Source organism: Oryctolagus cuniculus, chromosome 4 (assembly GCF_964237555.1).
Source record: "Oryctolagus cuniculus chromosome 4, mOryCun1.1, whole genome shotgun sequence".
Taxonomy (NCBI): Eukaryota; Metazoa; Chordata; class Mammalia; order Lagomorpha; family Leporidae; genus Oryctolagus; species Oryctolagus cuniculus.
Genome location: NC_091435.1, coordinates 68548368 through 68660424, shown reverse-complemented (window position 1 = coordinate 68660424; position 112057 = coordinate 68548368). Strand labels below are relative to the sequence as shown.

The 112057-nt window shown below is 39.5% G+C and overlaps 2 protein-coding genes across 8 annotated transcripts; one reads left to right on the top strand and one right to left on the bottom strand.

Annotated features, from left to right (window-relative positions):
• Nucleotides 1-11506: 11506 nt before the first annotated feature.
• On the bottom strand, nt 11507-52490 carry SLC35A5 (solute carrier family 35 member A5). 7 transcript variants are annotated; one of them, XR_011387870.1, is made up of 8 exons: nt 51182-51506; nt 50284-50474; nt 45548-45646; nt 43018-43151; nt 38911-38978; nt 25179-25959; nt 19474-23774; nt 11507-15502 (listed from the first exon to the last, which is right to left on the bottom strand). XR_011387870.1 is itself a non-coding variant. In XM_051819048.2 (7 exons), exons 2-7 carry the CDS (start codon nt 50411-50413, stop codon nt 23709-23711), a joined length of 1278 nt encoding a protein of 425 aa, XP_051675008.1. In that variant the 5' UTR covers nt 50414-50474; nt 52354-52490; the 3' UTR covers nt 20290-23708. The 7 variants fall into 7 exon arrangements, 5 of the variants coding, with proteins under 5 accessions (XP_051675008.1, XP_008265168.1, XP_069928209.1 ...); XR_011387871.1 differs by lacking the exon at nt 51182-51506 and adding an exon at nt 51055-51166; XM_051819048.2 differs by lacking the exons at nt 11507-15502; nt 51182-51506 and adding an exon at nt 52354-52490 and having other exon boundaries at nt 20290-23774.
• On the top strand, nt 51520-91516 carry ATG3 (autophagy related 3). Its single transcript, XM_002716705.5, has 12 exons — nt 51520-51999; nt 55053-55094; nt 59091-59140; nt 61532-61602; nt 62726-62833; nt 68311-68360; nt 70058-70139; nt 86802-86836; nt 87083-87238; nt 88010-88137; nt 90011-90079; nt 91245-91516. Exons 1-12 carry the CDS (start codon nt 51928-51930, stop codon nt 91324-91326), a joined length of 945 nt encoding a protein of 314 aa, XP_002716751.1. The 5' UTR covers nt 51520-51927; the 3' UTR covers nt 91327-91516.
• Nucleotides 91517-112057: the final 20541 nt, after the last annotated feature.

Here is a 112057-nt window from a genome sequence, read left to right as displayed (position 1 = left end):
AGAAAAGATAACAGCACGAATGTGTTCAGGAAATACGTGGACAAAAAGAGAACAGATAGCTTCCCAACACTTTTTGAAATTTCAGTCTAAAAGTAATTATGATAGTTCTGCTTTGTGCAAGTTTCCTTCATAAAGCTTGGGTCCAGTGGCGTTGGCCACTAAAGGCAGAGACCAACTCCGGCTTTGTTACCATAACTACTGCCCTGTTTGTTATCTTAGTGTCTTCTCATAGCTAGATCAGGGGGCCAAGAAATGCTCACCAGAATCCGGCACTGCAGTCAGAGGTGATACTTCCAAGGTTCTAGCAGGTTGCATGGAAGTCCCAGTGTGGAAAATCTGGACCCCTCACACTTGACCACTGTACTTACTTGCTAGTGGGCTTATTACCATACTGGTGTTTTTTATTTTATATTTAGAAAATTACAAGGAAAATGATTACATTCCTTGTGTTTTCACAGGCAAATCTTACCAAGTTATGGGGGATAAAGGTGTAGCTGGAAGACTTTAATACTTTTGTTTAAAAAAGATTTATTTATTTATAAGCACAGTGACAGAAAGGTAGAGAAGGAAGGGAGGGAGTTGGGGGAGAGGAGAGAGAAAAAGAGAGAAGAGAGGAAAGAGGAGAGAGGAGAGAGAGGGAGACAATGAATTTCTATTCCATGATTCATTCCCCAAATGCCCACAACAGCCAGGGCCAGGCCAGGCTGAAGCCAAGAAGCCAGAACTGAATCCAGTTAGACCACAAGGGTGACAGGGACCCAAACATTTGAGCCATTATCTGCTGCCCCCAAGGACCTTAGCAAGAAGTTGGACAGGAGGTGTGTAGTAGCTGGGATTTGAACTGGCGCTCTAATATGCAACATGGACATCTGAAGTAGAGACTTAACACCACAATGTGCCCTCCCCCGCCCCCAGATCGAATCCTTTTTTTATGGAGCATTTTTTTTAAATCGTGGATAAGACACAACAAACCACAAAAAGCAAAAGACAAAAAAAAAAAAAAAAAAAAAAAAACTAGAGTAGGAATATTTTACCACTCTCTTTAAAGCATTGGTTATTGTATGTTTTGTCTGTTTTAGATTATTTCACTAGGTCTTTTTGAGATTTTATAGAATGACTATTTCTCCATAACATATAAATATGTAATTTTAAACAACTTTATCTATTTATTTTCATTTTTAAGGTAGAGAGACAGAGACAGAGACAGTGATCCTCCATGCACTGGTGTACTCCCCAGAAGCCAGCAATAGCTGGAGCTGGGTGTGGGCTAAGCCAAAGCCAGGAACGGGGGAACCCAATCCAAGTCTCCCACGTGAGTGCCAGGGATGTAAATACTTGAACCATTACCTGCTGCCTCTCAGGGTGTGTATTAGCAGAAAGCTGGAATCAGAAGTGAAGCCAGGACTTGAACCCAGGCACTCTGATTAGGGATGCATATTCCCCAAGTGGTATCATAACTGCTGTGCCAAATGTCTACCCATAAATCAGTATTTTTCTGAGTAAAACAAAATATGTCTTCCGCCATTTAGATTTTGTGTATTGAACATTATGTGAGAATAGTTTTAATAAAAGTCAATCTTTATCAAGATAAACTGGTTTTCAGAATGGGCACACAACAAACCAAACTATATGCTACATGTAATAGATACAGCCAATCAAAAAGCATTAGAAAATTTGAGAATTAAATATATACCAGGGAATGCAACCACAAAGAAAGCAGGGGTGAACATATTAATTTCACAAAATCAGGAAAGAAGGGTTTAATATTATTTAAGGGGTATAATTCAGTGAAGATAGAGTATATAAATATCCACATACTAAATAATGTGGTGTAAACATTTTTTACTGACCAGATGAGATAATATCTCATGTGCCTTTTATTTGATTTCCCTGATGGTTAACAAAACTCAGCACATTTTTTCATGGTTTTTTTTTTTTTTGACCATTTGTATTTCTTCTATGGAAAAATGTCTATTCAGATCCTTTGCCCATTTCTTCACTGGATCATTTTGTTGTTGAAATTTTTAAGTTCCTTATATATTGTGGATATTAATCCTCTTTTTAGACAGTTTGCAAATAATCTTTCCCATTTCGTTGATTTTCTCTTCCCTCTGTCAATTGTTCCCTTTGCTGTGCAGAAGCTTCTTATTTTGATAAAATCCCATTTGTCTATTTTTGTTTTTATTACCTATGCTTTTGGATTCTTTTAAAAAAAAATCATTGCCTATGCCAGTGTCTTGGAGTGTTTCCTTTAGTAGTTTCATAACATATGACATATCAAAGTAATTTTTTCTCCTTTCTTCCTTCACTTTCCTCTCTTCTATTTTCATTTTTTCAACAAATATTTACCAAATAATATTACTAAGTAATATCTATAAGCTTGCCCTTAGACAGGAAGTCAGATTCCCAGGCACTATCTGCTATCAATAATGGGAATGCTTGGCCGGCGCCGCGGCTCACTAGGCTAATCCTCCGCCTAGCGGCGCCGGCACACCGGGTTCTAGTCCCGGTCGGGGCGCCGGATTCTGTCCCGGTTGCCCCTCTTCCAGGCCAGCCCTCTGCTGTGGCCAGGGAGTGCAGTGGAGGATGGCCCAGGTGCTTGGGCCCTGCACCCCATGGGAGACCAGGAAAAGCACCTGGCTCCTGGCTCCTGCCATCGGATCAGCGCGGTGCGCCGGCCGCAGCGCGCCGGCCGCGGCGGCCATTGGAGGGTGAACCAACGGCAAAGGAAGACCTTTCTCTCTGTCTCTCTCTCTCACTGTCCACTCTGCCTGTCAAAAAAAAAAAAAAAAAAAAAAAAAATAATGGGAATGCTTATTTTAACCACTGTAATTATTAACTAATTATTAAAACATCTTGGTGTTGGTTATTCATTTTAATGAGCAGATATTAATAAATGCATTTATGCCACATGTGAATATTTCAGTCAGCTTTTTCTGTGCTTATCGCATCCATAAGTTTATTTTCATATCATCTGAACTTTGCTATAAATGATATTAATAGTATAATTTGTAGATCAGTGAATTTAAGAAATCACTTGCTCTGTCCTTTCTCCATAAAGACCACTTATTTTTGTTTTATAGGAAGTTGTGGCCTAGAAAGTTCAAATGACTTTAGAATACAATGACAACTGTGTAAACGACGTTCCCATTTCACCTCTCTCCCATGTTAGAGAAATGTCTTCTTCCACATTCTTGCTAATCTGTGTGAGGTGTGCCACAGGAGAAACAGACCCATGTATATCACCTATTTGCCACATTGAAGCCATGCTCAAACATGCTAATAAGGGGAATGGTGCTTTGCTTAGCAGTTGATGCCCTCATCCCACATCAGGGCACCTTGGTTCAATTCTTGGCTCTGGCTCCAGACTAAAGTTTCCCACTAATGCAGACCCTGGAAGGCAGTGGTGATGGCTCAAGTCATTAGGTTCCTGTCACCCATGTGACAATAAATTTTGTCAATAAAAATGGGTTTCTTTACCATTGCTTCTGAAATCAGGTAGGGACAATTTCTAGGTAAGAGGCCCAAGTAGTCTCAATTCCAGGAAAAATAATAATGAAGGAATTTCATCTCCCAAGGAAATTAATTAGATAGGAATAATAGAAAATTCCCAAAGAATAATATTAATAAGGTTCTAGTTCCTATAACCAAAGAAAGATAACCCTGTTCCATAACCGGAGATGACTGTTTCAAGCATTCCTCTGGTTTCACTGGCACTGAGAGAGTAATTAGCAAGGCCTCTGAATTCTCCTTTCTCTAATGAATGGGTGGAGCAGACAGAGATCATCATTTGGAAGGCTACAGAAAAATCCATAGCTTAGCAGAGGGATCAAAGCACATCCAGGGAAAGTGCTATTGGTAAATGTCCTCCAACTGTGTTATCTGGAAAAATAGAAAGTATGTGTCAGAAAAGGAGAGGACTGGAGAATTATGCAACCTTAATCCCTTCTGATGATATAGTTTAAAATTTGGGTATTTCTTTTCATAAAAGCATTTCCTTCCAAATCCACTCCCCCAAAATTTAAGAAAACATAGTTCTTGAGAAGAGTTATGGAATTTCAGCATTTATGAGGACAAGTACTCTGTAGAGTTGGTAAAATCTAGAAGATGTGGGGAGGACACATCAAAGTTCCTGGTTGTGAATCAAGAACTGCTTTTCCTCTGAGCTCTCCCAGGGCTCTGATGTGAACAGTAATTCAGTAGCACTGATGGGGAAGACACAGTGGAGTTGGGAGAGCCCCACTGGCTTCATTTTCTGGAATCTAGTTAATCAGGAAACCCATAACTCCTCACCCTCTGGAAGCCCTGAGTATAAAAGGAGCTCAATACCAGGGGGAATGATGGCCTCAGTGGGCCCTGACTGACGTATCTCAATATGTGACATATGGAGCTTCTAGAAAAATAACAAGGGTCTTGAAAAGAACCTCTGTTCGTTTCTCTGCCACCATGGATTTCCCTCTCCCTGCAGGATTCCTTTCCTTTCCTTGCCTCCTTTCTCCTCCTTGGCACTTCATGGTTTGGGGGTGTACAGATGGTGTGGGGTATTGTTAGTGAATACCCACCACTTCATATCAAGGGAAAGCACTGCTAAAACACTACTGTAGTTCTCACAAAGTTGGCGCAAAGCTCTAAATGCCAGACATTTTCTTAGCTTTGTGCCTTCTTTAAGTCCTAATCAAGATTTCTGCTATTAAGATTAGGTCAGCAAAGGGCAAGGGTGTGGTGGAATGAGAAGGCCATGCCAAAATGGCTACTGGCAAGTGAGCATCAGTTACTCAGGAATAGCTTCAGAAACCACATGGGAAAGGAGCCTGCCTGGCAACAGGCAGTGATTGGTTAGGGCATAAACCACCCCTTGACTGGATTGGCTTCCTCGGCTATATAAGCTGCTGTACCAACTGAAATAAATGAGTCTGTGGGCTGCTTGCCTCTGGCCTGCTTTCACCCTACTCCCGGGGTCTGTGTGGTGACTCCATGCCTCTTACCCCCACCACGCTCCTCCTCTCAGAATGAATCCACAGCAACACAAGGGGCCTAATGTAACAAATTGATGGGTATCATAAAAGGGTCCCTGGACTTGGGTTAACTGGGTACAGGTTCTTGCCCTGGCATCTACTTACCTGTGTGGCCTGAAAGAGACACATTACCTTTGGGCCTCAGTTTCTCAAAATGAAAGTAGGACTAAATATCGCAGTTCTTTTGTACCTTTGTTACATCCATGCATCATTCTGGAACTTAAGAAAGCAAAATACTAAATTCAGTTGCTTCCTATGACTGAATGTAGGTCAAATTCTCAGAGATTCCAAATGAGATAGCTCACATTCTCATTCCAGAGTTTTGTGGGAATGGGGAAAAGTGTTAACTGCATTGAACTCTTTTCATCTCAGTGTATCTGTAGCTAAGAGTCATGGGGTCATCACCTCTAACATACACAACCCCTCACCATTTCCTTGCAGCTAGATCGGAGCTTCCAGGGACACTCGGGTTGGCAAGGCATATGAGTATCCATGGCATTTGGAATCCTTCTAATAAGGCATGTGCTTGTTTCAACTCAATTTCCTAATTTGATGATGACAAGTGCACCATCTGATATCCTAGAGCTTGAACAAACTGGGCAGCCCCTGAGCAGACTATAGTACTCTTCAATATTTGTACTTTACTTCTAGAATGCAAAATAATGGTTCTATGTCCCTCAGGGAGTGGATTTGGAAAGAAATGCTTTTATGAAAAGAAATACCCAAATTTAAACTACATCATCAGAAGGGATTAAGGTTGCATAATTCTCCAGTCCTCTCCTTTTCTGACACATACTTTCTATTTTTCCAGATAACACAGTTGGAGGACATTTACCAAGAGCACTGGGTGAGGGAAATGAGTGATTTTATAGCTGTGATTGACTCTGGGCATAAAGTTCTTTGGCTTTCCTTTTCTACCTCCACTAGCAGCCTTTCCTCTCTCCTGGCCCTTTCCCCCCTTCCCAGGCACCTCTCCCATGACCCTTATTGACTTGCAGATGGCTACAAATGATTAGGTGTAACGAATAGGCTAAGGGCACCACCCTTCCCAAGGATACCCACAATGCAAAAGGAGATCCTTGAAGGAGGGAGGCAGGGAACACTTTGGCAAATGATTTCTGGAAGATCGCCAATTTGTACTGAAAGCGAGGCTCACTTTCCTTCCTGAAAATGTCAGAGAAAGAGTAAGTTCCTCCTGTAGACTTCACCATCATTCAGTTTGTCTTCTTCATCCTCCTTTTTCATTTGCCTCTTGTTGTGAATGCTCTTCAGAAAGCCACATCTGAACAGGGACAAGGTTCAATTCTAGGAATGTACGCAAATTTGGGACGATCTAGTCAGAAAGCTGAAAGTCTTGTTATGTGCAAAGAATCATCTGGTCATCCCAGTTCTTAACCTGGGCCACCAACTTGAAGGTGAGTGAGTTACAGGATGATCCAAACTTTGCTCTGCTAGAAATCAGGAATATAAAACTGGAGAAGATTTTTCCTGTTATAGAAACTCACACTACTACAGAACAGTTATACACACAATAATTATACAACTTTTGTGCATAATCAGCGATGGGTCTTTATTGGGAGGTGGGATGAGAAGGGTAGGGAGAAGGGACCAGAGAGAACCGATGAGTGGTGATAGTTCTGCATTCTTTGGAAGCTGGAATTACTATACTGTTTTTCCCTTCAAGTTCCATGTGTTTTGGGCAAGTACTTATATTGGCTCCACCAACACCCTGTTTATGCTTCTGAATACTCACAGTGTAGGCACAGCTTCTCCATGAAAGATTGTGACACTAGTATTAGCTCATTCATAAAACTCCCTCTGCCTGGAATAAACCCAAATGAACAAAAAGGAGTGAATTCATAGGAAAAAATCACCAAGATTCAAACTGGAAAACAGCTTTCATCTTACAGCTTGAGCTTTGAGAAATATGTGATTATCACCATGCTCAACATCAGTATAAGTAGGTATTAGGAAGGAAAGTGAATGCATTTGTAATCTATTACCCATGCAGGGATCTGCTGTTGTTGAAGCCAAGAAAAACGGTTATGCCCTGACTTTATTTTTCCCCTCTGATCCGCCTCCTTTCCTAATGGGAGGAAGAAGAGATGGTGAGGGTATATGGTGGATAAGATTTACAACTAGACTGGAAAAGTTCTATCTTATCTCTGGGGACATCAGAATGTCTGTTTTTTGATGCTTGGCCAAGATAAGAGCAGTGGGATTTATGATGTGTTGTTTAATGGCTGAAACTACCCTGATGACCGCCAGGGTCAGTTTCTTTAATGATCATTTCCAACTGGCCTAACAGATTAAATAAATCTGGCTGATTAATATGGCCAGAGAGGCATAAAACCTTGCTGGGAAATTTTATTTTGAGCATTCCCAAAGTCAAGTTTTTTAACAGATCTTGGTTCAACAGAGATAATGGAGACAGTGTGGTCTGTGGGTGCAAACAAGGACACTGGGGAGCTCTTGGGCCCTCAATGTCTGTATTCTCCTTTGCATGCCCCACTGTATCCTTTTACAAAGTCTTACTAGGGCATGTTCTGTGGGGTCTGGTGAGTCCTTTGAACTATATGAACTTGGAAAATCTTTGCAGGGTGCAATGTTACACATATGAAATACTGAATCTAGTATGTAAAAATATGTCAAATTGTATATCAAATACACACAAAATATATATGTATATTTACAAGTGATTAATATAAAAATTTGAAATCCATGCAAAGTTTTTTTTTCCCCCAAAGAAGCTTTTATTTAATGAGTATAAATTTCCTAAGTACAACTTTAGGAATATAGTGATTCTTCCCACCATACCCACTCCTTCCTCCCACCCTCACTCCCACCCCACCTCCTCCTCCCTCTTCCATTCCCAGTTCGATTCTCCATTAAGATTTTCAATTAACTTTATACACAGTAGACCAACTCTATACTTAAATTACAACTTGCATACACACACACACACACACAAACTATATGATAGCAAGTTTTACAGTTAATTCTCATAATCCAACTCATTGAGGACAGAGGTCTTGCATGGGGAGTTAGTGCACAGTGATTCCTGTTGTTAATTTAACAATTAACACTCTTATGTATGATGCCAGTGATGACCCTGGGCTCTTTACATGAGCTGCCAAGGCTATGGAAGCCTTTGTGACCACAGACTCCATCAGTATTTAGACAAGGCCATAAGCAAAGTTCTCTCTTCCCTTTGGAGAAAAGTATATCCTTCTTTGATGGCCACATCTTTCCACTGGGGTCTCACAGAGGTCCTTCATGTTGGACATTTTTATTTTTGCCACAGTATGTTGGCTTTCCAACCAATGCATAGTTTTTTGCATTTTTCCTGAACTTTTTGGTGATCTCTGGTATGCATGGACTTTGCATTACTTTTCACCAAAATAAAATTTTTAATTCCATTTTCACAAACTTCTGGAAATACTTTTGTATATTACATAACTATAAAAATATAAATACAATGTAAAATATGAAAATAGTAGCCAATTTCACAGCTGTGGAGAGAGTTGTATACTGCTTTCAAGGCCCATCACTTAACTTGACTTTTCACCAAAGTAGGCTTAATGTAAAACAAAGTAGGCTTAATGTAAAACAAAGTAGGCTTAATGTAAAACAAAGGAGGCTTAATGTAAAACAAGGGGACAAACTAAAATCTCAAGGGATAGCCCCCTCCTCACAGACAGTTGATGGTGCTGTCCCTCTTTGTGGAAGTGGCCTTTGAAGTTGCAGCTTCAGCCAATGTAGAGGAAAAGCACATAGCCACAAAGTTCTAATTTTCTGAGGTTCCTGCTCCTCTTCCACCTCCTTGAAGCAGCTTCTGAGCCCTTTAAAAGTACAAGTTCAGTGTCCAGGAAAAGAAGAACTAGGTAAAGGAGATTCATATTATTTTGTGGCAAATAATAGGTTCAAGCACAATGTTTAAAGATGAGTATATAGAAAATTTAAATAAACCTACCCAAAGTGAATTTAAGGACTCAAGTCTTAAAAAATAGCTCACCAAAGAAAAAATACACACACACACACACACACACACACACACACATCAATCCATACACATATTTTTATAATACATCAGGAAAACTTTTACCTTTTGGAGAATTATTTTTCAGACAAACTGCTATCTGTATTAAACAGCTATAGCAAGTAATCAAAAGTGCACAGTTTATTTGAGCAATAATTTGGAAAAAGTATGCAGTTAGTAGTCATTAAATGTTAAAAAAATATGTACAGGGGAAGATTTTGGTAGTGTTTAAGACACTGATAGAGAGGTACACATCTCATATCAGAGTGCTTGGATTTCAGTTTCTGGTTATGCATCCAATTCCAGCTTCCTGCTGATGTGCACTTTGGGAGACATCAGATGACAGTTCTAGTACCTGGGTCTTTGCCACCTATGTGGGAGATCTGTCCTTAGTTCTGGGCTCCTGGCCTCATGAGCTTCATCTGCATCTCCACATGGGTGGCAGGGCCCAAACCCTTGAGCCATCTTCCACTACTTTTCAATGGCCATTTGCAGGGAACTGGATTTGTAGTGGAACAGCTGGGACATGAACCAGTGCCTATGTGGAATGTCAGGGTTTCAGGCAGTGGCTTTACCTATTTTGCCACAATGTTGGCCTCCATAAAAAATGAAGTTCCAAACTTATGACAGCATCAATTCTAAGAGAAATTATTTTACATCTTTTTTTTTTTTTTTTTTGACAGGCAGAGTGGACAGTGAGAGAGAGAGACAGAGAGAAAGGTCTTCCTTCGCCGTTGGTTCACCCTCCAATGGCCGCCGCGGCCTGCGCGCTACGGCCGGCACATTGCGCTGATCCGAAGCCAGGAGTCAGGTGCTTCTCCTGTTCTCCCATGCGAATGCAGGGGCCCATGCACCTGGGCCATCCTCCACTGCACTCCCGGGCCATTATTTTACATCTTACTACAAAAGTATACCCCCAATTAAACATCATACCTCATAATCGCTTAGAATTTTTTATTTTACATATGTTTAAAGAGCTTTAAAATATTTACCATGTACCATTCTCTAGTAACATAAAAGGGAATTTATAAACTAAATAAATCAAGCTACTCTAAAAACATCTTCCCATTTCAAGTCAGAAGCTTTGAATCACTTTTTGGTGAACAGTCATCATTGTCCAAGAACAGTTCTTTGGGCCACTGAAAGAATGGATGATGATGCATCATTTCTTTCTTTTTTTAAAAAAGATTTATTTGAAAAACAGAGAGAAGGAGAGAGAGAAAAGGAGAGCGAGAGAAGGGTAGAGGGAGGAAACGGGGAAGGGGAGGAGGAAGAGGGCTAGAGGGGTAGAGGGGGAAGGGGAGAGAAAGAGAGAGAGAGAGAATCTCACATCCACCGGTTCACTTCCCAAATGGCCACAATGGCTGAGGCTGGGCCAGGCCAAAGCCAGGAGCCAGAAGCTTCATCTGGGTCTCCAACGTGGGTGCAGGGGCATGGGGACTTGGGCCATCCTCTGTTGCTTTTCCAGGAGCATTAGCAGGGAGTCAGATCAGAAGTGGAGTGGCCAGGACTTGAACCAGCACTCATATGGGTTGCTGGCACTGCAGGTAGAGGCTCAACCTTCTACACCACAGCATTAGCCCAATGCATAATTTCTTACAGAGAATTTCTTAGCATCCCCAGCATCTCCTACCAGGCTGTTGACACCTGTTCTATAGAATCTGAGGACTGCATGTTCTTGATCTCACCAAGAGGCATCAATGAAGATGTTCAGACAATAATCAAGGTCATTCTCTCCTTAAGTGGTCCTTAAGTGATTTGTAGGCTGAATAAGCACAGTTATATAGTCATGCCAAATGCCTGGATGTGCAAGCAAAACAACTTTATCACTGCTGCCACAAGGCTTTAGCTATTTTAACACACCCGTGTTTAAAATATCCCAATTTCAGAGATAGTAATATGTGAAAACATGAATTTCAGAATAGATGAAATATACTACCTACAGCAGGTCTGGATAGGATTCCCAATGCTTATTAAGAAAAATGTGGAGCTGGGAGGAACCACATTATTCTAAATTCTTCATCTTTTAGTGAAAGGAATAAATGACTACTTCATAATTTTTGAAACTGAAACACTTGTTAAGTTCCGAGTTGCTTTAAAATGTAAGAGTTATCATCAGTAATAAAGCGGACTATGAAACAAGTGGAATAAATTTCAAGTATTTTAAGAAACTCTCAGACTAGTTCAAAATATCAAACACCAATGTACTCTCAAGTTATTGTAGGCTAAACAGAAGCAAAATTATACCTAATAATTCAATTAAAAACTATGCAAAAAAACAAACTATGAAAATATTCAATATAACACCAATATCATTATCAATTTGAATACATTAAAATTAGGGTCATTATGACAGCATTATTACCATTACTGATACATCATTTCATATTTGTATTACGAAATATGCAAACAGTATAATATTGGACAAGTAGAATTTATGACAAAAGAGACATGAGAAAAATGGTAACTTTTTAATGATGAAGAACACATACAAATAAATTATAATATAAATAGCATGCCCCTTTCTGTACCAAAAAAACAGGGAATTATACAAAATGAAAAAATTGTTCAGAAATACAAGAAAATAACAGAAACAGAAATGCCCATGAAACTATGATGGAAATATCCAAATTTTCAACTACAAGAGTACATATCTCATGCTTTAACCAGATCTATGAAAACCAGAAACTGACAAGAGTATGAATGAAAATCTCAGTCACACAATCCTTGACTCAAAACAGAATGTTTAGAAATAATGACAGCACTGCATGTCAAAGTCTTTACGGATTGGTCAAAGCTGTGTATACTCCAAGGAATGTTTCTTCTAGTTATAAACATATTCATTAGCAAACAGAAAAAGGAAGTGCATTTCAACTATGGAAGATGGAAAAGCAACATAAGCTAAACCCTAACAAAACAAAATAGGAATTTTAATAAAGTGAAGCAGTCTGGGAAGACAGCGAAAGAGGATGCACGGGTAATCTGCCTGCTTACCCAGACAATAATTGCACTGGTAGAATCTCTCATGGAACTATTTTGGAACCTTGGAGTCTACTGAAGGCTTGCAACTTAAAGGGAAGGCTTGGACTGTAAGTTGCAGTTAATTTTGGTCAACTTCAGCTCGTGCAAGAGTAGCTGCTACCCATCCTGTACCCCTTAGCCCTGTGGCAGGCAGCTGTGCTCATGTTCCTGGAGCAGCTTGCACACAGCTGTACCCAATGTAGGCAAAAATGTCCCAGTTCTTCAAATACTGGAGGTCTGTACTCTCACCACTGATGGTGCGGAAAGAGGTCATAGCTGATGTTATAACTCAGCCATTGTTGCAAGGCCTCCCCCTTTTGACTGAAGTGCTTTCTAAGGGATTTTTAGGGTCAACAATCTTTTCCTTTGTGACAACTGATGTTAGGTGTCAACTTGACCGGATTAAATACCTAATTAAGTGGTAAAACATTATTTCTGGGTGTGTCTATATAGTGTTTCCAGGGGGAGAATGCTCTGTGAGTCAGTGGACTGGAGTGGAAAGATCCAGCCTCAATGTGGTTGACGCCACCTAATTGGCTGCAATCCTGGATAGAACAAAAAAGGAAGGTGATTTCCTCTTTCTCCTGAACTGAGACACTTCTGCTACTACCCCTTGGACACCAGGACTTCAAGTTCTTTGGCTTTTGGACTCTGCACCAGTTGCTCTCCAGGTCCTCAAACCTTTGACCTCCAACTGAAAGTCTCACCACTGGTTACCTGAGTTCTGAGACCATGCTACCAGCATCCCAAGGTCTCCTGTGCGCAGATGGCCTGCTGTGGGACTTCTGAGTCTTCCTAATCATGTGTGCCAATTCCCTTAACAAATCCTTTTTAATTTAATAAATCTTTTGATACATTTATCTTTCTACCTACCTACCTACCTACCTATGTATTTACTTACCTATCCATCCATCAATTATTTCCCTTTCTTTGTAGAATTTTAATACAAATTTTTTTTTTCTAGAGAATTTTAAGAATGAGTTTTCATAATTAGTTTTGGAGTTTCTAGAATTGGCTGCCTAATCTGATGAACCTCAAAAGGATAAGGACTCTACACCTAATAGTACATTAGTCCATGGTGTGAACTGTCTATAAAGATACCCCAAATACCTGCTTTGAATTCTGCCAACTAACCACTTATATAAGGCAAGGAACATGTTAACTCTGTATATGACACTTTTGAGCATTGTGGAAAATTAAGGAATACAAGGATGTTGACAAGCTGCCTCTAATTGTCACTGGACAAAGTAAAATAAAAGGATGAGTGTAAGGTTTGAAACTCGTGGTCCCAGTGCTGCACAGTCTGAGAGTTTCTAAGTGTGATACAAGAATCCTCTCTCCTGTAGCCGTAAGAGTGAAACTGCTGAAAGTCAAACGTAAGCCCTCATCATGCAACTGGCTGAATTACAAGGAAAAGTTGAACTTCCAGCCTCACAGGGTGTCTACTATGAAAACAAGGGCATGGGTTTGGGAAGAATAATATCCTGTAAGTTGAGATGGGAAGTGTGAGAAGATTCTGATGAGGCTGGAGACATTGACCTCCTAAATTCTGAAGTCTTATTTGCCAGCAAAAAAGGCCTCCTTACTTCTAGTGGCATCAGTGTTTCACCCACAGTGTTGCTGGCTGTTCCGCCTCTGTCTGAAGGAATTAACCCAGCACTGCCTGAGAAAACAGTAACGGCCTTTCCTGAGGCAGCTGCAAAGCAAGACATTGCTGATTCTCCTTAAGACCACTCTTACCACTCTTGCTAGCAGGCTCCCAAAGGTCATGTACGAAGTGTGATCCAGGAGGAATTACACCATATCCCAGAAGAAATACTTGGTTTTCTAATTTATACAAGCAAAATATGGGGAACATATGTGGGAATGAATATGAAGGGTGTGGAATAGTGGTAGAAGGATGTAAAGTTGGATCAGGATGAATTTAGTGGAATGGGCCCTATATACAGAGATTTTGCATTGAATGTTGTTGCTAATGGAGTTAAGAAAGGTACTGTTTGCAATTTGGGACATGCTCAATTGGAGTTGCCCCAAACGGTGGAGTTAGAAATGTGCCAGGGGATTCCAATACAATCCCACCAAGGTTGCATGTACCAATGCCATCTCACTAGTCCAAGTGATCAATTTCAGTTCACAACTGATCACACTGATAGGTCTAAGAGTCAAAGGGATCACACAAACAAGACTAGTGTCTGCTAATACTAACTGATAGAATCAAAAAGGGAGAGAACAATCCAATATGGGAAGTGAGATACACAGCAGACTCATAGAATGACAGATGTCCTAAATAGCACTCTGGCCTCAGAATCAGCCCTTAAGGCATTCGGATCTGGCTGAAGAGCCCATGAGAGTATTTTAGGCATGGAAAGCCAAGACACTCTGGCAAAAGAAAAAAAAAAAAGACCTAAATGAAAGATCTCTGCCAGTGAGATCCCAGTGGAAAGAACGGGGCCATCAAAGAAGGAGGTACCTTTCTCTGAAGGGAGGAGAGAACTTCCACTTTGACTATGACCCTGTCTGAATAAGATTGAAGTCAGCGAACTCAAAAGGCTTCCATAGCCTAGGCAACTCATGACTAGAGCCTAGGGAGATTACTGACGCCATAAACAAGAGTGTCAGATTGTTAAGTCAACAACAGGAGTCACTGTGTACTTACTCCTCATGTGGGATCTGTCCTTAATATGTTGTCCAATGTGAAGTAATGCTATAACTAGTACTGAAACAGTATTTTACACTTTGTGTTTCTGTGTGGGTGCAAACTGATGAAATCTTTACTTAATATATACTAAATCAATCTTCTGTATATAAAGATAATTGAAAATGAAAAAAAAAAGAAAGGTACTGTTTGTTGGTTTGGTCAGATTAAAAGACACGGATCAAAAGATGGCCCCCCATTGGCAAGCAGGAGATGCCTGATCTCTTTGGTTTAACATACAGGAAAGGAATCAAAGGCTTAGGGATACTGGAATGTTAGAATGGCTTTGTCATTTAAGACCTATTCATCCACACTGAGAAGATCCAGAAAACATATCTTGCACCAATACCTTGACAAATATGCGAGGAATCCAGCATCCCTAAATAACTCCATGACTGTTCTTGTCTGTAGGCCAGACTTTATTGTGGGAACTACAGTCACTCAGTTGGAAAACTTAAAATGCAGTGGGAATAATTAGATTCCAGGATAGCAGGGGCTAAGTGCTAGCCAGTTAAAGGTCAAAGGCAAAGTGGGCACAGTTATTATAATGGACAGCAGAGGCAAAGCAACAATCAGAATTGTTTGATCATGTAGATTTATGGCACTGGCTAATTATGGTATTCCTAGAGGTAAAATCGATAGGAAGCCTACTAAATTCTTAACCTGTATAGGCAGAACTTCCAGGTCATGTAAACAAAACTCTACCTTTGACCGGCCCCGTGGCTCACTAGGCTAATCCTCCGCCTTGCGGCGCCGGCACACCGGGTTCTAGTCCCGGTCGGGGTGCCAGATTCTGTCCCGGTTGCCCCTCTTCCAGGCCAGCTCTCTGCTGTGGCCAGGGAGTGCAGTGGAGGATGGCCCAAGTCCTTGGGCCCTGCACCCCACGGGAGACCAGGATAAGTACCTGGTTCCTGCCATCGGATCAGCATGGTGCGCCCGCCGCATTGCGCCGGCCATTGGAGGGTGACCCAACAGCAAAGGAAGACCTTTCTCTCTGTCTCTCTCACTGTCCACTCTGCCTGTCAAAAACAAACAAACAAACAAACAAAAACTCTACCTTTAGTCACTTTAATCACAGAGTCATGACTCCTCAGTAAATTCACAGACTTGAATCAGTTTATAGACCCTAAACCCCTTGAATTAAGGGGAGGCTGGGTTACTTCCAGGGAGAACCCTGGTAACCCTACTGACAATTTATACTGTTCCTCTTTCTCCCATTCCATTTCAAACAGTAAGGGTAATCATGCACTGGGGAAAAAATACAATCAGAACTTTCAATGACTATTGGACAGTGGCTGTGAACTGACATTGATTTCAGGAGACCTAAACACCACTGTGGCCCTCCAGTCCCTGTAGGTGCTTATACAAGCCATGTTTAGTTCAGGTCCAACTCAGTGTTGATTATGTCCACAAAGCCATCCTGTGGTCATTTCCCCAGTTCTAGAATGTGTAACTGCAACAGAGATACTTAGCAGCTAGCAGAATTCCCACATTGGCTCCTTAACCTATGGAGAGCTCTAATGGGGGGAAAGGTCGAATGGATCCCATTAGCGCTGCCTTTATTAAGGAAAGTAGTAAATTAAAGACAAGGCTGCATGTCTTGGCGGGGGGTGGGGGATGGGGGGTGGGGAGAGAGCTGCTGAGATTTGTGCCATCATTAAGGACTTGCAAAACACAGGTGTGGGGACTTCCATCACATTTCCATTCAACTCTCCTACTTGTAGGGCAGAAAACAGATGGAACCTGAAGAATGACAGTAGATTACTATTAGCTTAACCAAGTGGTGACTCCTACTGTAGCTGCCACACCAGATGTGATATCATTGCTTCAGCAGAAGCAATAGTGGTATTTGGTATGCCGATAGTGAAATGGTAAATGCTTTTTTTCTCCACACCTTCCCTCAGCCCCACCAGAAGTAGTTTATTTTCAGCTGGCAAGGTCAGCAACACAATTTCACTGTTGTACCTCAGAAGTATGTCAACTCTTCAGTACTATGTTATACAGTTCAGGTTCACAGGGACCTTGATCCCTGTTCCCTTTCACAAGATATCACATTGCTTTGTAATAATTATGATGTTATGCTGTTTGGACTTAGTGAGCAACTACTTTGGACTTACTGGTAAGGAATTTGATTGTATATCCAACTAAAATTCAGGGGCCATCCTCAGTGAAATTTCTAGAGGCCCAGTGGTGAGAGGCTTATCAAGATAACACTTCTATGGTGATAAATTTCTGGCTCCTTTTACAACCAAGAAAGAGGCACGATTCCTACTGAGTCTATTTGGATTTTGGAGGCAACACACTTTGGTTGCCTCACTTAATTGTGCTATTCTGGATCATCTACCAAGTGACCCAAAGCCTGATAGTTTTGAGTGGGGTCCAGCACGGAAGGCTCTGCGATAGGTCCAGGATGCTACATAAGCTGTGCTGTCTCTAGTAACAGATGATCCAGCAGATTCAATGGTACCTGAGGTGTGAGGGGTAGACAGGGATGCTGTTTGGAGCTTTCAGGAAGCTCTATGGGACACACTCACAGTGGCAGCTTTTAGGATTTTGGATCAAGCCCCTGCCATCATCCAAAAGTAACTACTCTCCTTTTGAGAGAGAAAACTCTTGGCCTGTTCTGGGCTTTAGTGGAAACTGGATATTTAACCACAGGTCACCAAATTATGCCAGCTAAGTTGTTTATCATGAGCTGAGTATTATTTGACTCACCATGCCATAAAGTTTAGTTTGTACAGAACTCTATCAAATGGAAGTGGCATATCCATCGTCAATTCTGAGCAGGTCCTGAGGCTCAAATAAGTTACATGAAGAAGTAGCTCAAGTGCCCATAGCTCCTACTCCTGCAACACTGCCTTCTTTCTCCCAGCCTGCATGTATGGCCTCATGGGGAGCATCCTATGATCAATTAATAGAGGAAGAGAACACTAGAACTTGGTTTATCAATGGTTCTAATAATCAATGATACTCAGGCATCACCCAAAAGTGCACAGCTGTAAGACTATAGCCCCTTTCGGGGACATCCCACAGTGGTACAGAAAGATCTTCTTTGTGGACAGAACATCAAGCAGTATTCTAGTTGTGTACTTTGCTTGGAGGGAGAAATGGCCAGACACACAAGTAGATAGTGATTCATGGGCTATGGCCAATGGTTTGACCAGATGGACAGACTCTGAAGGAAAATTAATGGTAAAGAAATTTGGGGATAAGGTACGTGAATAGATCACTCTAAGTGAGCAATGGCTGTGAAGGTATCTGTGTTTCATATGAAAGCTCACCAAATGGTGATTTCAGTAAAATAATCAAGTGGATCTGATAATACATTATGTTGATCCCAGATAGCTCCTTTCCCTAGTTATCTTGTCATTGCCAACATGCGCTCAGACAACAAGTGATTATAGTAGCTGGGATAAAGATTCTACATGAGCTCAGCAATACGGACTTCCACTCACCAATTAAGTTCTAGAGAAGGATGGTGGTGGTAGTGGTGGTTGTGCAACAATAGGACCATATTTAGTCCCACAGAACTGTACAGTTAAACGCAGTTAATACAGTCAATTTTATGCCATATGCACAATGCCATAGTAAAAAGTCTGGAAAAATTACTAGAAATAGTTAACCTATGTTTTTATAAAAAGAGAAAACAATCACATACAAAATTATGAATGAGAAAGATAACCGAACAATGGTAACAGGAAATTAAGAATTATGAGAATGACAGCTCATAACTTACTATGCAAATAAATTTAAAAATCTGTATAAATGGTTACTTTAGGAAAATATAAATGATAAGAGTGAACCAAAAAGAGGAAGTGGAAGAGATGGAAAGCTGGGGAAGGGGGAGCAATATGTATGGATGTAACCTAAAACATGCTAGTCTAGGCTATTTTATTAGTGAGTTCTTTTGGAACTTCAGGGAACACATAAAGCTGACATTTAAAAATTTTTCCCCAGGGCACAAAGGCCATTATGGGATTGTTGGGGATGTGAGTTGATAAATCCCACCAGGATTAAATGCCCTACCAGCAATATCAGCAGATTTCAGTTATCTTGGCAGAGATACTATGACATGTGAAGAAATTAATACAGAAAATGAGGGCAGAGGTTCTGCAGGGCTATTGGGCTCTAATGTTTTTATCTGAACAAAGTATCACTTTCTCATTAAATTGATATTTGAGTTGAAAACTTACTAGTTTTATAGCTTTGAAATTTAATGTGTAAAGGTGTTTTGGTTTTCATATTAAAAAGTATAAGTAAATTAGCTTATACTTCATATTATATTTGTCTACATTTAAGTCACAGTGAAGTAGAAAAAAGGTATGCACTGAGATTTATGAAAAATGCTTTTTTTCCCTTTAAAGAAGGGAATATAAGTTGTTATTATTATTTTTTTTGACAGGCAGAGTTAGACAGTGAGAGAGAGAGACAGAAAGAAAGGTCTTCCTTTCATTGCTTCACCCCCCAAATGGCTGCTGCAGCCAGTGCGCCGCGCTGATCCGAAGCCAGGTGCCTCTCCTGGTCTCCCATGCGGGTGCAGGGCCCAAGCACTTGGGCCATCCTCCACTGTACTCCCGGGCCACAGCAGAGAGCTGGACTGGAAGAGGAGCAACCGGGACAGACTCTGGTGCCCCGACCAGGACTAGAACCCTGGGTGCCAGCGCCGCAGGCGGAGGATTAGCCTAGTGAGCCGCGGCGCCGGCCATATTATTCAACTTTAAAACACTCTGCTCTAGGCTTTAAAGAGTCAGAATCACTATCTTTCCACTGAGTCCGACTCTCTCTGCCTCTTTTCCTGACTTGGAATGGCAGCACCTCATGGGTACAAGCAGGCTACAGCTAAAGGGGAAAGAACCCAGGAGGACAGGGGCTGTGTTTGAAGTCTGCTGGGCCTGCACAAAGAGGGAAAGGATTTCTTGAAGCTCCACAAACTTCTGCCCAGCTCACAGTAAGATGGGTTCTGCCTGGGGACTCAGAGAGAAAAAAAGAAAAGCCTTCGAGCTATAAACAGTAAATCCGCGCTGAGTGGCCCCTCTGTATGTGGCTCTTGGAAACCTATGGCAGCTGGTCCAGGATCTGAGATCCTGGGTCTAAGCAAACTTTTCCCCCATAAGCAGCAGTCATGTTCCTGCTTCTCAGGATTAGCCACATTCCTCAGCAGAAGTCCAGTCCTAGGATGCATAACAAGAGCTAGACCAGGTCATTCACTGCAAACCACACCTGCGATCCAAGGCTATTCAAAAACTACTGGAGGCCGGCGCTGTGGTGTGCTAGGTGATGCTGGCATCCCACATGGGTGCCAGTTTGAGTCCCAGCTGCTCCACATTAGATTCAGCTCCCTGCTGGTGCTCCTGGGAGGGCAGCAGAGGATGACAGCTTGGAGCTTGGGCCCCTGCACCTATGTGGGAGACCTGGTTGAGGCTCCCGGCTCCTAGCCTAGCCCTGGCCATCACTGTGGCCACTTGGGGAGTGAGCTGGTAGATGGTGAATCTCAATCTCAGTTTATTTCTCTCTCTCTCTCTCTCTCTCTCTCTCTCTCTCTCTCCCCTTCTTCTGTGGCTCTGCCTTTCAAATAAAAAAAATAATTGATAAATTAGTTGTACTTCATAACTGCCTAGAAGAGACGCTAAACAGGGAATTATTTCAGCAATCACTTAGTCCAACTTCCAAGATCAATGAAGGAATCTCTTAATTTTTTTTTTTTTATTTTTGACAGGCAGAGTGGACAGTGAGAGAGAGAGAGACAGAGAGAAAGGTCTTCCTTTGCCGTTGGGTCACCCTTCAATGACCGCCACGGCCGGCGTGCTGTGGCCAGCACACCGCACTGATCTGATGGCAGGAGCCAGGTACTTATCTTGGTCTCCCGTGGGGTGCAGGGCCCAAGCACTTGGGCCATCCTCCACTGCACTCCTTGGCCACAGCAGAGAGCTGGCCTGGAAGAGGGGCAACCGGGACAGAATCCAGCGCCCCGACCCGGACTAGAACCCCGTGTGCTGGTGCCACAAGGCGGAGGATTAGCCTAATGAGCTGCGGCGCCGGCCAGGAATCTCTTCTAAAACATCCTCTTGACGGACTTTCCTCCTAACCACTTCAGGGCAGAGAATTTACTACTAACTCTATTAGGCTTCAGGAAGATCTTTTCTACTGTTACAAAGTATCAATTGTTGGGAGAGTCTTCTTTACAACAAAAGAATCATCTTCACCTTAGAACCCTTACTGGAGTTTGGTTGTGCAATTCTTTTCCCACATGTTAATTCTTCTCTCTAATTTATACAATCTCTAGATTACAGAACACCTGGAAAATGATTTTCAGACCTCTCACCTTCAAGATATCCTCCTCAAACCAGTGGTACACATGCTGTACTCCAGAACATATTTTTATTTCTTTTATACTATTTTGCTTTCTCTCATTAGTGGTGAGATAACAAACAAATTTTACTTTGGGCAACAAATGCTTTCCAAAATGAAAGGTAGAAAAAATTTTAAAAGCTGGGGCTGAACTGCCACTGGAACCAGGAAACAGAAACTCATTCTATGTCTCCCACGTGGGTAGCAGGAACCCAATCACTTGAGCCATCACTGATGGCTCCTGAAGTCTACATTAGCAGCAACTGGAATCAGGAGCAAGAGCCAGAGCTGGGCATCAAACCCAGATATTCTGAAGTGGGATGCAGGCATCTTAGCCAGTGTATTAACCATGAGGCTAAGCACTCATCTCCATTTTTAAATTGAAAGCACTCCACATCCCACCTCACATGCCAGAGTGGTGACATAAAAAAAGGTTTAACAATTATTTCAATTATAAATTTCCACCAACTCTCCTGGTCTTACTGATATACACATCACAGAGGAATTATATCCCAGCATTCTCTTTTATAAATATATGCATGAAGATATCCTAAACAGCACTCTGGCCTCAGAATCAGCCCTTAAGGCATTCGGATATGGCTGAGGAGCCCATGGGAGTATTTTAGGCATGGAAAGACAAGACACTCTGGCAAAAGAAAAAAAAAAAAAAAAAGAAGACCTAAATGGAAGATCTCTGTGAGTGAGATCCCAGTGGAAAGAAAAGGGCTCCATCAAAGAAGGAGGTACCTTTCTCTGAAGGGAGGAGAGAACTTCCACTTTGACTATGACCCTGTCGGAATAAGATTGAAGTTGGCAAACTCAAAAGGCTTCCATAGCCTAGGCAACTCATGACTAGAGCCTAGGGAGATTACTGACGCCATAAACAAGAGTGTCAGATTGTTAAGTCAACAACAGGAGTCACTGTGTACTTACTCCTCATGTGGGATCTGTCCTTAATATGTTGTCCAATGTGAAGTAATGCTATAACTAGTACTGAAACAGTATTTTACACTTTGTGTTTCTGTGTGGGTGCAAACTGATGAAATCTTTACTTAATATATACTAAATCGATCTTCTGTATATAAAGAGAATTGAAAATGAATCTTGATGTGAATGGAATGGGAGAGGGAGCGGGAGACGGGAGAGGTGTGAGTGGGAGGGAACTTATGGGGGGAGGGGAAGCCATTGTAATCCATTAACTGTACTTTGGAAATTTTATATTTACTAAATAAAAAAAAATACCTGCATGAAAATTAAGGGAAAGAAGAGAAGTGTATGCTGTATGACACCTTATAGCTCATATTTTAGTACAGTTCTCTAAACATACAGGCCTGTCAGCTAGAGTTTGCTCTTCCGTCATCACCCAGCTACATGACCCTGGGCAAGTCATTCTGCTTTCTCAGTTGTATCCATCCCCTGACTTCTCTATCTAATAGAGTTAATTGATTGCATGCAAAATACTTTGAAAAATACTGTGCACTTATAATTTTGAAACATTACTATGAAGGAATTTGATTATTGGTCCTCCTACTTTTAGAGTAATGCTATTCATATCTCAGTAAAAGTCAGTATTTCCTTGTAAAGTGATCCTTTAAAATGGATCTCTTGGGCGTAAGTCTTACTGACCATCTGGTATGATTCTGAAGCCAGAGTTGTGGACTACAGCGTGACTCTTGGGAACAGCATATGAAATAAATACAAGCAAGTATTTAAGTATTAAAGTATAAAATTAAGTTACAAGCTTGATTAATATCTGATAAAATATCTTCTTGGTACTTGTCTAAAATATAATAATCCAAGTGTGATGATGCCAGGATTTTGTTGATACACAAACTGAGAAAGGGAAAAAAGCCCACCATGACTTGATTAAATAAATTAAAATACAAGTGGTAACTTTGGTGACCTGGGAACCAAGTTTCACCTAAATTGAAGCTTTCTTGTATAGAAAAACAGTAAAATGTTATTACTGAAAACAAAATTTCCCATGAATTCCTAAAAACTAAAATATTCTAAATAATTGCTTCTTCAGCAGAACATGGAGCACAGGCTACTTACCACAAGTCTATGGGATACTCAGACATTTATGTCCTTCAATCCAAATTTTTAAAAAGAGTTCCACAGCTTTTGAATTGCAAGATGACCATCTCTAGGGCCTCAAAATTCAAGGGACAACTTAGATATTTATGATAATAAAAAAGGGAAGACTGTAGTATCCAGGCTAGATGCACATCATCATGAATATCTGGCATACTGATCTTCGTTGCATATTTACAGGATATATCTAACATGATTATTGCAAGATTTTTTGAACCTCTGAGGACAAAGTAAATAATGTGCAAATATATCTTGCTGACTTATCAAATACAAGGCCATTAATTTTGTCTCTATATTATTACTCCATTAGTTCCTTATAACTTTTACTCTTTATGTGCTCTAAAGACTTGGATGGCACAATTTAGGTGGTTAGATACATGCAAAGAATACTATGCTTTAGAAACATTCTTGGGTTATTGAAGTGAAAAGTTAAATATTAGAAATGCTGAAAACATGAGAATGAGGTTTGTGAGAGCTGCCAACTATTTGGTACCAATTAGAAAGTATCTTCATCTGACTCATCACTCTTGGGTTTGGTAAGTCTTTCCAGTTCCTCTCCATCCTAAAAGGAAATATGAAATCAATAATTAATCCAAACAAAGCTAGAGAAGTACTTTTAATGACTATGAAGAGAAAGCCTCACTAAATACACTAGGGTCTTAATGATTCAATCATGGGTCTTATTTCATTAAATTGTAAAAATATTCTGCATTTTAAGTTGTAAATAAATTGTAAATGTAACTTATTTCAAATGAAATAAGTTTTTAAACAGAACTTTTAAAAGTATAATGACATCATTAAAAAGAAGGTGCACTCAATTCAGTCCTTGAGTAGCAAAGTTAACAATCTGAACAAAGGAAGGAGCACCATCTGCTGGTCTTGAGGAGAAGTAATTCAGGGTTGGAGAAATGGACAAACTAGGTCTGACCTAACCTGCTTTCCTTTTACGCAAAAAACAGGGAAAACAGCACTAGTCCATTGGAAAAGAATACAGTACATCTGAATGTATGCTCTGGGAGGCATCAGTACCTTTGTAACTTAAGTTTCTAATTTTATCATCTTAAGCATCTGTTGTATCACCATTTCAGAAGCATTATACCCAGAGAATTGCCACGAACACTCAAAAAGCAACAGATTTTCCTCAGAGTGAAATGTTCACTGTGTGAAATATTTCATATTTTTGTGTTCATGAAAACTGTAAATATAAAGGGTTTCTTGCTTATTTCCTCTTTTAATATATATTTAAATCCTTTATTACAGTTTCCATAAGATCACTGTTAATTAATTTGCCTATAAAATGACTGATAGATCCTACCAAAAACAACTATAAGCAACTGGCAGATACTCAGAATAATTACATGATTATTTTCTAGAACCTACTTTTCTCCTACTTTCTGAGACCCTTTTTGAAGACTACCTTCTTAGTGAAATAGAGAAACCCTACCCTTCTGGCACACTGCGATTTATGAACACTACAGGAAAGATTAAGGAGTTGGATTTTCTGTTTAGCAAGACTTAACAATGTGAAAGATCAACTGTTCTTCTGAATGAAGCTCATTTCTCCAACTATTGTGGAGCAGAAAGAGCAAGGGACTAAGAGTCAGGCCCAGTATCAGTCCTTTCCCTTACTACTCATAAACCATTTAGACTACTTCTTCATTTATAAAATGAGGAAACTAGACAAGATAGCCATGAGGCATTACCCACTTTGTCCAGTGTCTGTGATTCTGTAATTCTCTATGATGCAATTAATGTAAAAAGTCCTTGAGACTTTTTCTTTCCCTAACAGCATTTATCATGAGCTCTTGCATACCTCTGGAGTCCAATGAACATTTATCAATTGATTTTTAAGCACAGAAATCCAATATACTCTTTGATAAAACAGCACTGATTTTTCTTTGAATTGAATAGCCATGCTTTGCATTTGTGAATAAGCAAGCCAAAAAGAACATCCTTACAAACTTACCCCACTGGAACGCTCCCAAAGACTGCCACTTAGGTCTCGGATCCTTTCTTGCCTTGGTGCATAGTCCAGACTCTGGGGCTTGCTGGCATTATAAATAAATATGGAGAGAAGGACTGTTGGGGCTTCCAGGAAAAACTCCAGGGAGGGCCTGAAGTCAAAGATCAGGACAGACACAGCAGTGATGATGACAGTGGTGACCTGGGCCATCGAGACATGAAACATGTTATCCAGGAACTTCAGAATGAAAGCCACTGAGAGGCCCTGGAATGCAGTCACAAAAATAAGGGCTACTGAAAACGCATTGTGGCCATAAAAAAAGCCACAGTTCTTCATCTGGTCACGGTTATTGCTCTGCACTGCCAGGGTCAGTGAGTTAAAAAGAACACCAAAGAAATAGAGTTTGCTGTTCTGTATGAAGATGCTTTCAGTGAGCTGGTTCCCCTCCTTTAATATCTTTTCATTATAAATATTGGCCATTGAAGAAATAAAACACTGGACTATAATAAGAATGTGGCCCAAGCCAAGACGAATGTGAATGAAAACCCTGGCTCTGGTGTTCCACTGAGGTTCAGGAGAAGTCCACTCCTTGGCTGAGCAATTGTCGTTTCTGGGACACTCACTTATGAAGTGAAGGCAGGAATTGGATGGGCTGAAGAAGGCGTCGTGATGAAATCCATGGCCTGCTAGGCTATGCTGAGAAGTTTTGGTCACAGTAGTTAAGGCCACAATAGACAAAAATAGAATCAGAAGGGAAGCCCACTGTATCCATTTGAGATGCCGCCTGTCCAAAAATGAAAAACACAGTTGTACTACTGTTTTTTTTTTTTTTTTCCTCTATAGACTATTTGTGCTGAAAGTTCAGACTCCTGAGTATTTGGTTGAATTAAACATTGTTGGTTTTTATCATAATTCCCTACAATTGAAATTCATCAGAAACCCACTGGTCCTGCCTCTGCTTCTCAAATGTGACATTTTCATTTACTTTTGTAATAGCTGTCCTCTAAGGATATCTGGTTGCTTCTCTTTGTAAGTTTCATTTAAACTTGCAGGTTTAACTAAGCCTTATTTCTACCTCCAGAGCTGATCTTGGATGTCTAGCACAGTAACTTTTATCTTGCTATAAAGTTAAGTTACGGCAAGAATTCTCAGCCTGAGAACCAGAAAGGATGTAGATGAACTTCAGAAATCTTCTATACAGCGAATTTCCCCCTACAGAGGAAAGTCTTTAGAGCTTTATCAAACTCTTGAAAGTATTCATGATCCAAAAAGCCCTGAAGAGGAAACTAGCTCCTGGATCAAGGGCCTAGTTGTAAAGCATTATTTCAGCAAACCACTGGCTGGTAAGGTGAGGCACAATGATTTACTGGGTAGTGTTTCAGTTTATGAAATTCTAACAATGCTCTGCTTTATTTACTTGTTTTGCCTAATAGTAAACTTGTGATATATAGTGTGTATGTAATACTATAATTATTTCAGTTTGCTGATTCATTCAGTTCAAAGGCATTTAATAAGCAGTTACTATGTCCTAGGCAACCTGGAGAGATAAAGACTCCACTCATGAAGAATTTACCCTTCACTAGGGACAGAGCCACAAAACTGAGTAACAGCAGATCACATCAGATGTGACACACAGAGCAACTGGGGCACACAGAGGAAAGGACACTGGAATCTGTAAATGCAATCAGGTTTTGCTTTGAAAAAAGAAATGACACTTGCATTGTAAGATGAAAAACAAAGTGAAGTATGCCATGGGAAAGGAGAGCGAGATATGCAGGCAGCAAGAAGGGTCTACGCAAAGGCAACAAGAACACCCAATGTTGGGAAAGAAGAGAGGAAGAGCTGACTGAGGCCGAGATGATCAGGAAGGCCTCTGGGGGGAACAGAACTCTTGGCATTTGAAGATCAATTAATCAGATGAAGAAGTGGGAAACCATGAAAGAGAGTAACACAAGCAAAGGCAGAAGGGTGAAGCAACAGGTAAGAATCTGAAGTTCTGAGAGTTTTGATCTCATTCTCACATTTCTTGAGTACCTTGTAGGGGTGAAATAATTCCTGCTCCAAGGGAAGAAGCAGGTCTCTGAGAGGTCAGCTGACCCCCCAAAGATCACACATTTAAGAAACAGCAAGGAAAGGATTCCAGCCCTGGTTTTATGTCTCCTTCATGGATTATCACATTTTTAAAGAATATTTATTTATTTATTTATTTGAAAGGCAGAGATACAGAGAGACAGCAAAGAGAGAAACCTTTCATCTGCTGGTTCACTCTTCAAAGACCACAATGGCCGGTCCAGGGCTGGGCTAGGCCAAAGTCAAGAGCCAGGAGCTTCTTCCAAGTCTCCCACATGGGTGGCAAGGGCCTAAGGAGTTGGGCCATCTTCTGCTGCCTTCCAGGTGCATCAAGAGGGAACGGGATTGGAAGTGGAGCAGCTGAGACACAATCCAGCGACCATATAGGATATCAGCCTGCAAAGTGCAGTGTAACCCTGCTACACAACAGTGCCAGCCATTAAACAGTAATTGTGACCTCCCAAGATGCATACACAGGAAAGACTGATTTCATCAGTTGCTTTACAACTTCAAAATGTGCAGACAACTCTAGACAGTAGCATACCCATGGATATCATCATGTCTTTTCATGTACATAATTTTAAAAGAACTGAATCTAGGGTACCTGCATTGTGGAGCAGCAGGTTAAGCTGCACCTGCAATGCCAGAATCCCATATAGGTGCCAATTTGAGTCCTGGCTGCTCCACTCCCAATCCAACTCTCTGCTGATGCATGGGGAAAGCAGTGCAAGATGGCTTGGGTCCCTGCCACCCCTGCCACCCATGTGGGAGACCTGGATGGTGCTCCTGTCTCCTGGCTTCAGCCTGGCCCAGCTCTGGCTGTTGCAGCCATCTGGGGAGTGAACCATCAGATGGAAGACTCATCTTTCTCTCTGTCCCTCTAACTCCGTCTTTCAAATAAATAAATAAATCTTAAAAAACAAAGAACTAGATATAGAACTAAGGATGGAGTCAGCAGGGCTCTCTGCCAAAAGTGAGCCAGTCACTTAAAGTTTTAAAGGTGCAGCTGGTACATATTAAATCATGGAAAGTAAATAGAATGGGGGCCGACGCTGTGGCGCAGTGGGTTAAGCCGCCACCTGCAGTGCCGGCATCCCATATGGGCACTGGATCAAGACCCGGAAGATCAACTTCCAATCCAGCTCTCTGCTCTGGCCTGGGAAAACAACAGAAAATGGCCCAGTCCTTGGGCCCCTGCACCTGCATGGAAGACCCAGAACAAGCTCCTGGCTCCTAGCTTCGGATTGGCGCAGCTCCAGCCATTGTGGCCAACTGAGGAGTGAACCAGTGGATAGAAGACCTCTCTCTCTCTGCCTCTCCTTCTCTCTCTAACTCTGACTTTCAAATAAGTAAATAAATCTTTTTTTTTTTAAAGAAAGTAAATAGATTGGAAACAGAATAATACAGGGATGAAACACCAGCATCTAACTTATAAACATCATTATATAATCAATTATTGTAAATGACTGAAAGACATATGAGGCAATGACATAACCTCCAGTATTTAGTTCTCAGTTCTGACAGCTGTCGGCTATCCACTAATATTGACACTGAGAATAAATAACCTAAGAAAACAAATCCTTAAAGAAGCTAAACAGTACCTACTGCAAACAATTACACATTCAAGGTAATGTTCTAGAGAAGGTAAAAAATATTAAGACTTAAGCTAAAGATAGATTTCCAAATAAGGTTTAACAAATTACTCTATAAATTTCGCTGAGGATTTGTAATCTTACAAACAATGGCTGCTTTCTCCTGGAAGAATTTCTTCTTCAGTTTAATTGATGTAACACAGCTTAATCTCTGATAGCTCCACAGTCCAGGGAAACACAGTGACTGATGCTCAGACCTGGACGCTTATGGCTAGTAGAATTGTTTTCTCACAGAGTTTCTGTTCCGAAACATAATTTTTTTTGAGGTCTTCTTTTTTTTTAAAGATTTATTTCTTTATTTGAAAGTCAGAGCTGCCCAGAAAGAGGAGAGGCAGAGAGAGAGAGAGAGAGAGAGAGAGAGAGAGAGAGAAGTCTTCCATCTGGTGGTCACTCTCCAATTGGCTGCAACAGCCAGAGATGCGCTGATTCGAAGCCAGGAGCTAGGAGCTTCTTCCTGGTCTCCCTCGTGAGTTCAGGGGCCCAAGGACTTGGACCATCTTGTACTGCTTTCCCAGGCCATAGCAGAGAGCTGGATCGGAAGTGGAGCAGCTGGGACTTGAACTGGTGCCCATATGGGAAGTCGGCACCGCAGGCGGCAGCTTTGCACGCTATGCTGCAGCACCGGCCCCCCTAAACATAATTTTTGACAGGTGAATGCACTATTGTCAATATATGTATATTTTATCAAATAAATGATAGATTATAAGAAAATGATTGCTTTTATTATGAAAATAAAATTGAAGGCTTCCCAAAGAGTAGCTAAAGGCAAATCACTCAAATTAAAGAACTGCTTTTGAATTACATATAGGTGGGCTAGTTGTAAAAGATTTGGGAATGAATAAAAATCTATTTTTAAAATATTCTCAAACACTTGATGCACTTTAGGGTAACTGCAACCGGAAATGATGTATAGTGAGTGTAGCTTCAGACGAGAAGTCCAAACACACACACACACACAAAATGGAAAGGACTTAATTCAGCATCAAAATTGCTTAGATTCTTGTATATACATATACTGTGTGTGGGAAGGATAGTTCCCACTTACCCATGGGTTTATTTTCCAGTTTTAATAACCTACTACTCAAAATCACTAAGTGGAAAACTTCAGAAATAAACAACTCACAAATTTTAAACTGTGTCACTTTGATTAGCATGATGGAACCTATTTTAGTCCCACCCAGAACGTGAGACATGCCTTTACCCAGTGTATTCACACTGCGTTTATGCCACCTGCCTGTCAGCCACTTAGCAGCTATCAGATCAACTGCTGCAGCATCTCATTCTGAGCTTGTGTTCAAGTGACCCTACTTTACCTAACAGCCATATCAAGAGCAGATGCAGATATGTCAGAGAGAGCCAGAAAGTGCTTCAAGTGAAAATGTGAAAGTTCTTAATAAAAGAAAATACTGTGTGCTGAGCTTGCTAAGAACTACAGTAAGAATGTATATTCTGTCTAAGAAATTGTGAAAGAGGAAAGAGAAATTCATGTTAGTTTTGCTATAGCACCTCAAACTCCAAGTTACAGCCATAATGCATGCCAGTGCTTGGTTAAGGTGGAAAGAAAGGCAGAGAAAGAGAGAGACAGAGACAAATCTTTCATCTATTGGTTCACTCCCTAGGTGGCCGCAATGGTTAGGGCTGAGCCAAGCTGAAGACAGGAGCCAGGAACTTCATTCAGGTCTCCCATGAGGATGGCAGGGACCCAAGTACGTGGGCCATCTTCCGCTGCTTTTCCCAGACCGTTAGCAGGGAGCTGAATTGGAAGTGGAGCAGCTGGGACTTGAAATGTTGCCCATATGTGATACCAGCACTGCACACGTGGCTTTATCTGCTACACCACAACACCTGTGCGACCCCCTTCCCTTCCCCAATATAGTGTACACAGCATTTTGTATTGTCTGGAATTTCAGGCATTTACCAAGGGGTCTTAGAAGACATCTCCTGCAGATAAGGGGGTTGGGGGTAGGAGTTACTGTGTATGTAAATGTGTATGTGTGTGTGTGTTGTATTGTATGGAATTTCAGGCATTTACCAAGGGGTCTTAGAAGACATCTCCTGCAGATAAAGGGGTTAGGGGTAGAAGTTACTGTGTATGTGTATGTGTGTGTGTGTGTGTGTGTGTGTGTGTGTGTGTAGTCAGCCTTCCATATCTTCTGAGTTCTATCAACTGTGAATTCAAAATATAAAAGTACTTCAAAATGTTCATGGATGGGGCTGGTGCTGTGGCACAGCAGGTAAAGCTGCCGCCAGAGGTGCCAGCATCCCACACAGGTACTGGTTTAAGTCCCAACTGGTCTACTTCCAATTCAGCTCCCTGCTATTGTACCCGGCAAAGTAGCAGAAGATAGCTCAAGTACTTGGGCCCTAGCACATATCTGGAAGACCCCAAAGATGTTCCTGGTTTCAAATCAGACCAGCTCTGGCAGTTGTAGCCATTTGGGAAGTGAATCAGTGGATGGGAGATACCTCTCTCTTCCTATAACTCTGGCTTTCAAATAAATAAATCTTAAAAAAATGTTCATGGATAAACTGCATTAAAATTTTATTTTGGTGCAGAAAGTTTTTGAATAGTTTTTTCTTAGTAAGCATTTTTCATAAACCTTTTGAAGGATTTTTTCTTTTAAGATTTATTTATTTATTTATTTGAAAGGCAGAGAGAGAAAGGTCTTCCATCTGCTGGTTCATTCCCCAAATGGCTGCAACAGCTAGGGCTGGGCCGATCTGAAGCCAGGAGATTCTTCTAAGTCTCCCACAAGGATGCAGAGGCCTAAGGGGGGGCCGTCTTCCACTGCTTTCCAAGGCCATAGCAGAGAGCTGGATCGGAAGTAGAGCAGCTAGGACTTGAACCAGCGCCCATATGGGATGCAGACACAGCCTTACCCCCTTTAATACAGCACTGGCCCCGAAGGACTTTCTTATGCATGGATTTCAAAATTTTTTTGAATCAAAATAAACTTTTCACTTTTTCAAAAACTGTTTAAGTACTCTCATATTAAAAAAGTAAAAACTTACACATGTACTAAACATGTACAGACTTTTTCCCTTGTCATTATTCACAGTACAATGCAGTAAAACAGCTACTTTGAAATCATTTGCACTGTACTGGCTATTATAAGAAATCTAGAGGGGAGGGGCTGGCACTGTGGCATTAGCAGGTGAATCTGCCACCGACAGAGGCAGCATCCCATGTGGCCACTGGTTTGAGACTGGCTGCTCCACTTCCAACCCACTCTCTGCTATGGCCTGGGAAAGCAGTAGATGGCTCAAGTCCTTGGGCCCCTGCACCCATATGGGAGACCTGGAAGAAGTGCCTGGCTCCTAGCTTTGGATAGGCCAAGCTCCAGCTGTTGCAGCCACTAAGAAGTGAACCAGCAGATGGAAAGCCTTTCTCTCTGTCTCTGCCCCTCTGTAATTCTGCCTTTCAAATAAATAAATAAATACTTTTAAAAAATCCAGAGGGGATTTCAAGTATATCAGAGATATGCACAGGTTATATGCAAATGAAGTGATATTTTCTATAATGGACTTGAGTAGTTACAGTTTTTGTTATCTATGAGGTATCTTGCAGCCAATGCTAGGTGGATTCCAAGGGACAACTGTGTACAAGTACAATGATTTTCCACTATGGGTTTTCCCAGTAACTGAACAATCCAGTTCAAATGTTATCAGATATTAGCATTTCTAGAATATTTCAATTGTATTTGATGGTAGTAAACCAAAGCAGAGCCTGAAAACAATTAACTGGACCCACAGAATTGTTGTCAGAAGAACTTGTACGTATACATTTCTTAGTCACACAGAGAAAATGACCAAGGGCAGATTGATGAAAAATCATGATTTATAGGGGTTGGCACTGTGGCGTGGCAGGTAAAGCCACCACCTGTGATGCAGGCATCTCACATGGGTACCAATCCATGCCCCAGCTGCTCCATTTCTGATTCAGCTCCTTGCTAATGGCCTCGAAAAGCAGCGGAAGACGGCTCAAACACTTGGGCTTCTGCCACCCACGTGAGAGACTCAGATGGAGTTCCTGGCTCTGGCTTCAACCTGGCCCAACCTTGGCCATTGTGGCCATCTGGGGAGAGAACCAGTGGATGTAAGACCTGTCTCTCTGTCTCTCCCTCTCTCTCTAACTCTTCCAAATATTTTTTTTTTTAAAGGAGAGAGATTTATTGGGGCCAGTGACATGGCACAGAGGGGTAAGCCACTGCTTCTGATGCCAGCAGCCAATACTGGGATGCCAGTTTGAGTCCTGGCTGCTCTGCTTCCCATGCAGCTTCCTGCTAACGCACTCTGGAAAGGCAGCAGAATATGGCCCAAATGCTTGGGCCTCTGCCGCCCAAATGGGAGACCGAGATGGGAGTTCTTGTCTCCTGGCTTCAGTCTGCCCTGGTCCCAGCTATTACGGACAACAGGAGAGTTAACCAGTGGACTGAAGATCTCTTTCTCACTCTCTCTTTCAAATAAATGAATGAATGAATGAATGAATAAATAAATCTTTAAAAAATTTCCAAGACAACCAATGCAAACATTTCAAAATGCTTTTAATCATTCCTTCTCATAGCTTTGCTATGATTAAATCATGAAACTTACACACACACACACACACACACACACACTCTGTATATGAAAAATAAGTGCTGGTTTTGTTCCCAAATCTCAATATTTAGATTGATGTTATTCCTCTAAAATAAAGCAAAAAACTTAATACAAAATTATACAAATTTGCTAAGGCTTAAGAGTAAACCAATGAGGCAACCTTTGAGGAATAATGCCTGCCACCAAGTTCCACTTTGAATCAGCAGATATACTTCTAAGAGTAAATCCATATACTTATCAGAATAGATAATAAAACACTTAGATGGTATATTTTTCCACCATTTTCAAATTCCTTCAAGTAATCCTTGTATTACTCATTAAATTTATATTTTCCACTCCTGTAGTCTTTTATTTTATTATTTGATGGCGCTTCTAGAATTAAATATAGTGCAGTTCTAATATTCTAAATGAAAAATGAGTTAATTATGTTAAAGGAACTAATAGCTTTGATAGAACTCTTAGGCTGCTGCTCCTAGGTTAACATTTCATTTCATATCTGCGATGGCGCAGAAGGTTAATCTTCCACCTGTGGCACCGGCATTCCATATGGGCACCAGTTCTAGTCCCAGCTGCTCCGCTTCTGATCCAGCTCTCTGCTGTGGCCTGGGAAAGCAGTAGAAGATGGCCCAAGTCCTTGGGCCCCTGCACTAATGCGGCACACCTGGAAGAAGTTCCTGGCTCCTAGCTCTGGCCATTGTGGCCATCTGGGAAGTGAACCAGCGGACAGAAGACCTTTCCCTGTCTCTCCCTCTCACTGTCTGTAACTCTACCTCTCAAGTAAGTAAATAAAATCCTTTAAAAAAAATTTCATTGCCAAGGGCAAAAATATCATCAAAAGATTTTTAGAGAGTATAAAATAGGGAAAAATAACATATTACAAACAATAAGAAGTTCAAAATAGAACAAAGTTGATTTTAAAATGTAATAATAGAGGAATATACATACAGTGGAGTATTATTCAGCTTTAAAAGGAAGGGAATACTGTTACATGCTGTAAACTTGAGCGCAATATGTTAAGTGAAATATCCAGTCACAGAAAGAAAAATGCTATATAAATCCACTAATATGAAGTACCTAAAGTAGAAAAATTCATTGAAATGAAAAGTACATGGGTGAGGTGAGGGAGTATTGTGGCATAATGGGTAAAGCCTCCGCCTGCAACACTGGCATCCCATACAGGCGCCAGCTTGAGTCTCAGCTGCTCTACTTCTGATCTGGCTCCCTGCTAATGCACCTGGGAAAGCAGCAGAAGATGGTGCAAGTGCTTGGGCCCTGACACACATGTAGGAGACCCGGAAGAAGCTCCTGGCTAAAGCTTGGCCCAGCCCTGGCTGTTGTAGCCATTTGGGGAGGGAGCCATAAGACGGAAGAGCTCTGTCTCTCCCTCTCTCTTTGTAACTCTGACTTTCAAATAAACAAATAAATCTTTAAAAAAAAAGCATATTATGGAAAAGTACATCACTAGTTAGGGAAGTATAGGGGAAGGGGTAGAGTTGGTTAATGGTTTCAGAATTTCAAATCGGCAAGATGAAAAATTTCAAGATCTGTTTTACAACAATGTGAACATATTAATACTACTGAGTTGTACACTGAAAAACTGGTTAAGATAGTCAATTTTATGTTCTGTGCTTTTTCATTTTTTTGACTACAAATATTAAAAAAAAAAAAAAGAGGTTAAAGAGGCCAGCATTGTGGCATAATGGGTTAAAGCCGCAGCCTGTAATGTGGACATCTTATAATGCACTGGCTGGAGTCCCAGTTGCTCCACTTCAATCCAGCTGTTAATGTACCTAGGAACAACAGTGGGATGTGGGAAATGGCCCAAGTGCTTGGGTGCCTGCAACCATGTGGGAGATCTGGATTAAGTTCCTGGTTCCTGGCTTGGGCCAGGCCCAGCCACAGATGTTGCAGCCAATGGGGAAGTGAGCCAGCAGATGGAAGATCTCTCTCTCTCTGTGTATTTCCCTCTCTCTCTTTAACTCTGCCTTTAATATAAATCAAATAAATCTTTTAAAAAAGTTAAAAACATAACAGATATCCTTGAAAAACATTCTCATAGAAGACAGTATTAGGTTTACTAGCATATTATTTTAGCTCTATTATTTAGAGGAACTTCAGTGTTGATTTTTTCAATCAGTCAAGTTAAGACTAATTCAAGGAGGCCGGCGCCATGGCTCACTAGGCTAATCCTCCGCCTGTGGCGCCGGCACCCCGGGTTCTGGTCCTCTGGGGCTAGAACTGGTTCTGTCAGGGGCGCCGGTTCTGTCCCGGTTGCTCCTCTTCCAGTCCAGCTCTCTGCTGTGGCCTGGGAAGGCAGTGGAGGTTGGCCCAAGTGCTTGGGCCCTGCACCCGCATAGGAGACCAGGAGGAAGCACCTGGCTCCTGGCTTCGGATTGGTGCAGTGCGCCGGTCGTAGCGGCCATTTGGGGGGTGAACCAACGGAAAGAAGACCTTTCTCTCTGTCTCTCCCTGTCTAACTCTGCCTGTCCAAAAAAAAAAAAAAAAAAAAAAAAAAAAAAAAAAAAAAGACTAATTCAAGGAGCTAAGTTTACAGTGTGGAAATAATAGAAGTGGATTCATTTATTGTCTTTTAAATGTAAGTATTTAAATCATTATTACTGACCTGAAAATAAGAGGAAAAGTATGCAAAAAATGTTACTGAATTTTAGTTCATCCCAACGTTAACTATAAAAATTAGCAAAATAGGGGCTGGGTGTTGTGATGTAGCAGGTTAAGCCCCTGCCTGTGATGCTGGCATCCTATATGGGTACAAGTTCAAGTACCGGCTGTTCCACTTCCAATCTAGCTCCCTGCTAATGTGCCTGGGACAGTGGCTGTAGATGGCCCAACTCCCTGGGCTCCTGCACCTATGTGGGAGACCAGAATGAAGTGCCTGGCTCCTGGCTTCAGCTTGGCCCAGCCCCAGCCATTGCAGCTATTTGGGGAGTGAACCAACAGTTGGAAGACCTCTCTCTCTGTCTCTCCCTTTTTCTCTCTGTAACTTTGCCTTCCAAATAAAAGAAATACATTGTTTAGATTAGCACAATGTAATATAATTAGTAATATTAAAAGAAACATTTTCATTTTACTTTATGAACAGATTTGGATTTGGCAATACTAAGAATTAACTTTCTCAATACAAATAGTTAAATGCTTAGAAATTTCACAGGGAATATTCACTATGGGTTAGAGCTAAAATTACTAGCCAACTTTAAGACAGGCAACACTCATATATACTTTCTATTTTCTTTGATAAAATCAGTTTTAAATGTATATAATTCTGATATAATACCTGGATTTCACAGAAATCTTTTTCACTTTCTGCTATGATGAGAGATTCTTAAATATTTGTAGTGTCCACTAAAAGCTTGGCTAATGATGGCCCAACTGCCTTAGATATCAAGTGAGAAAAAAAAAGAGATAAACACACACAAAAATCCCCTTTCACTTGGCAAAAAAAAAAAACAAAAAACAAAAAACAAAACAAAACAAAAAAAAAAACGGGACAGGCATTTGCTGCAGCAGTTAAGTCACTTCTTGGATGCTTGCATCCTCTATCAGAGTGCCTAGTTCAAGTCCCAGATACTCCACTTTTGATCCACCTCCTGGCTCACGCATACACTGGGAGGCAGCAGAAGATGGCTCAAATACTTGGGTCCCTGTGACTCACATGGTAGGGCTCCTGACCTCAGCCTGGTGCATCCCTGTCTGGTGCAAGCATTTGGGGAGTGAACCAGCAAATGGAAGATTTCTGTTTCTGTCTTTTCTACCTTTCAAATAAAATTAAAATAAATAAAAATTTTTAAAAACTTCATGTATTTGAAAACTTTGTTTCCTTACTAGTGAAATTTTTATGTGTTGGAACCAATTTTTTCCTCCATAAAAGTATATCTCTAATTTTATTATAGCTATCAATATAAAAATATTATTGCTTATATACATTTCTCAAAAGTCAATTTTTTATTCTACAAAGTGATTTTCATATGTTGGCTTCAAAGAACACTAAATGTCTTGGAATAGCATCCTTTAAATTGATTAGTTACAATTATTCCCTCAATTCACAAATAAAATGAAGAACATGATGCATAAAGCAAATTTCAGTCTAATATTTAAAGTGTGCTAAATGTACTAGTTATCCTTTTCTATGCCTTACATTAACTGTTAAATTGAATGTTTCCTCAGGGTAAAAAAAAGTCTTAGGAATTTTAACATAATTTAGATAATAAAGGCATCATGAATTCAATAAATATTTAGAACATTTATTTATGAAGCATTCATCCTTTTGTACATATACATTACGGAAAAATGCATATCATGTAGCACATTGAGAAATAAGAAATTAACTAGAACAAGAATGTCAAACTTAAAGAGAACTACTACAACACATGTAAAAATAAATAAATTTTTATCAGAATTATTATTGAGTAACAAATTACACTGGTGTTAAGCACCCAGATCTAGTAGCATCCCCTTGCCTTAGCATACTCTGGTCTTGGCTTTGCAGCAGGACTACTTGCTGAAAATTATTGATACTACTTAATAGTTATCCAGGAGATAGTAAAGCCTGCTGACAGCCCGTTCAAAAATCTGAAATCTTAGAATTCTCCTTCAACTGTAATTTTTTAAAAGAATGAATATATACATATTTTTTATTCATTTTATTTGTAAGGCAGAGAGATGGATACACAGAGATCTACCACCCACTGGTTTATTCCCCCAAATACCTACAGCAGGCAGGGCTGGGCCAGGCCAAAGCCAGGGGTCCAAAACTCCTCCCATATGAGTAGCAGGGATGTAAGTACTTGGGCCATTATCTGCTGCCTCCCAGAACATACTTTAGCAGGAAGGTGCATTGAAAGTGGAATAGCCAGGATGCAAACTAAGAACTCCAATATGGGATACCAGTGTCCCTGGTATTAACTTAATTCTTATGTTAATACCTGCTCCTTAATTGTAATTTTGACTAGATTCCTTGTGTAAATCATTTGCCAGTTACAACTTAAGTTATGTGGCCTAAGTGGCTAATAAAGAATTTGCCCCTCTTTATCATCTCCAATTATAAACATATTAACAGTCTTAGAAATCCCTTCCAGTTCCCTATAGTATACAAAAGTTCTGCATAAACAAATACTGAATTCTTTGTTGAAAATTTGCACTAAAAATTGAAATACCAATTATAAACCTTATTTTTGAGGTGCTTGAGACATTTCATAAATCTGACAGCAGAAGGTTTGGCCAGGCTAGCACTGGAGCTGCCTTCCACATGTGTTCAACAAAGTGCTCACTACACAAAGCCAATTAGGAGCAAAACCCTGGCCTTGAGAGTCCGAGGGCTCAGTGCTCTGAGTCTCTCATCTGAAACCGGGCTGTGCCACTTCACAGTACGATATGTGCTTTCACAGCAAATTACTTACTTCAGCACTATCCTGAATAGAAGAGCTGTTGTTATAATGCTAAAATTTGAGAAGATAACAGCCATGGCCTAGAAAGAAAGAAAAGATAGAGTTACAATCCAAAGAAAGTACTGACCTCAAAAATCTCCCAACGTGGTGGTTCACCTAACAAAAAAAGCTTTTTAGTCAAAAACCAGAGAGGTTATTAGGGCAGCTATTTCACTTGAGGCTTAAATTTCATTTTTATTGCTTGTTAAATTTATGCAGACATGATCCAATTATTGTCCAGGCTTTGAAAATACATGTTTAAATTCAAGCAATACTTGTGTAAATAATCCTTATGTGCAGATCTAGAAATATTTTACAAATTCCAAAGGTTTAGGTAAAGAGATAACATTTACTATGCTTATGAAGCACACTTTTTAAAGCTCTCAAAGTGCTTTATAGCCTTTTAATACTGTTTCTGTGGGTGCATGGTAATGTTAGACCCATTTACACAGTAAAAAATTGAGACACAGAATTAAGCATCTTTACTATTCTAGGAGCTGAACCAATTTTCCTGGACAACCTGACATTAGTTAGTACCAAAATCACACTTGACAGTTCTTTGGATTGCTGAGGTTGCTCTGAATGCTAAGTCTTTATTTTGGTATGCAAAAACCTTTGAAATCCATGAGCATAAAGGCTCTTCAAAAAGCTCATGGAAAACACAAATTATGAAAAAACTATGCATAGGTTTCAAATGTTTTGTACCAAAATAAATTCACCACTTAATTCCATTTTTTAAAATTTGTTAAAGTACCATAGCATAACCACTGACCAGCAAACATGGCCAATATATAGCTAAATTAAAGAAATTAGGTTAAATACAAGACAAACTAACAATTCCAAGAATATAACACCTTTGATTTTCTAATGAATTTTTATTGGACAATTGTCAATGTACTTCTCTGTAGACAAATGCCAGTGAATCCCATTAGAAGAGTAAAAGGAGATGAGGAAAGAGGCTGTCACAGTGGGAAGCAGTGGCCCCGAATAGTAACATCAGGGCAGTACAAATGTACCCAACCAAGCAGCCTGGCCAGCATGACAAACTCTGAAAAGCCTCTCCATACAATAACATAGGATAAAACAGACATTGGTGCTCTCTGCCCCCAAACTTTCCATGTGACTCTATTTAATTTCTGAAACACACTGAGGCAAAGCATTTAACAGAGTAGCCACGTGATTTATTTTGTAATACCCATGGCTGTACACAATCAGGAAGGAAGAGCAAAGCAGTAAGTTGGAGGAAGAAGAAGGAAGTTGCGATTTGGCTGTGGTACTAGGGATGTAGGAAAGGGCTATGCAGAACTAATCTGTGAGATACAAATAAAATACAATCAACATTTCTTTAGTGAATGTGAATAATGGCTCAGTCCTGGCCTTTGTGGCCATCTTGGGAGTGAATCGCAGGTGGATGATTTCTCTGTCTCTCCCTGTCCCTTTGTAACTCTGATTTTCAAATAAGTGAATGAATCTTTTTTTAAAAAGAGAGAGAACTGATTAAGGTGAGTATGCTAAACAAGAGATTTTCAATGTGGACCAAACAACCTTACATAGGAAGAAGACACTTCCAAGACTTGAATAGCTAGAGAGAAGCCATACCTAGCTTCAAAGCTCCAAATGACAGGTGATGCTCTTGTTTAGGCTAATGCAGCTGGTGAGTTTAAGATAGTCAATGTTCACTTCCCATTTCAAATATTCAAGGGCCCTTAAGAACTATATCAAATCTACTCTGCCTGTACTCTACAAATGGAACAACAAAGCTTGGAACAACATGTCTCTTTACTGTAAAGTTTACTGAATATTTTAAGCCCACTATTAAGATCCACTGTTCAGAAAAAAAGATTTCTTTCACTATATTACTGCTCATTGACAACACATTTCATCACTTGAAAGTTCTGATGGAGATGTACAAGGAAATCAATGCTGTTTTCAGGTTTATTAACACAACCTTCAAGGAATTATTCTGTAAAGCTATACTTGCCATAGATAATGATTCCTCTGGTGGATCTAAGCAAAGAGAACTGAAAACCTTCTGGAATGGACCCACCAATCTAGATACCACTAATAACATTTGTGATTCATGGGAAGACGTCAAAATACTAACACCAGTAAGAGTTTAGAGGTAGTTGATTCAAGCCCCCGGATGACTTTGAGGGGTTCAGGACTTCAGAGGAAGAAATAACCACAGATGTAGAGGGAATAGCAAGAGATTAGAATTATAAGATCCTGAGGACATGACTAAACTGCTGCCATCTCATGATGAAACTTGAACAGATATGTAGTTGTTTCTTGTGGATGAGCAAAGAAAGTGGTTTCCTGAGATAGAATTTACTCCTGGTGAAGAAGCTGTGAACATTGTCAAAGTGATAAGAAAGGATTTACAACATCACATAAACTTGGTTGATACAGCAATACAGTTGAAATAATTAGCTCTAATTTGAAAAGAACTTTTACAACTAAAATGTTGTCTATTTAATATCACATGTTACAGAGAAATCTTTCATGAAAGGAAAAGTCAATGGATGCAGCAAATTTCATTGTTGTCTTATTTTAAGGAATTGCCAGTCACCCCAGTCTTAGCAATCACTACCCTGCTCAGTCAGTAGCTATCAACGCTGAAGCAAGACCCTTCAGTAGTCAAAACAGAACTTGCTGAAGGCCCAAATGATTACCAGCATTCTTTTTTAGTATTTACATATATGTAATTCTAAATATATAAAAGATTGATTATTTATGTATTTGAAAGGCAGAGCTACAGAGAGATATAAGAAAAGCAGAGATATTCTATCCACTCACTGGTTCACTTCCCAGATGGCCACAGAAGGGCTATGCTGAGATGAAACCAGGAGCCTGAAGCTTCTTCTGGGTCTCCCACTTGGGTGCAGGGGCCCAAGCACTTGGGTCACCTTCCACTGCTTTCCTAGGTGCATTAGCAGAGAGGTGAATTGGAAGTGGAGCAGCCAGGACTTAAACTGGCACCCATGTGAGATGCCGGCATCACAGGTGGCAGCATCACTGGCTATGTCACAACACTGGCCCTGGCAATAATCTATTTTTAAATTAAGGTGCATACCTTGTTTGTTCTTTAAGATATAATGCTATCACACATCTAATAGACCATAATATAGTGTAAATACATTTTTAAATGCACTGGGAAAGTCAAAAGTTTGTCTGACTTGCTTTATTGTGATATGCCCTTCATCAGGATAGTGTGGAACAGGATCTGTAATATTTCCAAGGTACACCCAGGCTTCATGTAGAGCACTGGTGCCAAAAATCCTAGCTATGCTTGATCTTACTTTTAAAGAAACTTAAAACTGATTTTAAATCATAAAATCTTCATTTCATAAAATTGAATAAAAATCGTCATTTTATAAAATTCAATAAAATACAGGAAATAAAAGTCTTCATTTTATAAAATTCTGGGAGAATACACATGTAACTCAAACTAAGAAGTAGATAAAAGCAGAAGACTAAATTCCAATTCTGATTACTAATGGCTTTCTAAAATGACACAGAAAATGCCAAGAAAGATAAAAAACATTACCAGCATTCTCAGGTGTAGATGGCATTTACAGTAGGAACGATACAATTCCTACTCTCAAAGAACTTACTGATTGAAATGATTGAAGTAACAGAAAATCATACAAACACCATGCAAAGAAACTACATTAAAACAAGTGCAAGAGAGGTAGAGAGTATATAATTCTCTGAGTTAATCATCTGCATCTGCTTGGAGGTCCTGGATGGTGAGGGAGGTTGAGGGGCACAGGATGGCTCAGAAAATAAGTAGACTGATTAGGGCTACACAAAGAGGAGTGGCCTTAGATTTCCTGGGGGCAGAGAGCAACTGCCCTAAAGCACTCAGCATAACTTAAAACAGTTATCTCTAATAATGAGAGACCCTACTAGGCAGATTGGTAATTCAGTACTCATTATGTTTTAGGGAAAATTTCAGCAAAGCCAGAGGGGCCCATGAGAAACCAACAATATAAAGAAAAACAAGAAAAAAAAAAGCTTAGTTCTGGGACTTATTTGTCTATATCTTTTTATCAGATTTTCTTCGTCATAGTTACTTACAGGCTGTAGATAGGACAGAACATAGAAGACAATCAAGTTATCCAGGAAATAAAGAAAGGCAGGAATGGACCACTTCATGAAACCGCAGAATTCCTTCCAGGAAGCACATCTCCAATTTCTACTTTGATGATCTTCTAAAGAAAAAAAAATAACAATAAATAAATGATCTTGATGAGGATGCCCACGCTTTTTGAGAAAGTGCCTTCTATTTGATTGCTGATACAAATCTGTAAAAGTGGCTTTATAAACTTGCTGTGGTAAGTGACCACCAGGCCCCTGCACCCAAGTGGAGACCTGGAAGAAGCTTCAGGCTCCTGGTTTCGGCCTGGCACAGCCCTGGCCATTGTGGCCATGTGGGAAATCAAAGTAAACATAGGATTTTCTTAGTCTCTCTTTAACCCACTGCTATATATCATCACAGACAATTAGCAATATCCTTAGGAAAACAGATTATATTAATTTCTGTTAACTTGAGGTAGTGGAAGTGTCATTTAAGACAACTCTGGCTATGTTCATGTGGTTTCTCTTACTACCTGGAGAGCAAAATGCCAAGTGGGAGGTCAACAAGTTAAAATAAGAAAAAAAAAATCAAGACTATGTTCAGGGGTGGACATATAGCACAGTGATTAAGACTTATTGCTGAGAATTTCCCTCCAAAGGAGATAGGGAAAGGGAGACACTGAGTGGAAATTTATATATATATATATATATATATATATATATATATATATATATATACACACACACACACACACACACAACTAAAGAAAATTACTAATGCTAGTGTGAATTATTACTCCATATCCAGATTTTAAAAAAGTTAGGCATAAACTCTAATGGAGAGATGCAAAATGAAGACAGAAAACAAAGGCAGAGGGGTCAGTTCTGCAGCATTCCAAATGAGCGCCAGTTCGAGTTCCAGCTACTCCACTTCTGATTGAGCTCCCTGCTAACATACCTGGAGAAGCAGAAGACAGCCCAAGTGCTTGGGCCCCTGCCACCCACATGTAACCCGGATAGAGTTTCAGGCTCTTGGCTTCAGCCTGGCCCACCTCTGGCTTTTGCGCCCCTTTTTGGTTTACTGGGGCAGATGGATGATTTGTCTCTCTTTCTGTAACTCTGCCTTCCAAATAAATAAATCGTTTAAAAAAAAAAAAAAAGGCCGAAAGGCCGGCGCTGCAGCTCAATAGGCTAATCCTCCGCCTAGCGGCACCGGCACACCGGGTTCTAGTCCCGGTCGGGGCGCCGGATTCTGTCCCGGTTGCGCCTCTTCCAGGCCAGCTCTCTGCTGTGGCCAGGGAGTGCAGTGGAGGATGGCCCAAGTGCTTGGACCCTGCACCCCATGGGAGACCAGGAAAAGCACCTGGCTCCTGCTTTTGGATCAGCGCGGTGCGCCGCGGCGGCCATTGGAGGGTGAACCAATGGCAAAGGAAGACCTTTCTCTCTGTCTCTCTCTCTCACACTGTCCACTCTGCCTGTAAAAAAAAAAAAAAAAGGCAGTAAGTTTAAATCCCACAAATAATGCATGAGTTTCATACGATAAAATGTATTCCACTAACTAGAAGCTGCACCCGTTGAAACCTTACAGTATGAAAAGACATCCTCCTTTTTTTCTGCTTTTTTAAGAAAGGCAGAGTGACAGAGATTTTTCATCCACTAATTTATTCCTCAAATGACAGCAACAGCCAGGGCTGGGCGAGGCTGAAGCCAGGAACCAGGAGCTCCATCCAGGTGTGCCATGTAGATGGCAGGAACTCGAGCACTTGAATTGTCCTCTGCTGCTTCCCAGGCATATCAGCAGGGAGCTGGGTCAGAAGCAGAGCAGCTGGAACTTGAACCAGCACTCTGATATGGCATGCTGTGTCCCAAACAGTGGCTGAACTCACTATGCCACAACTCCAGCCTACCCAGGTAAGCATTTTAATGCTCTGAATTCTGTTTACATCAGTTGTGAAGACAGATCAAAGAGACAAAGAGAGCTGTGGCTCAAGAATTAGGGAACTAAGGTGGTGAATTAATGCACAGTAAGAGTTTATACATTTCCACAAAAAGCCAAATATTGTACATTTGAAGAAGGGGCTAGTACCCCTATTTATTGGTTCTCTTGCAGAACACAGTCTCCTTGACTTCAGTGTACTATATTGCATTCCCCACGTGAAAAGTTTGGAATTGCTTTGTAACATGATACCTATTAAGTCAGACAGCACAATGATTCAGAAAATCCTGATTTTGAATAAAAACTTCCTTGCTGTGTGAAACCATCATAGGAAATTCCCCTTAGGACTTAGCCCTTCTAAGTATTTTTTTTGGTGTCAGGATATTTCCTTTATATTTCTAACTGTGCCAGTTGTACCCTCTATTCAGCTCTGCACAACACTTTTCTGAGGCCGTTACTCCACCCATACGTTTGTATCTTAGCTTCATCTCTTGTAGAATCAAGGGACTAATGATATGAAATGCTCCTTCCAGTCTGAACGTATTTTGATTCTGTGATTTTTAGCAAGTATATAATACCATTTCAAGAACTCACCTTTCTTTATGAGACAGATTGAGACAAATATACAGAAAACTAACTTCACCAGTTCTGAACACACATTCACAGTAGTTGGAAGATAATCATACTTGTTCTCTGAAATAGAAAAAAATTATAACATGGTTATGTTAAATTTCTTCCAACTGGCATTGCACTTTTGGATTTCTGAATAATCAACTCATCTAATATATCAGCTATCCCTACCCTACTCAGCTTTTTATTATCCTTGAACTTGAGAAACATGTTCTCATGTTTTTATTCAAGTTGCGAATATGCTGAGGATGTGAGACAAAAAGGCAAAGAAAGCTCTCTGGCATGGCATTAGACACTGCCTTCTACACTGACCATCAATCAATGCTCAGCATCTAACAATTATAAATTTTCCTGCTGAATTATTACCCAGCTCATGGTTCTTCTTGTGATCTGCATGGTCCTTCTAAAAGCAAGGTATGCTCACTCTGCCTGTCACATTCTAACTTGGAGTTTTCTAATCTGTTTCGTGTCATAACATACCCAAAAAACACTAATATTTGGCATGCTGGGATAAATGGCAAACTGAAGTAAAAGAAGGAAGTTATCTGACCTCTAGTGTTGAGAAGAAATCCTCTGACATTTCCAAACACATTGATGACTTGGGAAGCTATGTACTAACTTACCATCAACAAAACTAAGTAGTGAGGTTTGGTTAATATGCCTTGTTCTTAACTATTACCTCTACTTACAAACAGCTTACTTTATAATTTTGCTAAGGTCAAACATAAATGGTATCAGGTGCTTTTGAGAAATGCATTTTTCTCCTATCTGAAAACATTTCCTTATTTCTTTTGCTCATATTTGCTCAAATCAAACTTGCCAAGTATAGGGAAAAGCCAGCTTGGTGTTCTGTCCAGAACACTCTTTCTTCCTTTTTGTGTTGTTTCCCTTGATCTTCTCAGTCTAAACAGCAAATTCTTTTTTCTTCACTGTTCCTGTAGCACAACCTATAAAGCTTTGTAATGGTCACTATTACACTGTGTAAGAATTAGTTTTGATGTTATATGTTAACCTTAGAATGTGAGCTCCTTAGGTGCAAGGCCCCATGTTAGTAACCTATACATATTTGGTTCTTAGTTTCCTGTACTTAATATATGTTTACCTCAATATAAATATATGCCCCTTGAACTTCCCCATCAGTTGAAAGGCTAATTAAGACATCTTCCTTTTCTGAACTCAAAACTAGACTTACATCACACTGTTACCCTCAACGATACTTGTCACAGTTTTCATCGGAACAATCAGAAGCCAACATGTGCATAAAAGGATGGGAGGCTTTGATGACAATTTTCAAACCCTTGTCATTACTACTGAACTCCTTTTGATTTCTGATTCTTTATTTCTTGTATTCCTCTTATATGTGATCCCAAACTATGGGACAGAAAGATGTGTGACCACAATCCACTCATTGCCTATCCACACTCACACATCTTATCTTCACTGCATTCATTTCTCCTGGCTTCAATATCAGAAAAATGGGCTACGGCCTTTCCATTCTGCCCTTTAAAACATTCCCTTCTCCTCAGGGATTAGCTCTCAGAAGTGTTTTCTTTGGCTTCGGTATATTTCCTTTGTATTTCTCTCTAACTGGCTTCCTGTTGTTAGCCTACAAACATCTTCAAAACTCGCTTAATCTAAAAAAAAATAAAAAGATAATTATCTCCTGTGGCTACCATACTTTCTCCTTCTCAACCTAGAACAGCATCAACATTCATTATCTCCACTTTATTCATCTTCCATTTAGATCTTCTCCCCTAGTAATCCAGTTTCTGATTCTACCTCTGTACTCAAACCAGCCAGTCTGAGATTACCAAACATCTTCTAATAAGAAATCTCAAGACATGCTTCAATCCTTATTTTATCATGACATTGCATTTCTGTTTCCAAACTCTTTCCTTTCCTAAGAGTCACATGCATTTAATTCTCTCATCTCTCCCATGTATGATCCAGAAAATACAGCAAATGAAGACATTGGTCCTGGCCTCATGGAAGGTACATAGCTAGAATGCTAATCTCTCTGAACTCTCATTGCCCAGCTTCCCCCTAATATTCCTCATCTCAGCCAAGAACATCACTGATTCACTCAGCACTCAAATCAGCAAACTTTAAGCTATCCGGTTATTTTATCTCCTTTAGTCCTCACACTCAGTACATTCTGCAAGTCCCAGCTTTTCTATGTTCTGAATATTTCTTCAGTCTATCTTCACTATTCGTACATCCAAAGCTTAAGTTAAGTCTTACCTGTTTGTAGTTAAATTTCCAATAACGCACCAAACTGGCTACCCTGTTTCTAGTCTTCTTTCTTACCACCCAGCTACCATAATAGTATCTCATTTTATCCTCTTATTTACAATTTCCCAAGTATTTCTTACTTTCCATATTGTAGAGACTAGCAAATAAAGTCTCAGTTCCTTATTACAGCAAATGAAGTCCCTAACAGTTGACCACTACTTCCCTCTCCAGTGAAGCACCCCATTCCTCTGTCTTCCAAGTCCTTCCACTTTCGTGATTCTGAACAGCATGTTCTCAGAATATATGCCACCTGTTCACGCTGGTGTTCCTTGCTACAGGCTGCTGCCTAATACCTCTAGAGACCTTATCTTCTTGTGGATCAACAATGATCACCCAATCAGGAAAGTGTTTCCTGAGCCTCCTGCATTCCCCATCATCACCTCTCAGACAGACTGTATTACTTATTCCTCTAGACTATCTCTGCTTTTTGGGAGATATTTCAATTATTGTATTTATCAAAATGTATTTGACCTTGTCTAAACAAGATAAGAATCGGAGAACTCAGAGGGCTTCCATAGCCTTGGAAACTCATGACCGGAGCATAGGGAGACTACTGATGCCATAGACAGGAGTGTCAATTGGTAAAGTCAACAACAGGAGTCACTGTGCACTTACTCCTCATGTAGGATCTCTGTCCTTAATGTGCTGTGCATTGAGATTTAATGCTATAACGAGTACTCAAACAATATATTTCACTTTGTGTTTTTATGGGGGTGCAAACTGTTGAAATCTTTACTTAATGCATGCTAAACTGATCCTCTGTAAAAAAAAAAAAAAAATTATCAACTCCCAACTTGACTCTCACTGGGATTAAACATGACAATAGGTCTGATCTGATTTCATCATCATTTAAAAAAAAATCATCTATTATTTTTCACTTTATGTTTCTGTGTGAGAGCAAACTGTTGAAATCCTTACTTAATGTATACTAAGCTGATCTTCTGTATATTAAGATAATCGAAAATGAATCTTGATATGAATGGAAGGGGAGAGGGAGTGGGAAAGGGGAGGGTAGTGGGTGGGAGGGACGGTATGTGGGGGAAGCCATTGTAATCCATAAATCGTACTTTGGAAATTTATATTCATTAAATAAAAGTTAAAAAAATGTATTTTTATGATGTTTACATGTATGGCTTTCCTAATAAATTATGTTCTTGAGGACAAGGTCTATGTCTTAATGCACTTTGAACTTTGTTATAATACTTAGCCTAGTGCACCACAGATACGTGTTAACTGAAGTTGAGACTCATATACACATTATGTGACTAAGAGGAGCATTAAGGGTTGCAATGTCATGATTTTATGTGTTGCCAATACCTAGTGAGACATATTCAGCTATAACTCTGTGGGAGTTTAATCCCACAAAACCCAACTAAACTAACCAAATTAAAGTGTTAATTGAATTAATTAAAGTTTTAGTATTAAATTACATTAAAATAACAGAAAATTTCTTCAGTGCATACTTGTAAGGAGCAGAAATTAAACGGCTTCACCATAATATTAACGAAAAATAAACAAGAGCTAAACTGACTGCAGGAGATCTGCATGGACTTGATAAGAACCACCCATGGCCTGCACACACCCTCTCGGTACCTTATCAGTTGTCTACTGATCATCAAAAGTGTATATAAACTGTAGACTAAAGAGGCCCAGTGAGACTCTCCGAACAGACTCTCCTGAGAGCGGCAGGGCGAGAGCTCCAGGTGGACCCCTGGCACTCAGACTTTCTGCAAGAGAGTCCTCCCAGCCAGCGACCTCGAAGCCCTTCTACTCATCCTTTGAGGCCTGCGTTCTTCGGCTTAGAGGCACCACCTGTGTGGATGCTGTGAGAATCCGCCCTCTGTGGCTAAGACACAGCGTGAAGAGCACCGGAGTTACTCTGGAAACCTTGGGTGGTCGGTTTGCCCAGCGTGTTGTGTGAATTAAAATGTGTGACTTCCCCATTGCATAATAAAATCCTTACTGGAACCAACACAGCCTCGGCTCACGACAATACTAAACAAGCCTTATAACCTATACTGTCCCATTGATACAATAATTATGATAGTAAATCACACATGCCAAGTTACCACATATTTCCTTCTGCCTGTTTCAAAACAAGCTGTAATTATGTATTTTGCTATAGGCCCAGAACCACCTGGTGACCAGAGCAAGTCAGAGGTTATGATTTCTTTTGCACTCAGGCTTTTGATTCTGTACTTGAATGACCCAAATTCAGGCAACAACCAACTTTAATTTTTTCTGCTGAGGATGAAACCTTAAAGAATCAAACTGAAGCATGCTTTAATCATTCACATGAATGGGAACACCAACATGTTGTTCCCATTTTATGCGCAACGAAACCAAAGACAGGCGAGACAACACATGCTTAGATGCAAGTGCCCCACACATACTCCAAGGCAACTTACCTTCATTGCTGGAGTATTTTACCAGTAAGACGCGTCCTGAGCTCAAAGCAATGAATATGGCACCGAGGATTAACGTATACATGGTTGAGAAGCCGCATAACCTCGGGTGGCTGCAGCACTTTCTTTCCATCCCACCGTTTTCTAATTGCCTTCAAGAAGAAGAATGCTTTCATGCGATCTTGTTGATACACCTGAAGATTAAGCATAATGCAAATACCACTGAAGGCGAAGAACAGAAAAGGAATTTCTGTAGACGTCTGGCTACGGCTATGTACTAGAACCAAGAAACCTGAAGTACAGGAGAAACTAGGAGGAACAGACAATGAAAAAGGCACCATCTGTTAGAGAAAGTAGGGCCAGATTAGAAATGTTGACAACAGTAGCAAGGGAGCAACAAACCTCTGGGCCTGCAGAAAAGCAATTCTTTAGCTTTAATTCTTATTGGCAACTTTGTTATGTAAGAAAATTTCGGGAACTGTGTTTTCCTTCTCCTAGCTGCTCCTCCCGGGGTGGAGAAAAGAGCTTGTCGACAAAGATTTCGTTATAATGACCAATCAGTGCGGGCCATAGATCTTAGGCTTCATGAATCTAAGGTGCATCTTGAATAGGCTGAGGACATTAAACCCCAGGCCCCGTAAGTACTTGCCCAAAGCCTCCCAGCATAGCCACAGGGAGGGCGCACAGAGCCCGGGGCGGGGACCGCAGAGCAAATACCGATCTGACCGCCCAGCGGGCGCAAGCGTATAGGACAGCAAAGAGCCACCGCCTTACACCAGGCGGCCAGGTTTCCCTCCACCGCCAGGGAAACCCTTCTCGTCACACATGCGCAGCAGGGGTCTCCTCCGGCGCACCCTCTCTCACACGCACGCGCAGTTCTTTGCCCGCTGGACGCGGTTACCTCCGACCCCGAGCAGAGCGTCTATTGGAGGCACGAGCATCCTACATCTGACACAGTAACTGTCTAGTTCCCGGAGTAGCGGCAGTAGCTTTGTTGTTCACAGCCGGGAAAGCCATGGGAAGGAAACAGAGGCCATGACAACCTCTGCACCCAGCTTTATATTCCGGAACGAAAAGCACGGCTACACCCCAGCTGGGAAAGAGCGAACCCGAACCCCCTTGCGCAGGCGCGTTCAGTGTTGCGCTTCCGGAGGGCGGGGAGAAGCCGCCCGACCCCGTCCCCGGCACGGCCTTTCTCTCGTCACGTGGCAGGAGTACGGTGTCACGTGAGGCCCAGGTGGCGGCGGAGCTACGGCAAGAGAGAGAGAGGCGGAAGGGGAAGTCGGAAGGGGCGCTCGTGAAAGCTAAAGGGGACAAGACAGCTGTCCAAGGGGTGAAGGGTGCGCGTGCGCCCGCTACTCCCCCCGGGACCGCCCTTGGCTCCACCGGCTCTCCTGCGGCCGAGTGGCGGCTGGGCCCGGGCCGCCGTGCACTGCCCGGAGCGAGGAGCGCGCGCCCTGCCCTCGCGCGCGGCCCCCGCCCCTCCCCCTCGTCCCGTGCGGCCCGTCGCGGCCCGTCCAGTCCCTCGGACGCCCCGGGCCGGGTCTCTGTGCGAGTCGGCGGCAGTGGGGACGCCCGACTGCCCAGCTGCTGCCGGGCCTGCCCTCTCCACGCCGTCGCGGGGCCGGCCGCTGCTCCGGCCCCAGGATGCAGAATGTGATTAACACGGTGAAGGGAAAGGCCCTGGAAGTAGCTGAGTACCTGACGCCGGTCCTCAAGGTAAGCCGGGCCCGGCTTGCCTGGGATTTCGGGCACAAGTTCAACGCTGCGGAGACCTGGCGGGGCAGGTGTGGGAGACTGGGCGGGTGCAGCCCCCACCGTGGGTCTCGCCGGGCTGTCGGGCTCCCCTGCGCTAGGCGAGGGGCGACGCTCCGGCGCGTGCTGCCGCGTCCCCCCGTCGTGGGCTTGGAACGAGGTCGGCCCCTGAGTGAGTGTGAGAACGGTGACTCCTAACATCGGGAGTTTGGGAAACTTTTTAAACATTAAAATAGGTAATCAGCTTTTGATGCTGCAGGGACACTGTCACTTTTTTCTTGCAAGTGTCGTGAAAAGTCTGTTAGTGATAGGGCTGACCTGGGTGAGTTGTGACCTGGGTTGCGGCTCCTGTAGGTATCAGAGGAAGAAGGTGAAGTCCGCATCGTTATCTCTGTAACATGGAACCCCAGGGAAGGAGCAAAGCCTGTCTTTGCAAAGGCTTTAAAATAGCTGTCACTGGTTCTTCATCTTGCAGTTCACGGAGAACAAGGAGCAGCCGGACCCGCCTGGATGTACAGTCTTACTGTATGAGTGTATTGACAGCCCAGCGTTTTTCAGTTAAAAATTGTGACATATTAGCTATTACATCAGTGACTGTTTTCAAAAGATTAATTTCTATAACTGCATTCAAGCTTTTCTTTCTGAATTGTGTTGTAGCTTTATTCTGGCCTTAAGAGTGAGCAGTGATACTAAATAAATGGCAAGTTCTTACCTAGTTTTTTTTGTTATGTTTTTCTTACAGCTTTTTTTAGTGAGGATGAGATATTCTGATACGTGAAGAGTAATGGACAATTTTGCTTTGCTCCCTTTCTGTTACAAAGAGGAATATTGGATCTGTACGTTTTAAAAAGCTATTTCTAAAAACAGCTGAAAATGATACCTTGACCCAACAAGAAAACAGGAGCAGTTATAAATGAGAATTCAACTCTATTTTGCTTTTATTTGTGTATTGTGAGGGCAATTTCAGTTGATTATTCAGCTAGCTATTCAAAATTTGAAGGTAGTTTTGACATTTGAATCAGATGCTTCTCTTGCATATTGTGTTACCTTTTCATAATAGTAGATCCATCTAAGTATAAACTATTTGAATAATGCACGGTTTTTTAGTTTCAGGGAGAGATGAGCAAGAGACCTTCCAGATTAAATATAAAATAGCAATTTTATAGACCACTTGTATTTTACTGAATTTATGATAAAAATTAGGTTTTGAAGGATCATTTGACTTGTTCACCAAACTGGAAAAAGAAGTGTTAGCATGTCAATATGTATGATGTGTATTTTAGTTTAAAGGGAAGCAGAGTTAATGGCACTGACCTTGTCACTACTCTGCAAACTGTTAGATTACAGAGAATCCTTATATCTTTCTGCTAGATGAGAGAAGACAAAGAGAAAAAGCAAAATCCTCAGGAAAGAAGTAATGGCTTTCCCTAGCAAGTGAAAGACTAAGTAACATTTTGCTTTGTTAATAGTTCTTATTAGGGTATTAGAGTCCTCTTCATAGTGAAGTCTTTGTGCTTCGCATTCTATTTTAAATGGCCGTCTCTCCCCAGCCATCTCTCTACTTCGTCTTCTTGCATGATTTGGTATTTACTATCTCTGGCTCTTATTTCTCAGCTAGAGTTTGAACTCTTCTTGAGGGCAAGGATGTTTATGAGGGCAAGAATTTTATTCATACTTGTCTCCCAGTGTTTTGATTAGTGCCTGGCACGTGGTAGTTAGTAAATATTTGTTGAATGAATAGTATTGCTAAATGAATTTTTTCATCTTTGTAGCCTCTATGACAAAATCTTACATATAAAACAGTTTTGAAAAATTTGGTCAATAGAATTCTTGTTTTAGATTAGAGAATATTATGTAAATATCTTGAGATGAAAATAATAGGAAATTGTTAAATGATTTAGTTTCCAATATTGTATGGGCTGAGTTGTAAGATGTCTGAGCATCTTTAAGACATTTTTACAGTGCTGTAAAATAAGGATATTTGGTTACTCTTGCCTCAGAATCAGCCCTTAAGGCACTCAGATCTGGCTGAAGAGCCCATGAGAGTATTATAGGCATGGAAAGCCAAGACACTCTGGCCAAAAAAACAAAAACAAAAACAAAAAACAAAACCTCAATGAAAGATCTCTGCGAGTGAGATCCCAGTGGAAAGAACAGACCATCAAAGAAGGAGGTACCTTTCTCTGAAGGGAGGAGAGAATTTCCACTTTGACTATGACCTTGTCTAAATAAGATCGGAGTTTGTGGACTCAAAAGGCTTCCATAGCCTTGGCAACTCATGACAAGAGCCTAGGGAGATTACTGACGCCGGAAACAAGAGTGTCAATTTGTTAAGTCAACAACAGGAGTCACTATGCACTTACTCCCCATGTAGGATCTATGTCCTTAATGTGTTGTACAATGTGAATTAATGCTATATAACTAGTACTGAAACAGTATTTTACACTTTATGTTCTATGTGGGTGCAAACTGTTGAAATCTTTACTTAATATATACTAAATTGATCTTCTGTATATAAAGAGAATTGAAAATGAATCTTGATGTGAATGGAATGGGAGAGGGAGTGGGAGATGGGAGGGTTGCGGGTGGGAGGAAAGGTATGAGGGGGAAAGCCATTGTAATCCATAAACTGTACTTTGGAAATTTATATTTATTAAATAAAATATTATTTATTAAATAATTAATTAAATAAAAGTTAAAAAAAGATATTTGGTTATTGTGCAGAATTACTATAAGGCTTCAAGGTTGATTTAAACACTTTTGGTTTTCCATAGCGCCTTACTCTATAAAAACACTGGTCAAATTGTGTTGTTTTTCTTTTCATGTCTGTTTCCTGCATTGGAATTACATGTTTATTGTGGTTACATCCCAGTGTGTATGTATATATGTGCATGTGTGTGTGCATTTTGTATGTACTCCATTTCCCTGGAAAGATACAAGGCAAATGGTTGCTCCCCACATATTTTTCAGTTGAAAGTGAAGGGTAATATAATACTTACTCTTTTTGCTCTCTTTAGGAATCGAAGTTTAAGGAAACAGGTGTCATAACACCAGAAGAGGTAAGTGATGCAGCTATTTTGAACCCATACAGTTATATTAAATTGGATGGCTTTTCTGCTTAGTAAGAAAGCAGCTTGACGTTTAATTTTGATTTCAGTACAATTAGATTTTGTTGACTAGTGATTAATGGGGATTTCTACTTCCAAAGGAGACATAACTTCCCTCTTAGTTTGCTGCTTCTCGTATTGCTCGGTTAGTTCCTCTTTATTGAGAAATGAGAGTGGCAGAGGGAATGGAAAAGACTGATATAGTCACTTATCCATAAGTCATATTTGTGCTACATTGAGCTGCACAGTTGGATGCTGGTGTTTTCTGGGTCTTGACTCTGTCTATATCAAAGGTGAATTTTTGTGGTTTTCCATTTGTAATCTTTGCTCACTAGCTTAACTATTTTATTATTACATACTTGCCACTGATTATTTCTCACTTTTTCCACTTTTTCTATTAAACATGAAATGTTGAAACTGCTTAATGCTGGACAGCTATTTAAGCCAGTTGTATGCAGTTGAATTTTTAATATAGAATTATGTTTTGAGGAGTCATTTTACATGTTTATCTTGTCTTCATAATAGGAGTTCTCTTTCATTTTGATAGTTCAGAGATTTAGACTCCAGTTTTGCAAAGTTGTGTTGCATGACTTACTTAATTTTTAATAAAAGATAAAGTCTGATCTTGTAAGTTTTCATTTGTGATGGCATCTTTCCTGCGCTAAATCCTAAGAATTCTAAGAATAGTTTGGTGAATGGATCTTTTATCTAAAATTGTCTTTATTTTCAGTGAAGATTCATGGTGGCTTGGAAAGAACCTAGGAGACTTGTTTTCTAGACCCATTTCTCTAATTTCTCCTCATTTGGGCAGATCATTTAAATGTCTCTCTCTCATTTATAAAATGAAGGCTTTGAACTGGACATTTTAAAGGACTTGCTGTTATGCTCCATGAGTTCAGTACCTTAAATACCAAATAAAACGAAGTTTTGATCTCAAGTATACCATTAACATTCATGCCAAACAAAGGTGTAATTTTGAATGACTCTTTAAGATGTCTGAAATCAAGAACAGGGTTGAAGGTATACTGTTCTTGTGCTCTTAGACCTTATCTCCTCAGAGTGAAGATGGCTAATTGTTAGATAGTTGAAATTAAGAGATGCAAACTGTGGTCATTGGATAGAATTAAGCAAACTGTATTAAAATGGGAATTCATCCTAGGAAGAATACCTGTTACATTTAATTGTATCATGAAGCAGTTTATGAATTTTCCCCTTTTTAAAAAATCCAGTACAAAACAACTAGCCCAGCTGAGAAATCAACACATAATATTGGGTTGTGATAGAGTACAATGACAGGATTGAATGAGACTAGAATGAATCTGATTGAAAATAAAAGGAAGACATCATTTGCTTTGGGTAAATATTGTATACTGGGTTGATCTGTACATTTGCTTCCTCATACTGTTTCTGGGCTTTTGCATGTAGGTCTCCTGCTAACTTTTTGTTTCCGTTGAAAGGTATGAAATTATTGTGTTTAAAAGAGAGTTAACCAGAATCTTTTTGGTATTACTTAGAAAAAAATGTTTGATGTGTCCATGATGTGGTTAAGTAGAGAAGTATTAATAAAGGTACTAGAGAAATGAAACTGCCCACCAAGATGTAAATATTGATTGTATCTTATTGGAGTTATTCAGAATTATATGTTCATAAGTCTCAGACTTATTTCTCTGAGAAATCTATTTCAAATGATACTGACAATTTAGAAATTTCCATGTTTACCCTACATTTTATTTCATTTGAATATGTAAGGCAGGTAACAGTAGTCATTGCTAATGAAGGCAAATGTATGCTTTTACTGACTTATTGATGCATTTCTGTTGCTTTTATGATTTTTCTTCTGGGTTTTTGTTAAAATTGGCTGATACTTCCAGAGAGATCTGGGATAAATAGAGTCTGAAGTCTTGCCCTTAAAGAAATATAATTAAAGAATTTTTAAATTTTAATTTTTTGCTTTGCTTTATTTTTGGTTAACTACTTATGATGATGATAAATTGGTTCCTGACAACCACAGAGCTAAATGTATGTAGTATTTGGCTACTGTGACCCCAAAATGGTTAAACTTTGGAGGAGAGATTTGTTTTTGTTTTGACTTTTGTCTGCTTAACTAAGTTTAAATAGCAAAATGATTGTTTAAAATAAAAGATCAGAAGCCTTTATAAGGTTTCCATTACAAAAACAGTTGATATATCCTAACCTTATTAATGTGTCACTTAAAAAGAGGTTATTCTGAAGATTCTTATTTGATAAAATTTTACTCTCAAAGAGCATTTTATATAGACATATTTTCTCATTAAATTCTTATTAAGTTATATATATATATACACACACACACATTTATATATATATATATATATAGCTATGTAATACACCATGAACAATGCAAGATTTTAAGTTAGAGCTATTGTGAAATAGAATTGGGAAAGTGTATGTGGGTATTGCCTGAGTTGGGACACTGGGGTTATGCTTAACAGACTTTCATTTTCTGCTCTCAACAACAGGCAGGGGTTTTGTTCCAATTAAGGTCATCTCATGTCCATTTCTGTTGGAAGTCTCTAAAAGGTTAAATTGTTTTTCCTGTCTGTTTTCAGTTTTTGTTTTATTTTTTCATAAGATTTTATTTTTTGTTTATTTGAAAGGCAGAGTGGGAGGGAGGAGAGCGGGAAAGAAGGAGAGAACAAACTTCCGACTGCTGATTTATTTCCTAAGTGACCCCAACAGCCAGGTGTAGGATAGGCCAAAGCCAGGAGCCAGGAATTCCATCCAGGTCTCCCATATGGATGGCAGAGGCCCTAACTTCTGCTCCCTTCCCAGGCACATTAGCAGGAAGCTGGATTGGAAGCAGAGTAGCCAGGACTCCAATATGGAGTGCTCCAACTATATTGGATTTGGTGTCACAAGCAATAGATTAACCCACTGTCCCACAATGCAAGCCCTAGGCTGGGTGGTTTTTTTTTTTCTTTCTTTGTTTTCTTTTCTTTTCTTTTCTTTTTTTTTTTTTTTAACAAAACTTGCACGATGTTCAACTGGCCCAAGCTGTCCAAGGCTTTTAAAAGATTTGGTGTCTTAATTTTGTAAGTTATTTAATATGATAAAGCTTTTAAAATTCCATTACCTAAATTTTAAGTAAATAATAAAAGACAAGAGAAACATGTATTGCGATGAAATGTGGCAGGTTTATATCCTAAACATATGTCTGTTTAGTAATTATTGCAAATATTTTCATTGAGTTTTCAATCATTAGCAGGAATCTGTTTTTTTTTTATTCATAGAGTGAATTTTGACATTTATTTTCTAAATTATTTTGTATTTGAGAGTCAGAGAGACAGACACACACATACACCTAAAGAAATAGAGAGAACTCCTGCTTGCTGGTTCACTTCTCAAATGCCTGTAATGGGTACAGAGCCAAAGCCAGAAGCCAATAACTCAATCCAGAACTTCTACTTTGGGGTGATAGGAACTCAACTACTAGAGCTGTCACTGCTGCCTCCCAGTGACCACCCTAGCAGGAAGCTAGAATCAGCAGCTGAGACAGAGCTCTAACCTGAGCACTCTGATATGGGAAATAGGCGCCATAACTTCTTAATAGCCAGGCCAAAGGCTTGCCCTCGATTTTGACATTCTAAATCCTGTAACCTTATCTTTATAATTTCATGATGTTGTATGCTCTTGCTGTTATTTAATGATAAAAATGAATTTTTAAAATTTAGCACTTAGTTTTTTTCTTCCAAAATTAATTTTAATTTTTATGGATGTTAAAAAATTTTGCAGTTTAGTAATAGTGAAAAATAAATCTTGAGATTAATGGTGGCTTTGGTAATGTTTGCATTTTAATTGGTTATTGGGTATCAAGGTTATCAGGATAATTAGTTTGGTACTTTACCATACTGCATTGATGTTCAGTTTTTCTTTTTCCTTTTTTTCATATTTTTTCTGAAACCTGAATAGTTTGTGGCAGCTGGAGATCATTTAGTCCACCACTGTCCCACATGGCAATGGTAAGTTATCTTGAGTAAAAAATAAAAAATAAAAGGTGTGGCTTCAAAATTATGGTAGTTATAGAAGTTAGTGCATGGAAATTAAAATGACCAGCTAGTAAGTGCAGAGGTGTTATAGAATTTTATGTTCCTTAAAGCATAAGACAGTTATTTTCTTTTATGGTTCACGTGTTATCTTTCCTCTTTGTAATTAGCTGAAGTTAAAAGGTTTGTGACCATAAATTTGCTTATAAGATTTTATTTTCGGCATCAACTTCTAATTATTATAGTAATTTAAGCAATTATCAGTTCTCAATTACAGTGAAAACTGCTAAATTGGTTAAATTTTAATAATGTATTTTAAAATGTTTAATGATTTTCACAACAAATGAGGTTTTACTATCAAATCCTAGTGCTATAAACTCTCAGGTAGCAGCTGAAAATGTGATCTCAGTACTGACGGGGCTGTTTTATTTAGGCTAGAATTGTTTGGATTTATCACCTTCTTTGGATGTAGTTGCTTCAACATGTTATATTCTTTCTTTGTTTTCTTCCTAATGACGTTTTCTCAATTATAGTTGGGTACTACAGTTCTGTTTTGGGGTGTGGGGGAGTAGAGCGCAGGAAATCTAGAGTTAACAAGGTTCTGATTGTTAATATTTTTATTAATATCTAAAGAACTTGACTAATTAAACAGTTATAAACCAGAATTGGCATTCTCTCTCATCTGTGGCCTATTTTATTCCCCTTCATTTTTATATCTAACATATGCCAGAAACAGTTATCACTACTTTTTATCAGTTGCTCTTTATCTTCTAGGACATTATTTCTTTTATACCAAGAAAGGCCGGGTACTCAGGTTTATTTATTTTTATGTCTTTTTCGTTTCTACCTGTACTTCTGTTCTATATTTAAAATTAAATTGAATTCATATCACAGAAATTCTCTGATTTATTAAGAGTTCCCTTCCCTGTATCTTAAATTTTCTGTTTAAACTCCTATCTAGCTGGGTTCTGGTCTATAATTTATACGTATTTAAAATCAAGTACATACATTGTGACAATCATTTTGTGAAAATAACTTACTTGGGATTTTCTTCAGTATAATAGATTAAACATTTTCATTATTGAGATTTTGTTGTAGCCCTCAATTGTTTTATGTATTATTATAGAAGTTAGTTTATATAGACAATATATTCTTTTAGCAGGTAGTAATATTTCCATTTTAAGGATTAGAATGGTTGAAATAATTTTATTGTAACTTAGAACACACTTATACCACACTCCAGTGTCTACACTTCTGGCTGAGTTGCTCTGGCCAGAGCAACAATTCATTTTAAATCAGTGCTAAAAACGGATTATTTGCATTTTAAAACCTCTATGTACTTGTTGTTTTCCCTGAGAACTTGAGGCAGTGCTAAATTTCACATTGGAGACTATTTGAAAAAAGCCTAGAAAGCTGTCATGACATTAGGCATTTCCTGGCTTATGCTCAAATCTGTAGAGTTTGAACTTTAGACTGAAGCCTCAAAAGGCAGTAGAAGTCCAAATTCATGTTCCTGTTTGTGACAGACACTACGTGTCACCCTAGCTCTGGCCAATTCCATTAGATGACCCACAGAAGACTCTTAGCACAAATTGTCAGAGTTACATGAGCAGCTCGGAAATGTGATAGTTGGTTGTGACCCACAGAGGAAGTAGTATTTAAGAATGGGAGCCCTGGAGTCTCTTGGCTTGATCCTTGCTTTTCTACCTGCTGGTTTTTTGACTGTAGGCAACCTGATGTCTTTAAACTTTATTTACTTTCCCTGTGAAATGGAAATATTAGTATTATGATAACCAATTGAAAATAAAACACATTGACTCTTAAATCCTATACCTAATATGCACCCAATAAAAGGAATTTTTGTTTGTTTTAATTTATTTTCAGTATTGTGATGCAGAGCATCTTTTGTCCCTTAGTTCCAATTTTAATACAGTGGTACGAACAGGAATCTTGCCAGCTGTCTACTTTGTTATATAACATACAGCTTTTTTCTGCCTCTTCGTAGTTTCAGGATGAACAGAATTAAAAATCTGAGATTGTGCAGTGGGCAGTAGTTCACAGTGGAGCAGAATTCTCTTTTTTGTTAGAGGCAAAGATAGTAGTTCTACATTATTCTACCTTTATTGTCTATTAATTGAAGCAAATTCTCTTAGGTCTATCTATCTGCAACTCTTAATATAGTTTTCTTATATTGTGCTTTTCTGTGCCCTGACATATACCACTTAGTGGCTGCTTCCCAAACCAGTCCTAAAACAGTTTTCTCAGGGGTGTGAATTCTGAAGTTTTGAGATTTACATGTGATGTCTTCTGATCTGTATTTGCCTTTTAAAATATATTTTGTATTTTGGTGTTTTTCACTTTTTAAAGGGCAACAGGGGAAGAATTAAAAGTGAAGGCATACCTACCAACAGGCAAACAATTTTTGGTAACCAAAAATGGTAAGAATTTTGTTGTATACATAAGCAGTTTTGCACAGCGCTATTATAGAAACAAACCCCTTAGCTAATTTGTGCTTCAAGCTATGCTTATAGCTTCTGTCAGATAAACTTTTAGAAATTTAATGAAGCTCTGCTTTTTCTGTTACTGGAATTTTTTTTCTTAGTTGATTTAAGATTTATTTATTGGAAAGGCAGAGTTAGAGAGATGTATACACAGAATATCTTCCATCCATTGGTTCACTCCCCATATGACTGCAACAGCCAGGCCTGTGCCAGGCAGAAGCAAGGAACCTGAAACTCTAACCGGGTCTTCCACATGCGTGTTGGGGACCTGAGTACTTGGGCTATCATCTGCTCCTTTCCCAGGTGCATTAACAGGGAGCTGGATTGGAAGTGGAGAGCACGTGGACTCAAACCAGAGCTCATGCGGGAAGCCGACATTGCATTTGGCAGCACACTGCCAGCCACCTTCCTTAGTTGATTTTTATCTACTTTTTATTTCTTTTTGCCAAAAAGATATAGTTATCAAGATGGGGAAGAAGACGGCCTCAAGGAAAGTTGGCTTTCCTCAAAGTGGATTGTTATTTGAAGATGACTTCATGATCATCCTTATTAAAATTTGAATTTTTTGATTTGGTGAATTTTGAACTTACTCATTCATAGTGGGTGACTTGAACTTAAATATGTTAACTCTGAAGTTCATTTTGCAAGTTCCTTTAGTCAGTTGTAAACCGGAGGTCACCTCTACCACTGCTGAGTTTGACAGGTGGTACTTTCATATTCTGAAAATAAAGCTATTAAAAGAAGAAATTGTTCATTAATCTGAAATTGAACAGTGTCATCTCTGGCTTCAACCTGCTGTTCTTCACAGACCATACACAGAGCACTCCCACTGGCTCCCTTCAACTTGCCTTCTGACAAGTTTAGGGAAAGATAAATGTGGTCCAATATTTATGTGTTGTAAACTGAATGTAATTCTTAATCACTTTCAAAATAAGTGAAGTATATCTCTTTAATGTTTTGGCTGTGTAAATATTATATTTTAGGGGATAAGCTTTCTGTTTCCAATGTATTTGTGGTTAGCAAATTATATGCTAGTAAATATATTTACCATTTTTTATAGTGCCATGCTACAAACGGTGCAAACAGATGGAATATTCAGATGAATTGGAAGCTATCATAGAAGAAGATGATGGTGATGGAGGATGGGTAGATACATATCACAACACAGGTAAGAGGAAAGTAGAATGGCATCTATTTAATTTCTTTCAAGCTTTCACAATCTTTCATAGAAGCCTTGATTTAAAAAGGGATACATAAGGCTGTTTTGTCTCCATAGACATTCCCCTGAAAGAAGCAGGAATGCAAATTTAAGTGATATACTCAAAAGCTCTTGGAGTTTACCAGGTTTCCATAGTACCTGCTCTTCAGCTGTAATTTGAAAATATCCTACTTTTTTTGTTTTTTTCAAGATTTTATTTGAGAGTTAGAGTTACAGAGAGAGGAAGAGACAAAGAGAAAGGTCTTCCATTTGTTGGTCCACTCCCCAAACGGCCACAATGGCCAGAGGTTAGCTGATACAAAGCCAGGAGCCAGGAGCTTCCTCTGGGTTTCCCAAGCAATTGCAGGAGCCCAAGCACTTAGGCCATCCTGTGCTGCTTCCCCAGGCCAAAGCAGAGAGCTGGATTGGAAGAGGAGTAGCCAGGACTAGAAATGGTACCCTTATGCATTGGTAGTGCCCCAGGCAGAAGTTTAGCCCACTATGCCACAGTGCTATCTCTGGAAAATAGAATTAAAATTTGTTTATTTTGGTGAAAGAAAATTTAAATCTAGGTATAAAAGAAATGTCTTCGAAAAAGTTTGTGAAAAAATGTAATTTCATTAAAAAACTGCATGGATTTTAAAAAAGGGTTTTTTTCCCAAAGATTTATTTATTGATCTAAAAGGCAGGGTTACAGAGAGGCAGAGGCAGAGGCAGAGAGAAGTCTTCACTCCCAAATGGCCACAATAGCCAGAACTGGGCCAGATGGAAGCCAGGAGCCAGAAGTTTCCATCTCAGTCTCTCACATGGGTGCAGATGGCCAAGCACTTGGGCCATCTCTTGCTGCTTTCTGGGGCATTAGCAGGGAGCTGGATCATAAGTGGAGCAGCCAGGACCCGAACTGGTGCCCATGTGGAATACTGGCAATGCTGGCAGCGGCTTAACCTGCTTTGCCACAGTGCCAACCCTTCAGAAATTTTTTACACCAAATAAACTTTGTTTTTCCATATAACTTTTTAAAGTACCCTCATGTTTGCTTAAATTGTTTAGAATCTTGAATTTTTTGAAGAAAATATATACCTCATGATACTTGATACTTACAAAAAACAAAGAGTGATTTAGGGAGAGAGATCTTCCACCACTGGCTCACTGCCTAAGTGTAGGAAATAGCCAAGTCTGGGCCAAACTGAAGCCAAGGGCCTGGAACTCCATCTGGTCTCCCACATGGGTGGCAGTGACTGAAGAACTTAAAAGTGGGCCATCATCCACTGCCTTCCCAGGGACATTAGCAGGAAGCTGGGTTGGAAGCAGAGTACACATAACTCGAACTGGCACTCTGATGTGGATTCTGGATGTCCTAAGTGGCAGCTTAATCTGCTACCCCACAACGCCTGCCCCTTGAGTATATTTTTTCGTTGCACATCCTAAAATGCTGTTAGACACTATATGTAACTTATGTACTTGCATACTGTCAGATGCTGCTGTAGTTAACTTCCGTTTATTAATTTAAATGAAAAAAATGTCTTCTAAGTTTTGATCTATGATGTTACAAACAAGTTTTGGGGTCCAGTGTTGTGGCACAGCAAAGTTTTCTCCCTTTAGGCAGTATGTCCTCAGCAGCAGCAATTGAACAAGAGTCCTCAAGTGTGACCCTATTGACATTTTGAGCAAGATAACTCCTTGTTGTAGCATTTCCTGTGCATTGCAAAATCTAGCAGTATCTGTGGCCTCTACCCACTCAATGCTATTTGTATCCTCTAGCTGTGACAATCCAAAATGCTTCCAGACATTGTCAGATATTCCATAAGAGGAGCAAAATTGCTACTCTCAGTTGAGACTCACTGCAGTAGTCGCAGGGCTAAGTAATCTGCACAAATGAAACTCTCTCTTTGAGTTTCTCCTTTATGCAAAGGATACTGCAATTTGGTGATTTAGGTACAGATTAAATAGTGGGGCTCTTTGACCTGAAACTTTTTGGCTTCTTGAAATTATTGTTTTGCTATGGCCTAGAGGAAATAAAGGATCTAATAGGAATTTAAAAATAATTTTGGGGGTCAGCACTGTGGCACAGCAGTTTAAAGTCCCAGCCTGCAGTGCCCATATGGGCATTGGTTCCAGTCCTGGTTCCAGTCCTGGCTACTCCACTTGCAATCCATCGGCCTGCTAATTCACCTGGAAAAGCAGTGGAGGATGCACCCATGTGGGAGTCCTGGAGGAAGCTCCTGGCTCCTGGCTTTGGATCAGCTCAACTCTGCCCGTTGCAGCCATTTGGGTAGTGAACCGGCATATGGAAGGCCTCTCTCTGTCTCTGCCTTTGTCTTTAACTCTTTCAAGTGAATAATAAAAAATAAATCTTTAAAAAATAATTAAAAATAATTTTGGAAATTTTTCTCTCTTTGTTTTTTTTGTTTGTTTGTTTTGGTGATCTTCCCACAACCCTTCGATTCTACTGCAGTGCTTTAGTTTCCTCTTGGCTGGAAGATACAGACAGTACGTTGGTAGTAAATTGTCAGTTGACTGATAAGCATTATTGATTGTAGCCCTCTTTCCAAAGTAAGGTGAATGAGTTACTTTACTATCTAATTGTATTCTGCTTCATATTCACCACTGCAGACTCCAGGTACCTGTACAGTCATTGATCACAGAAATAAGTATATCAGTCTGATTGGATTGACAGAAATTTAGAGAAGTCAACTAAGAATTAAAATGTTTGTCCTGGTGATCAAGGGGACAAGTAATGTAATTTTTAACCTATGGAAAATAAAGCAGTATTATAGTATAGTTCATTTAATATATATAGTAAATTCTGCCTAATGATTATGAGACATAGCCTTAGAATTTTCACTTTAAACTATACTATATCCTAATTTGATGAAAGCAGTGCTTCCAGCTGATAGAAAAAACCAGGTGGGGCCGGTGGTGTGGCATAGCAGGTAAAGCTGCTGCCTGCAATGCCAGCATCCCGTGTGGGCGCTGGTTCAAGTCCCAGCTGCTCCACTTCTGATCCAGCTCTCTGCTATGGCCTGGGAAAGTAGTAGAAGATGACCCAAGTTCTTGGGCCCCTGAACTTACATGGGAGACATGGAAGAAGCTCCTGGCTTTGGATCCGCGCAGCTCTGGCTGTTGTGGCCAATTGGGGAGTGAACCAGCATATGGAAGATCTCTCTCTCTCTCTCTCTCTCTCTCTGTGTGTGTGTGTGTGTGTGTGTGTGTGTGTAACTCTTGACCTTCTAATAAAATAAATATATCTTTAAGAAAAAGAGAAATGAGGGTCTGGCACTGTAGCACAGTGGGTTAAAGCCCTGGCCTGAAGCCCCAGCATCCCATATGGACACCGGTTCAAGACCCAGCTGCTTCACTTCCAATCCAGCTCTCTGCTGTGGCCTGGGAAAGCAGTAGAAGATGGCCCAAGTCCTTGGGCCCCTGAACTTACGTGGGAGACCCAGAAGAAGCTCCTGGCTTCGGATCAGCTCAGCTCTGGCCATTCCAGCCAATTGGGGAGTGAACCAGCAGATAGAAGACCTCTCTCTCTCTGCCTCTCCTCTCTCTGTAACTCTGACTTTCAAATAAATAAATCTTTAAAAAAAAAAAAATGAAAAGACCAGGTACCTTCTTCAATTCAATGTCTCTCTATCTCCATTTTTCCTTTGTTTATTTTTTTATCTGTTAGCCATTTATAAGTCTCATTTTTCTTGTCTTCTTTTAAAAGATTATTTTAGCAACAGAGTTATAGAGACAAAGAGAGAGATTGAGATCCTCCATTTGCTGGTTTACTTCCCAAATGGATGCAACTGCCAAGTCTCGGCCAGATTTGAGAGCTTCTTCACAGAAGTCCCGTGTAGGTGGCAGGGACCCAACCACTTGCGCCATCTTTTGCTGCTTTCCCAGGCCATTATTAGGGAGCTGATTGGAAGTGGAACAGCCCATATGGCATACCAGTGTCACAGGTGGTGGCTTAACCTCCTACACTACAACACCAGCTCTGATTAGTCACATTTTTCTAGAGAGAGAAAATAATAGGATATGTATATAGGAATAGGTCTAAAAATAAGTAGATAGATTTAGTATAAGGAGCTGTGATTATGTGAACTGGTAAGTCTGAATTCTGCAGAGCACACCAGCAGACTGGAAACCCAAGAAAGGAATGATATTGCAGCGTGAATCCTGGAGACCAGGTTCCTTCTTCCGCAGGACCTCAGGCTTTTCCTCTTATAGCCTTCAGCTTTTTAGATGACTTCAACTTTTTGGACTGCATTTTGGAGGGAAATCTTTACTCAGTCTATTGGTGTGGATTTTATCACATTTTAAAAAGTAACTTTCACATATAGTCAAGTGTTTTACCAAACATCTGCATACTATAAACTACGCAAGTTGGGATAAAATTAACCATCACAGCCCTTGAGAATATTGTCCTTAGTAGAGTCATTTGAGCTTTCCTTTTCTTTCCCAGTTTAGAAGAGTTCATTCAGTGGGATACTACTATGTTGTATTTTGATGAATTAAATAGATATATTTTCTTTGTTTTTACGTACAGGGTTCAGTGAGTCATTTTGTAATGTCTTTGATGTGTTAATATTGGGTTTTACAGTGTTGTGAAATAATCCTGCCTGTAACATAGTAATTTTTAAACAGCTACAGTGAAGTAACTAGTGTTAGACCAGTGAATAGTGACATCTTCCATTTATGACAGTAAGCAAATTATTCTTTGGTTTACACATTGGCAACAGATATATATTAAAATTTTAGAAGATTAACAAAGGAGCTAAGCTTATTTTGTATTTAGAGTTGTTTTTCTTTGGTAGCTTTAGTTGCTGTTGCATCTCTCATACTATAAAATTGTCTGAAAATGCTGACAGATATTTTGAATAGTCATGTTAGTATTTCATATTACGTAGATGACTTGGTGCTGCTGCCAGATTAATACTTTTACTGTGACAAGTGTATTTTGAAGTATTTCAGTGGAGACATTGAATCAAAAGTCAGCTCTTGGGGATTTTAGCTGTGGTTTCTTCATTTAACTACGTGTAAGACTCAAGTCGTTTTACTTCTCTGGTGACTGCTTCTTCATAGGTAGAAATTATTACTTTTAACTGCCTCATGAGATAGTATTTCTAAGATTAAATAAAATGTGACAACAGTAAAGTAGAAAGCTCCAAATTCTTGTGGTAAGTTGTTTCTTTACTATAGTCTCAATCTTTTCACTTTTCAGTGGAATATATTGTGATAGAACCAAGCAAGAAATGTAGATGAGGAATATAAATGAAGAATGATAGAATAATATATTAAATTAGTATTTAGGATTCATTTTTTAAAGATTCTGCTTATATTTGCCCATTTCAGAGAAGTTGTAAGAGTTTAGAATTCTAAGTGTTTTTATATTACTTTAATCAGGTACATGAGATGTTTACAGCTTAATTATAGTTGTTTTTCTCCTGAATTTTAAACAGGTATTACAGGAATAACTGAAGCAGTTAAGGAAATTACACTGGAAAACAAGGTACTGGTTACTTAGTTGTATTTCTGAATTCAATGACCTGAACAAAATGTATATAAGATTATTCATATCTTTCTTATCCAAACTCTGGTTATTTATTGTTAAACTTTTAAATTCTAGCTATTTTCTTCCCTTTCATTTTTGTACATCAACATTATAAATTAATACTGCTTCGTAATGATTCCTTTACTTTTCTTAATTTGTAATATGTTAAGAAAAATATTTTTGGGATTATAACTGATAAAAACTACTAATTTTTGCTAATTGGAAAGACTGAGGGTAGTTTTAAAATGATGGCATTTGTTTTTAGGTATTTTTAATACCATATGTTCTGTGTGGGGAGTATTTGTCAGGGAGCATCTGCTTGCTGATCAGTACTAATGACATATTAATGTTTAAATTTTTTAGTTTAACTACTATAAACACTTTTCTAAAATTACTGGTAATATATTTTTTGTTTTTTAAATTTAAATGTAAATTTTAGCTTAACGTTGAAAATTATCCCATTTTGAATGAATTGAGGCTAAGTCAGTTAAGTTTTAGTATATGATTTATTTGGGAGATGGGATTTTTCTGGATGTTTTTGTTTGATTCAAGATATATGTATTAGATGAGTTTCTCATTTCTCAGGAAATGTTTTAATGATAAGTCTTAGAGAATAGTCTGAATGGAATCATTGTGTTACTGTTCTTATGAAACATTCTCTACAACAGATACTGTTAACCTATGATGTTAAGATGTTTGTGCGTTTTTGTCATTTTGTTGTTTTTGGGTTTGTAACTGGGGCTTAACAAAGTATTAGGTTTTTTTGATATACAGCTTTATAAGTGATAGGGATTAAAGTTCAAGTCAGTGGCTTTAAGAATTCATCCATTTGATATTTTACTTTTTGCTGAATTTGAATGACTAAGAAGAAATCACACAAATGCTTTTCCTGCTTTAGAAAATCTTGTTTACTCTGTTACTGTATATGCTTTAGATGTTGGGAATGATAAATGATAGAGTAGTATAACTTAAAATATTATTTTATTGGGAGCTCCACTGGCAACTTTTTTTTTTATTAACAGGCAGGGTACCCTGCCACCATGTTTTTTTTTTTGTTTTTTTTTTGTTTGTTTGTTTTTTCTTTTTAAAGATTTATTTACTTATTTGAAAGTCAGAGTTAAACAGAGAGAGAAGGAGAGGCAGAGAGAGAGAGAGGGGACTTCCATCCACTGGTTCACTCCCCAATTGGCTGCAACGGCCAGAGCTGCGCTGATCTGAAACTAGGAGCCAAGAGCTTCTTCTGGGTTTCCCACGCAAGTACAGAGACCCAAGGACTTGGACCATCTTGTACTGCTTTCCCAGGCCATAGCAGAGAGCTGGATGTGAAGTGGAGCAACTGGGACATGAATTGGTGCCCATATAGGATGCCGACACTGCAGGCGGAGGATTTACCTGCCATGCTACAGCACTGCTGGCAACCATTTTTATGCTTAGCTTAGATGATTTTTGGTGTTCCCATAACACCTTTGGAGTGAATAATTTTCAATTATAGCGCTAATAAATGTGTCATCTCAATTGGGGTTTGAGTTTCTTGAGGATAAGAACTGTCTTTTAGAATTATTTTTGCAGTTGTTAACACTGTGCTAGTACATGAATTTTCAGTGTTTGAACTAATGGACCTATTGAAATGACATTAAATATACTTGATTTCATAGGACAGTATAAAACTCCAGGATTGTTCAGCACTATGTGAAGAGGAAGAAGAGGAAGATGAAGGGGAAGCTGCTGATATGGAAGGTATTATTGTTCTAGATTTGCTTTAATACATTGGAATATTAATTTTGGAATTTCTATACTTCACATAGAGTAAGACATCTACTCCATTTAGCTTTAAAGTTTTCATACTTAGTAGCCTATGGAAGATTTTGACTTGTTTTAAATGTCATCAATGGGAAACCTGTCTTTATCCTGGACTCTTGATTTTGCCTAGAAAGTATGAATAGATAGTCTTGTCAGCAGTATTTCTTTATTTAACTTTTTAAATGCATTTTTAGAAAGCTTTTATTTAATAAATACAGATTACCTAAGTACAGCTTTAGGAATATAGCAGTTCTTCCCTCCATACCCACTTTCAACCCCTACTCACTCCCCACCTCCTACTCTCTCTCCCCATTCTTCATTAAGAATTTTTAATTATCTTTATATACAGAAGACCAACTCTATGCTAAGTAAAGATTTCAACGATTTGCACCCACACAGACATACAAAGTAGAAAATACTGTTTGAAGACAGGTTTTACCTTTAATTTTCATAGTACAACTCATTAAGGTCAGAGGTCCTACATAGGTGTAAATGCACAATGACTCCTGTTGTTGATTTAACAATTGATACTCTTATTTATGAGGTCAGTGATCACCTAAGGCTCTTTTCATGAGCTGTCAAGGTGATGAAAGCCTTTTGAGTCCACAGATTCTGTCAGTATTTAGACAGGGCCATAAGCAAAGGGGAAGTTCTCTCCTCCCTTCAGAGAAAAGTACATCCTTCTTTGATGACCCCTTCTTTCCACTGAGGTCTCACTCACAGAGATCCTTCATGTGGATCATTTTTTGCCACAGTGTCTTGGCTTTCCATGCCTGAAATGCTCTCATGGGATTTTTAGCCAGATTTGAATGCCTTAAAGGCTGATTCTGAGGTCAGAGTGCTGTTTAGGGCGTTTGCCATTCTATGAGTCTGCTCTATGGCCTGCTTCCCATGTTGGATCATTCTCTCCTTTTTAATTCTATCTATTGTTATTACTGGGCACTTGGTCTTATTTATGTGATCCCTTTGACACTTATTCCTATCTATATGATCAGTTATGTACTTAAAATGATCATGTGAACATGTAAAATGGCATTAGTGCCACCTAGCTTAATGGGATTTGGATTCCTGTGGCAAGTTTTTAGCTTTACCCTTAGGGATATGTCCATGGGAACATGTGCTGAACTGCATATCTCCTCCCTCTCTTATTCCCACTCTTATTTTTTACTGGGATCTATTTTCCATTGGATTTAAACACCTGTGAATAATTGTGTGTTAAGTGAAGACGAGTTCAACCAATGATATTAAGTAGAAAAAGAAAATAGTAATAAAATAAAATAATAAACCATTACTCAACAGTCAAGTCAAGGGCTGTTCAAGTCATTGCTTCTCATAGTGTCAACTTCACGTCTACAGGTTTCCTTTTAGGTGCTCTGTTAGTTGTCACAGATCAGGGAGAACATATGATATTTGTCCTTTGGGGACTGGCATATTTCACTAAGTATGATGTTTTCCAGATTCATCTGTTTTGTTGCAAATGACTGGATTTTTTTTTTTTTACTGCTGTATTGTATACTGTAGAGTACATGTCCCATAATTTCTTTATCCAGTCTTCTGTTGATGGGCACTTAGATTGATTCCATGTCTTAGCTATTGTGAATTGAGCTGCAATAAACATGGAGGTGCAGATAGCTCTTTTATTTGTGAATTTAATTTCCCTTGGTTAAATTCTTAGGAATGAGATGGCTGGGTTGTATGGCAGGGCTATATTCAGATTTTTGAGGTATCTTCAAACTGTCTTCCATAGTGGCTTTCATGTAATCCCAGTTGTTAATTTTGGCTTTGGCTGCTTGTGCCTCTGGGGTCTTTTCCAAGAAGTCTTGGCCTGTGCCTGTATCTTGCAGGTTATCTTCGATGTCCTAATAATTTGATGGTGTTTGGTCATAGATTTAGACCTTTAATCCATTTTGAGTAGATTTTTGTATAAGCTGTAAGGTAGGGGTCTTGCTTCATACTTCTGCATGGGGAAATCCAGTTTTCTCAGCACCATTTTTTGAGGAGACTGTCCTTGTTTCAGGGATTGGTTATAGCTCCCTGATCAAATATAAATTGGTTATAGATGTTTGGATTGATTTCTGGTGTTTCTATTTTGTTCCATTGGTCTAGCCATGTGTTTTTGTACCAGTACCAGGCTGTTTTGATTATAACTACCATGTAGAATGTCTTGAAATCTAGTATTGTAATGCCTCTGGTTTTGTTTTTGTCGCATAAGATTGCTTTAGCTATTCGAGGTCTCTGTGTCTCCATATGAATTTCAGCATCATTTTTTCTAGATCTGAGAAGAATGTCTTTGGTATTTTGATTGGTATCACATTGAATCTGTAAATTGCTTTTGGAAGAATGGGCATTTTGATGATATTGATTCCATGAACATGGAAGATTTTTTTCATTTTTTGTGTCTTCTATTTCTGTCTTTAATGTTTTGTAATTCTCTTCGTAGAGATCTTTGACATCCTTGGTTAAGTTTATTCCAAGGTATTTGATTATTTTTGTAGCTCTCATGAATGAGATTGATTTTAGAAGTTCTTCCTCAGCTGTGGCATTGTCTGTGTATACAAAGGCTGTTGATTTTTGTGTATTGACTTTATATCCTGCTACTTTACCAAACTCTTCTATGAGTTCCAATAGTTACTCTTAGTGGGGTTTTTTGAATCCCATACATATAGAATCATGTTGTCTGCAAATAGGGATAGTTTGACTTCCTGCTTCCCAATTTGATTCCATTTGACTTCTATTTCTTGCCTAATGGCTCTGGGTAAAACTTCCAATACTATATTAAATAGCAGTGGTGAGAGTGGGCATCCCTGTCTGGTACCAGATCTCAGTGGAAATGTTTCCAACTTTTCCCCATTCAATAGGATGCTGGCCGTAGGTTTGTCATAAATTGCCTTGATTGTATTGAGGAATGTTCCTTCTATACCTGATTTGCTTAGGGTTTTCATCATGAAAGGGTGTTGTCTTTTATCAACTTCTTTCTCTGCATCGATTGAGATATACAGATTTTTCTCTGCAGTTTGTTAATTTGTGTATCACATTGATTTGTGAATGTTGAACCATCCCTGCATACCAGGGATAAATCGCACTGGGTCTGGGTAGATGATCTTTCTGTTGTGTTGGTGGATTCGATTGGCTACATTTTTGTTGAGGATTTTTGCGTCTGTGTTCATCAGGGAATTGGTCTGTAATTCTCTTTCTCTGTTGCATCTTTTTCAGGTTTAGGAATTAAGGTGATACTGTCTATATAGAATTTGGGAGGATTCCCTCTCAATTTTGAATAACTTGAGAAGAATTGGAGTTAGTTCTTCTTTAAATGTCTGGTATAATTCAGCAGTGAAACCATTTGGTCTTGGGCTTTTCTTTGTTTTGAGGGCCTTTATTACTGATTCAATTTCTATCTAATATCTATCTATGGTTCTGTTTAGGTTTTCTGTGTCTTCATAGCTCAATTTAGGTAGGTTATGTGTGTCCAGGAATCTATCCATTTCTGCTAAATTTCCCAGTTTGTTCACATACAGCTCTTTGTAGTAATTCTTGTCAATTCTTTTTATTTCTGTGGTGTCTGTTATATTTCTTTTCATCTCTAATTTTATTGATTTGAGTCTTCTCTCTCCTTTTTTTGGTTAGTTGGGCCAATGGTTTGTCAGTTTTGTTTATTTTTTCAAAAAGCAGCTCTTTGTTTTGCTGTTTTGCTAATCTTTTGTATTGTGCTTTGGATTCAATTTTATTGATTTCTTCTCTAATATTAATTATGTCTTTCCTCCTCCAAGTTTTGGGTTTGGTTTGCTGTTGTTTTTCTAGTTCCTTGTGATGCATTGATAGCTCATTTATTTGATGGCTTTTCCAATTTCTTGATGTAGGCACCTATTGCTATAAACTTTTCTTAACACTGCTTGCTGTATCCCGTAAGTTTTGATATGTTGTGTTGTCATGTTCATTTGTTTCCAGAAATTTTTTGTTTTCTTCTATGACCCACTGTTCATTCAGGAGCACGTTTAGTCTCCATGTGTTTGCATGTGCTCTAGAAATTCCTGAGTTGCGGATTTCTAGCTTCATTCCATTGTAGTCCGAGAAGATGCATGGTATGATATCGATGTTCTGAATTTGCCGAGACTTGCTTTATGGCCTAGTATGTGGTCAATCCTAGAGAAAGTTCCATGCACTGCTGAGAAGAATGTGTATTCTACAACTGTAGAATGAAAAGTTCTGTAGATATCTGTTAGTTCCATTTGGTCTGTAGTGTCATTAACTTTGCTGTTGTATACTGATTTTCTGTTGGTTGATCTGTTCATTGCTGAATGTGGAGTATTGAAGTCCCTCAACACTGTTGTATTGGAGTCTAAGTCTCCCTTTAAATCCCTTAACATTTCTTTTAAATATCCAGGTACCCTGTTATTAGGTGCATATATGTTTACAATAGTCACATCTTCTTGTTGAATTGATCTCTTATTCATTATTTTGTGCCCTTCTTTGTCTCTTTTAACAGTTTTTGTGTTAAAGTTATTTTGTCTAATATTAGGATGGCTACGCCAGTTCTTTTTTGGTTTTTGTTGACTTGGAATATCTTTTTCCATCCTTTTACTTTCAGTCTGTGTACATCTTTGTTGGTGAGATGTGTTTCTTGTAGGCGGCAAATAGATGGATTTTTTTTTTTTTTTGACAGGCAGAGTGGACAGTGAGAGAGAGACAGAGAAAGGTCTTCCTTTGCCGTATGTTTACCCTCCAATGGCCGCCGCGGCCGGTGCACCGCACTGATCCGAAGGCAGGAGCCAGGTACTTATCCTGGTCTCCCATGGGGTGCAGGGCCCAAGTACTTGGGCCATCCTCCACTGCACTCCCTGGCCACAGCAGAGAGCTGGCCTGGAAGAGGGGCAACCGGGACAGAATCCGGTGCTCCAACTGGGACTAGAACCCGGTGTGCCGGCGCTGCAAAGCGGAGGATTAGCCTAGTGAGCCGCGGCGCCAGCCGATTTTGTTTTTAAATCCATTCAGCCAGTCTGTGTCTTTTACCTGGGGAGTTGAGCCCATTTACAGTCAATGTGACTATTGATAAGTAGTGACTTTGCCCTGCCATTTTTCCAAAAATATTCCTAATTTTTGCTTTGAATTTCCTTTGATCTTTTACTGAGAGATTTTCTTCCTTTACTGTGTTTCATAGTGATGACCATGTTTCTTTGTTTCTGTGTGCAACACATCCTTAAGCATCTTTTGTAGGGCTGACAGGTGTTGACAAATTCTTTCAATTTCTGTTTGTTATGGAAGGTCTTTATTTCACTTTCATTCACAATTGAGAGCTTTGCAGGGTATAATATTCTCAGATGACAGATTGTTGTCTTCCTTATTCTTGTTTCTTGAATTCGTGTGTTTGTTGTTCTTCATTTGTAGATTTATTTGTTACATTTATTTTCATCTCTAATTTTATAGATTTGGGTCTTCTCTCCTTTTTTTGGTTAGCTGTGCCAACAGTGTGTCATTTTGTATATTTTTTCAAAAACCAGCTCTTTGTTATGCTGATCTTTCTTTCTTTCTTTCTTTCTTTCTTTCTTTCTTTCTTTTTTTTTTTTTTTTTTTGGTGTGTTGGCTTTCGTCTTTGTACTATGACTCTGTAGATAAGTGGAATATCTGTTTTGAGGGATTCTCTCGAGGTATAGCCAGAGAGCTCTGTTCAGTTCTCCAAGGTTAAAGGTGTGCCAAGGTGACACACCCAAGTTTGGTGTGATAAATCTTCTCTCTCTTTTTTTTAATTAGAAGGGAAATTTATTCTTCTCAGCTGAGCTCCTTTCCTCAATAGAGATGAGTGTTTGAGCACTAGCCCAGTGGATATAATGTTAATCCACTCTGTCTCAAGGACCACACAAGGGATCTGTACAGTTTTCCGTGTAAGTTCAGATTCTCCAGCAGTGTTTCTCACCAGGTAATCAGGAAACCCCGAGCTTGTGGTTTCCCACTGTGACTGCTCAAAGTCCCAGACACACTGTGAGTCCTTCCACACACCCTCAGTTTTTTTTCACAGTCCTGGGACAGAAGCCTCACATGGTCACAAGCTGCTAGCTTAGTTCTCCCCACCAGAGTCAGGAGTCTTTACTTGGCTGGTTGCTGGGCACAGACATGAGCTGGTGCAGCTGTTAGATGTGTCCAAAATGGCACCTGCTCTATCAGCTTGTTACAGGATACCATTGTAAAGTGATCAGGGAGAGAGAAACATGTCCATCCCTTTGTCGCTTCCTTTTTTTTTCCCTCCTCTAGTTTGGCTGGTATGCTTTCCCCTAGAGGGCTCCAAGCCATGTTTCCTTGAGGCTCTTACTGTAGCTTTTTCACCAGTGGCTTGGGCTGCTGGAGTCTGGTCTCCTCTCACTTTCCAATGCTGGTGTGTAGGCTCTCAGCCTCTGGAGTCCCAAGCCATGGGTGCCCATGCCTGAGTTTCCTCTGCTGTTTTCTCCCTAACTCTTCCCTGAGACTACGCTTTTTTTAAATTATCTTCTGGGCTAGAGCAGTAAGTTGCCTCCCTACTCCACCATCTTGGACGTCATTCTAGCATCATTTCTACAGGAAGAAACCTTTAATGCTGAGTAAAGCTGTTTTAATTTTATTTAAGGAATACAAATTGCATTCATTTAATATGTACAGATTTGGGAATATGGTGATTCTTCCCTCCTACAAACCTCCCACCCATACTCCCATTCTTCTTCCTCCTTCTTTTCCCTTTCTCTTTCTTATTTTTCACAAAGGTCAGTTTTTATTTAATTTTATAAGATTAACCCTCCACTAAGTGGAGAGTTCACTGAATAGTATGAAGAAACAGAAAAAAAGAACAGAAACAGACAAACAAGAAAAACATTGTTCCTCAATAGTCAAGAAAAGAACTGTTCAGAATCATCACATCACAAGGTATCAGTTTCACTCCTATAGATTGCCTTTTAGGTACTCAATTAGTTACTGTAGATCAGAGAGACCATATGGTATTTGTCTTTGTGACTGGCTTAATTCACTAAGTATGATGTTTTCCAGTTGCATGCATTTTGTTGCAAATGACAGGAATTCATTTTTTTTTACTTCTGTGTAGTATTCCATAGTATGTATACATGTATCTTAATTTCATGTATGTATATGTGTATATGTATATATATATATATATAATTTCTTTATTCAGTTTTTAGTTGTTGGACATCTGGTTTGATTCTATATCTTAGATATTGTAAATTGAGCTGAAATGAACAGATCACTCTTGCATATGCTGATTTCATTTCCTTTGAGTAAAAAATTCCCAGGAGTGGGATGGCTGGGTCATATGGTAGGTCTGTATTCAGCTTTCTGAGGTACCTCCATATTGTCCTCCACAGTGGCTGTACCAGTTTACAATGGATTAGGGTACATTCTCCCTCCATCTGTGCCAGCATTTGTTGATTGTTGATTTCTGTGTGAGAGCCATTCTAGCAGGAGTAAGGTGAAACTGCCTTGTAGTTTTGATTTGCATTTCCCTGATAGCTAGTGATCCTGAACATTTTCTCATGTGTCTGTTGGTCTTTTGAATTTCCTCTTTTGAAAAAAATGTCTGGGGGCCAGTGCTGTGGTGTAGCAGGTGAAGCCACTGTCTACAGTGCTGGCATCCCACGTGGGTGCTGATTCTAGTCCCGGTTGCTCCACTTCCAATCCAGCCCACTGCTATGGTCTGGGAAAGCAGTAGAAGATGGCCCAAGTCCTTAGGCCCTTGAACATGCATGGGAGACCTAGAAGATGCTCCTGGCTCCTGCCTTCGGATCAGTGTAGCTCCGGCCATTGCAGCCAATTGAGGAGTGAACCAGCGGATGGAAGACCGCTCTCTCTCTCTGCCTCTCTTTCTCTCTCTGTGTAACTCTAACTTTCAAATAAATAAATAAATAAAATCTTTAAAAAAAAAAAGTCTTTTCAGGTCCTTTACCCATTTCTTAACTAGATTGTTTTGTAGTTGTTGAGTTTCTTAAGCTCCTTATAGGTTCCAGACCTTAATCCTTTATCAGTTACTTGGTTGGAAATATTTTCTCCCATTCTGCCCATTGCCTCTTCATTTTGCTGTTTCTTTTGCAGTGCAGAAGCTTCTCAGTTTGATGTAATCCCAATTGTTAATTTTGGCCTTGATTACCTGTGCTACTGGGGTCTTTTCCGAGAAACTGCCAGTGTCTTGCAGAGTTTCCCCCAATATTCTCTAGTAATTTGATGGTATTGGGTCATAGATTTAGGTCTTTAATCCATTTTGAGTGCATTTTTGTGTAAGATGTGAGGTAAAGGTTTTGTTTCATATTTCTACATGTGGAGATCTAGTTTTCCCAGCACCGTTTGTTGAAGAGACTATCTTGGCTGCAGGGATTGATTTTTGCTCCTTTGTCAAAGATAAGTTGGTTCTAGGTATGTGATTCCTGGAGTTTGTATTCTGTTCCATCGGTCTGCAGTCTTTTTGTGCCAGTACCAGGCAGGCTGTTTTGATTATAACTGTGCTTTAGTATGTCTTGAGTTCTGGCATTGTGATGCCTCCAGCTTTGTTTTTGTTGTTTAAGATTGCTTTAGCTATTCGGGGTCTGATGTGTTTCCATATAAATTTTAGCATCATTTTTTCTACACCTGAGAAGAACGTTGTTGGTATTTTGATTGGTATCTCATTGAGTCTATAAATTGCTTTCAGTAGTATGGACATTTTGATGAAGTTGATTCTTCCAATCTGTGAACATGGAAGATTTTTCCACTTTTTTATGTGTCTATTTATTTCTTTAATGCTTTTTAATTTTTGTAGTAGAGATCTTTGATGTCCTTGGTTAAATTTATTCCAAGTTATTTAAATTTTTACAGTACTGTGAATGGTATTGATCTTAGAAGTTCTTTCTCAGCTATGGCATTGTCTGTGTGTACAAAGGCTATAGATTTTGGTGTGTTGATTTTATATCCTACTAGTTTACCAAACTTTTTTGTGAGTTCCCAATAGCCTCTTTATGGAGTCTTTTGAGTCCCCTATGTATAGAATCATGACATCAGCAATAGGAATAGTTTGACTTCCTCCTTCTCAGTTTGTATCCCTTTGATTTCTCTTTTCTTGTCTGAATGCTCTGGCTAAAACTTCCAGGACTATGTTAAATAGCAATGGTAAAAGTGGGCACCTTATCTTGTTCCAGATCTTCGTGGGAATGCTTCCAATTTTTCCCCATTTAGTAGGAAGCTGGCTGTGGTTTAATCATGAATTGCTTTCTTTATGTTGAGGAGTATTCCTCTGTATCCAGTTTGCTTCAGGTTTCAATGATATTGACTTTTATCAGATGATTTCTCTGCATCTATTGAGATAATCATATAGTTTTTGTTCTTCAATTTGTTAATGTGGTATATCACATTGACTTTTGGATGTTGAACCATCCCTGCATACCAGGGATAAATCCCACTTTGTCCAGGTGGATGATCTTTCTGGTGTGTTGTTGGATTCAATTGGCTAATATTTTGTTGAGGATTTTTGCATCTATGTTCATCAGGGAAATTGGTCTATAATTCTTTTTCTGTTGTTTCTTTTTCTGGTTTAGGAATTAATGATGTCTTAGTGGATGGAATTTGGGAGGATTCCCTCCCTTTCGGTTGTTTTGAATAGCTTGAGAAAAATTGGAATTAGTTCTTTAATTGTCTGGTGTAATTCAGCTGTTGGAACCAGGGCTTTATTTATTTATTTATTTATTTTTATTTTATTTATTTGAGAGGTAGAGTTACAGACAGTGAGAAAGGTCTTCCGTTTGTTGGCTCACTCCCCAAATGGCCACAATGGCCGGAGCTGCACCGATCCGAAGGCAGGAGCCAGGAGCTTCTTTTGGGTTTCTGGAGGACCTGGGCCATCTTCTATTGCTTTCTCAGGCCACAGCAGGGAGCTGGATTGAAAGAAGAGTGGCCGGGACTAGAACCAGTGTAGGACTTTTCTTTATTAGGAGGGTCTTCATTACTGATTCAATCTCCATCTGGGTTATTGGTCTATTTAGGTTTTCTATGTCTTCATGACTCAGTTTGGTAGATTGTATATGTCTAGCAATCTGTCCGTTTCTTCTAGTTTTCCTGATTTGTTGGCATATAGCTCTTTAGTAATTCCTGATAATCCTTTTTATTTCTGTGGTATCTGTTGTTACATTTCCTTTTTCATCTCTGATTTTACTGATTTGGGTCTTTGCCTGCCCTCTTTTTTTGATTAGTTGGGTCAATGGTGTATCAATTTTGTTTATCTTTTTTAAAGAACCAGCTCTTCATTTCACTGATAGTTTGTATTATTTTTTGGTTACAATTTTGTTGATTTGTCCTCTAATTTTAGTTGTTTCTTTGCTCCTACTAATTTGGGGTTTGTTTTTTTTCCCCCTCTAGGTCCTTGAGACACATTGACAGCATCAATGGTGATTTTATGGTTTCTTGATGTAGGCACCAATTATTATAAACTTCCCCCTTAACACTCTTTTGCTGTTTCTCACAGTTTTGATATGACGTATTGTCATCTTCATTTGTTTCCAGAATTTTTTTTATTTCTCTTTTGAGATTTTCAACGACCTACTGTTCATTTAGGAACATGTTGTTCAGTCTCCACATGTTGGCATATGTTCTAGAGATTCTTTTTTTTTTTTTTTTTTTGACAGGCAGAGTGGACAGTGAGAAAGAGAGAGAGAGAAAGGTCTTCCTTTGCCGTTGGTTCACCCTCCAATGGCCGCCGCGGCCGGCGTGCTGCAGCCGGCGCACTGCGCTGATCCGAAGGCAGGAGCCAGGTACTTATCCTGGTCTCCAATGGGGTGCAGGGCCCAAGGACTTGGGCCATCCTCCACTGCACTCCCTGGCCACAGCAGAGAGCTAGTCTGGAAGAGGGGCAACTGGGACAGAATCCGGCACCCCGACCGGGACTAGAACCCAGTGTGCCGGCGCCGCGAGGCGGAGGATTAGCCTAGTGAGCCACAGCGCCGGCCTAGAGATTCTTAAGTTGGAATTTGCTAAGATTTGTTTTGTGGCCTAGTATATGGTCTGTCCTAGAGAAAATTCCATGCACTGTTGAGAATGTATATTCTGCAACTGGGGGGGTGGGGGGGAATTCTGTAGGTATCAGTTAGATCCATTTGCTCCATAGTATCAATTAGCTCTATTTTTTTGTTGTTGTTGTTGTTGATTTTCTGTCTGGTTGATCTATCCAGTGATGAAAATGGGGTGTTAAAGTCCCTTGTTACTATTGGAATCTAAGTCTCCCTTTAGATCTGTTAACAGTTACTTTAAATATCCAGGTACCCTGAAATTGGGTGTATATACATTTATTGTAGTCATATTTTCCTGTTGAGTTGGTCCTTTAATCATTACATAGTGCTTTTCTCTGTCTCTCTTAACAGTTTTTGTGTTAAAGTCTTTTGTGTCTGATATTAGAATGGCTGCTCCTGCCCTTTTTTTGCTTCCTGTTAGCATGAAATATCTTTTTTTCATCCTTTCACTTTCAGTCTGCTTGTATCTTTGTTGGTGAGGTGTGTTTCTTGTAGACAGCAAATAGATGGGTTTTGTTTTGTAATCCATTCTGCCAGTCTGTGTCTTTTAACTGGAGATTGAGGTTTATATTCAAGGTAACTTGATAAATAACTACTTGGCCCTGCCATTTTTCTGTGAATATTCCTGTCATTTACTTTGGATTTCTTTTATACTTTTACTGGATGATTTTCTGCCTTCACCTTCTTTCATGATAGCTTTCTTTCTGTGTTTCTGTGTGTAACACATCCTTTAGCATCTTTTGTAAGGCTAGATGGGCAGTGATTGCCCAAAAATCCAGCTATACCCTGCCTCCTCTCACTCAGTCACAGAGTTTTCTCACTTTTAGCACTCAGGGCTCTCACGGTCAAGGAGTACAAGAGGGAACACTCCATCCCGTTAGCTCTGGGAGACTGAGGTGTTCCCAGAGCTGCTGCCCGTGTGTGTTCTGCCCTCCTGGAACAAGCCTGATCCTCCCAGCTAAACTCAAAATCAGCAGGGAACATGGGTTTTTCTCTCTGGTAAAATCTCTGGGTCACAGACGTGCACAATACCTGCCAGCCAGCCACAGCCCCACTGGCTTCACAATTGTGTTGGGTACTTAGGAGAGTCCCGTAGGTGGTACTTCCTTCCCTAGGGATGGATCCTCCTCCCCACCCATTGCAGGTGGATGCAGCTGGTGAGGTGGAGACCTTTGCTCTTGAACTGCTGTGGTTGCTTCTGCTGACTGGGTGGAGAGCATCTCCGATAGTTGCTGGATATGTGCACAAGAGCTGGAGCAGCTGCTACCTGCTTATGTCCAAAATATGGTGGCAGGCCTCCCACGGCTGGCTGCAGGGGTGGGGACAACGGGAGAGAGAGGCATGCCACTTTTTTTTTTTTTTTTTTTTAATCTTTTCAGCCCAGCTCTGGGTGAGCACTTGTCCCCCTGCCCTGAGGGATCTGGGCCGGACTCAAAAAACAGTGCAATCCACTAGACTTTCCCTCCAGCTGGATCAACAGTGGCATGGGCCTATGCCGTTTGACCTCACCTGATTTGCCAGGGCGGATGTGCTTTTTTTTGGTTCTAAGCTGCTGGGTCCTTTGTTGTTATCTTGCTTGTTGCTGTGAGTCTACACCTTCCTCACAGGTCTGGGCCTTTTCTGCTGCTTTTTACAGGACCTCCTACTGCAATTTCCCCTGCAGCTTTACCCTGAGAGTAAACTTTCTCCACTTCTTTTCTATTAATTTTGCTTAGCCTAGATCAAACCGCCCTGTCCCTACTCTACCATCTTCGAACCCTCAAAACAGTGATTCCTAATGGATCCATTTGAATTACACAAAATTGCTTCCCAGTTACTGAAATGTCCTCCTGGGGTTGCCAGTTGAGAATCACTGCCTCAGTGGATCATTGTAATAAGAGATCAAAATCCACTATATTAACACAACAGAGTAAAATGCATCTATGAGTACATGAACACCCAAAGCTTCATATTTCAGTAGTATTACAGCATTTACAAAATGTGAAACCTCAGCTATTCAAGAATAAGTGAAGTGTTAGGCACTTTGTAGAAGGATAAGATGCCTGTCGGGATTCCTCCATCCCATATTAGAGTGCATGGGTTTGATTCTTGGCTGTGGCTCCTCTAGCTTTCTGCTAATGCAGACCCTAGGAGGCAGCAGTGATGGCTCAGATAGTTGTTTCTGCTTCCATTTGGGAGACCTGGGTTGAATTCTAAGCTGCCAGCTTTGATCCAGTCCAGTCCTGACTGTTGGAGGCATTTGGGGAGTGAATTGGCAGATGAAATATCCCCCTCTCTGACTGATTCATTCTCTCTCCCCCCCCCCCCCCCTTCCTTCCATCTCCCTCCCTCCCTCTCAAAGAAAGGAAACAAGAGGGGAGGGGTAGGGTGATTACTGTCACCAGGGAGATTTTTGTTAATTCCGATCTCTGTTTATTATGCTTAACTTTCTCTGTGTTATTTGTTCTCTCACATGGGTTATTGGGATCCTAGTACTCAAAGCATCATCTGCTGCCTCCTGGGTTTCGCATTAGCAAAAAACTCTGGAGTCTGAAGCAGCGCTGGAACACTAGCCACGTACTCTGCTGTATGAGGTGCAGGCATTCCCAGCGGCATCTTAACCACTGTGCCAGATGCCACCCTTTGTTCTAATGACTTCTGTAATGGCTACTGTTATCTGGTATGGAAATTTGTGCAGTAGGAAGTAACTGAAAAAATATTCTCTATTGTAATTTAAATATGAAATTAATAGATATTAAATGTGAAGGGAATATTAAAAGTTGGAAAAAATATTTAAAAAAATAAGAAATTGGGCATTGGAGGCTATAAGGCAGCTGAGTCCCCCAAATCTGTAAGATTTAGGGTGAGATAGTTTTGTGTATCTGAATGATTTACTTCTAACCAAATTTGCTCACAGTGACTTCACATACCATCTCTATGCAGGAGACTTCCATATCTGAATCTCTAACCCACGTTAGAAATCTTGTTCAGATCAGAAACTGAACTCGTTACTTTATTGTACAAATCCTCTTTCTCAGTTCTGTCTGAATGGCGTCCAGTTGTCCAAGTGTGGCTAGAGAGTGAAGAGAAAACTATGAGTAAAGCACTGCTTTTAGAGTAAAATCTATGGAAGTGCCTTAAATGTACAAAAGCATTTTAGTATGTTACATTTCCCTTGGATAAAATTAAAGAATTGCAGTATACAGAACTTTACTCAAAAACAGTGTTTCTTTTTTCTTTTCTTTTGCTTTCCCATTTATTGTTAATTTTATTTAAGGTATACAGATTTCATGTATACAGATTTAGGAACATAGTGATACTTCCCATGCTCCCACCCTTCCTCCCCCTTCCTCTCCTAATCCCTCTCTCAATTTTTACAGTGTTCTAGTTTCAGTTTACTTTACACTCATAAGATTAACTTTACACTATGTAAAGAAGAAAAGAAACTTTTCAGGGCTATAAACAATCATCAAATTTCAAAATTTCAACTTCACTTCTGTATATTAAATTTTTGGTACTCTACTAGTTACCAGGGAAAACATATTGTATTTGTCTTTTGGGGACTGACTTATTTCACTAAGTATAATGGTTTCCAGTTTGATCCATTTTGTTGCGAAAGACAGGATTTCATTCTTTTCTATGATCAAATAGTATATATACTGTAATTTCTTTATCCAGTCATCAGTTGATGGACATCTGGGTTGATTCCGTATCTCAGCTATTGTGAATTGAGCTGTCATAAAAATGGCAGTGTGGATAACTTTTATGTACTGATTTCATTTTCCTTGGGTAAATTCCTAGGAGTGGGATTCCTGGATCACCTGGTTATCTATTTTTAGCTTCAAAAATATGTTGGTGTCTAACAAAAAAATAGTTTTCATTCATTTATTCAGAAAGCATTAGGCAATACAGAAATCTATGTATCAGGAATACAGGAATCTATGTATCACACTGCCTGTGACTGCAGTGTTGGGTACAGACTGAAGGGGGAAAGGGACAGCAGTGAGGAGATTGCTTGATAATCTAGGTCAGAAGTGATGGTAGCTTGAGCTGTGGTGGTAACATTGGTAGTGAAAAACAGTGGAATTCTGGATATATCTTGAGGGTAAGGCCAAAGGAATTTGATGCAGATTATATGTGGGATATGAAGTCAGGGTAGTTAAGTGACTCCAGGGCTTCTGACTTGAGCATCTGGAAAGATGCCGTTAATTGAGATGGGGAAAATTAAAAGTGTTAAGCACTGGAGAGGGAAACGGGAGCTCAGTTTTAGATATTTGCATTGACTATTAAACCTCAGTGGAGCAATGAAGCATACAATTAGATACATCTAAGTCTGCACTCGGAAACAAGTTTGAGAGTCAGCAGCATTAAGAGCCATTGAGACTGGATGAAATTGTCACAAGAACAAGTATGGATAGAGAAGAGACATTTAAAATAGTGGAAATGCAGAGCAATCAGCATAGGAGATACTGAAGGAGCAGCCAGAAGTGAGGGGGTGGAAAAGCCAGGAAACAAGAGTATCTTAAATGCTGAGGAGTCAAAATCTTACCAAGAGGAGGGAATAAATCATGCTAGATATTTTTGAAGAATCAGTGAAGGTGAAAACCGGGAATGTACCACTGGGTAGAAGTAGTAGAGGTCACTTATGTTCTTAATCTGCACGCTCTACACAGTTACAGTCCCCCCCTCCCCTTGTTTCTGTTTTTTTCTCAAGTTTCAGTTACTGCCAGTCAATCTGAAAATATTAAATGGGAGATTCCAGAAATAAACATAAGTTTTAAATTGTGTGCTATTCTGAGTAGCATGATAAAATCTCTCAGAGTCCCACTCCATCCCTTGAGGTTGTAGATTGTCCTTTTGTCTAGCACATCCACACTGTATGCTAACCATCCGTTTGTCTCTTGTGATAGTCCTGGCTGTCAGAGCTAGTGTTAGAGTGTTGTAGTGCTTAGGGTTAGGTGTCGCTTACTTTATGCGGTGATGACTTCAGACCGTAAGAGTACCGATGCTGGCATGTTGCCCTTGCCAAAGAGAAGCTGTAAGGAGGTTTCTTTGAGTGAAAACGTGGAAATTTTACATTTAAAAAGGAAAGGGGGAAAAAAACATACACTGAGATTGCTAAGACCTGTGGGAACAACTAGCCTTCTATTGTGAATTGTGAAGAAGGAAAAAGATACTTGTGCCAGTTTTGTTGTACCTCGAACTATAAAACTTAGAGATCTGATGTGTAAGTTCTTAGTGTAGATGGAAAAAGTATTGTAGTATTCCATGCTTTCTGCAGTGGTAGACTGTATTTTTCCTGCAGATAAGGGGGGACTACTGTATATAAAAAGCCTGGTTTGCACTGTGCAGTCACTGAGGGCTCTACACCATTATTTTCGTAGTTGATACCAGTAATAGACTGTAGCACAGACCAAGCTTTAAACATTTATGCTGACTTTGTCTGAGCTTTTGTCATATAAAGGATTCACTGCTTGAAGTTCAGAATTAGGTAATTCATTTCTATTCAGTATCTTCAGTTGAAAATAAAACCAAAATGCCAGTTTTTGAGTGATAAAGTAACTTCTAATTTGGTTTAGTGAATTTTCTTGAACTTATTAATTTATTGTTCTTTTTATAACAGAATATGAAGAGAGTGGATTGTTGGAAACAGATGAGGTTTGTAAACTGAGTTTTTAAATTATTTTTTAATAAATGAACTTATAGATTAGTGTTCTTAATAATGTTTTTCATGTAAATTTTTGTTTACTTGAGTCAAAATTTTTTTAAAATTTTAGCCTTGAATTTTAAGTTAATTTATTTTTGAGAAGACAAAAGTAGAAAATAGGAAACAGATTTTTTTTCTAGAATGTCACATTTACACTGATGTAATGCTGTGAAATTTTCTCTGTTGTTATATGGCAGGCTACTCTAGACACAAGAAAACTCGTAGAAGCTTGTAAAGCTAAAGCTGATGCTGGAGGTGAAGATGCTATTTTGCAAACCAGAACTTATGACCTTTACATCACTTATGATAAATATTATCAGACACCCCGGCTATGGCTGTTTGGCTATGATGAGGTAAAAATAAAGAGAAATAAATTTTAATGTAAATATTTTACATTGTTGGGTTTAATTAATTCCTTCCTTGTGAGGTTCATGGGTACATATTGTAGTCTTTTAGTTTTAGAAATCTCTTGTTTTACAGTCATCTAATTAATACTGGACTTGATTCTTATTTTGAAATTGAATTTATTCAGTGTGACAATATTAATGCAAACAGAAATCTATTACATATTTATTCTTCTGTCTCTAAACTCATTCCTTCAAAATGTGAAGGAAATTGCAATTGGTATATTTATTAAACTTTGTTTGGGATTATATATTTTGTATTTATAGGCATTTACAAAATGATCATGCCACATATATTTTTTCCTGTAGGACATAAAACTCTTTGAGCTCTTCTGCTTAATTGAATTAAGGAATTATTTAAATAAAATCAGGTAGTTTAACCTATCATTCTTAATAATTATAAATAGGAAGAAAGGAAATAAAATAGGGCTAAAATATGAGTTACAAGGTTATAAAATGTTTGGACAGCTACCAGCTTATCTTTTTGTGGAATCTCTCCTGCATTAGGTGGTAGCTGATGTGTCAACCTGGATGTATTGGCCCTCACCCCTTCCCCTTGATATAAATAAACTTAACTTCCCCAAAATAATCTTTTATTTCTAAATAGTCTGGAATTCTAAGTTACAGGTGATGTGGTGGGGTGCCAAATATATTATAAACATTGAGGTTTAGATGGAAAGTTTTTAAATAGCAATTTCTAAGCATTTTTTATGCATTCAGCAACGGCAGCCTTTAACAGTTGAACACATGTATGAAGATATTAGTCAAGATCATGTGAAGAAAACAGTGACTATTGAAAATCACCCTCATCTCCCACCACCTCCTATGTGTTCAGTTCATCCATGCAGGTCTGTGTGTATATATAAGTATATATTTAGATAAATGCAATTTGCAGATATATGTGTATTTCATGAATTTATTATTTGGAAATCTGTAAACAGTACTCTGACAGAAAAAAATTTACTTCATAAACAAAATTCTGTTGTCTTAGAAATGTTCTTATGCTTAGTCAAATATGTAATAAAAATTTTAAAATCTCCAATTTATTTGAGGTTTAATAGATTAGGAATATTTTTTGTTCTCTTTGTTAATTTTGAAATAGATCTTTATGATTTTGCTCCTCTTTTTAACTCCTAGAAGTGTCAGAGATCATATATTAGATCAGAAATACTCATGGTTTGATGTATGGTGAATGTACAGTTGTACAGTATAAGGTTCACATTGTTGGGCCAACAGTGGTGGCACAACAGATTCTGATGTGGCCAGTTAAGCTACCTCTTGCAATGTCGGCATCCCCTCTTTAGATATTGGTTTGAGTATTGGCTTCTCTACTCTCATCTTATATCCATTGATTGGCTTCCCAAATTCCCACAACAGCTAGGGCTGGGCCTAGCTGAAACCAGGAGCTTGGATCTCAATCCAGGACTCCCATGTGGGTAGCAGGGATTCAAGTACTTGAGTCATCACGTGCTACCTCCCAGGCTTCCCATTATCAGGAAGCTGCAATTGGAAGCAGGGCTAGGACTCAAACCCAGGCATTCCAGTGTGAAATGGGACACTGAAAGGGGTATCTTAACCACTGTGCCAAAGACCCACTCTTAAACTTAATTTTTAATTCTATTTTTTCATAAACTTTTTGAAGTACCCTCCTATTTCTAATGGATAACTTTTTAATTCCTTGAAATATACTGGTAATACACTGTCAACAATATTATGTTCCAATGACCAATTAGATAAAACATTTAGTGTCTTCCTCCCCCTTTTCTAGTTAAAAAAAATTAATATTCTCTTATTTTATACAACTCCTTTCTTCCCAAATTTTAACCTATAGAAAGCATAGTTTATTTTTACAATTTTTAAATGTATGTCATGAAATTTAATATTGCTAGTATTAAATTTAATATTCAGGGGGTTATTTAGTTCAGAATGACTGAAAGGTTTCCATTTTTGAGAGTTACTCTGTTAGTTTCTCAGTATGATTTCAGATTTAGTGTGATGCTTATCAAATTGATCTGTGTCTGTGGTGTATGTTTTACTCATTTGGGAAAAATAGCTAGATCAATTTAACTGATAATTGCATTAAACATTTTGAAAAAATAGATGACAAAATGATATAATGGCATGTAAATATGGTGAACAAAAAAAAAAAGATGAGGGCTATAAAATGAAATTTTAAGGACATTTGGGACCTTTGTATGGGCTATCTCAGTTTGTGCTAGTGCTTGGTGTAATACATTTACTGTCATCTTCTATGTTGACTGCTTCTGTCATGAACGATGTTCTTATAAAAACTGAAGTAGCGTTTTCTCCAGGATATATATGAAAGATGGTTTTTTGTTTGTTGACTTATTGTTAGTTTATATTCCCAGAAAAGTCCTTTGATAAAACTTCTTTTTATAGCCTCGGAGAGGTATCATTTGTCTATGAAAAGATTTAACCCAATATGGTTTCCCCTTCTTCCGCTCCCGCAAGTATCAGAAAACTGATTAATGCCATTTTGTTCATTTTGATTACCATACCATTCTGAAATTAACCCTTATCCCAATAAAACTGCATGGCTCAACAATCTGACATGGTGGGCAGTAGAGGGGAGATTATAATGTAACTATTGCATATTAAGATGAATTCAACAGTAGGGTCGATTTCTGCACAAATGAAAACATGCTTCTCCTGTTTTGACCTAATTGATCCTAGCTAATTAGATGTATTCTTTCCTTTTAGGCATGCTGAGGTGATGAAGAAAATCATTGAGACTGTTGCAGAAGGAGGGGGAGAACTTGGTGTTCATATGTATCCTTACCTGTTTGTGTGATTGGTGGCAAAATGGCTTGTATGTTTGCTTTTTTTTTTTTTTAACCATTTTGGGGAAATTTAGTCCAACTTTAATGATATGGTATCCATAGTTTATATTAGTCTTTCATATCTGAAAGTCCTAACGGGAGTCTTTATTTCAAAAATATTATATTGTGTTAGCTTTGTTCAGTTGATTAGAACACATCCCTGTATGCACTAGTAGCTCTACCTTTTTACAGAGGTCACCTACTAATTTAGGATAACATGAGTTAACCTTTTCTGCAGATATTTCCAATTTTACATGTAACTAAAAAATTTGTTTTTCCTATCAGATAAAAGGAAAATTAGGTTATGTCAATCTGAGTTCTCCTTGAAGCAAATAATTTAACCTAAATATATCAATTAAATATTCTTAAAATATAGCGTGTTCATTTTTCTTCAGAGAACACCATTGTCTCCTTCTGTGATTCACCTATTCAGTTGACTGGGGTTGACAAAAAGAGTAAATTAAATGTCTATGCAAACTGTTGGATTTTTAAATACATGTACTTATAGCATGGATGCATCAAAAGCAGTTGAAGTCAATAACTGAGATGCCAAATAGCTTGAATTATTTGGTGCCAGGTTGGTATTATATTGGTGATTTGTGCAATTGATTATAGAAAAAAATTCAGGGTTTTATTAAAAAGAATCCAGTGTGACAGGTACATATACTAATCTCGAATCAGTCCATTATTAATGTTTCCATTTAATTAGTTTTTCTGTTTTTTACTACAATATTTTTTTCTTTTTTGCTACAGTATTTTATACTCATTATTCTCCCTCATTTCCTAATATACAGTAGTGAACTTAAAAGCAGTAAAGGGAAAGGGTAAATGAATCAGTCTTAAGCTCTTTTGTTGTGAATAGTCTTGTACTTATTTTTATATCAAAGTGTTTGAAGCTGTGTAATCTAAATTTTCAACTTCAAATATTGGAATAAGCAGGCAGTCTGAAGAACCTCGTTAAATAGACAAATTTGCATGATTGAATTCCTTTTGAAGACTTGAAATAAGATTTTGTCTTTTTTTTTGAGAAATTGTTTGATAAAATGAATAATTACAATGTGAGCTTAAAACATAACTATTTGTAAATCTTATTTTCCTTAGCTAAAAACCTTTAGGTATCTTCTAATTTTTCTGAAATTTGTACAAGCTGTCATTCCAACAATAGAATATGACTACACAAGACACTTCACCATGTAATGAAGAGAGCATAGAATTTATCCTAATTATTGATTCTGATTTTTAAAGGATTAACCCATAGATGTGACCATTGACCATATTCACCAATATGTACAATTTCTCTAATAAAGGGACTTATATGTTTATGCATTAAATAAAAAAAGTTCCACTACCAGCCTTATTTGTTTAATAAAAGAATATGAAGAGACAAGTTTTTCTCACTTCTTATCAAAAGGTTATAATAGTATTTTCTGTTCGATAACAACTCTCTGAAGACATGTCTTACAGAATAATAACAAAGTATTTTTGCTTCACATTTATGAAGAAATTACACATTTAATAATGTGTAACTATAAAAAAATTGGGACTAAAAATATTATGCATGCTAAACTGTCTTGCTTTCTTGTCCTTTTTGTTTCCTTTGTTTTCCCTTTCTTTCTCTCTTCCCAGGTCTCTTATCTGCCAGTAGTTGATTTTTTTAAGAAGCACTTAGTGTGTGCTAGGAAATATACTAATACTATTATCTTGCTACCTGATTATTTTAAGTCGATACCACCAAAATTATTTTTTATTAAGGGTTCAGGAGTATTTTAAACTATCATGTTTTCCTGGTACAATGCTAAAATTTAAAAAGCTCTCTTTGATGAATCACAATGATTTATAGATCTGAATGTAGCTCAGAAAGGCAAGTATTCTGCTCTAAGCATACACTTTGAACAAAGGAGAGCACAGTACCTACCTTTAACTCCTCCTTTTACTGTCTTCTCACACCATTGCATTGCCTCTTGTCCCTGTTCTTTTTTGTCTTCACAAAGTAGAGGGGCTAATGCTCCCTCTAGGAAACCTTAGTGGGTTTTTTTCCACCTTATTCAAGCATGCTCTCCTTACAGTCAGTGTCTTTATTTTTCTCCCTTTCTTAATTGTTCAATTCTTGTGTTGTAAGACAATCTTCATGATGAAGTTAATGATTTGGTGGATGTAATGTGTTATATTACAGAGTTTTAAGCTGGGACATACCCTTTATTATGCTTTAGATATCATGCTTAATCATGTAGCCAGCAAGTTATTCTCTTAGATTTTGCTGGGATATTTTATCTTTTAATACATTTTATCTAAGTGGTCTCCTTTATTGGATTCTATCATATGATCAGCATTGTCCTTCTGGTAGTCTTATTTATCAAAAACATAAGGAGCCAACATTGTAGCTGGCTAGAGTTAAGCCACTACTTGGCAATGCAGACATCCCATAGTAGAGTGCTGGAATGAGTCTTGGCTGCTCCTCTTCTGATCCAGCTCCCTGCTAATTTGCCTGAGAAAACAGCAGAAGAAGGATGGGCTCTTGCCACCCACGTGAGAGACCCAGATGAAGTTCCTGCCTCCTGGCTTCAACCTGGCCTAACCTTGGCTGTTGTGGGCATTTGAGGAGTAACCAGTGAATGAAGATCTCTATGTCTTTCCCTCCCTATCTGTTGCTCTCTGCCTTTTAGATGAGTGGGTAGATAAATACATAAATAGATAAATATATAAATAGGGGAATAGGTACACTTTTCCAAACTGCACAGTGTTGTTGGTGAACAGTCATCTCTATCAGTCACCACTAGATGGCATTTTTTCCTTCATCTTAGATCATTTTTTCTATTGAAATCTTTGTATGGATCCCAATACATAAACAGAAATGAGTCTGCTGGTGGTATACACGTGTTTTTATGAGTTCAAATTTAGAAACACTAAGAACAGTGAGTTTTGGTGCACAGTAAAGTTGTTTTGATGAACTTTAAATTTAGATTATGAATGGTAGTCTCAAAAACTGTCACATCTACTTTAATTTCAGTTTGATAGTATTTTCGGGTATGATTTACAAAAGTGGTAGCAAATGGTAATTTTTTAACATTTTAAATAATTTTAGATTTACAGAACAGTTCTAAAAATAGCACAATAGCACAGAGTCCAGTATACCCTTCACCCAGCTTCCTCTAATAATATCTTTCAAAACTAAACTACTACGATAAACTTATCAAAACTGAGAAATTAACATTGATACAGTACTGTTATTCACATTTCCTTACCTTTTCGACACTTACGTCTTTTCTATTCCAGAATTCAATCCAGTCTGTACTACTTGTACATTGCATTTAGTCGTCTTGTTTCTTAATCTCTTAGAATTTGTGACAGTTTCTCTTTATTTCTTTTATGACCATGATCCTTTGAAGAATAGTGGTTAGAAATTCTGTAGAGTGTTCCACACTTTGGGTTCTTGGATATTTTCTCACCGTTAGCTTGAAGTTACTAATATAACACCCTTGCCTTTGCATTATGTGAAGAGTACACGAAGTGGTACCTGCCAGGCATCTCTTTATAGAGTTACTGATTCTTTTTTTCCAATGTTAGAAATGAGTCTGCAATATGCATATGCCTCAGATGGAGAGGAATTAATTCTTCTTTTGGAGAAAAGACTTATCAAAGAATGTTAAAACCACCACAGTAATTAGTGAATTTTGGGAGCCGGTGTCTCATTAAAGTTTAATCCATTAATTTTGGCATTATAGGATCTTGCCTGAAACAGTTAATACTGTGATGTTCTAATGGTTATCTGTTTTGCCTGTAACACATTACCTTTGTTACTGTAGTAAACCTTGAAATTATTTAGTTCTTTTAAAGAATTGTTTTCAGCTCTTGTAGATTCTTTACCTTTCTGTGTAAGTTTTAGAAGTGCCTTGAGTTTATAGATCAAGTAAAGGAGGATTCATGTTAACATCACTGAGTCTTCAAAGCTATCAATACAATATATTTCTCCATTTTTTTTAGATTTTCTTTTGTTTCTTTTATCTTACACATACTTTGTTAGATTTATACCTAAATACTTTGGGGATTTGGGTCTGCTGTACTTTGTAAAAACAATATTTGACAGACAGAAACAGAACTAGTTCTCTTCCAGTGGTTTACTTCAAAAAGGCCAGACTGGGCCAGGCTAATCCCAGGAGGTGGGAACTCAAGCCATGTCTCCTATGTGGGTGGGAGGAGCCCAGTTATTTGAGTATCGCTGCTGCCTTCCAGGAACTGAATCAGAAATCAGGAGCTGGGAATGAAACCCAGGCTCTCTGATAATGGAACATGGGTGTTTTAATTGCTAGGCCAAATGCCCACCCCTGTACGTTATTTTTTAATTTCAACATCTAATTGTCTATTCTTTGTATATAGGAATACAATGAACTTTTGTATACTGACCTTTATCCTTCCAACCTTGGTAAATTCATTTTTAATTTGAGTAGTTTATTGTAGATCTTTTCTTTTTTTTTTCATGTGACTGATGTGCAAGTGAAGACAATTTTACTTCTAATTAAGACTGTCTAGGAACTCAAAAGTAGCATTGAATACGAGTAATGAGTGAGAACATCTTTGTCGGTTTCCTCATCTTAAAAGAGTTTCTCGTTAAGTGGAATGTTAGCTGTAGCTTTCTGCAGATACCCTTCATTATGTTAAGTTCTCTTCTAGTCCTCGTTTGCAGGATTTTTATCATGAATGCTGTTTTTTTACTCTATTCTACAACTCGTGAGTTATACAGGTTTTTTTATTTAGTCCTTTAATTTGGTAGATTACATTATTGAGACTGTCTTTGAATTTCTTGGGTGAACGACATTGTTTTCTTTTCTTTTTTTTTTTTTTTTTTTTTTTTTTGACAGGCAGAGTGGATAGTGAGAGAGAGAGACAGAGAGAAAGGTCTTCCTTTGCCGTTGGTTCACCCTCCAATGGCCACCGCAGCCAGCGTGCTGCGGCCGGCGCACCGTGCTGATCCGATGGCAGGAGCCAGGTACTTCTCCTGGTCTCCCGTGGGGTGCAGGGCCCAAGCACTTGGGCCATCCTCCACTGCACTCCCTGGCCACAGCAGAGAGCTGGCCTGGAAGAGGGGCAACCGGGACAGAATCCGGCGCCCTGACCGGGACTAGAACCCGTTGTGCCGGCGCCGCAAGGCGGAGGATTAGCCTAGTGAGCTGCAGCGCCAGCCTGTTTTCATGTATTATTGGAGTCAGTTTCTATGATTTTGATGGTTGTCTCTGTGCACATGAGGAATATTGGCTTGTGGTTTTCTTCCAGTGTTTTTGAGTTTTTCTGTTAATGCTAGCCTCTAGATACGACTTGAAAAGTGTTTCTGTCTCTCTTGTTTTCTTGAAGAGAAATTTAGAATCCACTACCTAAGGCATTGGGCTGGATATTTTTTGAAAGTTTGAAATACATCTAGATATAGAACAGCTTCTTGGGTAACTTTGGTTGTTTGTGAAGAAACTGAAGCTCAGTGGTGGAGATAGAAAAGCCCCCATAGAGTTTCTGCTTCTCATACATGACTGTCTCCTCCAGACTAGCACCACGATGACACCTCTGGGGGCTCTTTCTGATCTGTGAGTGCCAGGTGCAGTTCACAGAGGAAGCACCTGTAAGAGGATGTGAACACCCTGTAGTTCTTTCAGTCCTGGGGGTTTCGCACAGTTTCGCCATTCTGCACTCCACCTTCACCTGTTTAGCTGTTCCAGCTGACCTATCCCCAGTGGACTTTTGTCACCAGTTACTTCCCTCTGCAACTTCCCTCTGCAAACACCTCCTGTGGTTTGCAAAGTTTGAATTTGAAGTCAGTCCTGCTCTTTCCATATCTTGAGGCAGAAGTTCCTTTGTTTTTAACACACGAATTTCAAGATCTGCTTCTCCTTAAGCTAAATAGTGGGAAAATGTTTATTCTGATCATCATACTCAAATAGTTTACTCTGAAAGTCTAAGGTAGTGTGATGACATATTAAGTATTTGACATAAGTATTTGCTATATAATGTGTTGGCATTTTTTACATTTTTTTCTTCCATCTGGCTGGAGCTGTGCCGATCTGAAGCCAGGGCCAGGAGCTTCCTCTGGGTCTCCTACACAGGTTGCAGGGGCTTTACCTGCTATGCCCAATGCTGATGACACCTTCCTACTTCTAAATGCAGATTTAAGGGAGCATGTTAGTTGCTGTGAAAACTTAACACATACTTGAAATGAAGTAAATCTGCCCTTTGTTAGAGTATCACATGAAGCCCAGAATTTCTCCGAAGGATAACATTAAAAACTTCCTAGAAGGAAATATAGGAAAACATCTTGTGATTTAGGATGTAAAAGAGCTGCTTAAAAACCAATCCTTCCTTCCCCTTGCCACCTTTCTAGCATGAACCATAATGGAGAAAAAAGGTGAATGTTGTTATACCAAAAGTATTTTATTTTTTGAAAAGACACTATAGACAAATTTAATAGACAAGGAATCATTTTGGAGAGGATATTTATAAAGTCTAAAACTGACTCATCTTTTTAGACTATATAGAAAACTGCAAATAAAAACAGTAGAATATCAGTTAATCTGTTGCTGTTTAGCAAGTTATTACCACAAATGGTAGTGGCTTAAAACAGTCACGAGCACTTGTCATCTCTCAGTTTCTATGCGTCAGAAATTTGGGAGTGGCTTAGCGTGTATTTCTGGGTTAGGGTTGTTGTGGTCCACAAGTTAGCCACAGTTGCAAATACCCACATGCCTGACGAGCTGGAGGTTTCACTTCTAAGAGGACTCAAGTGATTGGCAAGTTGTGCTGGCTGGTGGCTGTTTCTCACCTTGCAGACCTTTCCAGAAAGGCTGCATATTTAAAAAAAAAAAATGATTAATTTTACTTACTTGAAAGGCGGAGTTGGAAAGAGAGGGGAGAGACACAGAGATAGATCTTCTAATCCATTGTTTCACTCTGCAACAGCCAGCATTGGCCAGACTGAAGCCAGAAGCTTCTTGGTCTCATGTGGGTGCAGGGACCCAAGCACATGGGCCGTCCTCTGCTGCTTTCCTAGGGACGTTGGTAGGGAGCTGGATCAGAAGTGGAACAGCCAGCACACAAACAGGTGCCCTTATGGGATGCCAGCGTCACAGGTGCTGGCCTTACCCACCAGGCCACAGTACCAGTCCCAGGCTGCCTATTGGAATGTGATGCTGGGTTTCTCCCAGATCAAGCCAGCTAGGAGGGTAGGCAGACACAGTGTCTCTGATGCCCTACTTTCAGAATTCACATGCTTCATTTTCCTTAGTATACTATGGGTTATCTAGGTCAGCCAGATCAGTGTGGGAAGGAATTACACATGCATATGAATACCATGAGGCTGCAGCACAGTGGGCCACCTTGAAGGCTCGCTACCAGAAGTCATGAATCAAAAGAATATATATATACAGACACACACACACACACACACAAGAAAGCCAACAAGTGGGTAAAGATCCTCAAACCAAAAAAGAATTAAAATATATCAGTTACCAAAAATTAAATTGGATAATGGTAAACATTCAAAGATGTGAAGATAGGGGAACCCTTTTAATAGGCTGATCCAGTACTTTGGAGAGGAATTTGATAGTATTTAGTCAAATTATGTACATGTCACTCCTGCATATATCCATTAAAGGATTGGGTACAGAGAACCTCTTGGGACTTAGGAGGATGCCCATTGCTATGTTGTCTGTGGTAGTGGGAGCTGAAAGCAGTCTGTTTATTTATTATTGGTAGGGTTACAAGACATTGTGTGGCAATCAGAAACAGATGTAAAACATTTTTTTTAAGGATTTGTTTATTTGAAAGGCAGAGTTATATAACTGTTGAAGAAAAATTGAATGTTTTTGACAGAAGATCAGAGCAAATAAAGTGTGCAAAGTCATATCATGTCAATTTAACATTGTACTGGAGGTTATGTCAGCTGTAGGATATATATATGGCTCCTTGTTGGGAGACGAATCTCCATGGGACTGTCACGCAGTTTATACATATTGTGAGCAGACTCACTAATTATGTTTTTGTTCTGGACTATCTTTTAAAGGATATTTGTATTGTAAAAAGTCTTGAAACATATAGTGTCTCCCTTTAAAGAAAAGCAGATTTGTTTCCTGTACAATAAGGATAATACCTCCTTGCAAAGGTAATTATTCCTGTTATTTGCTTATTGCCCATTGTTAAGAGATTTGGGTTCTTTAGGTTCAGAGTTCCTCTTCATAATGCCAGCATTGTATATGCAGGTGTCACCTGGCCCTTGTTCTGTCACTCTTGAGAAGTGAGTAAGGCTTGGAACATTGACATAGGAGAATGATGGTACCCCAGCTACTGCTATTGCTATGAAAAATAGACTGTCCTTTACAGCTAATCCAGTTTGTGTTTTCTGCCAGCGTCTATGAAACTGTCTCAGGCTAATTTGTTAACTTGTGAGCAGAGGAAAATTTCCGACCCTTTGCAGTTCCTGACAACAACCTTGTTCTGGCTAGCTTCCATATTGGACAGTACAAATTATGGAACATTTCCATCATCTCTGAGAGTTCAACAATGTTGTAATAGAGCCTTCTTCAGTTTTCAAAGTGGTCTGTGGCCACAAAAAGATTTAAAACCATTGAATTAGCAGGAAGTGGTTGTCTCACAGTGTATAAAAGTAGCTTTTCCCCTGAGAGGCAGGCTGCACCTGCGTTCAAGATTATAATGGATCTGGAATATGAAATGCAAAGACCAAAAGCTGTGTGTTCCCCCGGATTGTAGTAAAAGAAAGTTTGAAGTTTTCTACTTGGAGGAGACTTAGTGGCTTTTTTTGAGGTCTCTGTACGAGAAATCAGCGAGTATTAGTTTGCTTGGGGCATCATACCAAAAGACCACAGACCAGAGGCTTACACAACAGAAATCTATTTTGTCACAGTCTGGAGGCTACATGTCCATGATCAACATTCCAGCAAATTTGGTTTCTAGTAAGCACTCTTTCTGGCTTGTAAACAGCTACCCTGTCTGTCCTCACAAGGCCAAGTCTGTGGTGGAGTGGGGGTAGGGTTGGGGGAGGGAGAAAAGAAAGAGCAGCTCTTTTGGGTTAAGGTACACAGATCTGTGCACCCTATGGCTTCAGTTAACCTTTATTACCTCTTTAAAAAAAATTTTTTTTTCTTTTAAAGAGTTACAGAGAAAGGTAGAGCCAGAAAGGTCTTCCATCCACTGGTTCACTCCCCAGATGACTGCAACAACCAGAGGCAAGTTGATTCAAATCCAGGAGCCAGGAGTTTCTTCCAGGTCTCTCACATGGGTGCAGGGGCCCAAGCACTTGGACCCTCTTCTGTTGCTTTTCCAGGCCATAGCAGGAGCTGGATTGGAAGAGGAGCAGCGGAACTGGAACTGGCGCCTATATGGGATGCTGGCCTTGCAGGGCAGGGCTTTAACCTAGTGTGCCACAGCACCAGCCCCAACCTTTATTACCTCTTATAAACTCTATCACAAATACAGTCACATTGGGCATGGGGAATTCAACACATGAATATTGGGGGCAGCACAGTTCAGTCCGTAGCAGGCGATTTCTAGAGACATACATCACAGTTCCTGTAGGAGACAAGAAGCAAGCAGTCTTCACAGAGTAAGTTTAGAGGGACAGGGAATGAAGCCTGACTCTGTAGGGTCAGGACAGGTTTAGAAGTCTTTTATAGGAAATTTATCATTCTTGTTCATTTATTTATTTGAGAACCAGTTATTTTTTTTAACTTTTATTTAATGAATATAAATTTCCAAAGTACAGAATATTGATTACAATGGCTTCCCCCCAATAACGTCCCTCCCACCCGCAACCCTCCCCTTATCCACTCCCTCTCCCCTTCCATTCACATCAAGATTCTCTTTATATACAGAAGATCAGTTTAGCATACATTAAGTAAAGATTTCAACAGTTTGCTCCCACACAGAAACATAAAGTGAAAAATACTGTTTGAGTACTAGTTATAGCATTAAATCTCAATGTACAGCACACTAAGGACAAAGATCCTACATGAGGAGTAAGTGCACAGTGACTCCTGTTGTTGACTTAACAAATTGACACTCTTGTTTATGGCCTCAGTAATCACCCTAGGCTCTTGTCATGAGCTGCCAAGGCTATGGAAGCCCCCTGAGTTCACTGACTCTGATCATTTTTAGACAAGGCCATGGTCAAAGTGGAAGTTCTCTCCTCCCTTGAGAGAAAGGTACCTCCTTCTTTGATGACCTGTTCTTTCCACTGGGATCTCACTCACGGAGATCTTTCATTTAGGTTTTTTTTCCCCCAGAGTGTCTTGGCTTTCCATGCCTGAAATACTCTCATGGGCATTTCAGCCTGATCCGCATGCCTTAAGGGCTGATTATGAGGCCAGAGTGCTGTTAGGACATTTGCCATTCTATGGGTCTGCTGTGTATCTCACTTCCCATGTTGGATCATTCTCTCCCTTTTTGATTCTATCAGCTAGTATTTGCAGACACTATTCTTGTTTATGTGATCCCTTTGGTTCTTAGTCCTATCATTACGATCAATTGTGAACAGAAATTGATCACTGGGACTAGTGAGATGGCATTGGTACATGCCACCTCGATGGGATTGAATTCGAATCCCCTGGTATGTTTCTAACTCTACTGTTTGAGGTAAGTCAGCTTGAGCATGTCCCCAATTGCACATCTCTTCCTTCTCTTATTCCCACTCATATTTAACAGCAAACACTTTTCAGTTAAGTTTCAGCACTTAAGAAGAACTGTGTATTGATTACAGTATTCAACCAAAAGTATTAAGTAGAACAAACAAAAAAAAAATACTAAGAGGGATAACATATCAAGTTGCTCATCAACAGGGTGAGGGCTGATCAAGTCACCATTACTCATAGTGTTCATTTCACTTTAACAGGTTTCCTTTTTGGTGCTCAGTTAGTTGTCACCTGTCAAGGAGAACAAGTGGTATTTGTCCCTTTGGGATTGGCTTATTTCACTCAAGTTATTAATAGCAACCACTATGGGGCCAGCATTATGGCACAGTGGATTAAACTACCACCTGTGATGCCAGCATCCCATAAGGGCACTGGTTCAAGTCCTGGATGCTCCACTTCTCATTCAACTCCCTGATAATGTGCCAGGGACAGCAGCGAAAGATGGCCCAAGCGTTTGGTCCTCCATCAGCCAAGTGGGAGACCCTAGTGAAGCTCCTGGCTTCTGGCTTCAACTTGGCCCAGCCCTAGCTATTGTAGCCATCTAGTGAGTAAACCAATGGATGGAAGATCTCTCTCTTTCTCTGTCTCTCCCTCTCCTGTAACTGTTTCAAGTAAATAAATCTTAAAAAAGGAAAAAAAAATGCATGTTATGCACCCAGCTAAATGAGAGTATGTGAGATGAACAGGCATGCAAATGCCATGGACTGTCTCAAGTAGGATGGGGAACGTGCAACAGGAGCACTGATCTATGCAAGATGCTGGTGGTGGGTCTCCTGAGTGAGTCATGCATCCCGTTATGTAAGTTGGGTTTCAGGTTAATATTTTTCATTTTGATTTCTTGCCTTTTTCTCCCCCACCATAATTAAGGTAATTTGAGATTAACCCATAATGGTTTTGTAGAAAATCAAGCTCCTTGAAGGCCTGCTTATCTCTGATGAGCCATTCAGTCCTAAGCTGCAAGAACACACCTTAAAATACTAGGCAAGAGGGGAAGAAGAGACCAATTCTCACATAGGCAAGGAAGTGAGTATAAGCAGGATGATAATTCATCAGACCGCTTCCTGTGGCAGCCAACAGTTAAGTGCACTGCACGGTCTAGAATTTTAGGACCACTTCAATTCTCTTACTCTACATGCAAGGAAACATAAGCCCAGAGAGATGTAAAGGTTTGATATGTTCACACAGATGACAGCTGATGACAAAGTGGGTAGTCCCTTGCTGGATGTCATTTCCTTAATGCTACTCAGAACATACTGGTGTTTATATTTTACACTGACAACAGTGAAAGTTCAGAAATTGAAAGTAAACTTAGCAGAGTATTTTATAGTAATTCAACGTTGTCACAACATCCAAGCCTTTGATCATTTTTCCAGTAACTAACCATTAATGGGTTGTATAAAAGTATTGACCACAGATCGGAAAGGCTGGGAGACTGCGTACTCTAGTATAAAGGGAACAGCACCAGGTCTCTGCCCCATCCGTTCCTTTTACCCCAAAGAAGTGATCTGTCTACTGAACTACAGAATTTTGTTCCTGCCTCCATTAACACACTTAATAGTTTTATAGATATTTGCATGCATTTAAATGTTTCCTAGGTTATCAGCTCCATGGAGACAGAATCCATTATATTTTTTACATGATGAATAACAAGGACAAATTGATTATGATCAAAATGTGACTTTATTTTTAACCTCTGGAAACATTCCTTCAAACTTTGTTCAGTAAAAATAATCTACCCCTGCCTCTGGTCAACATCCTGTAGACCAGGGTCATTCTGCTCTTTTTTGAGTAATACTAGAATCATTTTTGTCAGTGGTCATTGCACCAGTCTGGTGTAGAAGACAAAACCCCAAACTAGCATTGACGTTAATTCTTTCTTGGTCCTGTGATGACAGGTACCTTGCTCGTGTCTTTCCTCATATTTGATAGGTTTTAGCAAAATTGCAGTTATCCGTTTAAATGCTCTCTTGTCTGACATAACTCCAGTAATTTGTCACAGCTTCCTTGCTTTGTGTAATGCAGTGCTTCAGGTTTATCTTGTACATTTCTGCACCAGAACCTTTATCAACCATTTCTTTTAGGGGCCCTATTTTTGTTTTGTTTTGAAGTGGGATGTGATATGTCAAGATCACACCCACATGCCAGAGATGCTACGGTGCATTGCATTGGTCATTGTTTGTAGACCTCTTCACAGGATAGAGGTATAAAAGCCTCCTTTCCTGCCTTTCTCCTTTCTTTCCTATTTTTTCCCTTCACTCCTCCTTCCTTCTCTCCTTCCTTCCCTTGTCCATCCTTTCTTTCAGGCTAGAATACTTAATACCTTCTGTTCAAAGTCAAGAACTCTACCCAGTCTTTAACTTCACTTCTTCTAAATTGCATCTATATCTCTTTTCTTTTACATGGAGCATCATGTTTTTGAAGATGGAAAGATTAGAAGCCTATTTTTCTATAATTCCACATTATAACATAATTTTAGAATAACTTTTATTTCTGGAAGATAAATGGTATCTTTTAGTATTTATTCTGCTTTGGTTTTCCTCATCAGAGACTTCTATTAATATCTGATGGATCTCCCTTGCCTGTTTTCAGTATTTATTTCTCTCAGATCCTTTTTATCCATTTCTTTTGAGTTTAATAAGTTGTCTCATTTTCACTATGTTTTTATTAAAGGATTACCTGTTGTGTCAATTCACTCTAGTGTTCAATCTTGTTTAATCTGTTTCTGAAGCAAGTTTTATTTTTAAATTATTTTCTGAATTGTCACCTCACTTTTAGTTTTCCTAATTCTAAATTGTATTGCTTTTTCATGTCTTGTGTAACTTAATTTCTTTTAGCTCTTTCTTAATCTGTTCTATGGACATGTCTCCCTATCATGCTTTCATTGCTTGAGGGAAATTATCCTATTCTTCATTCTGTTTTCTAATTAAAGAGTTATATTAGATTTGACCTCAGTACTTTTCTGGTTCTTAATTAGTTTTTCCAAGCTGGTAGAAGGAGAAATGATTCAATATAAGTTTTCTAACTTCAGATCATTTGCTTTTTTTTCTTTTTCTCTACAGATTTTAAAAATATATTGGGGCTCATTTTTTGAACTGCATTTTCCTTCACAGCCTTTTAAAACCTCTTTTTTTCCCTTTATATTTGTCATTATTTCTGTTCTACTTTTATGTCTTTCCTAGAAATGTCTGTGCAGTGCAGGGTCCTGTCCTGGAAGGGAAGTTTGGGTGGCTCCATTGTGAATGTTCACAGGAACTAGGTTTCTCCACCAACTTCAGTTCTTACCGCCGGTCCCCCAGGTTCAGGTGCTGTTTCCAGTTGGCCCACTGGGGGCTCCAGTGAATTCCTCTAAACTCTTTGGGCTTCTCTTCTGCCATATGCTCCATTGCACCTCTGCCTCCCTCTGCACAGAGGCTGACATGCAGATTCATGCCTGTTGATATTTTGTCCTTGTCTACTTGTATTTTGTGCCCTATGGGGCACTCTATTTCTGTTCTGTGTTGTTTTGATGTTTTTAAAATGTTATTTATGTGTTTTTGGTTTTGCTGTATTTGCACTGTTTGTGTTGATGTGGGAATTTGAAAAAATTCTGTGCTGCTGCCACCACCCTCTTCCTAAAATGAACAACAAGCTCTTCAATCAAATGAAAAACACAACAGTTTCTAAAATATATTGTTTATTCTAATAAATCGCTTTTAAAACAAGGAAGTTCCAACTCTTCATTGTTGTCTTTTTAATATACTGCTTAAAAGGTATGATGCTTTTTTTTAAACTCTGTGTCCTTTCTCCACCTTTTGATGAACTTTTCCTTCTGTCCGAGGGTGCTTCAAAAAGTTCATGAAAAATGGAATTAAAAGACAGGTTTGCAAATTTTGCAATTTTTTTTAAAAGTCATGCTTATGAGGATTCTTCCAAAAGGTCAAAATTATGTATTATGAAAAAACGATGCATGAATGCATTTCTGTTTTTTTTGCACCATAATAAGCATCTTAAATTCTCTTTTTCACATGCTTTTTGAAGTACCCTCATATAAACCATATCTTTGCATCTCCTTGTCCCCTTTCATTCCTACTGCTCTCTCTTAAAACAAAGTGAAAGCTAACTAAGGGTTGTCTGTGCCTTCCCAGTGTTGATTTAGATTCAAGAGGAATTGCAGCAGATGATGTCTGATTCCCCTCCCCCCATCTCTATCCATCACTCTGACCACTTTGTTGCACACTGCCCAATTCCCCACTGCTGGCACTTGAGTTTTTTTAGCCCATGAGTTTCTGTGGCAGTCAGCCTGTTTGACTTTCCTGAGTGTCAGACTGAAGTGCTAATGCTCCCTTTGGGATCAGTGTTCAGCTAATCACAGATCACAGATAGATAGTAGACAGAATAATGGTCCAATCGAAGATGCCCACAACCTAATTCCCCAAATCTGAGAACACCAACCAAGACTTACATGATAGCAGCTCTTTGAGGATGTGGCCAAGTGATGATCTTGAGATGAAAGACTGTCATTCACTGGCGAGGTGACTCAATTTCACGTGAGCACTTATATGTAGAAGACGACTTTACACAGAGAAATTTGAAGGAGCTATACTGCTGGCTTTAAAGGAGGAAGGGGACAGTAGCCAAGGAAGGATGGTGGCTTTCAGGAGCTGAAAAGGCAAGAAAATGGATTCTATACAGCTTCCATTCGCAGCCCTAGAGGGGATCTATTCTGAACTTCTGACATCCAGAACTATAGGATAATAAGCATGTTAATTTAAGCCATCACATTGGTGATAGTTTGTTATAGGCACACCAGGAAACTAAGAAGATGTCTAAGTGCCCTAGCTTCCTCAGCTTTTAGTGGGATGACTGAGGCATGTATGTGTTCAGTGTTGGTTGTCAGAGTCCTGGAGGTGATCAAGCACCTATCCACAGTGGTAATACACAGAGAATAAAAGCATATCAGCTTCCATCCCTTTCATGCTTGACTCTTTCACCTCCCTACTGTATTGTGACCATCTCCAGATACACTTCTTGTGTTTCTATCTTTGTTACATACCTTGCATTTTAGAGTATGATATTTGTTGACAATATACTCTTCCTTCTCATGTTTGAAAAAAATGAGAAAAAAATAGAGAAGGAGGAGGGGATAATGAGGACTCCTGGGGTACTAGTAATGTTTTGTTCTTAATTTGGGTGTTGGTTATGGGTGTGTTCAGAGACCAAAAAGTCATTTATCTGTATACTTATGTGCATATCTTAGTATGTATACTGTATTTCAATAAAATGTTTAAAATTTTTAAGCATATATTTGATATTATATTACATATATATATGATATGTAATTATATTACATATGAAAAAGTGTTTGTGAATGTGTGGTTTTTCCATGTTTGGAGTAAGACTCTGTGGAATCCAGACCTCTGCTTGATGGTATCCAGAAATGAATTTTCAGGCTTCCACTGCCAGGACCTACCAATCTGAGTGGGGAGCTGGAGCCAGATACCGTGGATGGCTCACTTCATGCCAGCTGTCTCAACCTTGCACCTAGATATTTGGGGCTGGATAATTCTTTATTTCTGGACCATCCTCTGCGTCGTAGGTTGTTTAGCAGCATTCCTGGGCTCTGCCTGCTGGATATTCCTAGCACCTCCTCTTCAACTGTGATAATAAAAAATGTCTCCAGACGTTGCCAAGTGCCTCCAAGGCTGAAAATACTGGCTGTTTGAGAGGCACTCCTGTACATAACTCCAACTCCTTAAGCTCCTTAAATCATCTGGAAAGACCACAGTTCCCAGACTGCTTGCAGTTAGGACTCTATGTGTGACAACCTCTGAAAACCCAGGTGGGTGAGACTTCAGGTATCGCAGCAAACATCATCAGGCAGCAGCTCTGTGACTCCTCTGATGAGCACTGTCATGCAGGGTTGGTTTGTTTCCCAGAACAGATGTGGGGAAGGTCTCCTCTGGCTTTACAGGTATGAAACATAGTGGCAACATTGTGAGGCAACATTGTTAAAAGGACTCTTCTGGATAGTCTTCTCTTTGCTGTATTGCTGCTGCTTACACAACACCTAAGTTTCGTACCTGGCACTTCAAGAAATTTAAAACAAATCCATTTCTGATTAAACTTGCTAGAGATGATTTAATCTGAAATGCAGTCACTTTTATTAGAATATGATATAGAGAATATCACAGCCCAGATTCTGGTTTCAGTTTCATGATGGAGGTAGGGAGAAAGATACCAAAGGTTTAGATTTTTCAGACTTAAGCTGGTGAACTTAGTATAAAAATGATCAAATGATCTTTGGGTGCACAAGTCATGCTAAATCTGTAACAGCCAAAATGTTAGGACAAATCCAGAATGTTAGAACAGGCGGATTCCTGCTATTTTCAGCACAGTCCTCCAAGATACAGGCCAAGTCAAACTGGAGGCATAAGGGGTTGACACACGGCCAAGAGAGGGCATGGCCTGTCCCCTGAAGCCTGAGTAGATCAGACCTTCAGTAATTTGGACTATTGAAGTATTTAAAAATTCAACTATGGTTTTCATACAAATGAGTGGATAACTTAGATCCACACCAAATATCCACACCAATGTTTATTGCAGCTTATTCATAGTTGCCAAAATCTCAAAGTAGCCAAGATGTCCTCCAGCAACTGAGTGGATAAATAAACTATGGTATGTTTGCAAAGTGGAATGTTATTCAGCACTAAAAATAAATGAGCTGCTAAGCCATAAAAAGACATGAAAAAACTTAAATGCATATTCCTAGGCAAAGAATCCATTTGAGAAGGCTATGTAAGGTTCCAACCATATACATTCTAGGAAAAGTAAAACTGGAGCCCTTGGTTGCCAGATGTTAGCGAGGAAGGCAGAATGACTACACAGGGCACAAGGAATTTTTTAAGGCAGTAAAACTATTCTTTTGATAGCATTTGGTAGATGCATTATACATTTGTCAAAATTCATGAAATGTGCAATACCAAGAATGAGCCCTGATGTAAACTCTGGAGTTCGATGATGATAAAGACAATGTAGGCTCCTCAGTTGTTACGAGTGTGCTACTCTGGTGCCAATGCTGGTGATGGAGGAGGTTGTGCATGTGTGGATAGCATTTGGTAGATGCATTATACATTTGTCAAAATTCATGAAATGTGCAATACCAAGAATGAGCCCTGATGTAAACTCTGGAGTTTGATGATGATAAAGACAATGTAGGCTCCTCAGTTGTTACGAATGTGCTACTCTGGTGCCAGTGCTGGTGATGGAGGAGGTTGTGCATGTGTGGGGGCGGAGACTATATGAGAACCCTGTATTTTCTGCTCAATTTTGCTGTTAACCTTAAGACTACTCAATAGCCTATTAACTATTGTAGCCTTAGAAGGAGATAAGGATTTTTTTTTTTTAAGATTTATTTTATTTATTTGAAAGAGTTACAAAGAGAGGTAGAGCCAGAGAGAGAGAGAGGTCTTCTATCCGCTGGTTCACTCCCCAGATGGCCACAACAGCTGGAGCTGTGCCGATCTGAAGCCAGGAGCCAGGAGCTTCTTCCAGGTCTCCCACGCAGGTGCAGGGGCCCAAGGACTTGGGCCATCTTCCACTGCTATCCCAGGCCATAGCAGAGAGCTGGATCAGAAGAGGAGCAACGGGGCCTAGATCCAGCACCCATTTGGGATGCTGGCACTTCATGCCAGGGCTTTAACCCACTGCACCACAGTGCCAGCCCCAGCGATAAGGATCTGACTTCAAGTTTTTTCAAACAAGTCCTGTAAGAGCTCTTGGACTGACTGTAGGAACTAGCTCAATGATGAGATGAAGAATTTCCTTCCCAAGCAAATCCTATTTCGAATACACTTAAGAAGTTCGTTTTGTTTTGTTTTGTTTTGTTTTGTTTTGTTTTGACAGGCAGAGTGGATAGTGAGAGAGAGAGACAGAGAGAAAGATCTTCCTTTTGCCGTTGGTTCACCCTCCAAGCGCACCACGCTGATCCAATGGCAGGAGCCAGGTGCTTATCCTGGTCTCCCATGGGGTGCAGGGCCCAAGCACTTGGGCCATCCTCCACTGCACTCCCTGGCCACAGCAGAGAGCTGGCCTGGAAGAGGGGCAACCGGGACAGAATCCGGCACCCCGACCGGGACTAGAACCCGGTGTGCCGGCACCGCAGGTGGAGGATTAGCCTAGTGAGCCGTGGTGCCAGTCCAAGAAGATTTTAAAATGGGATCTGAGAATGGAAAGAGCATAGTGGCTAATATTTCTCATTCGGCTTAAAGATCCATGACTGTCAAAGTTCTTTAATTATGAATATTTGTGCAAGTAACTTAGCAAAAGACAAAAACATCTCTACCAGATTTTTGAGAGAATGTGAAGACCAACTTACAATAGCTTTTGACTGTTAAACACCAAAACTGTACCTGGAACCTGACTTGCACAAACTGGAAGTAAAATGAGGAAGCTGCACATCCTACAAAGGCATCCTCTCCACTGCCCACCCCAGCTATGGTCATTCAAAAAGGGGTGGGTGCTGTGCAGGCTGTGATGCACCATCCAGAACCTTTCAGGGCTAGAGTTTGTTTCCCCTAGCTGCTGGAAGTGTTCCTGACTGAGAACCTTCAGCTGTCAATCTTGTCTGGGAATTTCTCACTGCTGAAGGGGAGTCTTTTACCCAAGCACACAGCTCTTTTCCTGGAGATGGCCTGAATCCAGGGACTGGCCAGTGCGGGTACATAAATTCCTGGCCTCCAGATTCCAAGCTCTTATCAACAGTCAACCTAACTTCTGAATCTTTCTGCTTGACTGAGGTCTTTGTTGAGACTGCCTCACACCCTGATGTCTCCTCTGCTCACTCCTGTTCTTCCCTCTCCTTGTACAGTGATCCCCAGTGAACTCCCTAATCAACTTCCTACAGGCTAACCTCTGCCTCAGAGCCTTGATGCCCAGTGAGCTTGATCTTCGCAGTGGGCAGAGGCTGAAGCTATTGTATGAGCAGTGAAGCATCTCCGTCCCTCACTGCAGCAGGGCACCCTGGCTGACCAGTGGTCACCTAGATTTCTCTTATGCCCTTTTCTGAATAGGAATGTTTGTGCATATGCATGCATGTTTGTCTTTTCCATAAAAACTAAAAATAAGTCATATTGAGATTTTTGCCCCTAGCTTAAAGTAGATTTCTTGTAAAAAAAAATTTACTGGGTCAGGTGTTGTGGTGCCAACAGATTAAACTACTGCTTAGGATGCCTTCATCTCATACCAGAGTGTCAATTCTAGTCCTGGCTCCTCTGCTTCTGATCCAGCTTCCTCTAATGCACATGGGAAGGCAGTGGATTATGGCCCAAAGGACTTGGGTCCCTGCCACCCAAATGGAAGACCTGGATGAAGTTCCTGGCTCTTGGTTTTGGCCTAGCCCAGCCTTGGCTATCGTGAGCATTTGGAGAACGAAACAGTGAATGGAAGATCTCTCTCTCTCTCTCCCACTTTCCCTGTCTCTGCCTTTCAAATAAGTAAGTCTTTTTTTTTAACTTTTATTTAATGAATATAAATTTCCAAAGTACGGCTTATGGATTACAATGGCTTCCCCCCCCCCATATCGTCTCTCCCACCCGCATCCCTCCCCTTTCCCACTCCCTCTCCCCTTCCATTCACATCAAGATTCATTTTCGATTCTCTTTATATACAGAAGATCAGTTTAGCATACATTAAGTAAAGATTTCAACAGTTTGCTCCCACACAAACATAAAGTGAAAAATAATAGATGATTTTTTAAATGGTGATGAAATCAGATCAGACCTATTGTCATGTTTAATCCCAGTGAGAGTCAAGTTGGGAATTGATAATTTCTTCTTCTTTTTTTTTTTTTTACAGAAGATCAGTTTAGTATACATTAAGTAAAGATTTCAACAGTTTGCACCCCCATAGAAACACAAAGTGAAATATACTGTTTGAGTACTCGTTATAGCATTAAATCTCAATGTACAGCACATTAAGGACAGAGATCCTACATGAGGAGTAAGTGCACAGTGACTCCTGTTGTTGACTTAACAATCTGACACTCCTGTTTATGGCATCAGTAGTCTCCCTATGCTCCGGTCATGAGTTTCCAAGGCTATGGAAGCCTTTTGAGTTCACCGACTCTTATCTTGTTTAGACAAGGTCATAGTCAAAGTGGAGGTTCTCTCCTCCCTTCAGAGGAAGGTACCTCCTTCTTTGAAGACCTGTTCTTTCCACTGGGATCTCACTCACAGAGATCTTTCATTTACGGTTTGTTTGTTTTTTTTTTTTTTTTTTTTTTTTTTTTTTTTTTTGCCAGAGTGTCTTGGCTTTCCATGCCTGAAATACTCTCATGGGCTTTTCAGCCAGATCCGAATGCCTTTAGGGCTGATTCTGAGGCCAGAGTGCTGTTTAGGACATCTGCCATTCTATGAGTCTGCTGAGTATCTCACTTCCCATGTTGGATCACTCTCCCCTTTATTTATTCTATCAGTTAGTATTAGCAGGTACTATACTTGTTTATGTGCTTCCTTTGACTCTTAGTGCTTTCATTATGATCAATTGTGAACTGAAATTGATCACTTGGACTGGTGAGATGGCATTGGTACATGCCACCTTGATGGGATTAAATTGGAGTCCCCTGGTATGTTTCTAACTCTACCATTTGGGGCAAGTCAGCTTGAGCATGTCCCAAATTGTACATCTCTTCCCTCTCTTATCCCCACTCTTATGTTTAACAGGGATCACATTTCAGTTAAATTTCAACACTTAAGAATAACTGTGTATTAATTACAGAATTAAACCAGTCATATTAAGTAGAACAGACAAAAAAACTACTAAGAGGGATAATGTATTAAGTTGTTCATTAACAGTAAGTCTTTCAAACAATTTTTTAATTAATTTATTTGATTGACTTGAAAATGAATGAGAGAGAGGATTGAAAGATGTCACCCAATGATTTACTCTCCAAATGTCTACAACAATCTGGGAGCAGGGCCAGGCTGAAGCCAAGAGCTGGGAACTCAAATCCAGGTCCCCCATGTGGATTTTAGAGACTGAGCTACTTGGGCTATCCCTGCTGCTACCTCATGTGGTACTCATTAATAGCAGGCACCTTGAATTGGGAGTGGAGCCAGCAATGGAACCCAGATATTCTGATATGAGATGTGGACATTCAAGTGGCATCTTAAAGTGTCTTAAATTCCCACTCCCTTAAAGTATCTTTCCATGTACTATGGAGCGCTGATGCACTGTAGAGTAGAAAAGATATGAATAAACTTATGTTACTCTCT

Excerpts from the sequence above, each read along its gene's own strand:
- SLC35A5 (XM_051819048.2), bottom strand. The coding sequence starts at position 50,413 with ATGGAAAGAAAGTGCTGCAGCCACCCGAGGTTATGCGGCTTCTCAACC. Across the intron at positions 43,152-45,547 it reads AATCTGTCTCATAAAGAAAG|AAGATCATCAAAGTAGAAAT; the intron begins GTGAGTTCTTGA and ends TTTTTTCTTTAG. Across the intron at positions 25,960-38,910 it reads CTATTCAGGATAGTGCTGAA|GCGGCATCTCAAATGGATAC; the intron begins GTAAGTAATTTG and ends ATTTTTGGACAG.
- ATG3 (XM_002716705.5), top strand. The coding sequence starts at position 51,928 with ATGCAGAATGTGATTAACACGGTGAAGGGAAAGGCCCTGGAAGTAGCT. Across the intron at positions 86,837-87,082 it reads GATTGTTGGAAACAGATGAG|GCTACTCTAGACACAAGAAA; the intron begins GTTTGTAAACTG and ends GTTATATGGCAG. Across the intron at positions 90,080-91,244 it reads GGAGAACTTGGTGTTCATAT|GTATCTTCTAATTTTTCTGA; the intron begins GTATCCTTACCT and ends AAAAACCTTTAG.